Source organism: Phalacrocorax aristotelis, chromosome 12, assembly GCF_949628215.1.
Source record: "Phalacrocorax aristotelis chromosome 12, bGulAri2.1, whole genome shotgun sequence".
Taxonomy (NCBI): Eukaryota; Metazoa; Chordata; class Aves; order Suliformes; family Phalacrocoracidae; genus Phalacrocorax; species Phalacrocorax aristotelis.
This window is the reverse complement of record NC_134287.1, coordinates 2,550,964-2,672,859: the sequence shown is the minus strand read 5'-3', so window position 1 is coordinate 2,672,859 and position 121,896 is coordinate 2,550,964. Positions and strand designations below refer to the sequence as shown.

The window sequence follows — 121,896 nt, the reverse complement described above, 5'->3', positions numbered from 1 at the left end:
AATGATAGCATATTGCTAATAAAAATGAGGACTCTTTCAGTGCTGCTGGGATTACATGCAGACTGCTGTGCCTACAAGAGATCTTCACACAGGGTTGGTTTTTTTTTTTCCCAAATTACACATCAGATATTAATTCATCTAAGTATGACTGTACATGGTGGAACAGGACAGAAGAGTCCTTCCTAAAGTCTGAATAACATACACATGCAGAAAGTGCACTGCCAGCTAGGATCGTGTCCTTTGCGTACTGATAGAGGAGGACAGGCAAATACACACGGCTCCTCATTCAGCTAGTAAGAGACTTTGATCCTTGATGATAATAATGCGACTTATCATAATGGCTAGGCAAGTCGTCATCATGAACGCTTGCCAAGCAGGCCAGCTGTACAAGAGAGCACAGCTGAGCAACCTGTCACATTTGAGGAACTGTTTATGACAATGGATATTCCTTTTGAGGGAGAATGGATGAGATGTGTTCTTACCTCATGAGCGTGTAGAATCAAATACAAAATACTGAAAACAAGTGATGTGTAACTTCTGCTATAGCTGGAGGGGTGAACTTCTATTACCAACTAGTTATTAATGGACTGGAACACCATAGCAGGTTGACTGTACCATCAGCTCTCTATTATCTGGTGTAACAAGAGGATAGAATGGCCCAGACAAGACAGGCACCAGGAACATGCAAAGGAGGGCAGCACCGAGATACCCACCTGGACAGATTCAGCTCAGGTACATCACAGCTTATTAACTCAGTGCCAGACACTAAACTGACACTATGCTCTCCTGATCTCTTGTTTAAAAAAAACAAAAAGAAAGAAAAAAAGACAAGACTCATTGGACTACTGAACTGAGACAATCAGCCTATGTTCCCTATGCTGCGCCAGATGAATTTAGGGTATTATGATCAGAAGATTAGGAGCAAAGCAAGAGGAAGTAGGGATGTAGAACCACGCTGATCTATAGGTCAAGTGCGAGGCTGCTCAAACATGTCTTTAGAGAGCTGAAGCGCAGAAGTGATGCTAAGCTGGACTCATTCTGAAGCTGCATCCTCAGCGCTCCAGTTTCTTGGAGGGCAGTGAACTGCCTCTGCATAGCATCATCCCAGTTGACTAAGGCATACCTCTGGGTCCTCATCTCTTTTTTACAGCTATATTGCATCTGGAATCAGCATCTTCTCAGGGCTAGTACTGCCGCATTTGCGCTGCACCACACTTGATGTAATAAAGCCTGCTAGACCTGTGATGGTCAGCACCACTTGCTATGGTGATATTTCCAATGTGTTTGGGCACTGACTGGTTAGGCAGGTATGTGGACTCGTTGGCTGGTCAGCATTACAGAAGGTCAGGTAATCTTCACCGAGGCTAAAGTATAAGTGGTCTGTTTCTAAAACAGACAAATTTCCCAGCACATTCTAGTTGTATTTGCATACAATACTACAAAAAATGGGGAAGGAGCAAAAGAGAAGGCTAGCTGACGATTTTAAGACCTTTAATTTTCTAAGGAAGTAAATGCCACAACTCTTGCAAATACCAGTGGTCCATAAGTCTTGAATCTCTGGGTCCTCTGGCTATATAAACCTCCTAGGTGTATATGAGTTCCCAGCTTAACATTTTGCCCATTTTTACCATCCATTTTCCTGATGTAAAGGTATCCATGCATAAGAACTAAGTAGCCATTTTTTAATATATAATTTGTAAATACTAAAATACCAAAGCATTTAGGGCATGTTTCTGAGTTCTGAATGGTCTCTGTTCTCACAGTCTAGACTGAAGAGAGTGGCTCAGCAGCCAACAATGTTTTTAATTTACCTACCTATATTTCCAGGAACCCTATATCTAAATATTGCCATAGTTAATGCAGCATTTCCTCTTTCTAAACAGATTGATTTTAGATGCCTTTTAGCATGCTTTTTAAATGAATATTTTAATGAAATCACTTGGATGAAATAACACACATGTATGCAAGTGCGGAGCGTTTGCGGAAGACTGCATATCCTCAGCTTCCACTCCTGCTTCAGACCACTGAGACCAACGTCAATGGATCTCTGCAGTGGTATTTTTTAAGAGTACTGAGCCCTTTACAAGAAGAATCCAGTCCATTACTGACACATTTTCAAACAGATTTTTTTCAGGGACCAGCAAGAGCAAGCTGTTCCCTAAGGGACAGGGGGCCCAGACCCAATCACAGTTACAAGGGTGTCAGGGTAGGGGCTGTGCCAGGCAGGGCCCTAGCCCACGGTCCCCGAGGAGGGCAAGCAGGGCAGGTCTGGGGTTCACAGTCGAGAATCCAGACCACCACACAAGCTTGTGGTGACAACGCAGGTCCAAGTCAGGCTGGGAAGCTGAGTCAGGATCAGGTCTGGTGTGGAAAACCAGGGTCAGACAGCCCAGCGATCACCAGGCAAGTCCACAGTGACAAGGCAAGTCTAAGGTCAGGCTGGAAAGTCGGTCTGTGGGACACGATCGATGAAGTCCACAGTCAGGCAAGGCATGGATGTGGCTGAGCTGGAGACAGGCACTCCTAATCCCTCAGGCAGGGACTCAAGGTCCAGGGCTGAGCTTAAGTGGAGCGTGGGACTATGGGCAGAGGATGCGGGTGGGTCCCAAGTGAGGCTGGTGAGGGTCATTAAGGCCTATAAGTGTCCTCAGGACTTTGTCAAGTTTAGGAGTCTGTATTTATCATTTGAAGACACTTTTGTCTGAAATATCCCTTATCTTTTAATGGAACTGACATGCAGACAGAAAGACTGAATGTGAATAATGCTAAAATATCATGGCTGTTCAAGGCACTGGTAGAATCTGGTCTAAGTTTTAGTCTGGACAGTTTTCATATTTGAATCCTGGTAAAAAAAAAACTCCCGAAGTTCAGGTTAGTTGGAAATGATGTTTCCACTTAAAGAAAAGCTTAGTAGGCTACAGCACTGGGACTTGGGAAGTTTGTTTCTATTGCTACCTCAGCTTCTGTTGACTGACACGGTGTAGTCATCAAAGCCAGGCTCTGCATCAGGTTCTTCATCCGTACAATGGAAATAAAAAGATACCGACTCCTGACACTGACTCTCTGGCAAAGTAACTTGACTTTGCTAGACACAATACACTGAAAGAGAGGTTACCAAAATGCAGAGCTGACTGACTACAAGCAACACACATAATAAAAAAAAAATTACCACAGAGATATGTACCATGGTCATGCAACTTAATGGAAGCTAACTTGAGGGCTTTTGCAACTGCCAACTTTAAGGTATTCATGCTTTATTGGAAGGAGTGTTCTACTTTTCTGGTATTCTCTTGTGCTTTGCACAAAAAGATCTACCACATATGTCAACATCTCCAGAATCTGCACATGGGATGTAATTCTGCCTTTCCTTAGGCTTCAGAAATCCATTGAAATCCTCGACTTCAGTAAGGCATTCGACACTGTCTCCCATTGCATCCTCACAGCCAAGCTAAGGAAGTGCGGGTTGGGTGAGAGGACAGTGAGGTGGACAGAGACCTGGCTCAACAACAGAACTCAGAGAGTCGTGATCAATGGGGCAGAGCCTGGACGGAGGCCTGTCACTTGTGGTGTTCCCCAGGGGTCTGTGCTGGGTCCAGTCCTGTTCAACATATTCATCAATGACCTGGATGATGGGACAGAGTGTAACCTCAGCAAGTTTGCTGGTGATACCAAGCTGGGAGGAGCGGCTGATACACCAGCAGGCTGTACTGGCATCCAGCGAGGGCTGGGCAGGCTGGAGAGCTGGGCCCAGGGGAACCTCATGGAATTCAGCAAGAGCCAGTGCAAGGTCCTGCCCCTGGGGAGGAACAACCCCCCGCACCAGCACAGGCTGGGGGGGACCTACTGGAAAGGGGCTCTGTTGAGAAGACCCTGGGAGTGCTGGTGGACAATAAGGTGACCCTAAGCCAGCACCGTGCCCTTGGGGCCAAGAAGGCCAACGGTGTCCTGGGGTGCATTAAAAGGAGTGTGGCCAGCAGGTTGAGAGAGGTTATCCTCCCCTTCTACTCTGCCCTGGTGAGACCTTGAGTACTGTGTCCAGTTTTGGGCCCCCTGGTTTAAGAAGAACAGGGAACTGCTTGAGCAACTCCAGCAGAGAGCTACCAAGATGCTCAGGGGACTGGAGCATCTCCCTTGTGAGGAAAGGCTGAGAGACTTGGGTATGTTCAGCCTGGAGAAGAGAAGCCTGAGGAGGGATCTCATCAATACCTATAAATATCTAAAGGGTGGGTGTCAGGATGATGGGACTGGGCTCTTCAGTGGTGCCCAATGACGGCAACAGGCACAAGTTGGAACACAGGGAGTTCCACCTCAATATGAGGACAAACCCCTTCCCTGTGCGGGTGCCAGAGCAGGGGCACAGGCTGCCCAGAGAGGCTGTGGGGTCCCTTCCCTGGAGACATTCACACCCCACCTGGACGCGGCCCTGTGCCCCCTGCTCTGGGGGTGCCTGCTCAAGCAGGGGGTTGGAGAAGATGATCTCCAGAGGGCCCTGCCAACCCCCGCCATTCTGTGATTCTGTGAAATCAATATATTCTTTATATGTGTGAAATGATGCGAGAGATAAATCAAGTCTTTAACCATCACTGAATTCTAGCTGACAAAATCAGCCAGGCATAAATGAACATGATTCTACTGACGTCTGGGTACATCTCCAGGAAACTTCAGTGATGGGATTGGCTATGCAGGCGAGACTCCAGAAATATGATTTTTAGAGTGCGGTGAATTTAACACTAAGAACTCCATTATCTTCTTCAACATTTTTCAGACCCTGCCATCTGTGTGATTTGTCCGTGGTCAGTACTACTGTCTGCTGAAGGAAATGTGTCCTTCCAAAACAATGCATCTCAGACGGAAGCTGTTCCTTTCAGTGCACCAGAATTGCTCCACAGACAAAGTAAAAACCAGCGCATTGGAGTAACAAAGGTGAGGTATATTACAAAATAAAACTTGACAGTGCCTTGTGAAGACAAGCTCGTGGGTTTTAATGCAGCATACCAGGTATCTACTGTCAAACTCCATGTCTAATAACACTAAATAAATTAGGCTACAGTTAGAAAGATTTACATGTATCTTGCAGCTCACATTTATATTAATACACATGTCAACATCAAAATCAATTTTGAACATCAGTCCTCAAGGTCTGAAGAAATGCATTATTTGTAAAGGCCCACAAGAAGGAATAATATTTCTATGAACATGGTGTTTGACCAGATATGGTAATTGTAATCCCAGAAGCATTAGGACTGCAGTATCTATACAGTCAGAGAATGGAAACGCTACGAGGAAGTCAGGAGTACATTCAGCTTTGTTAACAATTTACTTTTCTCCTCCTCACCAAATGACCCTCTGGCAAGACAGTAAGATACAACACTCGGGGACCTAAAAGTTTTAATACTTCTAGGACCACGTCAGTGCATGCTTCCCTCAGGCCGAACACAGTAGTCTCAGACTCCCATATAACTGATCACTTAGACACTATGCTGAAACATGAAGCTTTGGAATAGCTGGCCCTTACTCCAGTAATCTTCCTGCACACAGCTGCTCGTCAGTCCCACAGGTAGGGGAGAGCTTTAGTCACCAACGGCAGAGCTTCAAAACTAAGAAAGGAATTAAAATTTCTTTTCCTACTCATGGCATCATCGGACGGAGGGCAGCCTGGCTCAGCCCCTCAAGCTGAACAATACACATTGCATGCTTTCTAGTCCATACGTCAAGTCATGATTCTGCATTTATATATGTTTCCTCTAGTCCAGTTTAAAAAAAAAATAATCTATTTGGCTTCTGCCATTTTGTGACCAAAGACACAAAAAGATGGTCTCTCCAGTACAAGGCTTTTCTGTATTTAACGTTGTCTTCATAAAGGGTTTCCTTTTCTGTTTTGCCAGATGTTGGTGTATTCCTTAGGAATGACCCTATATTGGTCAGCAGACTACCAGGTTCCTCCAAACCAGGCCAGTAACACTAACAGTTTTGTTTTCTTTCATTTTGTCTTCTACTGGTAGGTTCAAAGATTGAGAGGCATAATCTGAAGCCTCAGTAAGAGGGGCTTTATGTTTTGGACCACTAGAAGGAATTGGAAAGTTTGTGTCAAGGTCCAGACAATGAAAAATACCAGTTCATCCAAATCAGGAATTTAGTTAGGCCTCATTTTTACATTCTTTTTATTTTTCCCTTTTTCTTCAAAACCCAGAATTGTTCCCATTAAGATGAACTGTACCTTGCTTTTAAGAGTGAAGATTATTTATCCCAAGACAGTAATAAGGAACAGGTTGCCCAGGGAAGCGGTTGAGTCACTATCCTTGGAGATACCCATAAAATATGTGTTAGATGTGGCGCTTAGGGACATGGTTTAGTGGTGGGCTTGGCACTGTTAGGTTTACAGTTGGACTCGAGGACCTTAAAGGTCTTTTCCAGCCTACATGATTCTACAATTCTATGATTCTGTGATGAGAAGGTCTAAAAGTAAAATATCATGTCAGCATGATTGTGGTGCTGTGCACATTATGTGCTTTTTCAAAGAATGGGATGCTGGAGTAAAAATAACTAACTCTATTTCTGAGCAAATTCTACCAGCATCACTGCTCGTCGAAATTTTGCATATCTTGCTTACCCAGAATCCTTTCAAAGATTTGTAGCACACATTTTGCTTCCTTTCTATATCCGTGCCTTTGATTGCATGTTTTTGATTTGGAGAGCACAAGCTTTTAGTAGATTTAACCTCCCTTTCATGGTATACATGGTCTAAGAGAAAAGGCACTATCAGCTAAATGCCTCTAAAATTTAAGTATCTGTTCTCTATAGCAACAGTTTCAGCTGGTGTAACTCCTCACCTTTTTGAAGCTAATGCTGCCACGTCTTACTTGCATGAATCTTTAAGATTCACAATCTAATTACCAAAGCTGTGGAGCAGACAGAGCTGTTGTCTGTCACCAAGAAGCTCCCATACAGGCTGATGACCCTCCTTGTAGATGCTGGCTCCCTCCAAGGCTATCCTGGATCCCATTAGAGGCTCCACTTAGTGCTGTTCTGCTGCCTCTCTGGAGTTTTCCCAAAGCGTAAAGGGATTCAGTGCCCATTTCTCACCCAGGGTGAAAGGCTTACAGAAATTCCTGATCCAAGTTTACACAAGATTCCAGACCACTGGGAGATGTCATTTAACAGTACCTCCATTTTGACTCAGTCCCTCCAGCTGAGTGACCAGCTACACACACTCTTGCTGACACTATGTGAAGATCTGCCACATAAAAGACTTTCTCCTGAATCAATTCTGGAAGCATGTGAAGCACATCAGAAGGAATTGGATTCCTTACCAGCAAATGTCTACATAAAGAAAATGGTCAAGTTTGCTGTGGGAAGTATCAGTGAGGTAGGTACTACTATAATGCTCTAATGATCTCCTCTTCTTTGGTGAGACAGGTGAGCAGCAACATGGGACACAGGTGAGCAATTGCCTGAAATTAATGCTTTCATGAATTAAGGAAGTGAGATTTTGGTTCCAGACTTTTAAGCAGGAAATTGAGTGGGCGTGTGTACAAGCAAATGAGGCCACGAGGCCATCTCTCGCACCCCTCTTACACTCCTGGGAAACGATACAAATCCAGCTTTTGCATTTACAGTATCCTCATTTCTTTGGTTAATACTGAAGCAATCATAACCTTTACAGAGACTTTGTATTGTCCAAAGGAATGGACTTTACACAAGAGAAAAGGCCCCATTGCTACTCTAGTTTCAGACTTTCTGTGTGAAATTCAAAGAAAACACATTTACATCATATTGGGAATTTCATTCATCGTCCTTGAGTGGAGCTGAACATTTGCAGTGCAACCAAGTCTGACCACATGAAGTCTTTAATAAGTGAGCACCTGAGTCTTTTTCAAGACTTGAAAGATCAACAAACATTTTTGTTGACAAGCTGAATGAAACTGGAATAAAACACACTGCAAATATTTTTTTCCTGTTTTCAACCAGTATTCCTTAACATTCGAAGACGACCTTCTCCCTTGCACTCTCTATTACTCTACTTCTCTCTGTAACAGAGGGTGTCCCCTCTTAAACACAGCTAGGTGAGAGCAGGAAGCCATCAAAACTCAGTCCTGCTTGGCGTTAATCTGAGAGGATGAAGTTGTTTATACTAAGAAAATCAGCAGCCTCTGACAAGCAGAGGGCAAGGTTCACTTTAGTATGAGAGTCTGAAGTCCGCATATCATATGACATTGACTTGCAGTACTACTGTCTCTCAGGTAGAGCGGGTAGCCACTGAAGACAGCACAGCCTCTCAGCTGAACAGAAGTCATGTGATAAGGAAAAGACTGCATGAGAAAGTATCAGACGCCTCATCACTGTCCTCCCAGATGAATTTTCACCAAGGTAAAGGAAGGTTTATAGTCTGAACTGCCTAATAAGGATACAGCCAGCTTGTTCTGAGTCTTTCCCAAGCTAGGTGAATTGTTTAATTTCATGCTGTAGTGATTACATGTGGTGTTGGAGAGGATATTTATTGCTTTACATATAAATGACTTCATAATGGAAAGACTCTGCGGCAAGTCAGCAAGGTTTCTGCTCTTTATTTCCTCAAAGGATGGTAGTCTGAGGGCTGTGAAGCAATGATAACTAATCAGCTTGCACAGATTCAACTCCTGAAGCACTTTGCATAAAACCTGTGCATATAAAAAAAACCTACTTTCAAAACAGCTCTTGTACTTTGTATACTCCAGTGTATTTTTGAAGGTAAGGGGTGGGATTCTGTGAAGTTATCCTGTTGTCATTAAGGAATATACATTCATCCTTCCTATTTGATAACCCAAGCAAAGATTTGTGGTTTCTTTTTGATTTTAATCCAATTTTTCTATTCAAAATATGTTTTATAAATTTCTACATGGATTGCTGGAGTGATTTCAATACGCAAGGCCAAATCCTGCTCACTATATAAATAAACCAGCATATACTAATTTCACATTTCATTTGACTAAGATCAAGATTTTATTATCCCTCAGAGTAATTCTTTAACTGTAACTAAATGTGGACTTCAGGTTCAGATAGTTCTTTTTTCTAGGCTCTATATTATCCTCTTCCTTCAACAGAAACCTCTGATTTTGGGGCAAGGGGAAGGTTGGCCCAAGCTAGGCAGGCTTTTTTTGGATATGCTCAACATCAGGCATATGAACAATCCAATTCCCATTCAGCAAATCAATATATATTCCATTAACTTTGGCTAGAGTTAAATACATGCTTAAATACCTGTGGAACGTTCCTGTTAGGTATTATCGGTCATAAGAAAAGGAGATTCTTTTGAAAAAATACCAACAAACCGCTTCTCAAACCATATTGGCTCGCTCACTCATTCAGAAACTGAATAGATTCACGCTGGTATAAGCTGGTGAAAACTCTGCTGCTGCCAAAAGGGATGGTCCCATCTTCAACCCCTTATTAGCCACAAATTCCTGCCATTTCCCTTCTACTATTTCTAGTGATTACGTATCTGGAGTGACCTCTGTGTTTTCTAGGGTTTCAGGCCACATGGCTTACACTTGCTGAAGGACCTCAGTGAATCAGGATGTCGATTACATTGAGAACATGCGAGCCACACTTTTCAAGGCAGCATTCCATTTCTTTCTTCTTTTTTTTAAATTAAAAATCATCACTTTCAGTGATTCTGGAAAAGGACAAGAGACAATGCAACCAAAGTAAAGTTGGGATGCAACAGAAATACGTACTTGCTAACGACTTAGGATGACCTCTTAATAGGATTTCTGCAGCCAACTCTGGCAGTGGATTGTGTCTGGGCACCATCCATCCAGCACACAGAAAGGATACTTTACAGCTGAAGGTTCTGGGCCTCAGAATACAAGGAAGGAGAACTTTGCAGGTTGTCTGCCCTTTGCAACCTTTCAGTTAAATGAACAGAATAGAAATAACATATTAGCTTTGTTTTATTTGGAATGGTTGAGAACTATGGGTCAGAATAAGATTGTGAAAGCGACAGAATAAAGCTACCAAGCTTTCCTCAGCCCTTAAGGAGTTGAAGTCAGGGTTAGACGACAGACAGACATGGACTATATAAAAATTAGTCAAGCTAAATGATATTTACTTTATCATGCAGGCACAATGATTTATAATTGAAGTATATGATTCACCATATTTCCTTCCTGTTTCCAGACAAAGGGTCCAAATTAATGAATTACAGTTGGTCAACAGAAGATTACAGAGAACTCTCTGTGGACTACAGTGACTCTAACAGTATTTCTGAAAGTACGTCTTTGATACTGTCTAACCGAGGACACAGAAGAGGTGAGATTTTCCTGAAAGATTATATTTATGAATTATGTACTCATCTTTTTTTTGTCCCCTGAAATGTGAGACTACCCATGTGCGGCCAGGTGATAGGTACTTCCATGCACTTGTGATTAGGTGACTAGGGAGGTATATTTGTGCTAAGCTGCAGAGAAGAAAGATCCTTTTATACTGGATTCCTTTTTACTTGTGTCCTACTGTAAAGTGATATATTCCCTGGTTGCCATGCGGCACCATCACCTCTTTCTTGCTTTATGCCCCCTTTGCGAGGTGAAGCTGCTCAGCAGATCACAGACAAAGCTGGACAGCATGTTTCTGGCATGTGGGGTCTTGAAACAGATGAGAAACGGTGGAGCTACCCCACAAATGCATATGATGGGCAATGTCAAGATGGCAGCACTGAAATCAGTTGAATCTATGAATAATACCTGAGACTTGAATGGTGGGGATTATTGTTTCTTCGAGCCCGTTCAAGAACAAAGGGACTAATTCTGAAATCTAGAAGAAAAAAGAAGAACCAAACAACCCTTTGTTTTCTTGTCATTTTTGTCCTAAAGCCAGTGTGTATTTTCTGCTCAGTATGTTGGTTTTGTTGTGCTAAATGCCAGGCTGCAACGCTGCTCTTCTGATTTACTTTGTCTGGCGATACCGGAGGTGGGATTTTAGCTCCACTTTCAATCCTTTTATGGGAGGAACAGCATGAAAGAAACTGTTCGGGAGAGGATCCATTCAGTGAAGACACTGTGGTAGACATCAGTCAGGGGTAAATCACAGTGTAGGGGGTTCCTATGAAGCAAAAAAGGGAATTCAGCAGGGAGGGGAGTACTGCTGTGTATGTGCATCTTCATGTTTGATTTGGAATCTGAGCTAGTGACACCTAGACAGGGTGTTCACACCGACCAAGAGCAAAAAGTTCCTGTTGCTCAATGTCAGCAGCGTCTCCTAAAAAACCAAGCTTACTATGCCAGCTCCCCATTCTCAGACCCCTGCCCATTCCTATTCTCCATTCCACAGTTACCCACCCTCCCATCTGCTTTCAACCTTTTTTCCGTCCTGCCTGGGGCACTTCTCCTGAGCTTCCAGAGCCAGAGGTAGTTTACTTCAGAGTTTACTTCGTCCTTCTAAGAGCCTCCATGAGAAATGAAGTACTAGGTCCTGCTGTGGCATGGATTCAGACGTGCTCTGTAAGCATGTGCGGGGTTTTTATCCCAGAAATGTCTTCCCTAAGGCAATAACCCTAGCGCCCACTACATCAGTTATGACGCAACAAGGTATGCACATTGATGCCATAAATAACAGAACACTGCTTAGTATTCCTTGCTTTTCCTCACTGGGGAGCATTAATTTGGGTTCATGATATCCAGCTGCTGATTGTCATGAAATTCATAGGAACATATTACCCATGTTCTTCCAAATTTGAAAGGTTTAAAATTTACTAGGCAAAAATGAAAGGCATAAAGCATGATCTCAAGGGACGCATTTCCCTAGGAAAGATGGCAAAAAAACGTGGGTGCACTCTGCATTATCACAAGTCTGCCAGGAGACAATTCACAGAGAGAAAGCAAATACACTCTGGGAGAAAACCCCACATGTAATAGCCTCTCAGCCCCAAGAATGAGGAAGGTGAGGTTGCTCATACAACTGCTGTTGATACTCTCCTGAAAGGCACTGCTTTTCTGAAGCTCCAGAATTGCAAACAGTATCAGCAGCAATAAAAACCTGAAATTGCAGCCGCTCCCTATACGTGATGCATATATGTCAGTCACATACCTAGTGGCACACAGTGAAGGTAAACTCAGGAGCCTGTTTTGTAGGTGCTTTTTAAAGAAAGTTTGGTCATAAATTTGACAAAGGCTCATTCCAGTGAATCTGCGCGTGTCTCAGTCTCCACTGAAACATTGGTAGCTGTTTGTACTCAGGATTTTGTAAACTAAAACTCTAAAAATACAGGAGAAAAGACAGAATGTGAGAGCTTGTTTGCTGCAGACATTCCTTCATGAGATAATGTATTAGAAAAATGTATTCTTCTCTGAAAAGAAATATTACCATTTAGCAGAGCACCATCATCAAGGGAGATCTATATCTCTGCCCAGACTGTACTTTAGAAGCTCATTTAATGTATAATAAATTAATCACCTGCAGGATCAACTTCTTTGAGGGCCACATGTTACTTAAACATCAGGAAGGTGTTGGATTTATGATGAAAGCATGGCAGTCTGACCACTGAAACTAGCCAACTTCTCCCACTGCTGTAACAGCTGAGACAAAAACTAAGGGGAATTTTATGTGCTTGTCAAAGTATATTTACACAATTATGTGAAACCTATAATTCAAGCAGACTTTTGCAAGGCTTTCCCATTAAAAGCATGTAGTTTCAGAACACAGGACTGAATCTTAACTTTGATAACTAGCCCTGAGTATTTGGCTTATCTCAAATCTCACATTTTGTCACTACCATCTGCAGCTTGAAAAAACATGTTTATGCATATTTTAGCAACGTGACTGTAGATTTTCTAGTTTCTAAAATTGCGATTGGTGGTTTGTACACTAGAATTCGATGTCATATTTTCACGTTGGAATTCAGAGTGAGGTTTCAGGGTGTAGTTCATGGTTATTTTATCTGGAGATAAAGCTGACCTAAATGATTGCTTCCACATAGCTCATCTTATCACCTCTACCAGTCTGCCTATGTCATGGTTTGATATGCAGTTCTTCAAATAAGATCAATGAAATGATCCAAGTGAAGAAAAAATTAACCTTCCCACTCTTCCCTAAAGGATTTAAAACATCTCTTCTGCTAGAAGAAATGTTCATGGAACTACAACTTGCATAACCCTTTCTGGTTCTACCTCTAAATTTCAGTCTTCATGTATTTGGACAAAGCGATGCCTATCCTTTCTGTAGCAGCAGAGATGACTGAAGGTGAAAAGTTGCACAAACCTTATTTCCTAATGACTCACAAACCATCCTATATTCCCACCAGATTTTTACGTTGTAAAAGCATTCACAATATATTTCATGCAGCAAATGATGAGTGGAATGTTTACAGTTGTCATTTCAGTGATTTTATATCCTACTCTGATTAAGCCAGAGAAGTTTCGTGGCTTTCCCCCCCTGATTGTATGCCTGGAAATAGAAGAACAAAGAATACTAGGGGTAATTTCTGAAAAGCAAAAGCTGTTTGTCAAATTACCCCCATACATATGGAAATAACAGCCATTGTGTCTACACACCTATCTTCCAAATTACATTCTCAGGAAGGGTTATGAAGAGGAAGTAACTACAGAACTGGGAATACTGCTGGTGTAGTATTCACTTAGCCTTATCAAATAGCCATTTGTCATGCCCAGGCAAGGACACAAGAGAGGAAGTAGCCAGTCCAAATTTCCTCCTTGTTGTAATTGTCCCAGGATCTGATGCTGAGTGCTGCTACAATTGATTCAACTGTGAAATTTCCTTTATTCATTTCAGGGAGAGTTCCACAGGCACACAGGTCACGGGACCCCACCCTTAGTGGGTCAAGGACACAAAGTAGCTACAAGCTCTTCATAAACAGGTAATCAAAACTCATGTTCCTGAAAGATGGAAGCTGTTTTATTACCAAGTGAAGCAGACAACTAGTGTGGCAATGTCATTGTCGGAAAATGCCTGGATCACCATCTGACCCTGTTTTGAGAACAGATACCATTTATGTAGGACTAAAGTGCACCGAGACTTGGTTTGGCTCCAGGCAAAACAGCCCAAATGCTCCAGTGAAATGGAGCTTGGGCCCTGAACAATCCATATAAAACAAGCACATTGAAGTTTTCCACCTTTACACCTTTAGTGTGGAGGGGAAAAAACTGTTGAAAAGGTATGAACAGTCATTGCTTTAACTGGCAAGGCATCCTGCAGGGCCTGTATTTGTCTACATCCAGATTTTGGATCTGGTCTTGCCTTGCTGTCACAGCCGCAGAGGCCTGATGTGTTGTGGAGTGGTTATGACAGACCATGCATATGACCCATCGTTTTCAGTGGATTATTTGCATTTCCATCTCAGTGCTTACACTGATTTGTCTCACTTGTGTCAACCATATCCAGCCCTGTGCTGTCACGTTACTGAAGAGTTACAGGTAACCCAGGGACGCAAGCAGTAAAGTCCTCTGCTCTGTCGTGAGGGTTAGCCTCATTTCAGCCATGGCATAGACAAGGAAAGCTGAGAATTGTACAACTCCTTTTCTACCTCCTTTTCAAAAGCCAGGGAAACACCACTGCTGCCAAATAAGATTTTTCTAGACTGAGTGTTAGCATAGTACAGCTGTAATCATGGATGTTTCCAAATGAAGAAGAGATGTAAGTACTGCTAGCCTCTAAGCACCACAAAGACCAGAAACCCATAGTTAAGCACCATCTAATCCCTACAGGCATCCCATTTAAACTGAGTTCTTGACCCAGTTAAACAGGAGTTTCTTCTTTTAACCATGACATGAGTAATTCAGGCCCACAGGAAATGCTCCATTTAGATCAACTCCCAATTAAATGTGTCCCAAGTAAACAGTTTGAACTTCCTGATAAATCAGCCACGATAATCTCAGCCATGTAAGATACCCCAGGACACCTCTAAACCTGCAATAAGAAAGAACTACAAGCAGGTTTCAGGATAGTGGCAGCTTTTCTGAAGAAAGAACTCTCTGTCTACCTGTCTAACTACACACATGCACATATATGTGTGTATAGAGACATCTGTATATGCATCACACATCTGGCAACGATATCAGTAGCAGAAGATCTATTCACTCAGTATTTTGGAGTAATTGCCATGCCTCTGACTACCAACCTGGGTATCATCTTGATATCATTGATCTAACCATGCTGCCAAGAAAATGTTCCCTTCCTCTGCTGAAAGATGAACTCTCTTCTCCAAATTTCCACCAAGCTCTTTCCCATAGAACTTCAGGGACTGTAAATCCCACTTTTGGTTGTAAGCATCTGCAACTGAATTTCTACCAAGGTCACCATCCTATTGTAAGTACCCTTGTTGCTGTACGCTTCTATGGGAGAACTTATCTTGGGCTGGATATCTCCGGGACACAGGGCTCTACGCACCCTGGGGACAGTGATGCACAGACATCAATATGATGGATACAAAAATGTCCGTTTATTTGGCTGCGTCACACGCTTATATAGCTCTTGCGCTTCCTGTTCCTGCCACTCCTATGGGGAGGAGTCTATCTTTCCGTCACAGCCCGTGATCTTCCGGTTGCCGATCCCTGTCTATTCCCCTACACCATGACAACAGTGCAGTTGAAATAATTAGTTTAGAAATCACCAATTTCTCATATAGGAGGACAGCCAGCACACAGCTTAGCGATGGGTTTACGATCTATAAAGCTTACTGATATCAACATGCTCACTTCTGTATGCAGTCCAGCCGACATAATTTACATCTCATAAAGTTAAGCTTGTAAGTATACGCAGGGCTGCGGCCTATGTATAAAGACACAGCTGTCAAGTCTGGGATTTCTCACCTCACAGGACTAATAATAGGAAGGGTTTTCCAGAGGAAAAAAAAAGTCGTCTTAATACAGGCTCTTGGGTTTTGAGCTAATAGCATTTTTATACCCACAAAAGTCACTTCAGGTCATTTTTAGGCATATTTCTTAGCTAAATGTTGATCTTTATGAGGTTGCGTTGATAGAAACAAAAATATCTACGTATCTGTATAGACAGAAGAATGCAAACTAGGATAGAATAGAATAGAGTAGAACAGAACAGAACAGTTCAGTTGGAAGAGACCTGCAACCATCGTCTAGTCCAACTGCCTGACCTCTTCAGGGCTGACCAAAAGTTAAGTCATATCATTAAGGGCATTGTCCAAATGCCTCTTAAACACTGACAGGCCTGGGGCATCGACCACCTCTCCAGGAGGCCTGTTGCAGAGTCTGGCCACCCTCTCAGTCAAGAAACGCTTCCTAATATCAAGTCTGCACCTCCCCTGACAGCTTTGAACCATTCCCATGTGTCCTGTCCCTGGATACCAGGGAGCAGAGATAGACAACTTTGTTGTTTTAACTTTGTTAAAAACCTTTTGAAACTCCCTGAATAGTTCCCTGAAGCAACTCTGCAACATGCAAAAGAAAAGGATAAAACTTTGGGATTTTTGGAACAAAAAAGCTTCTGTGTGACTTTGGCATTTGTTAAAAATGTAATTAACAAAAATCCGCCTCAAAAACCCTTTCCTTCTACACCACAAAATCATTCTTTCCTCATTGATAGGAGTATAGATTATATTTTAAGTTTATTCTAAGCATACATGTGTCTGCTCATGTGGAAAACACCATTACTTTATGGGTTAAAAGTACAGTATAAAGACAGCTTTCTGATCTGAGATCTCATGTCCTTCTCTTAATTAAATTGGAAATTCCCTCAGTTCCATAAGACGTTAATATATTCTAATGAATTAGTACTCAAATAATTTAGTTCCCGTTCCTGGAAAATTCTGAATAATGTAACAACAAATGTTATGGTTTTCTGAAGCTTTTTTGCTTCAGAAAACAAGCGAGGAATTGACTTCATCCTGTAGGATTCCCAGGAAGACATGGGGCTGTTCTTTGCCTGTTGGCATCACCAGACTTAAACCAGATCTGGATCACCAAATGAAAAAGACGACTGCTATTGAATTAAAGCAGGGTTTCGATTTATTTATAAGGGGCATGAGTAATATTATCCCCGTTAAATTATTTTTATTTTTCTGTAAAGAAACACTTAACAACTTACATTGCCCTAGATTTCATAATATTCTGCCAATCAATGTACCTTGCACTCTTTGTCCTCAGGTCTGTGTTGTTTTGATTGCATGCTATATGTTGCTCACTATGGCATTTCCTTTGAAGGTCGGTCAGCGCTGTAGAAGAAATCCCTGGTGGAACTCAGAAGAACAGCAGACAGAACCTGCTCAGTTTAGGTTCCACCTTCTCCGTGTCTACAAAGGACTACACGGCAGCTGCTGCACCACAGAAATGTTTGTTCCACAGGAAGGAAAAGGTGACTAATAAAAAATGTATAAGCTGATTTCAAAATGTAAATATCACTAAAGAGAAACCTCCCATCCAGTTGTCGTTCGCCTGTGATGTGCGTATTAGCTACTGAGTCGTCTCATTAGATGAGTATTCTAAATTGACAGACTCCAAATTAGGCGTGATCCAGGTGTGGTAACTCAGAACTGAAGGCAGTGAAAGCTCTTGTCCATAAAGACTAAGCAAAAGCGTATAATCGAACCCTCTCTGACCTACATGTGTGATTTCTGCAAGCATCAAATACCATATGGACTGTTTTCATCAGCCACTTTGACAGGAGCTTCAGAACAGCAAACACATTTACAGAGACACTGAACCCAAGCCCTTGCTTGTCAACGGTGCTCAAAGGACTTAAATTTTTGTTACGGTGTATGCCTGGACAGAAAGCATAGGCTGGCAGCGAGTGTGCCAAACCAGTAGTTCACCTAAGGGTCTATTTCCAGTTGCTGATCTGTTGTAGGACTCTGTTAAATGGGATGGATAATGTTTCTTTGGCAGCTGGATCACAAAGATCCAGACATAAGTGAATCACAGAAAACTCCTCAGTGCTGCTGCCCATGGAGTTTTCTTGTGTGGAAGGGACGGGTTTCAGGCTGGTGAGTCCTTTCACCTGCACCCAGTTCACACACTCAAGACTGACCAGTGGCAGAACTTTGATCAAGAGTTTCATTAGATACTTTGGGAAATTACCTTCTTATATATCAATTTAGTTTTCAATTTATTAATATGATTTTTGTTGGGATAATAATTGATTTCCTCAGGAGTCCAGCCACTGTCACAACAAAGTGCTAGTGATACAAACCTGCACTGTCTGTTGGCAGGACAATACTAGTATTATGAAACAAACTATAAATTTTCTCAAAAAAAGACCTAAAGGGTCAAGGTACTAAGTTATGGAGAATGGTTGGAAGGATCCACATGCTACCACTTGCAGACGTTTAGTTATTTCTGTCTGCTTCAAGGATCTGAAAGCACAGATGAACCAATATGCAAAATGCCTTGAGGTGGATGCTCAGCAAGAAAAAAATCATCTTGTGCTATTAAAGTTTGTTGAAGTTAAAGCAAAAGAATGCAATGTCTGCTGGTAAGAAATATCAGTCTGCCTTCATTATGGGGAAGAAAGCAGCTCTGCATTTTAGTCTGGTTCCCTATGGAAGCTAGGCTTATGAAATCGCAGTGGTGTGTATGTATGTGTGTACATGTCTGTGACTGTCCTCATAGCAACCTGGGAGTCAAATGGGAAAAGGTCTCAGAAGAAATTAAGTTTCTGTAAGTGTCATGAAAACAGGTGCCTTGCAAAGGAAATGGATCTTGGTGACGTGCCTGTACAGAAGAAAAGGCTTCAGCGTGAGCTTGCCCCTAATTAGATCCCAGAGAGTCCACACAGGAGAGATCCCAAGCAGAGAGGAGTCTTCAATCAGCATTTGCACCTTATTAGACACTGAAGTCAATTAGCTACCGCATACAGATCAAGAGAAGTGGGTTTCATTGGTACTGGTGTTTGGGAGCTTCATTACATTAAGGAGACATTTATTAAATTTCTAAATTGCCTCCTTACAGTTTTCAGGTCCAGAATTTATTATTTTGTCTAGTGAACCACCAGTGACCTTACAGCTGCCTGGATCAATTGTGGTAAGTATGAACACTAAGAATTTGGAACTAATTTAGTGACCTTTTAGTTGGGGCTCTTTGTAAGTCGTACCTGAGTCCCGACCCCTTATTCTTGCCATGTCCTCCTCCCAAACCAAGTTAGGGTTCCTGCAGAGGTATCGAGACTTGAAAGGAGGTCATTTAATTCTCAGTGCTACGTAGTTATTTCTGTTGGTGTGAAAATAGCTTAATTTATCCTCCTCTGCTAAGAATGCTCACTTTAGCACAAGACTTTTGAGGTTAAGATCATATAGCAAATATGCGATGCGACATCTAGTGCCAAGGTGTTGGAGTCCAGTTTTCAGGCATGTCCTCTGCCTTTCATTAAAATAAGGTAAAAGGGTGCAGCATACAGCAATAAAAATGAGGGAAAAAAAATTTTGAATTTGCCTCAAATCTAGAATAATCCTGGTGATCGTAGAGTCTGAGTATGCTCAGCTGTTTTCTTGGGATTCCCTGGGATTTTTAAATTCAGAAATGTTTGTTATTAATTTCTGAGAAGGAAGGCAAAGAACAGCATGTGTTGTGACCAATTCCATCAGCTTATCTAGAGACAGGAGACTAGGGGGACTCAGTAATAAAATGCTGTGGAATTCGCACTGCTTGTACTTGGCACTCATTCTTCACTCTCTGTTATATGTTCTTAGACTAAAAAAGGGAAATCCTATTTGTCCCAAAGGGATCTCAATGTGATTCTACTCAATGGGCAGTGCCTTGAGGTGCAATGTGACATCAAGTCAAAGGCAAGAGATGTTTTCGACACCGTGGTGGCGTATGCAAACTTGGTGGAACATTTCTACTTTGGCTTGGCTTACCTGAAAGGTAAGGAGACATGGCTAACTACAGTAACAGTCCTCTCCCTCCGTGCCTCTGTAGTGACTTTATTAATGAATTCCAATAAGTTCCTTTTAAGATTCTCAGATGAAAGCAGATCCAAAGCTTAAGCCAAAGTAAGGTATGTTGCTGTAAACTGTACTGCACTAATGTAATGCATGCCTAGCCTAGGACTGTGCATCAGCACAGCCATCCTGTTACTGCCTGATATTCCCATGCAGAAAAGGCTGTGTCCCAGCCTTGAACTGGAATAATGCCATGTAGCTCCAGCAGAAATTCCAGGAAGCACTGTACTGAGGGAGGCTGACTGTCCTTGTTTCTAGATATAAATTGGAGTACAGACTCAGCCATTTCATCTACAAGACCCACGCCTCCCTAGCCCGTTTCCGATGGCAAGCACGGCTGCGGCACTAGGAAGAAGCACACCTTGTGTGGGGGGCATGAGGATTACAATGGGGTGCAGCACCTGCAGGGTGAGCAGAATGCAAGCCCCATCGGTTCTTGAGTGATTCCATACACACCCCACCAATCCAGCGTCTAATAACTGTAATCCTAAATTACACACTGTTTTCCTAAGTTCTCCATCAAAGAAGTAAAAAGTTAAGCCATAGCACAGAGAAGTAAATATCAACTGACATCCATTTTATTTTTTATTGCTAGTGATGCATTAAATGAAGACAGCAGAACTTTGAGCTACCGAAGTTATCTCCAGACTTATCACAGAACCCAAAATTCTCATTTCAGGTAAAGAATTCTTCTTTTTGGATGAGGAAACCAAACTCTACAAAGTGGCCCCAGATGGCTGGAATGACCAACCCAAGAAGAAAACCTCCATCATTAATTTCACACTCTTTCTAAGGATAAAATTCTTTGTCAACCACTTTAATGTTATCCAGTAAGTGCATGGTTCTGCTGACTGCAGGAAAACCAGCAACATTTAGGGTAACTGTTCAAGGCTCCTCCTGTGTTCCTAAACCCTTCTGTGTTCCAGGCACGGCTTGACAAGGCATCAGTTTTACCTGCAGCTTCGTAAAGATATTTTGGAGGAGCGATTATATTGCAATGATGAGACTGCCCTGAAACTCGGCGCTTTGGCTTTGCAGGCAGAGCTTGGCAATTACGCTTCTGAGGTGTGGATAAATAATACAGTATTTCTCCGAGGTTTCTCTCAACAGCTTTTGCAGCTTTTGCACGTAGAGTTTAAAGAAGAAATGTGAATAGCACATAATTTCAGCTGAGTCCTTCAGTAATCACATTCCAGATTTAATTTGAAAAATTACAAAATTTGCCTGATTAAGGAGCAGTAATGAGCCAGATGAATTCGCAGGAAATGTGGCAGAATGATGAAAGGCGCTTGGTCCTTCATAATCGATAGCATAGCCAAGAAACTCCAGAAAATCTGTAGAGAATTTCCAACATCGGCATACCTTGCATGTGCAGAAGGGCTTAAAGAGTTTAGAAAACACGGAAGAGAAAAATAAATAAACACTCCAGAATTCACAGCTATTTTGTGTGTAGGCTCAGATCCACAAGCCGCAAAGACAGGAAGGTCACTGAGGGTATATCTGAACTAGTTATCCTAGTCTTGGACTGTACAGAAAATACCCATTTGTGTTCTCTGCCATATCTTCAGTTATATAAATCAGTGCAGCTCTATTAATTGAACTCTGAGTAGCCCGATCCATCTGGTCAGATCCATCCCGTCGGGTCCCCCGCTGCAGGCAGTACTGATGAAGCTCTACGTGCCAGACTGCAGGCATGCCTGTAGGCCCAGCTCTTTTCTCCCCTCTGCACAGAGAAGTAGCGTGTGCTTTGAGCACCTGGCTGAGCACAGGTGCAGGCGGCACATTTGGCTGTCAGGACACTCCCTGCTGTTCCCCATCTTCTTTTAGGACATGGCAACAGGGTGACTTCAGCATATGGGTCACCCTGAAAATGGAAATGCACCAAATAAGAAAAGTCAAAGAAGAACAAAAGGCTCCTCTCTGTTTTCCTTTTTTTTTTCTCCCAAAGATGCATGGAAAGAACTATTTTCGTGTCGAAGACTACATTCCAGCAAGCCGAATAGAGAAAATGACCCTGGCATATGTACAGCGAGAGCTTGCTAAATTACATCGTATGAATCGTTCCCTATTTGAGGATGAAGCTGAACTAGAATTTTTAAAGGTAACTTGCCATACCCCAAACCTTATTTATTTATTTTGAGAGAGGAAGCCCCTCTCTATCTACCATTGTCTATTACTTCCTTCTTGCCTGATACAGTGGATTTTAGATAAGGTGAACAAATTTGCATAGTCAACAAAAAACTCAGAATTTCATTCTGCTGTAGACACTGTCACTCTAAATAGCTTACATCACATTTACGTGGTAGCTTTCCTTTCACTGATAGTTTATAAAGGGTTAATCACATTTCAGGGTGTTTTCAACATCCTAAGAATTGATGCAACTTTTCAGCATGTTACCAACATGTCTGGGTTCCAGATGATTATAAATACACCTACTGAATATATTAGAGATTATTATAGAACATGGGAATAAGCAGTTTCTTGACTTCTGAAACTACAGCAGCTGTTCAGCCACTTTCTAAACATGTAGTGGTTATTTATTTTAAAATATCTATGAACACTGGAAGTGAGGAAGGAGTTATCTGAGGTATTTTCTCTCATGACTACTTCTCTAGGGCTCTATGGTGTCACGATGATGTGGGATTTAATCCCCCCCCCCGTTTCCCCTTCTACAAACTTCTCTCATTTCCATCAGATGAAAAATAATCAGGCATTAGATAATGGATAAATATCAGTAGCCATTTTGCTGCAGTGCCACATGCTTTTATTTATAGCATCATTTTAGCTCAGTTGCTGTTTAATTATGTTCCTCATCTAACACTGCCAGTGGAATTGAAGAAATAAATTGAAGCTTAGCCTTAATGACAGTCCCATCACGCGTGGCAAATCCAATGAAGAAAAGCAGCTTTGTTAGTATCTGTTTCAGTGAATAAGTCTGTAGAAGGAGTCAACACATTATACAAAGTGAGAAAGATAGCCCCCACAGCAAGAACATGCAAATTCCAAATGTGAAAGGGATTAAATATTAAAACCTAGATTCAGCTAGTGATTATAGATGCCCCAGTTTTCAGGACCTGAACATTGGTGCTCTGGATGCATTCTGAAAACCAGATCGTCTTAAAGTGTTTTATTTTGGCCACTGAAAATCTCTATTCATGGTTGAAAAGTCATTTGGGGATTCTACATCAGCTTCCCAGAAAAAAAAAATTTAGAATAAACTCATATTGATCTGCAGATGACAAAAGGGAATGGAAAACCATCCTCATATTCCATAGTTCTGTAACAGGTCACATTTTGACATTTTGTGGCCACGTGCAGGAGGTAGAAAGACAAGGAACAACACCCAGAACCTCAACCTCTGGGTGAGTTCCTCAGAGCACCCTCTGCACAGTTAGATGGCAGGGGCAGAAGCTGGCTCCTCCATCCCTTGAAGTATAATCCTACTTAACATTTCACCCAGCAAGGAGCAGGTGAAATGCATAGCAAAAAAACATGCAAGAAAGAAGCGACACTGAAGATCTGTTACTCTAAAGTCTGGCACTGAAGGGAATTCTGGGGCAGTGAAACTCCCTCGAAAGTCACCACCATGTTTAGGTGAGATAATCTGAGGTACAATTTAGCAAACCCTATATCATAAGATTCTTGGCAATGGAAATTTATCATGTTCGATTTTAAAAGATGATAGCCACGAAGGAATGGGTGTATGTACCTGCGCTAGCTTGCTGCAGGCTGGTGTCGCTGCAGTTAAGATTTCTAGTTGGTCATCACTGTTGGAGAAAGGAAACCACACAAGTCCACACAATGTGAGAGTAGCCCTGGCACCAAAGTATTAGCAGTTTTACTAAGATCATCGTATTTGCTGTACCTCGTGGTTTCTGGGTTCGCTCAGGGGAACAAAGACATAGAAAATAACGGAAATAAGGTCTAGTAGTAGTCAAGCAGCATTAATCCTGCATGGATTTCTATTCAGAAACGCCGACAAGTGCCAAGTAGCAGTGACGCTGAGTACCTCAGTGCCACCGCTATGTTTTTTGTGCAGGAAGCTACATAATCCTCCTTCAAATCCTCTTCAAATGAGGTGTGTGTTCAACTTTACACATGGAAAATGAATACACGTAATGGCTCCATGATGTACCAAAATAAGGTGATGATGCTGTGAGGCAATAGGTATGAAAATTTGGTAACGGCTTCCAAACGTTTCTTGACAGAGTGAAAGAATATTCAGTAAAGGCACTCAAAACTGCTTCCCCTCCCGTCTACCTACCTCTTCTCCCCATGCCTCTTTTTGAATAATGCATGTTAAATGCACTTTTTCTCTACAAGGTCACTCAGCAACTTCCTGAATACGGAGTGTTGTTCTATCATGTGTCCCAAGAGAAGAAAGGAGCAGGAGGGGACATCATCCTGGGAATCTGTGCCAAAGGCATCATTGTGTATGAGGTCAAAAATCACACAAGAATTGCCAGTTTAAGATTCCAGTGGCGTGAAACAGAGAGAATTTCAGCTCATGTGAGTTGGAACCAAGTGAATCTCTTCTCCACTCTACTTCCCTTCTGCCTGTCACTTTGATAAATTTATTGCGTTCAGAGCCAGGATTAGACTCATTCTGTACAGGCAAGTCCTTTTTGAAAACAGTCTAAAATCACGGCTGGATCTAGATGTGGATCCCAAGATACCCTGTTCTTAGTGAGGTTTAGTTCTGGAGTATTTTGCCAAGGCTGGAGTTAAATTACTGTAGAACTGAATAAACTGGTGTTGACTGTTACAGAGACTATGTCAAACCTCTTTATAGCATATTCCATATTCATTCCTCTTTTGTCTTTACTTCTCTCCCCCTTTTGTTTTCCTTCCTACCTCAGGTTATGGGATCACGTCTCCCTCTTTGCAGATCTTATTATACTCCTAAATGGTATTTTGCCATCAGAGGCATATCAACCTACCATCATACAGTGTAGGTGTCAACCTGCATCTCACATTTCCCAGCCTATTGGCTCTCCCAAAATGGCTCTTCTGCCGCTTGAAGATATTTTGATTTTCATATTAGATTAATCATTTTAAGATCTGTAGGGCCATATTTTGCCAGTTCTATCAACCTGCTCCCAATGCTCTTGACTTTCGACATAGGGCAGTTATGAACCCAATGACAGACACCTCACTAACAACTGCTGAATTTACAACAGGCGTTTCCTGCACCCAAAAGGCATGCAGCCAGGCGTAAATACAACTGGACAAACCAGCAAGATTATACAAAAGAACTTTCAGTGCTTCAGTGTAATGACTGATATATGAAGCAAGCTGTGTGCTTTTTTTTTTCCCTTTAGAGAAAAAAATTCATGATTGAAAGCAGCTTCAGTGGCAAGAAACACACTTTCATTACTGATACAGCAAAGACATGTAAATATCTACTGGACCTCTGCTCTGCCCAGCACAAATTCAATGCACAGATGAATTCTAGGCAACTTCGGCAAACGTCATCAGGTGAGGTATAAATGCACTTTCGTTATTTAGGCCTTAGGACAAGGTTAGGTTTTAGGAAAGGTGCATTTGGTGAAGCTGAGAATCAGAACCTGGCACATCAGTTTCACCATGCTTCAGTTTCTTCTTTGCAGAGCAGAAAATAATGTCTCCTACTTCACTGGAAGTTAGAGGTCTGTAAGTCTAATTTAGCACGTGCATGTGAGCGTGTGTGTGCAGGGACTGGAGAGGGGTTCTCTGATGGTAATAACTATACAGCTGAACTCAGGTTTGAAAAAAGGGCATGATTACACTTCCCTTCAGGAAACCAGCTGAGAATTCTGAATAAATGTATCAGACTTACCCCAAATGTAACCTGATAAATGTTCCACACAAAGAATAACTGTAGTAGCGGCCAGATATGCTGGAGCTAAATTTAATTAACCGGTTATCTTTGCAGAAGACAGGGATGCAATGCTATGGTTCAGTCCCAGGACAAAACCACCAAACCTAGAGCACATCCGTTACACCCACTCAACGACGTAGCTGCTAGCTGCTCTTAGGATTTACCATATCTATAGAAGATACGACTATTACCTCCTTAGGCTTCAGATTTTCCATAGTTCGTAAGACAAGGTTCTGCTCAGCCCAGGGCAGTTACGTAGCACTTCTCACCCACGGTTCTCAACATGCTCTGTAAAGATGGGTGAGGATCATTATGGGGAAACTGAGGCACATAAGAAATAACGGCCTAAGCTGACAGCTGTCATCACTCTTGACTTCAGTGGAGCAATGTGGATTTTTGCTAGCTGAGGACTTGTCCTTTGCCTTGAACAGAATCACCATCATTTACAACTACTGAATATTTGACCCAGTGATTCGTAGCAGGAGAATCAAGTGTCGTGCCTTATCTGCTGGGATACTCCTTCCTCCAGTAAAACTGTAAAAGTGTTGGCAATGAAATTTTATCATGGGATATAACAGGATGATTGATATATTGCTTCTTTCCCACTAAGATTATTTCACGAAAAATGAAATTCCACATGGACAGATTTGTTACCATGGAAAAAGGTGATAGGATGACATTTAGGTTCAAGGCACCTTTTCTTGCTTGGGCTCCTGTGTCTTCAAACATAACTTAGTGGGACTGTGATTTATAGCATAAAAATGAGTCCTAATAGTGAATCTTAGAATTTCCTGTGTCACATTTGCTTGTGGTAATATTTCATAATAAAAATTACTACATTCTGTGTATAAGAGAACAGAGAGATTGAGAGCTAAGAAAATTATAACCCAAGTCCTGACTACAAGCACCTCAAAGCACAGAAACCAGCCAGACTTACACAAGCCACGTGACCGCGGTCTCTAAGGTTTGGTGTGTGCTTGCTGTCCCAGAAAAAAAGCCTTTGTGAAGGCAATGATAGGCAGTCGTTCAAAATGCTGCCTTTGCCACCACAGTGAGACTGTAAGAGATTATAAAATTCTTCCTGCATGAGGGAAACCCTTTTGCTTCACTGTTCAGATGCATAAGTCACCATTTCTTCAAAACTTGCTAGCAACCCCCCCACTTTGGAATCACCATGGCAACTCAGACTGTGCTAATACTGTGGACAGCTGAGCCTTCTCATGCCTTAACAAATGCCCCTGATCAAAGCCCCTGAGGAAGGAGGGAGCCTAGGTTTAATGCTGTAGTGTTCTAGGAAGTTGCATTCAGGCTAGTATTTGTTAGGAAAACACACATGAGGTCAGCTGTCACATACAAGCAGAATTAAGGCCCATATTTGTGCTGGTCTGTACTAAGCAGGGTTCTTGTTTTACTTTCTGACGTGTCCCCAGTTGCCTGCTGTCCCTGTCTCCTTCACATCCCCTCTCCAGCCCACCAGTTGAGAACCTAAGTAAGTTATCAATGAATCCTCCAGCACTATCTTGTTTCAGGGAAATAAAATCTTTTGAAAGGATGGATTCATATATAGCATAGCCCAGATGTCATCAAGCAAGTAGTGGTTTTCACACAGAGAGAGAGAATTGGAAAGCAAGCATTGCCACCAAGATGGTCCCCTACTCAACTTTGCCTGGGCGAGTCACTCAGGGCAAACAGCCAGCTCCTTGGTCCCTCTCTGAACTTCAGAGAGCGTGTGTTAGCAGAGCTCCTGTCGTCTCAGATATATGTATATTGAAGCAGTGGGCCTGTGAAGGACAGGAAACTACCAACCTGGATGTTTCAGTCTCTGACAGATACTTCTCATCCACAAAATGTTTACAAAATATACTTTACAGGGATATTCCCGTTTAAATTATACAGGGTTGTACATTTCATCTATCTTTGTGGAGAGTGAATTTGCAGTGTAATTCATAGAAATGAAATCTAAATACAGCATATACTTTCTATGAAAGAAATGGATTAGAAAGCCTTTCCACTCACTCCAAGGGCTAGATATACTCAAGGACACCAAAACAAATGTATCTGTGATGTCAGTCTTTTTTGCTGGCGTGTTCAAAAGGTTAGACAGAATGAAGCTTTGAGCTGAAAAAGATGGGATAATATCAGCGGATTTCTCTCTCCTTCCTCCTCCCCTCTCCCTTCTTATTCAGAGGAAAGTAAATTTATGGAAATAGACAAATCAAACTCTGCATATGCAGCTCAGCGTGAACACCTTGCCTTGATTCAGAGACTCTCTTGTTCAGAGAATGTGCTCTGTGGAGCAAATCTGGAAAACCTTTCTGCTGGGATGATGAGCAAATCTTGTGATAACCTCAGCGTGGAAACCAACAACAGGACTAGAGACAAAAGCAATCTTGGCAGGTAGGTTTGCTTTTTCCTCTAAACATGTGTGAGAACACTCAGTCATAGACTATATCATTGCAAACCACTATGGTAAACTGTGAGGCGGACTTATTTTTGCAGTCTTTATTGTGGTCACACCAAAAGGCCCTGTCAGGCCTGGGGCCCCGTGGCACCAGCAGCACTGCAAACACAGGCAGGAAGCTAACAGTCTAACAGATAAGAACTTGAAAAAGGGTGACATTTAAATCTGTACTGGACTCAGGAATGAACCGCTTATTGAGTTATGGAGAAGGATAAAAATAAGGAATAAACGTCAAATCTTTAATGTCCTTGTGTCTTGTCTGGAAATGGCAGTATGTGAACTCTACGCACAGTGGAAGCTGGTTTTGAGCAGGTCTTACCTGATTCCTCCATGTCTAAAGGTACAAATCACAGAGAACAGTGTAAGAACTTCTCCTTTTCATTTGCATTGGTACATTCACCAGTGTAGGCAGTTACTACAGCTGCACCTCAAGGCCTTCGGTGAATTATGGTACCTTTTAGAATACTAAGAGTTAGAATAGAGCCAAGAAGAACATGGACTACCAGGAAAACTTTCAGACGTCATTTTGTCTAAATGGACAGCAGGCCTAAATGAATCATACTGAGGCTATTCTGTGTTTTCCTGACGCCTGCACTCAGCTCAGAGAAAGACACAGGGGGAAATCAGTCATGATGTGAGTGGTCTAATGGCAGCTGTTCTTTGGAAGCAAATGCTGGCAAGGATGAACTACCTCTCCTCTACAATAAGATGTGGCCCAGAAATCAGAATACTCACTGAAAGGCTATAAACGTGTATGCCCAACTTGGCTGGGACAGACTAATGACAATGAAGAGTGCTAAATACCGTTGCTAATTTGTTATTGTAACGCAGCCTCAATTTCTTGCCATGCAGATCCACATCAGGGCTATCCCAGTCAGAAATGCACATCAATTTGAACGGAAAGCAAAGGAGTTATGACTACCTCTCTATCCACTCAACTCAGAACACAATCAGTGGTGAGTAAAATAATCATAAAGTTAGACAGTACCCTTCCATATTTATAGTTTCAATAGCAGGAGACCAAAATATATTCTACTTAACAGATTAAAGAATATCCTTTTGCACTGCTAGCCCTGGGAATTAACCCAGCATTTAGCAAGACAAGCTGTTTTCTTCCCTTTCACTCCTGCTTTCCATCAGGATACGTGGTAAGGGACTCAGTGATAAAATTATTCTATCAATGGTGCCTAATGTGCTTCAGAGCTGTAGTTCAGTACACCCAGGGCTCTCACATGGGTGATATCCCTACGCTCAGAAGCCATCATTTGGTTTGCAATTGAGATCCACAACTCAATAAATAATGCTTGAGACAACATAGGCTCCGGGTTCTTCCTCTGTTCTTGCATCTGCATGACACTAATTGGAATAAGAACTGGACTCCTAATTTTCTAACAGAAGCTGTATTGCATGCACACGGTGAGCTGATCTATAGCATATGAAGCTATGATTATGTGGCTAGTCCATTTTAAAACTAGAACTGTACTTGAAACACACTGTGGCAATTGCACAACGTTAAGTGGTGTTAACACTGCAAAAGTCACCATCGCACCCAGTGCTGGTGGGATTGCACCTGCAGGGCCAAAGGCTAGAATTTCCAAAGGAACCCATAGGAGATTTTGTGTCCAAATCACCCTCATGTTCAATGGATGCTACACACCTGACTCTTTAGATATCCTAATCTTAATAAAAATGTTGCAGATAGATGTGTACTCTCCCAGAAACAGACATTATAAAAAGGCTTACACAGCTGCCATACACACACTTCTCTAAAGAACGCAAATTTCCAAACACTTCTTTGAGCCTCCTTCCTGCATTATATTGATTCAGAAGTGACGGTAATGTTGCAAACAAGAATATAATTTTTTTTTTTTCATTTCTGAACCCCCAGTTTTGCATACTATATGAATCTACTCTCTCCTTGCATTTATTCTAGCTGCATTTATTGTAGCTGTTTTGTTTCTGCAGCACCTGGATCACCAGCCATTCAAAAAGAAGCTTTGCTGAGTGGTCTAGAAAGAGAAATCATTTGTGTCAGCCTAAAACGTGACCCTAAGAATGGATTTGGTAAGTTAGGAACATGAATGTTAGGTTTGTTACTGGGACTGTCAGATGCTGGTGCTAACACTGATACTTGCTGACTCAAGCTGAGAAAGGTTGTAACCTTCTTCACCTCATTTATCCTTCTTACAGAATAAGACTACCAATCTTTGCGAAGGACTTAGAATTTCCAGGACTAAAAAGGACTAAGCACATAATTCAAGACCACATTTGTTTCAGAGGATTAACTAAGGCCACACAGGTCAAGGGGACCAAGCACTAGGAGTAGAATGAAAGGAACAAGGGTCTAGTTTTGCATCTGAAAGGCATGCACAGGGACATTATTTATCTTAGACCTTACACAGGGGGAGACGATGTTCTGCAAAACTTTCAGAAGTTTGCCTGTGGTGGTGCAAAATGTGTACACAAGCTTAACGTGAATGTTTCCTGATATTTTGGATTCTCATTTGGATATCATATTTATAATACAATGCTGCACTGTATCCTGTTCCTGTGGATGAGTTCAGAGGACCATCAGGTTTCACCGCTGACCATTAATACAACTAAACATCAAATTTTGAAATGGTGCAGGTCTGAGTGGAATATCCTGATCCCAAACCCAATTATCCTACCAGTGAGAAGAATATATTCCACAATACGCAGAATATTCTGAGCTAGGATAGTGAAACTGAACTACTTGACAATAGACTTAATTTTCTTAGATACCTTAGATATCTCTTACATATCCATTAGAGGTTTACGCAGCCCACCTTGGGGACCCTAGACTACATGACGTAGAATGATGTTCAAATTTATCCAATGAGCTTTTAAACCATTTTCCTCCTGCAGGTGTTAAATACTAAGGTCACATAGTTTATGGCTCTTGTAAGAAAGTAGTTGGAATCTTTAAAAGTCCCAAGCCAGGAAAGTATTCTTATTGAGAAATTATATTTAAATAGCCACTGAAGTCAACAGCACACTTTAATTATAACAGAAGTTTAAAGCTCTCCCAAATCAAGACCTTGATGCCATGCAAATCAGAGCTCCCCATTCTCCATATCATGCATAAAATTTACACCATTGGAGTAAGAGCCTTTTGTGTTCCTAAGGTTCATATTTTCCAATAGTGCCAGTGTCTCTGCATTCTCATGCTATCTCATTTTTGCAGGTTTTGTAATTATTGGAGGAGAAAATGTAGGAAAACTAGACCTCGGTATCTTTATCGCTTCAATTATCCCTGGGGGACCTGCAGACAGAGCTGGAAATATCAAACCAGGTCACTGTTGTTAGTTTTTAATTAGAATTAAAATACTTGCATGGTTTAAAGCTAGCTACTCTGGATTTTTTCCTTATTTAGAAGTGCTCTGTCTTGGTTTTATCCTTTTTTTTTATTTTTAAGGAGGACGACTCATCTCTGTGAATAATATTAGTCTCGAGGGTGTTTCATTTAATACTGCAGTTAAAATCATACAGAATTCTCCTGATGAAGTGGAGCTCATCATCTCTCAACCCAAAGGTATAAAGGCAAATGCCTTTGGTGGCTTTGGAATGCTAATAGTTAACTTAGGACACTGGTATTTATTAGGCACTGGGATGTAGTAGTACTTTCTTGGTACTCACGGCCAGTTATAATAACTAGCAGTGAAAATAGTCAACTTCTAGTGACTATTTGCCTTCAAGTTTACTTACTGTTCGCATTCAGCAATATTTTATTTTGGTATGGCTTTACAGACATGTATGAAGAAGGATTAAATGAAGAAAAGAATCCATCAAGAGGAAACAGCACTAGTGGATCTGAGATCTCTTGCGTAGATAGTGGGAGAAAAAAGATTCAGGATTGTCATACAGCTCTCCCCAAAGAACAGGACGTAAATATAAATGAACTTGAGAAGGCTCTTTCCCGGAGTTTCGCACCAAAATTGGGCCCTGGCATTGCAGTTCCTTCAGCTGATAACCTGGATGTGGAGGTAACTGAGATTTTGATGCTATTCAATAATATTAGGCCCAGCATGTCTCTTACCAACACGCCAGCTATATTAAGTATGGAAAGTAACCGAGAAGTTAAAAAATTGAGGAAAGGAGAACAAAATCCTCAGAAGATGTTGCTTGTTAAATTACATTGGAAATGTCAAAATGACAGACACGTCTAGAATATGTGAAAAAATGGGGAAACCCTTCCACAAAATTCTATTAAAAATTCTCCTCACTTTTCCAGTGGAGGTACAAAATTTTGATTATTTTCTTGCAATCTCTTAAATTTTCAACCAGACACAGAACAGCAACATTTTGTGTCTAATTTCCTACTGTTAGACAGCCTCCCTGTCTATACCCAGTTTATGCACATTTAGACAGATTCTATTTTGAGTAACATTAGTGTAGGCTTGAAATAATGACAAGGGTGTAAATGGTACCACTCCAGGCTTACAGGGACAGCAGGATCGAACCCTTTATATCTTCTGGAAACTTTCTCTCCTCTTTTTTCCTTCCTTTTTTTTTCTCCCCATTTTTTACTGAGATGTTGTAGTCTCATTAGCGTTTATGTTTTTGAGACAGGAAGATGATTCTTTGCACTTACCATCTCCATCTGAAACCGACTCGAGGGAAATCTATACTGTGGAGCTTGTTAAAGAAGACGGGACTTTTGGAATCAGTGTGACTGCAAGTGTTACTGTTAATCTTTCAGTGTGTCTGTCAAACTGTTACATGACCAAGACGCACAGGGAAGCGCGTTTATCTGGAACAAAGATAGAAAATATGTTGATAACAAAAACTGTTAGCATGGCATGTTTCAAACCTAAGTGTCCAATTGATTGACAGAGAAAGCATAAAGTACTGGCTCTGCTCATTCCCGTTCTTGCCCGCTGAGTCTGTGAAAGAAGCGTACCAGCATAAAGCACGTGGCAGTACAAGCCCTTTTCATCCTTCCTCAAGCTGAGAACAAGACCTACCACTGAAAGTGGAGTTTGGTCAGGGAGAGGTATAGCCAGAGCCTCTAGAAAATGCAGCGACGCAAAGAATTCCCCAAGTCATGACTAGTTTTGCTGCTCCCCTGGAGCTCCTGGAGCTCCGAGGCTGTGTCTGTGCAAGCGGATTACCCAGGACCATGGCATGGGCTCAAGCCCACGGGCACCGTTTAGTTGTTGACAGCCCCCAATATGGCTTTGACCTGTGCTGGGGGGCTGAAAGTTTTGCTATACGGACTCAAGATAAGCCATGCTTCTTACCCTGAAGGACAGCAATAGGGCCCTAGCCAATTTTATTTCCTAATATAAGGAAATACAGATCACCCTATATTTAGAGTGCCAGAGAAGGCAGCAGTGAAAACTACCTGCCACTTCTGAATAACAATTCGTTGTCCTGGCTGTCAAAGGTGAATTTACCCCTCAAGACTGCGATGTCTTTACAGTCCTGGTTGAAATGCAGTAGGAAACAGCCATTTCACTGCCTGCAGAAGAAATTGAGGGCTGATTTTTCATAATAATTTGGCCAGGGGATGTAGATGGACAGAACGTGATCCTTAGGTTAATCTGGAATTCCTCTGAGCTGTAAGCTCTCAAGTGGCTGCACAAGTTCAGGTCCATGCTTTATATATTTTCTGAAAGGTTAATAATTGCTGAATGGATATTGCATAGTTTGGAAGCTGGGCTGGAGACTGACTGAAAGATGCAACCCCATGTTTATGTTAGCATCAGGAAAAATGTATCAACATTTAGTAAATATTTTTATACAGCCACATAGAAACGCACTGCATTTTCCTGAGAAAATAAGATTACTGCCTAGGGAACTATATTGCAACTAGATGGGAGTTTGGAGTAACATCCTCTTTCCTTTTTTCCCCCCTATTAAAAAAAAAAGTAATACCTGAAGCAGTTGCTCTGCAGTGCATGCGTAAGTTGCTTTGATTTTTATGACAGGAAGAACACGCGAAGACTCCACGCTAATCTGTGGGCATCTGCTTTGCAGGGTGGAATTAACACCACTGTGCGTCACGGTGGGATATACGTGAAGTCAATTATTCCCAGGGGACCAGCAGATAAGGACGGACAAATAAAGATAGGTAACGTGCCTGGCAGTAAAACTCTGGGCTGAGAACTCAGCGTTAGTGTGGAACATTTGCCACGGGGACAGTGAAACACCTTTGGGGTTGGAGGTCATACAACAGTGAAATGTAACATGCAGTCCATCATTCCTCCCTCTACTGCGTGTGGATATCCCACTGAAAATCCAGGAGCCTCATACCAACATTGCGCAGCTGCTCTCTGCAGCTGCACATCAGGCTAGCGACTCTGACACCTACTTTCGGCGTTGCTGTGATAACCAGATAGTATCACTGCATTTACTTGCAGAATAGCCTGGTATGTTTTAAGTGCTGGTTATAGAATGCTGTATAATGAACAGTATTGCTTTCATACAAAGTAACATAATTTGACACACGTAAGCATGAAGATCAATTGCAACATGGGTAGCCTCGAGGTTTGCACCCAAAGAACCTGAACATCAAAGCAACTTGACTCTTCTTTTGTTTGTTCGTTTGTTCTTTTGCCTCAGGTGATCGTCTGCTGGAAGTAGATGGCATCAGCCTCTGCGGCATCACCCACAAACAGGCTGTGGAACATCTTAAGAGATCTGGCCAGGTTTGTACAACAGCAGAGCTCGATAAGATACCCAGCAGAATAAACTGCACTTAGTACGAAGCACAGTAGCAAAGTCTGGCCAAAAGAAACTTCCCCTCCCACCCCATCCAACCCCATTCTCATAAAAAGAGAAATAAAAAGACTTCGGGCTCACTGTGTACTGTGTAACTAGAACTCGCTCATCATTGTTTCAGATTGCCAAGCTGGTTCTAGAAAGAGGAAGCTACCAATTGGCAGAGCCATGCCTGGCTGCTAACGACAGAAAGGAGGACCAATGTGCAGTTGTTTCTGTGGCAACATCCTTCACAGATGGTACCAAGGACTACTGCTTTCTGACAGATGGTGAGCGATAAAGGAGGAACTCAGGGTGACTTTTTACAATGTGCAAGGAAGGAATGAATGAAAATAATTCTAGGAAATTTCTCTGGGTTGGAAGGAAAACTGCATACTGAATAGAAATGTAATGTGCAATATTAATGGCATTATCAAAAATCAATTCTGAGCAAAATATTTCTGATGTACTTAGAATTATATGTGCTAGATGTAGCTGAATTTATCCTAGGCATAAATACTGTCTCTCTCAGCCTTCGTGAGATGGGGCTGGCGGGGGATGTCCCTGTCTGTACTCTATAGCGCCCTTGGGCAGAGAGCAGCGGTGTTGATGCTGCAGTCTGTTACCCGAAGAGAGCAGCGCCAGCACAAGCGCTGCTGCGTCAGTGAGGAAGCTGGGGTGAACGGCTGCCCCAGGGCCGTAACTTCAGTTCTTAAAAGCAGAAGATTCAGAGACCACTTCTGCTGAATTTAGCCAATGAATTAATGCCGTGTCTGTCTCAGAAACACTAAGTCTGAACCATACTTTCTCATGGGGCAGTTACTCCTCTACATGTTCCCTAGCAGAATGGGGTTCAGCTGCAAGTATGGTATTTGGGAAAGGGCTGGTCTCTTGTCCTTGTCTGGGAAGAGCAGTAGTCGTGATTCCAGCTCATGCTGGTTAGCGCAGGACCCAAACTAACATCAGACAGCTACAGAATAGTAAGATCTACCCAACAGTTAGAGAAGAATGTCAGAAAAGGATAGCATTTGAACCTCTTTATGTTGGTTCAAAGGGCCTCTTCCTTTATGGGCTTGCACCAGATGGCATAAAGTCTGTGAGCACAAGATGGAGTAGAATCCAGTTCGCCCCATTCAGCTCGTGCGATTTCAAGGGCTCGCATAAGTTAAAGGAACACCAACCCTTCTTTTGCCATTAGTATCAGTAGATCTACCTCTGCAGCACACAGGGAAAAGGTCTGCTGAGGGTATAATTTACATCAGCTCCTTAGGGGGTGCATATGTCACGGCTCCCACTCTTTTTCCAATCCCTGCTTTGAACAGATAATATATTTGAAGTCAAATTGACAAAGAATTCTGGAGGCCTCGGCTTTAGTGTTCTGCAAATGGAAGGAGATGCCTGTGAACACCTTGGAGGAGCTATTGTCAGGATAAAAAGACTGTTTCCAGGGCAGCCGGCTGAGGAGAATGGCGAAATTGAAGTCGGAGACATCATTTTAGCCGTGAATGGGAAACCTGTTCAAGGACTCTTGTATCAGGTAGCAGCCAGTACTATCACTGGGCCTCCCGAAGGGTAACGCATTAATAAAAACAATGGGATGAAACTGCATTTAAACTTAATTATCCCCAGAGGGGGTCAGAATTTGCATATAATGAATCTGATTTTTATGTAGGATTCTCCTCTAGAATTCTTATGGAGAATTTCCTTCCTAACAGAGTTCTCACAGGGAATTTCTTCCTCTATTTAATTTATAACTTTCTACTACAGATGCACAAAGTTAGATGCACACCAGTTGTTAAGTAGTTGAAATCTTTGTTGCTGTTATGCATAATTGGAACATTTTGATTTCATATTGTCATGCTAAATACCATGCCCCACATTCAATTCTCTACCAGGTGAGGTAAATCCAGTGTGACTTTTTTTACCTGGAATGCGAAATTCTATACTCACATGAAGAAATTAAATGGTAAAAAAGAGCTACATGTGGATTTATTTTTTTCATTGTAATCTTTTCATCTTATGAAAATCTCTGAGGTTTGTAAATGAATATGCATTGAACAGATAAGATTGGTAACAAACAGAAACGATGAATTCATGCAATCTTCCCACTGATAGGTCACCTGGGTCAATAAATAGCTAGGGCAAAAGACAAGGTGCTCTAAGTCCTGGACACCTAATGGGGTGTAATTGTACCCCATTTGCTGTTTTCTGACCTGGAGCCTGTCCTTTTCCACCACTGTCTTGCTCTCTGATGTACAGCCTTTTTACTCACTTTGCATAAGGGGGAGGCAGGGCCTCCAGCATTCCCCCCCCAGATTAAGTATTTCAGCTCCCACCATAGCTGCAAGAGGAATGCCGCTGAACAGATGTTATGTCAAGGAGGGGCTTTGTGAAAGTCTACCTTTGGTTATGTCGCCCTGGCAGTCTGCAGGGCTATGCTGATATACTTGACTGATGACGTGTCCCTGCCATCGGCATTTTGAATGCATTTATCTGAAAATCCTGTTTTCTTCAAGAAAAGAAAAACAGTTAATTTAAACCTATGTGTCTGTTGGTGGAACAAGAGTTTGTAAACAGAACTGACCTTACTTTAGATACACACTCACATAAAAACTAGGGTCCACTTATATGACAATCATACAGTAGTGAATTTTGGCCCACACACACTGCTCAGAGGCACTAATACTAGGAATTTAGCATTCACAATAAAAATTGTCTCCATCCCAATTGGTAAAATGACTTGTACTATAGTATGTGTTCCGTAAGAAATCTAATATTCCTTCTTCCTGCTTAGGATGTCCTGCACTTGCTGCGAGGAGCTCCTCCAGAAGTCACACTACTACTTTGCAGACCACCAAAAGGGGTTCTTCCAGAAATAGAGCAGAGCGCCCTGGTAAGGCAAAGCTTCTGCCAGTAAACTTGCTTCTGTAAACCTGGAAAAACACTACTACATTTTCTATCCAGTCTTGAACAATGCCACCTTCCCTTTTCTCCAAGGTCCTCCATTCCATTACTTTCCCTTCCTGGGTTCAGCTCAACCTCTAGAGTCCAACTGATTCTTCCTTAGCAACCAAAATAATACAAATCTGACAGGTGTTGTACTGGGATAAACATGTTTCACAATTTTTGAATTGCAGTGCTGTCATTGGAGTGAAACAGCACATGCCCAAGCAGATATTCTAGTGATGCTGCTAAAAATGCTCTACTAGATCCTCAGCCAGAAACCGCAGATATTCTCAGCTGCCTCTGTTATAGCTCATGGGTGTGAGGTAGTTGTATTATTCCCAAAAGCAAGAGAAAAATAAAGAACTTTTCCTATCCAGGCTACCTCTTAATAAACTGAAATAAATGAAATAATGGTTTCAATTGGTTATTCAGTTCCCTATTGATAGTTATCGAAATCTGTGGGGGGGGAGAGGGGAGAAGAAAAAAATCAAACAGGAGAGACTGCAGAGTCTAAACCAGTGCCATTAGGTGTGCTAGCATTATTACTCCTGCTTCTTGCACACAGCTGATGGACACACACACAAGTACTGTTATAACGAACATGCATTTGCATTACCCTTGCTCCATGCGTAACGGCCCACTCATGGCTCCTGTCCATGAGGATTTATAAGTGCTGCCCACGGGCAGACAGAAATGGTTGTCAGGACGTCTCCAGATAACAAACTGGCTCCTGTTGCTCTCCTGCAACGTGCCCTGGTCTGATTTCTGTGGTCAGTCGCACAGGAGTCAAATCTGGAAGCCACTTCTACACAATGAAGAGAATATAGACACAAAGTTGAGGCATGATATGAAAAGAAATAAAAAGAGGTCACCTCTAGCAAAGAATTCATTGGGAAAAGTGAACTTGTGTAGTAGTTTCTGCCTGGAACTCCTGAAGAATGTGGAAGATGAGCATAAAACTAGAAGACACTTAGTGAGAGAGTACCTCCCTGTATTTTTCCCTTCCCTACCAGCTACCATTTGATATTTTCACATTCAGATGCTTATTGATATTGCCTCTCCAAATTACTTTGTTCTTAAAGGAAAAAAGATGGGAGATGAAGAAGGAGTTACACTAACCTTTCTGTTATTTTGATAGACTCCAGCACCATCTCCAGTTAAGGAGTTTGTGGCAGAAATGCCAGGCAATACAGAGGTAGGAAATAGTACAGATCATTCTACCAGTGATGGAGGCAGCACCTCTCCAGACCTTGAAGACTGCCTGGATTCTCCAATGGCAGCAGATTTCTGTGAGCCTACTGAAGAGGACAGCTCAACTTACGAAGAGCAGGAAGATGAGTTTCAAGAGAAGCTCATACAGAAACTTACAACTCCCAGGGAAAGATTCTATAAGCATCTTTGGAAGTTTCATGAAGAAGCTGCCAGTTCTGAAGTCCTCCATTCCCTAGAGGATGAAGTGAAGCAGAACTGCTACTCACCATGTGAATTTGAATGGGCCAAAAGGTAAGGAATAATGAAATCTGCTCCGCAGCCTTTCCTTCAGCTCTTAGGATTTTGAGAGGTTTGCTTAGGTTTAAGTACAGGGCAATCTGCTTCTAATCACTGCTGATTACTGAAGATTTTGTTTTACCATCTTTTGCTGACTATCCTAATCTGCTGTGTCTACTTACTCTCGTCTTACTAGAATTTTGCGTAACTCTGCATTGCAAGACAGTTGTACGAGTGCTGCACCACTGTAATTGTTTATGCTGTTCAGCTGAAGCTGGCTGCTGTTGGAAATCAGTGGCAAGACTCTTGTTGACTTAAATAGGAACCAAAGACTTTTTTATTTATTACATGTTTTTTAATTTCAATTTTCTCAGAGTTGACTTAAAGAGGCACCAAAAATTTCTTTCTTACTGTATGATCTTTTAATTTCAAATTTTTTCAGAGAAAATAAAAAAAACTCAGAAGACAAACTGTGATCAAGGAAAAAAAAAAAAGTTATTTTCCAGTCTTCAGAAGCCAATAGAAGCCCTGAGCCAGAGGAACTATACAATAAAATACAGTGCAAATGGACTCAGCCTCCCTTTACACGCTTTTGGATATACCAGACACTGGCACACAGAAGATGATCCGTTCCATTTTAATCATCTTTCCCAGTGCAAAAGAACATAAATTAGTCAGAACAGAAAGGATTGGTGGAAAGACAAGTTAATAGCCTTCTAGAGGCCTTTAACTTACAACTTTGGTAATTTTATCTAGAAACTAATTTCTGTTTTTCCAGACAATCGCCCGAAATCCTTATGTTACTCTGGACATTCGTCAAGCACAGGCGGTCAGAGATGCCCGTCTCTGGGGAGCCACAGCACTAGCTGACTGCAAGTCAAGTGGGGCCATAATGGCAACTCACTCTTAGCTCCTCTGTCTTGAGAGGAGAAGGTTCACTCACGTTCGTGAGTGAAGCTCCTGCTTACATATATGCTTCTCTACTGCTGAGAATAAAACCAGCAGAAGCAAACAGTCCGTAGCAAACATATTTGCCAAGAGATATAGTTTCAACAAAACTAAGTTTCTTGTGGGAAAATATCAATGCGAAGAAAAGCTTTGGATTTTTCCCAAGAAGGAAGTTCTGAAATAAAAGTTTTTGTTTGGTACATTCTTACTATCATTTAGTTTCAGCTTTTGCATTTCCAAAAGGCTGCCAGAGCAGTTTAAGACAGTATGTGTTTTAAACAGTATTTTAAATGTAATCTCAGTTTAAATGAGACTTCCAGCTAAAAACGTATTAAAAACCCCAGAAGGACATAGTCACTAATGAAGGAATCCCTTTTAGTTAATGAAGAAATCTCTTGCTTCAGATTGCTCAAATCTTTTCATGCAAACATAGAAATCTTCGGATATGAATTTTAAAAGTTCCCTGCTCGGGGTTTCACACAGAAAATTCCTTTAATTCTTCTCATTGCCACCAATAAGAATCTTTGAAACAGCTGCTTTGAAAACCATTAAACCATAGTCCATGTGTAGGGGTCACAAGGCTCCAAAAGAAAGCCGAGCATGTCAGTGGAGCTCGTTGTATGAGCCTGCAAGACCAAGACTCATGTTATTTCCTATGGTGATGTAGAGAGGGACTCAAAGCTGTGCTGCGATTAAGCCACGGCTGGCTCATTGCTTTGAGCCTGTGCAGCTCTGGCAAACACCTTTCATACCCTCTGAAGGTCAGTCAGCACTCCACTAGCATGTGACAGCGTCTACGACACCCACCTTGACCAGTGTTCATTGAACTTACTCTTTTCTTTCCTGTCCCCAAAAGAAAGGAGCAGATTGCATTTGCTGTTTGCCTTAAACATTTCTTGTAATTACCCCTGTCTTCTCCCACAGTACTGTAAATATCTGTTGTCCAGCTACTAAAGCACAAACTGTCAGCTTCATTCGCAGCTTTGCCGTGCTACTGGAGATGCCAAATTCTCGTTTCCTCCCTGCACAGATATAAGCTACCAGACTAGATTTCTTCCCTCACTGAGGACATACAGCATAAGCCTATGAGTTTTTCTTATTTTCGTCAGTATTTCAAAGATGCCATCAAAGGCTACTAGCCATAACCAGCCAAAATGCCTATTTTGCTACTTCGCTTTATATTTTCATTCTGACTATAGACAACTTTTGAAACAAGAGCTTAACACTGGGGATCTTCTATGATTTGACACAAGACACACAATTTGTTTTCCTTTTAGTTGTAGATGTTTGCTTGGGAGATGGCAGACAGTTCAGTTTGATCAGAGAGCGAAAGATCCTAGGCGACTGTTATATATGAAATGACATGGCGTCTTTGCTCCGTGAAGCGTTAATAAAAGCTATGCCATTTGAAGTGTGTTTAAGATTAAAGACGTTTAGCAATATTTCAATAAAGGTTGATACGAAGAAAACACACACTTTAGAAAAAAAATGTGTTTCAAGCATTTCTATTAGCTTTAATGGTAAATTTAATGGGAGACAATGCTATAGAAGTCTGTTAGCGTTCATTAATGACAACAGCCAAAACAATATTGAACACAACACATATGATTACAGTCTGGGCTTGAACACTAAGTGTGCTGAATGCTCCAATATAGTGGAATAAAATCAATAATAATTTTAATTCAAGTAATGGAACAAATCCATTGATTGCTGTAGGACAACCCATGCTTCAAGGCAAGCACAAGAATAAAAGCAGGCTTACAAAAAGAAGTCAGGACTTGTGTTTTTTACGGAGCGACAAGAATCATTTAATATTTCACGCTTCTGGTCTGTGCTTTAGTTACCAAGGAAAGACCTGCAGGAGCCAGGAATGCAGTTGGCATTCCTTTTTCAAGAAAAACACAAATATGAAAATTGTAGTAGTATCATAATGTGCATACCGCTTGCCAGATAAGTTGTTTATGGCAGATGAAATAATTAATGGTGTAGGAATTGTCCAATTATTCTTTTCAAGAGGCAACCAAAGTATTAATTAATGCCTTAAAAAATGCAATATTTTGCAATGGCTGTTTTCAAATTCTGAAAGCTTTTTAATCTTTTAACTAGCTTTGCAAAATATTGATTACTTACTTATTTTTATAGTAACACTGGAGGAACCAGACAGCGATCTCATACCATAACTAGTACTGCAGTTAAAATTAAATAAGGTTGTGTATAAGCAGTAGGCTCTTCAGTGGCCATCTGATAAAGCATATGGAGGAAAACCCCAGCACTGCAATCTTTTTATTTTCCAGCCACATATTTAATAAGAGTGATGATGACCTATCGAACACAAAATGTATGCCTGAAACTCTCTCTCTAACCCCTATTGATGAAGAGTATCTCACTGTCAGCTCATCATCTGTGACCTCACTTTCACGGGGAGGAAGCTCCGAGACACTCTCCACAGCCATGGCGACCCCACAACCACGTGTTTGTGGTCCTTTCTCATCTTCCCTGCCTGCTAGAGAGCCACATGACAGTGACAATGACTGGGAAGACTTGGAGGAACTAGATGAAGAGAAGGAAGAAAAGGAAGATGGCACTAGGGTATGTGATAGGCGCCACATTATTAGCAGGTAGAATATGACAAGGGGAAAAGAAACAACTTTAAGAATGCAAAATCCTTAAACATTAATTGTAAGTCATTATCTATGCTATTTCTGCATGGCTTTTTTCACTTTCCTGAATGTCTACAACTGTCAAGTAAAGCAGACCTTCCTCTCCAGCTCTCCAGAATTCTTTACCGCTTCACAGAATCACAGAATGGTAGGGGTTGGAAGGGACCTCTGGAGACCCAGAGCAGGGAAATGGATGGCCTTAAGGGACGGCCTTCCCTTAAGGCCATCTCCTTGTTCTTGCCATTTTACTATTTCTTCAACTTTCCAGCATTATGCAGTATTATTCCCAGTGTACAAAGGCCTAAGAGCCCTCTAGTAGCCTCTAAAATTAATTGGAGTCAGCTACTTGGGGTTTTTTGTGTAGTGTTTTAAACCCATGTGGAAAATCACTTTGTTACATGATACTACTGTAATGTCCCGATAAGAAAGTATGATCCTTGTGCTAATTACTACTCAAAATACAGGGCTCAGTCCTGCCAAATGCTGAACAACTTGCATTCCTGCTGACACTAATGAGCTCTGAATTCCTACTAATTTGAGAGCACTGAGGACAAAATTTGGGTCCAGCCATTTCCTTCAGTGGGACAGCAATAGCAATAACCTCTGCATCCTACTATAGCAAAGCGTGTCGGCTCACAGTGCTCCAAGCCTTTACACATTTCAAATGCCAAAATTCCAGTCCCGGTTGGAATTCTCTGCCTTATTAGGCCCTATCAATCAATCACCATGAAGCTGCATTAGGTAAAAAGAAGTAAAATTAATTCTGGAATAAGGCAATGACAGATCAGAGAAACCCTTATGTATGGTCTTATTTATACCATCTGAGGATCTGATTGCTATCTGTATATAAAACATAATGGAAAATGTTAATGAAGCAACAAAAAAAGCCTACATCGAACCTATCTTGTGCTTATTTTAATAGGAAGTGGAGATCTTCGTGACTTTGAAAAAGTCAGAGAACAACAGTTATGGATTCTCTGTAGTGCTTAACAAAGTGGATAACTGCCTGTATGTTGATGAAATCTTGAATGAGCCTGCCCTGTCTGACGGAAGACTAAGAAGGGGAGACAGGATCATTATGGTACAGTAATCCTTTGAGTTTATACAGAGGAGAGAATATTTGCAGATGAATGTCATTTAGCTTTGGTATTCTTCCTTCCGTAGGGTCCAGTTTATCTCATATTTAGGCATGCAAGTGCAAACGGATCCTATAATAAATGCAATTCTGCTGACTTCAGTAGGCCAGATTTCAGACTGAATAGATTGTATGACCAGGCAGATAACATGAATCATCTAGCAGCAATGCAAGACAACTGAGACATTAAATGCTTTCTCAATTAAATGACACAAACTGAATTAATGTAACAGGATAAGTGTCATACAAAGGATGCAGGAGTTATGTCCTTTGTAATGTATGAATAAAGCTGCTTTTCAGCCTGGCTCATCTTCACTGTCTTGCATTAGGCTGCCTTCCTTGGTTTTTTTCTTTTTGCTACAAGACCTTGAGTTTCAAGGAAAAAAAACCAGCTATTTTTATGAAAACTCTGCATTCAGAAAAAAAAAAAGTTCAAAAAAGAAATCTTACTACAATCTTCACTGTTGCATTCACTGACATTAAATACTGCAGCAAAGCAGTAACAAGAAAGTGAAAACTAATTTAAGTTTGTATGCAAAATTTAGAGTGGAGGGAGAAGTACGTGATGGTCAATGAGATCTGTGACATGATTCTACTGGTTTGTCATTTAGGTGAATGGAATTGATGTCACACCTTTACCATGCAATGAAGCCCTGACTTTACTGCAGAGCTCTCCTGATCTGCACCTTGTGGTTGGTCGTGCTGACAGTGACCCGCATCCTTCTGTTAGGCCAGATGAGATTCCCGAAATTACTCTCACAAAAGGTGCCAATGGACAGCTAGGTGTGTGGTAAACACTATGCATGCTATTTTGCACAGGGATTGCAGCAATCGTAAGGTAATCATAAGCAACTGTGGTCTTCGATCAGTATGATCCTGAGTGACCTTGACACCTTTATGCTCTCCTCCATCACCCACGACCGAGAAAGGGAGAGCTTTATTTTCGGCAAGACTAATATCTCTTTATTAGACCAACAAAGATAGTTGGAAAAATTAGCTTTGTTTTATCATCCTATCAGCTGAAGCTTCTGGCAGATGTCCAGTCCCATATTGTTACTGATATGGAGAAGTTGTTGGTAGTTAGATAATAATGTCTACTATCTGCTGAGATATGTAAAGATCTATTTGGAGGGAAAGAAAAAAAAAAAAAGGAAGGAAAAAAAAGGCAAAGTTTAAGAAGGATGAGCCACTGGTTAGGGCAATTTTTGCTATTCAAAAAACCTCCGCTCAAATCCTTGATTCACCACAGACACAAGGCTTTATCTACACTGTGCAAAACAAGTGATAAAAGAAATCCCCACGGTCTATCTTGGTATTTCTGCAGAATGTGGTGAGTACTGCACACAGATAAACCTGTAGACCCAGGAAACAGTACAGCTGTATTTGCTCAGGTACGGCATCTTGTTTCCAGTTCAGAAAAGAGCTTGTTTGGAGATTGCTTGAATACCACCGCACAATTCTGTTTTGCACTGCACCCCGTCTCCTCAGTTGTCAAACGCCTCCGTTCCCTATGTCACTTTAAAGACCGCAAGGCACTTAGGCACTCTGGTGATGAAGGACTTACTGCTATGCAGCTCAGTGTCTTATTCAAATGACTATTCAACATCAGGTGAAATAAAGCACTATGGGAAAGCTGAAGCATAGAGATGAAGAATACCATTTAAGTCTTCTCCATACCTTTTTACCATCTAACTGCATTTCGCTCTCCCAGTCTGGCTCTCATACCCCATCTCACTGGGGCAAGACTGTTGTTTATAATGTGGGTGATTTGTTCAGCCTGTCTTTCAGTGGCTCACACCTATTCCATTAGGCTGTGTGTCAGTGACAGTGAAATTCAAAACACGCTGCCACAAAGGATGCTTTCTCTGCGTTATTCTAGGCTTGAAGCTGACAGGAGGAGCTGGAAGCAAGTTACAAGGTATTTATGTGCTAGAGATAGTGCCTGGCTCTCCTGCCAGTGTGGAAGGCAGTTTGCAGCCACGAGATCAGATTGTTTACATCTGTGGACTGTGGACTGAGGGCATTAGCCTGGATGATGCAGTGAGAGTGTGTGAAGCTGCCACCCAGAATGTCCAAATCAAAGCCACAAGGTAAATCTGAGCTGACAAGGTAAATCTGAACACACTCAATCTCAATCCTAATGTTAAAAGCAGGTTTCCAAATTCTACATCAACAAGTCAAACAATAAAAACAAGACAAACTACAAGAAAAATGCTTTACCTCAAAGGTCTGAACATTGCAGCCTGGTACATAACGTCCATAAGATATCTTAGCTCCTTGTAATTACAGCTAACCCAGTGAGTAGGAGTAGACTGGTACAACACAGATGAGAACTCTTCAAACTTCATCATCCAAACACAAATGTGAATCTTCTAACTGTGAGGCTGGCCACCATTTTCAGATATCCTGTTCTCCAGGGAAAATCTTTATATTTCCACCACTAGTGCCAACCTTCTCCATACGTTCCCAGAATCACAGCTACAGGCAAAAAACTGCCTCTGATGGGAAACTCTGAGTTACTTCCAACAGCCAAATGTTTTTAGAAAGGCATCAAAACTGCAGCATTTCATCTGCATCAGGTTAAGACTTTTCCTCATCAGGTCTTGGCTGCACGTCAGATTTATTGTGTTCTATACTCTGACAGAGCACCAGCAGAGGTCCTGGACCGATAAATGAATAGCTTCCAAAGATGTCAGAGGAACAGTCAAATAGTAACCCAAAAGTATGGGAATGACTAAGTTAGCAATGACAGCGTTAGCAATAGTGTGCGTCACAGCTGTCTTAATGTCCTTCAACCGTTTATCAATGTTGTATTAACTTGCACTGGGCCAGCAGATGAAGAAACTGCAGCCTCATTACACTTCTTGCTGTACAAGCAGTTAGCAGGCAGCACACCCTGGTCATAAGAATTTACAGTCGAAGGAGACAAACACAAGTAGGGTAAAGGAAATTACAAAAGATCATTCCCACTTTATAGAGGGGGAAGCAAAGCTGGATTCAAAACGTACCACACAGCAGTTCTGTATTGGGACAGATGGTTTGACACGTTCGTTCTTTCCCCAACCCATTTAAATAAAATGTTTCACTGCTGTTAAATACAGTCAAATATTTTATACAGTGATAAAAATGCTCTTTAGGAAAGCACCATTAACAAAATTATAGAAGTAGAACTACAATTTAGACAAGTGACTTTCTAAAAATATTTTTAATAGGTGCTTTACAAAGCATGCAGCTCTTAATGGCTCACATATTTCACCTTTTCTGCCCCCAGAAATGGCAATCCAGTGGTTCCTATAGAGCAGGAAAATAGTAAGTAAGGCTAATATTTTGGGGTTTTAGTTCAAACCGTGCTTTTTATTTTGGGAATAAGCATAAGGTATTGATTAATTGCATTTTAAAAGTTATTAACAAATTGTAGCTTGGCATTCAGTATTTCTTTTACAACCATTCTAAGGGTCTGAAGAAAATTTGGTAGCTCTTTAAAGACAGAAATAAAATGTATAGCTCTCTGTGAAATTTTTTTTAATTGCATCTTGCATAGTCAGTTTCTATTTTTTTTTTTAATTTGTTTTTATTAAATGGGCATTTTATGTGGTTGTATTTCAACATCTGTTCTGATTGAAACTACTTTCTCGGGGGTTCTCCAGCACTCTTTTAAAATGAGCCACTACATCATCTAGACCAACTTTTTAAACTGTTATCAATAAATCTATAGAAAATCAGAAAAAGGCAGCACCCACATGCCTTAGTTAACATAAGAGCACTCCTATAAGGGGATGATAATTAATGCTATAACACAAAATTTCAGTAATCATCTGCACTACAGAGCCTTGACCAGAATTGCTCTAGCAGGAGGAGTCTCGGCAAGCGGAGGCTGCGTCTGCACCATCAGGTGGAAGGATAGGTACCACGTCTGTGCCCGTGCAGAAAGTGCGGTACCTTTGCAAGCAATGCTTTCCTGTGTATGTTTGGCTGAAGGGTTAAGTCAGGCCTAACTTACAGTTTCATTTGCCTGACTGGACATACAAATTTTTTTTAATCATGCAAAGATGATCTGGAAAAGTAACCCTGGATTAGAATTGCTCATATGCCTACGCTCATCTGCATACTGGCACATGGCTACCTGAGGAAATTATTCCAAGTCAAGCTAGTTACAGATTTCCTACTCTACAACAACCAGCCATGTGTTTCTTTTTATAAACTGGAGCAGCTTATTTCACTTATCGAAGAACAAGCTGCTCTGAATTTACTACAAGAGGCAAAGTTATGCGTACTCTCGGTTACTGTGGTATAACTGAAGCATAGCAAATGCATGTCCTGGTAGGTCCTTGCTTGCACGTCCTTGCTCCATGAGCTTTGCAGATTCCAAGATTTCTCAAGACACCTTCAAAATAGGTTACCAGATCTGATCCTCCTCAGATACAGATTTATGAACTCTACAGTGGTGCAGTTACCTGCCTTTTTTATAGATTATTCCCTTTTATAAGGCATTTAAAAAAAAAAATCTATAGCAATTTGGTATTTGGTGTTCTATTTGCTATCATCTCTGATAAATTTATAGATAAACCTATAATAATCTGCTATTAAGGAAGCAAGCCTTCATTTTATAGGCTCTCAGTTACAAAAATTCAGACTAAAATTGCAAATGCAACATGGAGTTTTTTGTTTTGTTTTTTTTTTAACAAGGGAACACTCATCACTTTCTGTAATTCCCACGGTAAGGCTGCTTTGTGGAAGACAACTAAAATCACCAAGATATGACAAAGCAAAACCCCAAAACTGGGGGTGGGTGTGTAGGGATGGGAGCGTCAAGAAATGCACATTGTCCCCTTACACCTCCACCTCTGCAGACACGAACACACCCTGCCTCTTCCTCTGCCTGATCATTGCCACATGCCTAGAATGACTCAGTCTGATCTCTGACTGTTGTTACAATCTTAAAAATAGCGATGACTGAGATGCAACGTCTCTGCAATTCATGACAGAATCGTTTCTATCACTGTGCAAATTGGCAAACTTAATCATGCAGTAGTAAGTGTCTCAAACTGCCTCATATAGTATCAATATTGGATATCGATGCTTTGTTTAATAATCTAAGCACAGAGCGTACATCCCCGTGTGTATACGAAGGTTAGCAGGAGGCCTGTCAGAACAAATCTACGTATATGCTTTTAGGGCCATCTGCTGAGACAGAGAAAGCCAATATTTCTTTCTCAAATGAAAACCTGAATTCCCAAGAACAGCATCTGCTGCATCAACATGGTAAGGAACTTGGCATTTTTCTGTAGGGGTTTGAAAAATTTGGTGCCCTCTCTTTGAAAGAAAATAAGCCTGTAAGGTGGCACTGGCAGCACCTGGGAAAGATTCGCTCTTCCTAAACAAAACTGCCTCCCTCAGCATTTTGCAGAACATGTGAACATTCCCTGTTGTCCGTCGGGTGTCTCCGACCCCGTAACATGCAGCTTTTAAAGACTGTTTTGGAACCTGCTCAGTGGGAGGTAAAAAGTCTGCAGGGATAACTGGCAGAAGGCTCAGTTCACAGTTCAGGAATGTAAGCCCACAGGAATTTTACATGTCAAATATAAATATGTTTTATTGTGTCCCTGAATATGATTGAGTGTTACGCTATAGAACATTTTACCAATACAACTGTGTGAAAATGGCTCCTGCTTTTTCACAGAGAAACATTTGGAGGAAACAAAACATGGTGCTCAGCAAAACACTCCTGATTCTCCAGAATGTAAGGTAAGAGACAGTTTTATCAAGTGTGAGACAGTCCATCAAGTGAAGTAAGCTGTATGGAGTGAGAGTTTTTCAATAGTGTACTTAATGTATTTGCTTCCTATCCAGTTTCTTTGAAAACGTGAATATAATGCATTTGGAGAGTGTCCTGTGAAGTGTTGAATTGCTTCAGCATTCATGAACTAGAACACACTGAGCACTTCCTGGGGTCAGACCCTTCTATTGCTGGTTTCCAACGTATAATATCACTGTTTCATCAGCTTGGCAATATAAGCACAGCTCGTACCATGTAGCCCCTCCGTTAGGTTTTCGTAGTACTCTTACCAGCTTTGTAAGCTTAGAAAGAAAGTAGCGCAGGAGAAAGATACAGATTGTCACAGCGTGGGGTGCTGGGGAAAATCCGTGGATTTGTAACTGAAACATTTCCCACAACACCCTTTGTAACCTGAGCTTAACCTGCTTCATTCTGAATTCTCGGGTGGGGCATTTGAAGAGAGGGTAAAATTACTCCAAACCTTTGGAGTATTACGCAGCATTGACACGAGCCATAACAGTTTGAATTTGGCAAGAGTAATGTCATTTTTGAAATTATGAATTCCGAAAATACATAGGTGTGTTCTTCGAAAAAAGTAGTAATTTCCGTGCTCAACACACAATGCTTCAAAATTCTTCTAAGTGCAAACGTCACTTCTGTTTGTGCGAACCTATGGAAAGTAATGTTACTTGGAATCGAAATTACTCACATTAGGACTGGTATTTCCTGTAAATAGATTTACTCGTTTGCTCTTGATTGTGGTTTGCAAAAAAAGGGCTGTCTCTTGTTAAAATTAGACCTCCAACCTGGCAGAAAAATTGGAACAGTTTTCTCACTTTTGATTAAGTCATCACTATTACTGCTTCTTACGCACCATTTAATCCATGATGGTTGATCTGTTCAACTTGCTAAAATAATTTCTGAGGATGGTATTTGCAACATTGGGACTAGTCATGCTGCAAGTCATAAACATTTCGAGGTTGCTGCTATTTCTGACATAAGACTTGATCCTAAAAAAGCAGCCGATTTTAAAACTGAACAAAGCGCTAAAGCCAAACAGATGGGTAGGTTGGGATCACAAGGTTAAGACTTTCATCATAGAACAATAAAAGAGTGGAGATTGTATGTATGCACTATGTTACTGCCATGCTGGAGATGAGGGTGACTTGTTTGTCAGTGAAGGAGATGTATTTGATATATTATAGAAGGATTACAAAAGTAATGCTTCCTTGCTCTGAAGAAGTTATTTTCCCCTCCAGCAATTATTAAAAAAAGATTATGGAAATAAGTATGCCCTGTTTTCATTCTGATACACACATGCAGGTCCCGTGTTAATCACTGGAAGCTCTATACACTTATTCAAGAGAAGGATATATCCCATAATCTACATCAACCAGTGAGGGCTGTGAAGCATAATGGGATTCTTTAGTATTAAAAATGCAAGCAAAACACAGCCGTGAATAAACTCCACTTTGGTCTGCATCCTCTTCTATTGTAGGACTTCATTATTAAGATCGAGCTGGAAAAAGCAGAAAATGGAAGCCTAGGCTTTGCACTGGTAGGTGGAAGAAATGGCAGAGCTATCCTAATAAAAGCCATCAGCCCCGACAGCATTGCAGATCTAGATGGGAGGCTTCAAGTTGGCGATGTCCTACTTAAGGTAAAGCTTGTTCTTCATTGTTTTGGCCTACATTTCTCTAGTTACTCTATAACGAGCATTCTATTCAGTATAAAGGTCGCGCAGGTTGGAAATCTGGGGCTGCTCAGCATAGTGACATGTAGAAGAGGGTGTCCCTTGGCTCCTGGGGCTCAGAGGGCGCTCCTGCCCCCCGCTCTGCCTAGTTCCGCATCCTGGGGGGCTGGGCTTCTCTACGGCTGGAAGGTGACTGTCGCACACCCCGGCAGAGGAGCGGACCCAGGACAGCCGGGCAAGCGGCGGAGTGCAACTACTCCATAGTGTAGCTGGATGACAGTAGCGAGGATCACACATGGAAAAAATCAGGGAAACAAGAGTTAACTGACCAAGAGTATGCTGTGAGGAACGTGTCATCGGTGCCAGTTAGGCATTACAAAGACAAGCAGAAAGCATGGGTATTAAAGCTTTTAAATCGCTATTTAAAACTTTAGTATCTTAATGACCTTTTAACATAAATCTTTTTTTTTAATCCCAAATTACTTTTTCTTCCCCCTCCAGGAGTTTAAATATTTTTTTTTGCTTCTCTATTTTTCATTTACTTCCATCTCTCCTCCATATTCTTTCTGGAGTAGGGAAAACAACACCCTCTTAGTGTCTCAGAAGAGATGCAGACTATACTTTCATGGTGTGCTACTGACAACCATGGTAAAAAGATGTAGAAAGGAGAGAATCAAGCAAGTTACTAAAATGGGAGGGGATGAGGACACATGAAGTGCAAAGAAGTTACATAAAGATTGTTGAATAACAGGATAAGTGATTAAAAAAAAACTTTCTGTTACAGGAATCTGGAGGTACATATCATTGTGTTTTTCAGGTGAATGAGACTTTCGTGTCTGGTCTGCCACGCCAAACAGTTATAGATCTGCTGCGCAAAGCTCAAGGCACTGTTCAACTCACCGTCTGCCGAAGCATGGCTTTGCATTGGGCTTATTCAGGCACTCAGAGCAACAGTACAGCTCCCCCCTCAACCACAAAAGCAGAGCCCGGTAAGCAGCCACATCCACGCAGTACATGACAGAAGTGGGATTATGTGTTGCCTGAATTCAACTTTCCTATTAGCAAAACAACTCAGTATTTTTAACTTTACATTTACTCCTGCTCCATAGCTGTAGATACAAATGCATTCTTCACCCTGACCTGCAGCTCTGGCTAAGCTACTCGAGACATCGGACCACAGGGAAGGAATAGCCCAGTGGGCTATTTTTGTTTCGTTTGGGGGTTTTGTTTGTTTGTTTGTTTTTGGGTGTTTTATTTTTTAATTCTGGTAATAGTAGAAACAAAGCTGTAAGACCCTCAAAGATGCTATAACTCAGCTTATGTTTCTAAGTCATAAAGGTTCCTGGTCTGTGCTGATTTTACCCAGTTTCATACAACTCACTAATGGCATCACAGCCAATTACTGCCCCAGCTGCTAAAACACCTTTCCCACAAGTTTCACATCCCAGCATTCCTACCTTATCTCTTGGAAGCACTACACCTCCTGTTCTTCCCAGCAGAGAGCTCCTCTCCCTTCTGTGCTTGTTCACGTTCAAATCGAGAAGTCTCTGCTCCCAGGTTGATGGCTATTAATTAGAGAGCACACCCTCCTGCATAAGGCAGTACTTAGAAAGCTGACTAACTCAAATGGAGGAAACTTGTGCTGCAGGCTCTGCTCTACTAAATACTCAAAATTTAAATTCTAATTAGAGCTGGGAGGGGAAGAAGGATTATGGGTTTCTATTCCTCAACTTCCTCTTTCTCTGAACACTGAAATGTTTCCTATAACCCAGAGAAACTTCAGTGAGAATACAGAACTGCTCGGTAATATACTTTCTGGCCTGCTGGTTACACGTTGGAGGCCTTGTTTCCAATCTTCTCAGGCAAGAAGCTTCTGCCATTACTATTTGCTTTCTCCCCAGCTGACTAGGGAGAGATGCATTGCTGGCTGTGGGTTTCAGACATATTTTATAGCAAACATTTATGCATCTAGTCAGCTTTACTGATGCAAACTTACCTGCATAGGTATTTTAGGCAATTTTGCTGTTAGGCAGTAGATGCTTCTAGGGTTTAAGAATCTCAATTTTTTCAGTTTCTGTTAGACTGAACCTAATCCTCCTGAACTCCTAGCCTGTGTCGTAAGCACTGGACACTCCTACACTTACTGGAAGCTACCCTGTGTGTTTCAGGAGCAAAGTTTTCCCCTAAGAGTGAGAAAACTATGCCGGGCATTGGCCTGGAAGGAGGATGTTCACTGCCCCATCTCTATTCTAGTTTAATTTTGGGGGTTAATGATGCAAAAAAGGTGGAAGGACGGCCAGTTATAAAAAGGCTGATTGAAACTCTTGCCCTATTATCAGCTGCAGAAATATTCCCGTTCATTTCAGTAGGACTAGCTTTTTCTCCAGCTCTGTAAATTCAAGGAACTAGCTGTGGCGACATTTGTTTGCATCTCACATGACACTGCTGGAAAGTTTAAACTGTTTTCCTTGACCAGCAAAACCCAATGGTATTATAGAATCACTGGCATCAAAGTTAATCTGTGGTATTTGTCCCTTAGCACCGTAAAGGAATGGGCTGGGTTAGAGAGGGCAGATTTAAATTCTCTTTCAGGTTTTTCATAACTGCTATTGATACAGGGGCCTACTTAATGTATGTTCTGGCACCCTGAATTACGCTGGCTTCTTCAGGGGTGATACACGGTCTTTGTGCTGTACTAACCCCCCCAGAGCATCCCTGAAAGGGATATTCCATGCCAGTTTCTGGCACCATATATCAGTGCCTCTTCCAAGATCAAAGTCCTCTGGTGTGGGTGGCACAGGAGAAATGGATCCATATTTTCATGCTTTATAGGCATTTTACTTTTTGTTTTCTGGTATTCAGGTGCCGGGGGAAGCCTGCGAGCTCAGCCTGTTCTCACTTTCAAGGAAGAAGAATCCAACCAGATGTGCACCAAGGTAAAATCTGAATCAGGCTTCTAGGCATTACCAGGCAACTCATATGTTTGTTGACAAAATGGGTTTGCTGCAATGCAGGCAAGAACCACACCTTCTTAATGAAAAAAAGATTACTGTGAGGGAAGTGTGCTGCAATGACTGCAACTGCTAACACCTGAATGAGTCAGGGGAGTCCACTGAGATAAGAGCATATGATTAGTATAACATATATATGCTAAAAGGGTGGGGGGAAGGAAGGTTGCATACGCATGTCTAGTTCTCGTGCTTTATCATATTGGAATGAATGATTTATTAACTTTACCATTCCTCCAGTATTTTAAAACAATATATTTTAAAAGATTTCTATTCAAATGTCTTCCATTAATAGTCATAACTCCAAGGCACTCAAACTTCTTCAAATGTGGTTAGGTTTTTGAATCTTAGTAAGTCCTGCAAGACATTCCACATTAGATTTTACAGCATTATTTCTAAGTTTATAACTCTTAAACTCCCCTTCAGAAAATGTGATAAATATAGATCATCTTATCTTCCAGAACAAATTAAAAAACCAAACCCTGCCTCAACCAATATAATGACACTAGAAAAAGGAAAATGGAAAAAATCCTTGACTTGAATAAGCTGAAAAAACCTTGAAGAGGAGCTTGTTTGAGGAAGTTTTAAGCACACTGTTAGAATGGGTGTTGGGACTGAACTGTTAGAGATTGGTGAAATGTAATGTCAAAACAAGGTCATGTCTAAGACCCGACAAAGTACACCCAAGAAATAATATCCATGAGAAGTTGTAGATAGTACTAAGGTTACAGGTGCCTTATTAGACACCTGAGTTAGCAAGGTATTAAGGCACACTCTCAGTTTTTCATCACGTGGTTAAGTCTATCGAGTTCAGCACAGCGCATGCCTACCTTTAAGCACATGCTAAAATTTTTTGCTTAATTGCTTCTAACTCTCTCTTCATTTTTTCCAGCTTGCCTTTAGCTGTCTCCTATGAATAGAAACTATTTATGCTTGACTTTATAGAGCACAGCTGCCATCTAGTCCAAAGATATAGGCTTTGAAAATTACATGCTACTGAAAAAAAACAGAGGCAAAAAAAAGCAGCAGTAAAATACCTTCCCTTGGCAAATAGAACACAAAAATCCATATAGCATTCTCAGATCAGGGTAGTCAGTAGGTGCAGAAACCGGGTAAATGAATTCATTGTTGAATAGTCAGCCATGAATTCCCCTATTCTAATGGGGAAATACAAGCACAAAAGTAAGAAAATAAGGTATAAGCAGCAGCTACCATTAAGATTCTGTCGGGCATTCAGTAGTTTACACTGTGTAACATGCCAGGGTGGTTTCTAAGTCCACATGGAATATTAAGCAAGGAAAGAAGAAGAAACACCACTCTGAACCAAAATTTAAATAATTATCTGTCAAGTGTTAGAGCTGAGAAGAAGCCACTTCCTCATACTAATGGCAGGTGTCCTGCATCATTATTTAAATGCAGGACCCGGCTATCATTTCCTAGGACAAAAACCAGACACCATTACTATTACTCCTACGGTGTATGGAGGGCGATCAAGGGTCTGCCTTCTGTTAGTTGAGTGCTTGAAAAACTTTGCAGAGCGGCTGCGCCCTGCATCTAACAGCCGGCATCACTGTGTCTGAGAGGAAAAAAAAGGAAAATATTACCAACAAGCCCATCTCAGGTGCTGGTGCTTTCTGCTGCCGAGAGCTGGGAAGTGAGGGGTAGAGTGTGACTCAGGATTCCTGTGGTTGCGTTTTCTTTATGAAATCAGAGAGGATATAACTAATATGAACCTTTCCAAAGTTTAGTCATGCATACTACATTGTAGAGGTGTCTGAAAACCTTACTGTTATGGAACTCACCAATACAGCTGACAGTGCAATGCTGAGTCAAAGTTATATACTTTCCTTCTTGAGTGAAGGAGACATATTTTAGGTACAAGACAGACTATCGATGAAAGTCACTATAATCTTGATATTTCTGCACACTGATTTTTCACAGCTTTTTCTTATTTTAAACCTGCAGGATCCAGAAAGTACACATGATCACCCTCTGCAAGGTCAGCTGGCTGGACAAGACTGTAAGGATATAATCAGTAACATTTCAGACAGGTAAGTCTAGCATGGGTAACCTATTCTTGTATTTCCAGAGCTGCCCTAATATGGCATGCAAATGCACTCGTGCGTCCCAGATGAGAGAAATACAGTTCTGCTGGAATGCAGCTCCATCTGCAGAGAGATTTGCTAAACAGCTTCCACACAGCGACTAAGACAAATGAAACAGAAGGTGTAGCAGCTCATGCAGCCGCGCCTAAGCTAGCCTTAGGCTTTTTAGCTGAGGAGAGCGAGCAGGGGTAGCACTACCGCATTGGTGTGGGCAGGGTCCCTGTGGGTTTTACCGAGTGTTCCAAGCAGGTCTTGCAGCCTGGCCTGGACCCTGTGCTACTATGGCTGTAGTGATAGAGATGGTGAACTCCAGACATCTGGGAATCAAGGGAATTTGAGGATGTTACTCCAAAAAAAGTACTTAGTATAAGAAAAGAAGAATTTTACTTCAAATTTTAAATCTACAGTACAATGGGAAATCAGAGAATAATGAGCAGTTTTGACTATCACAGTGATGCAGAACATACAAAAAATTATTATTTTCTTTATCACTTATAACCCACATAAATAGGAAAAAAAGACTAAATGTTTAGATTTAAAACTTAAAATTTTGTAAGAACAGCACTTGGCCAATTAATTAGGGATGAAAAACTTCCCTAACTTACCTGCTTGCAGAGACAAAGTTTGAAAGAAGCGGTAAGAGCATCTGCAAGTGAGCACATCCATGTGAACCCAGCCTCAATGCCACTAGCTATTATCTCATTGCTAATATACTAATATAACATTATCTTGTCAAATACCAGGTAATCAGGTGTGATTCCTATTAAATTATCTTGCTCTGTGTGCAAGACGCATAAATGTATCTATGGCTAATACAAAGTTATCTTATCATATATAGGGATAGCAAGTATGTTCTGGCTGTATGCAAATAGGATGCTTTTCTGGCCCCTGGCCTGTAATCTGAATCTTTTTACTACCAGTATTTTCTGGTATTTCTGTTTTCTACTTGCCTAAGCTTTGTGTAACTTGAATATACACCGCCTGCAATTGTTACTGATATTTGCAAAGCTGCTACTTATTAGCTTATTCTCCCTCTTAAGTGTATCTTTCACTGCTTCTAACGTTATATATTATGATCATACATAAGATAGGATGATGTAAGGCTGTGATATGCTTAGGCCTACTAACATAGTCAAATATTAAGTCTGAGGGTTTTGGCGTTAGCAGTAGAGGAATATTTGACCCATTCTGCACAGGAGTCAAATAGCTGTATTCTGGATTGCAGGCGTATCTCCTACCTAAAATATATCTAAGTGCTTGAAAACTTTTTAAAATACCTTAGGAAACAGTAATGAACAAAAGCTGTTAGCTGTAATTGCCTAACAACTCAAAAGTGTCATACACAAAAAATTTATCTATAACGGTGACAAACCTTAATTGCAATAATTTTGGGGCAGCTTTTTATACAAAGCATGTTTTTCTCTCTTTGAAAAAATAAAATACCACATACAGATAATCGTGGTTTTCACTAGCTATATTTGCAACCGCTACTCCAGGCAAAATGCTACTCTTACGCCTTGAACTTTCTTCAGAGTTCACACAAATTCTTGAAAATAGTTGCTCAAGAAAGTTAAAAGTGACCAAAAATAGATTAAAACCAAAACCATTTTACGGTTTAGATCATCAAAGCTTCCACAAGGCCATTCAAGCAATGCTCTTTCACAGGTCACAGAAACACGCAGAATGGGAAGGCTGCAGAGGAGAGAGCCATCACTCCGAGTCAGAGAGCCGGAGCTATGAAGATGACGACACGCCCCACAGGACTTCCATCCTACCTAGAAGTAACCATGCAAAAACCTTCTCTTGTTTCTTTAACATTATAAGCCAGCTCCTCCACGTATGTACAGTGAGAGCAACACTAATGTCTTGTACCCAAGCCAAGAATTTGCTCTTTGTGTCTCAAAGACCAGGGCACTCGTGAGACAGTTTTTACCGTTGATGCATATGAAGGCCATCAAACCTTTGCAACATCCACAAGAAGGCAGCCTGCATCAGGGTCTCTCCAGCTGCTAGGAGGCATGAGTCTGATGTAGTTAACTGTACCCGGGGCGGGCAGCTCTGCTGGCTGTCACCCGCTCACCACTGCTCTGAGCACCTCTACTTTGGAACTCCAGTTTCTAAAGGACGAGCAGCAACTTAGTTTTATTTTATGTGGGGTTTTTCTGTCTTTTGTTTTGGTTTTTGATTGGGATTTTTTTTTCTAATGTTATATATCATGTCTTTCCACAAAGAAAAATCTCTGAGCACCTTGATTATACTCAATTAGGTGTACAAACTGAGCAAATAGCAAGAAAAGAAAGTTTTTTAATTAATCTGAGCAACATCATGAAGTTTGTTCAAATCAGGCTCTATCGGATAGTACAAAGAAATGACACACTGGCTCAGTGGCTGAACAGAACAAAAATGAGCATTGCAATTTGGGTCAGAAGTAAACTTGTGGGAGCTTCCCAGTACATAATTAAAAAACCTGAAATTCTTCATTTCAAATTCATTTCAAATTCATTTCAAATTCATTTCAAATTCATTTCAAATTCAATTTCAATTTATTCAAAATGAATAAAATAAAAGCGTATGGATTATCTTACTGACTGGATATAGTAGAAGGCCTTTTCATATATGAAAAGCGATGACAAAGAAGGCTTTGAGAATTAATGGAACAAATCCCAGGAACATGCTACAAAATGTGCTTGTTATCACTGCATGCAACAGGTTTTTGAAATAATTTTTCCCTCTCCCTTACTGTTCCCATACAACTCCTTCAAAAAAGTAAATGAAAGCTTACACAAGAACATAGAATAAAAGGGTCAAATTCTATCTCAAGACTCTGTTCTCAGAATCACCAAATATTACTTCATAGAACAACTTCATTAAAACCTCTAGGACTAATGTGCTTAAACACATACCGAAGCACGTTCGCAGCTCAGGTGCTAAAGCCCTCTGCTACAAGTGCCAGTTTACAGAAAGAATTTGCCTAGTTGTTCCTACAGGAGATTAAGCTGCTTCTGCCCTGAACAAGAATAATTTGTGAAGGAATCACACTGAGGATGCTGCAGTCCACCATAGGTATGAGACCTGAAATACAGGCCTTTCCCTGCTGCTCCTTGCTCTGTAGAAGCAATGAATTGCTAATGGCTGTTACCAGAAGCAAACCACAGTTATCTCCCTCTCACTAACAAGATGTGCTGGCTAGTAAACAGAAAAATATAACCAATCTATCCTCTGCTACCTGCTCAAAGTTTGGGTGTTTTATTCCACTTGATCTGGAAGGAGAGAGAGGTGTACAGGAAACAGCGTGCTCTGTCTGGAGCGGGGGATCTGTCTTCACTGGCGCTCTCAACTAGTTAGTAGAAACACTCTTGCTTGTGTGAAGTTAGAGAACAAAAGTGAACAGAAAGTGCCTTAGAAGCTCAGGCAAGGCAAGTGCAAGTTGTAGCCCAAGACAAAAGCGTAACTACACCCCACTTGTAATGGAGATTAGCTAAGAGTAGCAGTGACATCTTACAAGAGGAAAACAGAGCATTGTTTCTTGTCTTCGGCCTAGAACAAACCTGTGGAACAGATCATCAGGATTTCTTTGAGACAGTGGCATGTTATGCTTTGCCAACAGTAGCCTATGACTAAAAGGACAAATTGCATAATTCCTCTGCCTCAAACCACTATTTTTTACCAAACAAGCTACTGTTTTCACTCTGCATGGTAACAAAAGTTTTTCAATTGCTCCAGTAGAGCAGTGATATTTCTGGAGATATATATGTTTATCCATCTTCTTAATCTGTCAAGTTTTGGATCAAAACATATACTTCAGGATGAAATAATTAGTAAAACCAAATCCTGATTTTGGTGCATCAAAGATACTTCACATCTTGTTCTTGAAGGGGTAACTTGAGGTAAGATGAAAAGAACAGAGATACTTTCTTTCTTCAGGGAGGAAGAATCTGCAGTGATTATTCCTAGCAGTGGGGTGTGGCAATGCTGATTTTCAGGAAAGTCTTGGAAACATGAAGATGATTCCCTGTGAAGATGTGGCCAGTCTCCTATACCAATATAAACTAGCGTTAGAGTTTACAATTCTGCAAGAACAGTTTATTTAGAACAGACTGTATTTAGAAACTGTATAAGGCAAGAAGTTGCAATAGTTGGATCTCCTCCTAAATTACATGCAATGTGGTGCTGGTTGTATCCATGGTGCTGACTTATTCTTCTTTCTGCTGCGAACATAAGTAAGCCAAAAATATTTTTTCATATTTCACTTCCACAGTATGAGCATCAAAATGTACTTAAATACTGCAGCCTCCTGGTTTTTAAAGCCAAGACTTTGCACTATGAACAACAATAATTAAAAAGTCCTTTGGTTTTTTTGTTAATATATAGGCAGAACCTTTGCATCTGGAGATGAACTGACTCAGTTAATTAACTTTAAACCATCTACGGACGTAGCTCCAAGGACTGGCATCACAGGTCTAATTCGAGGCCTTCAGCTGCGGATTGCAAATCAAGAGGTGTTAAAGGAGTTTATGGTATAGTGTGATTCCTTTTTAAGATCGGAGTGTTTAGCAGAGCTAAGAAAGTAACTTTTAGCAGCCTTCTGCATACTGTATGGGAGATCCACTTGTATAGCTTTACTGACTTCATTTTCTCAGAGAATTATTCACGCCAGAATGGGGCTTCTACTCTGCTTTTTGGGTCATGCTACAGTATTTGGATCTCTCTTTTTCCACGCACATCAGGATTACACTGTTCCCTGTCCGAAGATACTGCCCACATGGAATGAAAAATAAACAATACACAAAAGTAGAGGATGAATTATTTTTTTCTAGACTGACTTCTTCCTATTACCCCCTCAGCTCTGCTGAACATCCACTTAAGAACTATTCTAGAGGCTGCATTAAAGCTAGACGTCCGTGCTGCTAGGGATTCACTGGTGTTGAAAGACTTAGTTGATGAAAGGAAAATGTTTCACACAGTGCTCCAGTGATCCACAGAACTCACTGCCACAAAATGCTATTAAGGTCAGGAACTCTGTGAAATTGGAAAGAAAAAGTAACGTACCTCCATAGATAATGAACACACATAGTTGCTTCTGATGGCATATAAATCATGAAAAAAGTGTAAAATTAGAAGAGCATCTAATAGCTCTTGTTTCAAGATATAAACAGAGTACTCAGTTATCAGCAAATTCCCAAAGAACAGATTATTTCATAACTCTCCAACACAGCACTTAACTTTCCTTTAAAGGACGTACTCATCACCAGTGAAATAGGTTGCTACCGCTTTTCCATAGTAATTACAGCGTTATCAGTTTCTTTCACTTGCCTTTATATCTCTGACTTTGTGGGTACAAAATCCCACAGCCTCAAGCGTATAGGATTTGCTGACTTTCCCTGAAGGCTCAAGGGCATGTATTAATTTCCATTCATTCCATTGCATTACTGATGTAGGCATAGCATACTATGAGCCGAGTCACATGCCTGCACAGAAAACATAAAGATCTAATAGGGAAAGCCCTGGTTACCAAAGCCAATGGATATTTTATCTGAGTAAAAGCTATAGTAACTGACAAAGATATTAAAGAGCTGTCGCACGCATTTCGGTCCATATACAATGTATAGTTGCATAATGTGATGGCTGAGCATTGTGCAGTGCATACCAAAGGGGTAAAATAATAAAGAATAGTGAAGGTAATTCAAAACTGTGAATGTAATCAGCTTGCACATTCGTGCTTCTGGCTACACTGCATTCTGTTCCCCTAAATCTGCTGTGAAGCACTTACAACCATATGATTTGCACTTAACAGCATTGGTGCTGTTCCCTGTATCCATCGCTTCGTCACTGAAAAGTATTCTCTGACATTCACTACCTGTTAACGATAAAATAGTTGGTGCCTCAGTCAGTGTGTCACCAGTTATGAATGCTGACATTTGGCCACATCACTGTTCCAAACATCTATTTTACAGCAATATACAACAGGGATCTGTAATGACAGGGGCTGAGGGTGTGGGGCGGAAATCTCGCTTGAAAACCCCAGAAATTTTGTGCAGGCTGAAGAAAATACAAAGCAATTTGAATTCCTTGCCTAGAAGTTCAGAGACTATTTGCCAGCCCCGGGTCACATATAGCAGTAAAGTTTGCTCAAACTGACTCTGCAAAGGTTGTCTATAAAGGATGCGAACAACATGGATTGACTATTTTCCTTTGATCTAGGCTTTAGAACACGTGAAACCAATGGATGACTGCAGAACTGGCAAAGCACCAGAAAACCAGGATAAAAACAGATACCGAGATATTCTTCCATGTAAGTATGCGCGGTAATGAGAACATACATTCAGTGAACAAAGACATCGGACAACAGAAGGACAGCTACAGCACCGAGATGTAGCAGGCAAATCCCACCACATCCTTAGTCCCAGAGAGCTCCACTAATAATGAAACGTGTTGAGATTTTTCCAGAAGAGGTAGAGTTCACGTAAGGACACCTGCATTGCACAATATGTAATTTCCTGAAGTATCTTCCACAAGGCAGGACTTGGCTGGCAGGGGGCCAGCTGTCTTGGTGTTTCCTTCCCTCTTTCTCAGGGATATTGATCTACGACATTCCTGTGGTCAAGTGTACCTTGAATTATAACAGCAGTCCTTTAAATCTGTTTAAATGTATAGCTACACCTACTGCTTGTGACACGGTGGAATTCTGAAAAGTCCAGTGGAAATCATGGAGTTATGTAGCTCTTGGAAAGATAAAGATTCTTTCAGAAGTATTTGAAAGCATAATGCCCGACCAGAGGTTTCAGCTGCTCAGCTCTGATCTGTCAGAAACAATTTTCATTGCTGATAAGAAGTCACTTTAGAAGGAAGATTTGAGTCCAAGACCTGAATCACTGTTGTTAGCAAGGCTTTCAAAAAATAATGTACTGCCCAGTGATTCCCCGAGAAGCATCATTACAGAAGGAGAACGCTTTCTGGTGCCTTGACGTCTTCCTAAACTGCAGTAGCAGAACAACACATGCAAAGTTTGTAGCACAGTTACCTCTTTCCGTTAGTGATACAGTATACATTCTCAGAGTTTCCTGTTTTATAACACCAATATCCAGTGATAATGTTCCCATGCCATACATTAAAAGCAGAGCTGGACACCCTATTTTGAATTACTCCCAAACAATTCTACAGTAATTAGAAGGCTTGTCAGAGTGTTATGCAAGTATCTTATGAGAAACAAAGCTGCAGTGAACCATACAATTTTCCGTGGGAATTCCTATTAGCAGTGATTAATATTAGTGCTACGAGCCAATTGTATTCTAAAATCCAGAGGCATGTCCTGCTGCTGGAGGCTGAGGTTCCCCATCTTCCGAGTGCTAGAGACGGTAGAACTCTGTTTCAGATCTACAGCTGAAAAAGCAACTTTCTGTTTCTGTACAGATGATAAGACACGAGTTCCTCTGGGAGAAAAGAACGGCTACATTAATGCAAGTTACATTAAAATGCAAGTTGGAGAAGAGGAACATTTCTATATTATAACCCAAGGGCCTCTGCCGTCCACTATGGCTGATTTCTGGCAAATGGTCTGGGAGAGCGAATCAGACGTGATTGCCATGATGACAAAAGAAGTGGAGCTAGGGCAGGTCAAATGTCATCGATACTGGCCCGAACCTCCCCGTGACTCTATAGACCTGGCTAATTTCCATCTCCGGCTAGACAATTACCAGATTGTGGAATACTTCATAATTAGAACAATAGAAATCATCAACAAGCAGGTAAGTTGAATATACTTAATACTTTCATATTTTATTAAATTGATTAGGTATTTTACAGAGGTTAGTATTATTGTTTGCTTCTTCTGTAACATTTGCTCAGTATTTTTCAGGAATGTAAAAATCTGAATAACAAGCATGAAATTAGGGTTAATGAGACGCTGCTGCTTTGCTCATTGCACAAGCAACAGATCCAACATTCCATACATTTGGACAAGAATGTCCAGAAATCAGTTCTTTATTAGTCACACAGCTGGTGTGTTCAGTGTTTTGCAGAATTGCTTCTGTTTTTATGAAATCAAATAACTAAGGGCTGCCAGAGAGGGCTCCTATTTGGTAATGGCAGCTGTAAGGAAAGAGGGAAGGAGGTGGTTTCATCCTAGAATTTAGAACAAGTGATACTTCCTTCATTCATGAGAAGACATGCATACACATGAAACTACAAATCTAGCAGCAAATTTTTAGAAACTTAACAAATACAGAATCCAGGTGTAAGAACATGGAAATCAGGACAAACACAAGTCCGTCAGGCTTGCTTCAGTATTAAGTAAAGCTTTGCAAAAAAATTTCTGCAGGACATATTAATTAATGGAATAATTAAAAGATTTGTACTTGTCCCAGACTAACTTGGTGTCTTTTTCCATCAAGAAAACAATTTCTCTATATGAAGAAAAACCCGATTCACTTTATGTCACTGGGTGCGAAGCGTAGTGAAGCATTCAACACGAGCCTTCCCAAAAGAGTATTAAGATGGGAAGATGGGCCGTTATATGTAAATGTTTTGATTAACTTGTTATGTTTGCTATATTTGTCCTGGACCAGTAACAAATTGCTGCAGAAAGCCACGGGTTTACTTCAGCAGAAATTCAGACATGCATTCAGATTGTTCTGGTGGTACAAATCCAGGTGGTTCTTTTGCATTCAGCTTAACATGCTTTGGCAAGCCGTCAGCAACAGGTGCTGTCCCAGGACCACTCAATTAATGATACTCTTTATTTTAGCTACATTATGATTATTCTTGTAAGCATCTTTTTTAGTTGATTTGGTTTGTATATCAGGTATTCTAATCACAATTTGTTGTTCGTTTATATCTGATAGCCAGAATAGGATTTACGATCTGACTATTGTGGCTATCATGCTACTGCTTTTCTATTTGTATGGCTTAGTTCAGTTACAGAAACAATTTTAGTAAACAGTACTGGAATGTTCTAATTTAACAAATGGTTTTGGTTTTCCATTCTAACCAATAAATAAGATAACCACATCCTTCTGGGGCAAGAGAGTAACTTCAGTGTTTCAGCAAAATTATATTAAGCAGATTTGCTAGGCCTGTGTCTCCTGAGTGCATTGCTGAGAACCTAAAAGAAGCTTTAATAAGGTCAAGTATGAAAAACGGAGGAATTGTAGGCTAGACAAACAACTGACTAAGAATGAGGCTGAAGGAAAATTTATCAGTGGAATTCCTTGAAAATTGATCTTAGGACTGATCATTTTTAACATCTCTGGTCTTTCTCTTCCAGACAGAAGAGAAGCGCATTATAAGTCATTTGCAGTTTACCACTTGGCCAGACCACAATACTCCCAAACTGGCTGAGCAGCTTGTAAAATTTATTTGGTACATGAGAAAAGCTCACAGTACAGGACCTATTGTTGCTCACTGCAGCACTGGCATTGGGAGAAGTGGAGTTCTGCTATGTGTTGAAGTTCTGCTCAGCTATATAGAAAAAGATCTATGTGTAAGTACCAGGTTAAGTGTTATCGTTAAGTATTACAAATTCATATGGAGGTCAACAACACATGGGGGGCATCTTAGACCAGAGTGATTCCTGGTAGAATTCATCCTAACAAAATGGAATAAATGAGCTTTTGTTGTTTAAAACAACAAAGATGATAATTACAAATATACTACTTTTACAAGAACTGAATCACAGCTTCCCCATCTGAACTTGCTTAAATCTTGCTTTATAACTTGCATGTCAACAAAATAAAAACTGTTCTCTTCTGATAGTTCAACATCAAGCAGATAGTGAGAGATCTGAGAGATCAGCGTTTTGGCATGATTCAAACTAAGGTAAGTTCTCAATCTTCAACTGGATTACAATTTTTAAAAGCCTCAAGTAGTGGTACATATCCACGTGCTTTCATAAGTCTGGGGCTAAAAGCATAATTTTAATGCTCCCATTTTAGGAAAATAACAACCTTCCAGGAAAGTGGTGTCTAGATTTAAATATGAAAGATCTGTCCCTTACTAACTACTGAAATAAAAGCAAACCACCGATGTAGTACAGACACCAGCACCCTGCCCCTTATTTTAAAGCAAAAAGAAAAGTGGAGATCAACAACAACAGTGCTGAAATACCATAAACTCTACCCTGCCAAACTGTGGCTTTCGGCTGAATTTTTCTATTGCTGAGTTATCATCAACTCAGTAAACCCTTCTACTGCTCAGTTAATGCTCCCCCTGAAAACAGTTTTCACACAGGAAAAGACAAGATGTGGCTAACTCAGTTTAGAGCAGTTGATGGGAAGAAAAGCAATACAAGACTAGGATAAGTTCTTCCTATAGGCAAATATTTTAGCACATGCTTCAATATATTTTTCTTCAGGATAATGATTGAGCATGTGATTAAAACGAAGCAAGCAGATAACCTGCATTGACCTAAATGAGACCTGAGCACATGCTTACACGTACTGCATTGAATAAGAAAGTGCTCCTGAACTTTTACAAGTGATGGAACAAAAACTGCAAGGATGCTCTTAAATATCTAAAGTTTTGTATCCATGTTACAAAGATGCTGATGTTATAAATAGCACTTCAGCCAGTCCGTCCTTCTTTGTCTAGAATTTATGTCGAATGTAACCAGGTGTTTCACATCGGTGTCTCTACCTCCATACAGGATGAGTATTTATTCTGTTATGAAGTTGTGCTGGAAGTCCTTCAGAACCTTCAAGCAACGGATTCCTACTGATGGCAATCTGACTCTTCCCTGTTGCTGTTCCCCTTGGACTCCCGGGACCACTCAGCAATTGCTTTAGAGAGATACAAAGCCAACCCAGACAAGCGTTATATTACATGCTTTGTTAGATTACTCTCATTTCTAAGGCATTTCAAAACCTTGCTTAACATATCCTGGGTAAGTAATTTGAATCTTGGCTCACGACTTGGAGAAATAGCCAGCCAGCGCTGTAACACTGTTGTTAAATTGCCGTGGACAATTTGCATGTTCTGTGTAATAACATATCCATTGTTAGGAAACTATTTGGGACCGTGACAAAAGATAGCAGCCTTTGGAATTAGCTTTACTGTCCACAGGGCAACTATACAGATCTAAGATTCTGTTGGTGTTGGTGGAAGATTAGTCGTCCCTTACATATCGTTGTGCGCTCTTGGCTTCTGGACTTCAAATCAGTATTTTCTACGTTAGTTATGCTTTTTAGTGGAAGGAATTTATCTGTATACCTTTGGTTGCTTGAACAATATAGAACCATTTCCAGCCATCACTCCAGCCCAAGAATTTATACCACCATCACTAGACACCTTAAATCAAGAGACTGACAGGAAAATAGCATGTCTTTAAGCCCTAGTCGGTTCTCTTCAAAGCAGGAAGAGCATTCTAATAACTGGCTGGAATATTAATTCTTCCCAGCAATGTGAACAGCTGTAGATAGCACCAGTATTCTTCCATTCTGTCTCCATGTAAAAAGGAATGCAATACTAAGCCAGACGAAATGACCGTGTGTGCATTGTGGCATGCATATACATCTCATTTTGCCCTGATCCTTTCCATTGATTAACTATGTCGTAATTCTTACCTAGGACCTGAACCGATCGATGGGAAGTCCCACTGGTTTCAGTAGGGCTGAACCAGATCTTTAAATTAGAGTAAATAACTCTCTGTACAGTTTATTTCTCTTGTAAAAAGCATTTTTGTTAGTGTGAGTTTGAGTGGATTTGAGCAGAAATCTGCTGTTCAAGTTTGTAAGATGGTACCTGTTTCTGTAGTGCTACTTCTAAGTCCTTTGTCTAGAAGGTGATATGTATGGAAGTGAAGTTATTAGATGTGCATTGGAAGAGTAACTTTCAAACACAGGAAATTATAACAGCACTTATTTAACCAAATTGTACATATTTTTAGATCTTCTTTGATTTCAGGAATGGAGAAAATATTAAGAGGCATTTGAACGTAAAACTGCAGTAGAAACAAGACAATAAAATAGCTGATTATTTTCACTACAAATGAGAGGTTTATGGGTCAGAAAGAATGAGGGATTAAATAAAAATGAAAAGTATGACTTTTAGAAAAAGCCATTGTAATACAATTATAATTAAGGCCAAGAGCCATTTTTTTCTTTCCACCCTCAGATAGTCTGCTGGAAGTCAGGAAAAGATAGAAATTAAATTCATGATGTGAGCCAGATGCTAATTTCAAACATATTGATAGAGATCCAGAATAACTGTATTATCAGTGGGTTTTTTACAGATTTCATATTATCTCTAAAATCAGTGGAGTAACCCAGACTTACATTGGTATAAGCACAAACAGAATGCAATGTCTTGTCTTAAATTCATCGAATTTGAGCCTTCCCAGAAGCATTACTCTCCATACATGCTGCATTTACTATCTTTATGTTGCATATAAAGGACTATTTGCACAGTTTTGTGAAGTGTCATCAGCCAAATTTTCATTCATAACTTTGTTACCTCCATTTGGTATTTGGCCTTTGACTTTGATTTTAATTACTGCACATGTACTACTACGCAATGAATGCACCACGCTGCACACAAATGCACGATTCACTTTTTGTACCACAACAACTTTAAAAAGCTTCTCAGTGAAAATATTCCTGTGCTTTATGCAAAGCTGTTCTTTCTGTGGTTTAGAACAAGCATTCTGGATTTAGAAGACAATCTTCATGGCATTATTTGTTCCTCCAGATTTGTGTATCATCTTTACAGCTCTTCGACAGAAGTGTTTGCTGTTTGACAGAAGTTTTTCCTGTTTTACAGGGATATTAAAAAGATTTTTGAAAACACTAAATTGCATTTCATTTCAATTTATTTTTATAAAAAAACAGCTGTAATACTGAACTATTAACCAGTAAGAGCTCTAGGGAAAATAACTTTTATTAATGGGGGCTTATATTTAAACTTCCTCTAAAGGCAGATTTTGCGATGATGGTATCCTTTGTACATTCCCCTAAAGCAGGTATTACTGACCTCTGAGACATTCTGCCACATGCCATGTTCTTATCTTTTAAGAATATAATAATTAAATGCTTTTAAACAGATACTCTGGTTATGATCCCTGTAACGACATCCTCACTTGTTGGATGAGATGTACACTTTTACACAGATCTAGTCCTCTAAGGCTGCTAGCAGAGTAAGGTAGAACAGAACTGTCCTTCCAGATATTTCATAAGCCATTATATAGCAAAGAAACTTTCATCCACAGAAAAATCCCAGAGCCTCTCAAACCAACTTAAGCAGAGACAGAGAGATGCAATTGACCACCTGCTTGGTGACAGGCCCTCCATCTGTCCCCGTCCTGGAGCGATCCTACAGAGCAAGTCTCTCAATCCACAGCCTGACAACATTTTAAGAAAACTGCAGACTTGCAAGGGTTCTGCTCGTGTTTGAAGCTAAAGGCTGGTCACCTTAGTGCTAGTACTGCTCATGAGCTCCACTGCCGACAGTCGGCCCAGACAGCAGGTAAATTTTGAGGAGGGAAGGACTGAAATGATTGACACAGTTTCTTCCTACAATAGACACCACGTTTGGAGAAAGAAACAATGAGTCATCACCAGAAAATGCTTAGCAGATGTGGCTGCTGTACACGCTCTCGCGGAGGTGCTAAGGAACCATCTGTTCTCAGCTTCCCTTTTAAAGGTAGGATTCAGGGATTCAACCTCCAAGACTGTTGCAGGCTTCCCGAATACGCCAAACCACATACACAGGATTCTCTGAGCCTCATGGGTTTCTTCTTCCACACTGCACTACTGGGGTACGCTCATATCCTTTAGAGATGGAGCCACTGAGCTCAAAGTGTAGATAATTGAGTACAGTTAGAAGACTCTTAAGAAGCATTTAAGTACAGGGAAATCTGACTACATCCAGCATCTCATACACATTTCCCCCCTACATAGCACAAATTAGAGTCCCCCTTCTGTGTTCTTTATTCATGCAAAACTCCCATGGAGATCAAGGCTCGTTGATACACATTCATTTGGAACAAGAGATAACCCACTCGTTAAAGAGCTCACAGTACTTGACAAGTCAGGCTAAACTGGAAAGAAAGGAAGATCTACTGTCCCGTGTCAGTCACAGGGAAGTGAGGCAGGGGTTGGTGATTTGTCCATGGTCTACAGAGTTGTTTGAAAACTTGGGAACTAAACTCAGGTGATATAAGCTCTGATTCTGTGCCTACACATAAAAGTATTTTTCCTTAGTCATAAAATAGGGTCATGCTGCTCTGGCCCATTTCTGGTGTGGTATTATTTAGCGTATATAGTGGACTGACTGGAACTTGCAGTCATCCTAAGATGCAAGAGATTTATTATGGTACAGAACCTCAGCCTGTGCCTGTGGTCACACTGCTTACTTCAGAAGTGAGATCACTAATTGTGTTTCTAACTCATGTTACTCTACTGCCTCGTCACCAGGACAAGCTGCAGTATACATTCAAACGAAAAGGACACATTCGTTGGAGGCAGTGCCTGCCATAACAAGCACTCAAAACAAGTAAGCATCTTCTAGTCCTCAGTTTCATACTGTAGCACTAAAACCTGTCAGTGATACTCTCTGTTCAGACAGTAGCTCTATCCACGGAACAGCACATCTCGTCGTCTTACTCTGGGGAAGAAACGGGTTTGCTGCCATTGAGACTGCTGCTAAGTTTTCTACGTCTACCATTTTATCCCAGTTTAAAAGCATGTAGAGCAAGGACAGCCACCTCATATCTATTAACTTACAAAATCAGGTGAATGGGGGGAAAACAGTGTCTCCATTCTTTCCTTTAACATCTTCATTGAGTTCCGTGGACTCAGGACTGCTTCATGCTGATACTTTAATTCCCCATCCGCAAGGGCAAGATACCTTAAAATATCCACACGTGCCAAAATGGTGCTATTGGCTACATTGTCAGGTTTGAATAATTGACTTTTTAAAGCACCGACTTGTATCTTTACAATTTGTACTAATATAGCCAGGCTTCCTTTTAATTTTCTTAGAAAGCCTGAGGGATGAGTCAGCAAGTTTTCTCTAACTGTGCTCCAGGTGGAGTTTATGGCCTTACTGAACAACGGTATCTTCCGTGACGGCACAAATACACTAAAAGCAAAATACCACTACTGCAAAAGAACAGCAAATACTGCCATCTACGGGCAAACGGCCACTGCGGCAGCATTAATCGCAATTAGCCATCCGCGCGGTTGGCACAGAACCGCTCCGTGAACTTTCACCGGGGTTCACGCAAAAGCGGTGCCAAGGCGGGCTCGGCAGGAGGCGGCGCTCTCGCCCCAGCCCGGCAGGTGCCTGCCTGGCCCGGCAGGTGCCGCGCGCTGCTCGCGGCGGCACGGGCGCGCGGCTGCTGCTCAACGGCGCCAGTGAGGTACTCGGGCAGCCTGAAGACAGGGTACGTAGAAATCTGACAGGATCTGTCCAAATCTGATGAGAGCCTAACTCGTGAATAAACTTCGCTTGACTTAAAGCGGGGGGCGGGGTGGGTTGGAGTGAAGCACTTTCTTCACGTACTGAAAATTATGAGTAATGGGAAATCCTCCTGGAGTTTTAAAGAACTGGTTTTATGGAACACCGTGAGCAGCTAAATCTAATTGGGTTGGGCTATATTTAAGGAAAGATAATCCCTGGAAACTGGTTTCTTTTGTCAAGTATGTTGCAAATTCATCTGCAGAACGAGGAGTGGAGATAACATCACATATCTCAGTGTAATGACCTCGATCACTGCACATTGCGGAATGCAACCCCTCTAACGGTTAATCTGAGTAGGCCCAAGCCTGAGCTGTGCTCTGCAGCACACACAGCTTAGCCTTCAGGCCTGTGTTGTGCTGTCAATATCTTTCAGCTGCAGGATAAACACAGCCAGCTAATTGTAACAGAGCTGTAGGCAGCTCCCGCTTGCTACTGGTGATTATGCCACCTGCGAGGCCTTGCCTTTACCTAATAGTGCAGCAGGAAGTTCTCATGTGAACATTCTTGCTGTTAGACAGTAGAAATGCTGAATGGAGTTGTTTCCTTGTGAGAAAATAATATAATAGTTGAAAAGACCAGAACAGGGTAACCCTTCCATGGAAAGGGTCTGCACGGTGTGCTGCACCCAGATCAGATGCCTGTTTGATGCTGCACAACTTGGAGTTCCCAGCATCTGGAGGGATTTAAGATTATCTACACTACACCTTTACAGTGTTAGCACTCTGCTAATAAATAGCACTTTAAATGATACTTTGCATAGTCTTGAGTGCCTTTCTTACTGGAATTATAATGGAACAGCACCTCCAAGTTACACTCAGTTACCAGTGAAGGACAATGATATTTCTTGTTGTTAAATCACAAGGCTGGGCTCAACATGAAGATTGCCTGCCTACTGCTTGCAAAACAACTGAATGTTATTGTAAAACTACAAAAAATAGATGCCAGCTGAGATCTGTACACTGAAAAGAGAGCTCACCCTTACACGCTAAGCAGACTGAGGGTAACAGTCCACTATTAGATTCATCTTTTAAATGTCCATTAATGGGTGTGATGGAAGGGCACAGCACCTTTGTGTGTAACAGTAACTTACACGTCTAACAGTGAAGTGTGATTTGCACTGATGTAGCCCTGTAGGTTTAGAAATAAGCTTGTGAAGCCAGAAAAGTGTTCTATAGTGCCATACAGGTATCATTTTTCCTGTCTTGGCCAATTTCTTAATGCACACCAGGAATAACAGAACCTCATACTTCATTCATGCTTCTCCAGGCGCAATAGCATGGAACAATTAACAATGAACCACATAACCACAAAGAGTTGAGATTGGAAGGAACCTCTGGAGAACATCTAGTCTAAACCGCCCAGCTCAGAGCAGTGTCTCAGAGTGTGTTCAGCTGGGTTTTGAATATCTCCAAGGATGGAGACCCCATGACCTGCCTGGGCAACTTGTTCTGATATTTGACCATCCTTAGAGTAAAAAAGTTTTTTCTGATGTTTAAATGGAATTTCCTGTATTTCTATTTGTGCCCACTGCATCTTGCCCTGTCACTAGATGGCACTCGTGACATCTGACGTCTGTTTCTGCCTTCTTTACTTCTTTACTCCAGGCCATCTAGGAATTGGTACATATTGATAAGATCCCCCCATAGCATTCTCTTCTCCACACTAAACAACCACAGGGCTCTCAGCTTCTCCTTATACACCAGACATTGCAACTTCTTAATCGTCTCAGTGCCCTTAATATGCCAATACTGATGCAGAGAGAGGACGAGACTCCATCCAACAGCTGCATGTCTACTGAAATTAGGAGATACAGTATTTGGTGCCTACCTGCATGAGAGAGTTGCTGTTTTAATACCGCTTATGCACTGAAAAAGGCCTGAGAAGCCAATATGGGAGTTTAAGAGAAGGTGCAGTCTGGAGTATCTCTTGGATGTCAGTCTGCAAGATCTGCCAGTGACCAGCTCTACTTTTTAGCTAGTCTTAACTCTTCAGTGTCTTTCTTTGTGTAACTGAGGTCTGTACATACCTCCCTCCCACAGGAAGTAGGTGGCTGTTCAGAATTCAGTGCCCTTCTGCACAGCACCAGATATACGTGCATGCCTGAGGGACAGTTAACTTTTTGAGATCCTGCTCTGAATTTTACAGCTCTTTAGCTTGCTCATTAAGTCATTCAAAAACAAAAAACAAAAACCAGCTAAAATGCCCGAGAGCAGTACACCCCCAACCAGGCGACAGACACAATGGGGGCTATACAGTAGCTGTCCAGCACCCCAGCTCATTACGCGACCTAGCAATTAACTGAAGCTGCCTGTGCTCCCTCCCCTCCCTGCCTTTGTTCTCTTGAGAGATGACAATTCCTTCTTCTCCTTCCTGTACAACCCTCTTGGAAAGGTGCCCTGGTGATTGTAGGCTTTCCTTTCCCATCACACTGCTGTAAAAAAAGCTCCTAACTATTTCCCTAACCACTTCCTTCATGGTTGAAGTAGATTTACCCCAGGCAAAGCACCAGCTGCAGTACCTCTTGGCCCATTCAGTACACCTACCAGTAGTTCCCAAGGCAGAAATGACATGCTGTGAGCCTGCTTAATGCCAGCATCCTTGGATGAGTGACAAGGACACCATGGGAAATAATGAACTTTAGGGAAATGTAGCCATGGCAACACCAGTATTCACAAAGCAAATCCCCACCATGACTGCAAGGAATCTGCTGTTATTGTATACGTAAAAGTGCTGATAAAGCAGGAGCTTGGGCTACAGCGTCAGGAGAGAGCAAGCTGGGCCTGCAGTCTGGCCACAACCGGTAACACGCACAAAAGCACACCTATAGCAGACAGAAACTTAGCTCAGACACTTCTGGAAATATTGGGTGAAACAACAGATCCAAACTGTTGAGTCTTTGCAAGGCAATCCCAAACCTCAGTCAGCTGGCTCCAGATTTTACTGCAAGTCTAGCACCATGTCATCAAAGGAACCATCTACTGAAAACACTGTCGTGGTGGTCAGGAGGCTACCAGTGTTCCAGAGGCAGGAACTAAAACTTGGTCTCTCACTAAACTATCCTGCCTCCATCTCACACCTATTTTATCCACTGAAACCAAGAAAAACTTGTAGTTGTGTATTCAACAGAAACACAGACAGTGCTTTCTGACGTTTTTTAGAATCCTAAGCTGAAATAATTATATGACTCCTGGGCAATTTCAACTTTCAGTAAGTAAGAGAAATAAGAAGTTAGTTTATTAGTTTGGAAGAGAACTACACATATTCCTCCAGAACTCCTGGGTTCCTCTCTTCGCCATATCCATAATTCATTGTAAGACAAGTTCCTTAACAGTATCATGCCTCATTTTTCTTGTCTACTGTTTTGCCGTCTTAGCGGAGATGCATGAGTCATGGGTAATGCTTGTGAAGTGTCAAGGAAGGACTCAAGGAAAAGGCAATACAAAGCATAAAATATTCTTCATGCTTGCACTTTTCAGTTACCAAACATTCCCCTCCACCACTGCGTGTGGGTTAGGGTACCTGTAGAAAGCATCCACCTCTATTATTAGGAAATCTGGGCTGCTTCTCTAAGGGAAACATTTCACATGGCTGTGAGCTATTTCCGTTGCACGTGCCTGTGCCCTGGAAAGAGCAGGATTCTGCTAACGTATCATTTGAACAGCGAGTAGGAACAAAGTGGTTATTTCACAGCTAGAAATTCTACTAGTATCACCTAACTTGAGCCACTTAGCACAGGCTGAGCATCATTCCTTCTGCTTGACAGCAATTTTAGATTAAAAGAACTAAAATTGTTCCCATAATCAGAATCTGGACAAAGCCTGGGATGCCAGCAGCAGTGGGAGGACCACACCTCTCAGCTCAATACAAATGCTCAACTCTTCAGAGCAATACTGCTCTAGGCAACAGCAGCTCCTTCCAGAGCGCTCCATGCCAGGTCCTGCTGAGATTTTCAATCTCAGGGAGACTTCTCCACCTACTCCCCTCCTCATCAACATTCACTTAGATCCCTAGCTAAGAGTGTGGGTGGCTGATGGGTTATGTTCTTCTGCTAGACTTTGTCAGCGGCTCAAAAGGCCAGGTTCAATTATCCAAGGAGTCCTCCCAGGGACTTACATAACAGTGGTTTGGGCTCTGTCAAACCATCTGGTGGAACTCAGTTATTGCCTTGGAGTTCTGAGAAAGACATAGAATAAGCTGGGAGCACCACCAACAAGTAAATAGGTTAAAAATATCCATTAAATAAAACTTTTCTTCCTCCCAATTTATCAACAGTTCTCCCCTCTTAGTTGTCCAGTTAATAAGGCAACAGGTTTGCACACCCCACTTCTGATTGTGCACCTTGACTCCCAGTTTTCTGTAAAGTCCTTAAGGAATCTAAAGTGTAGCTAGGCTACCTCTGGGTGATCAGGACTGCATTGGTCAATGGCTCGTAGCCAGCTGACGGGTTTACAGCCTTGGGCAGGGAAGAGAAAATTTTACCAAAGCTCCTACTCACTGTGGCTTCAGTCTAAGTTGCCTCAAAACCATTACACAGATCATGTCCCTGAGAAGTCTTCAAAAAGCAATCCATACACAGGACTCGGAACAGATAATAAAGCTTCTTACCACAGTCTATGTTCTTTTCTAGGACCTGTACCACACTGCTGTTGACAGACATGACTGGTCCTTAATCAAAGCACATTTGATTCCATTCACTTGTCTGCTTCTTACCAATGCAAGGCTGGTAAAGTTTAATCACACCCTCATCCCTTCTTCTCCACCATTTACACAAAAAAGATCTATGACTACTGTGTCTGTGAGATGTGTTCTGGCTGCTCTTCCCCCTGTCCACCAAAGGGAGGATACCCTGTCCTCTTCACAGCCTTCAGCCACGGGTTTTACACATGTTCAACTCCCTTTGAGGTTTCCCTCCAGAACTCCAGCCTTTCTCTTCCTTTCAGGCTGTTCTTTGAATATTGACTGGGAAGTGACCGATCTGCTTTTAATTCTCAATTACATCTTCAACAGCCTGGGGTACCAAGTGTGTATATTACAGTTGCCTTGGCTTCTGGAATAGGGAGAATATACCCATTGCCAACCCACCTCATGTCACAAACACACTTAATCTCTACTGGTCTGGGAGAAAACTGGCAGGATTGGGAAGGGTATCTGTATTAGCGTGGATGCATTTACCAGCCTACAATGCCACGAACAAGCTGATGATGGATGCAGGCTGCCAACAAATTATGCAGAAAATGGGGCAGGCAAGGAGAATTCCCACCTTTCTTTAACTCCTTGGAGTAATGTCCTTTTCTTTGTTCTCACCCTCTGCCACATCACAGCATAATCTATGCTAAAATAAGACATCCATTCACTCCTCAACCTAAGACACAGTAATGTGTGTGTTTGTATGTGAGTGCACAAGCATGCATGCATGTAACATTGCTCCCTACAGAACAGAATCAAAAGCATTCAACTAAGTGTCCCTTTACAGCTACTAGAGATTTTGTCAGTGGGGATTTTGCCTTCATTCCTGCCTCTGCTTTGTGCAGGAGAGTCTTCCTGCCCCAGATGATGCCAATGCCATGTATGTAGCATGGTGGTGAACACAGCTTTCTCTCTGGGTACGGGCTTAACAGCTCATCACTGCGTCATAATAGTACCACGAACACCTCAGTATCAGCAGAACTGTTTCCTGCTCCAGTGCTAGTCAGGGAAAGTAAAATAATGGGCTCACCCAGTAACAAACTCCAAAGACTCCATACAGTCTGCTATGTTAAAGGCCTAAGGTCTGTCCAAGTAGCTTTAGGCTCATGCCCTGTGCTCACTATGCCTGTGTAAATATCCACCAGCTAGAAGAGCTTTCAGAAAGGGCCCATCTGTGTGTAGTTTTGTGTTTGCAGAACATGAGGCTAGGCCTAGCAGCGTACTAGCAGGAGGGATGGTGACAATGGCCTGTCAGAGGGGTGAATCACCCTATGAGGACATGTGTGATGGACCCACTGGAGTGAATTAGGTCACCTAGTGCTGTCATAAACAATAGGGCCAGAGCTCACACAATGGCAAGCAGCCTCCCATAGGAAGGTCTCCAGATAATTGGCTCTGCTAATAAGGTCACCAGCAGTGATACTACATGTCATGACATCACTGCAGAGACAAGCTGGCATGGGAAGGAAGGCAGAGGTCTGAGGAGCTCAAGGCAGGCAACCTGAATCCTTAAAGTGAACATCTTTCTCCAAAGCACCTAAGAGGATATCTGCTTTGGACTTGGTGGATTTCACCCTGAAAATCCACCCTGCTTTGTCCTCTACCCTAACTCTTTCCTACTGAAGGATGAAAAGATAAATAGGCTGCAGCAACAGGCTGTGATCGTTTAAACTTACCAGTGACTTTAAGGTCCCAGTTCAGCAGTCTTCAAGGTGGGTTGAATTTCAGGGAGTGCTGCGTAACCACATTCTGGATTCTCAGCAGTAGGTGGATCTGGTGTAGGCTTCACAATTGCTTCTTGAAATTTTGACTGTCATTTTACTGATTTCCTCCTTCTATATCCATTCTTTCCCATGACAAAATCTAAAAAGGGATGGAGCAAAGGAGATTGATTGGTAACATTTCAGACTCTTCTCCCTTTACCAAAGGCCTCACAAAACCCTTGGCAAATGCAGGGGATCCTCTGCCATTCAGGAGACACACTGTTCCAATATCTAAAAGACACTGGGAGAAAATTTTGTTGGTTATTATTTCCTCCATCTTGTGAAGCTGCACAAATGCTCTACACAGCTAGATCCAAAAAGTGCAATTGCAAAAATGAGAGCAAAGGCAATAGTGCTTATGTTTATAGGATTAAAAAGATCTAGAAAAAAATGGAAAAACTCATTCACATGCATCTGCATGCGGATTGGATCTGGCATAATTCTTCTGAACTTCAAGCAACCCATTTCCAATTTCCTTACCAGAATTAGCCTGAATATAGCATTAACTTCACTACCCTTCCCTTCACTGAAGTTTTGTGCTCATTGTCAGACCCACACCTACCCAAACTCTGGGCACACATATCTAACTGCCCCCAGGTGGGCATTCCCACAATGGTACCTTCCAGGCTGAGGCATATGTGTGCTTTGTGCACAAATCCAATGCCAAATTCCATGTATTTCAGCTCTGTTATGTCTCATCAGCGTTAAAGCCCTTTGATCTCTAAACCGGTGTTCAGTATGCATCACTATAGCATCACGTTTTGAATTCGTACTCTTGTGATTCTGAGCATAACATCAATAGACATTTTTATGGCCTGTTTTTGAGGAATATTTAAAAAAATATGTTTTATAAATTACTTGTGAGTGAGGGTAAAGCTCACAGTGCAGAAGTGGGTTGGTGGCACAAGATGGGAGCAAAAGGCTTGTGATCCTTCCAGTTCCCACCAGATGTCACCAAGCTCTCAAGGATCTCTGGAGTCCGGGCAGCAGAAGCCTCCTGCTTGAGTGCCTGTCATGTACAGTGTCTTTCCCTTTTAAAGGGAAGAGCGTAAAAGGAGCTCAGGACAGACCTTTTGCTTGTGTCGGTGGATGAAACACTGATGAAACCCTACTGAGCCAAAGCTGCTATGATTTCACTGCTGTTGGAGAGTTTCATCCGAAAGGAGTCAAGCTCCCTTCACTTACTGCTAGAGAACACTACCGTCACAGTTCTGCTCTCCTCTGCCTGAAACACCTGGCAGAGCAGGCAGGAGGTGCAAACACATGCACAAGAAGAAGTTTGTGTTACTGTTTTACAGGCTACAGACCCTGAGATGAAGTGGCCTGCCTGAAACTGCACAAGGAGTCATGAGCTAAACTGGGCACTGAAGCCAGCTTTCCATACCCATCTTGAAAAACACTTGCCAGTATGCATCCTGCTTTTCAAGGCAGTGGTTCTCTTCTGAGTTTTACTGAGCACTGACCATTGTGGTGTCTTGCACAGCATAAATGCCTGAGGTCTCATTACTCAAATATGTGTGTTCCCCAAGAATGAGCCAGCTTGCCAAGAGGCTCTCCTCAATGCATCCCAACTGGCAGAACAGCACTCTTAAGGCTCTGCCATCAGAGGAAATGTTTAGTCTCAAAGACATTAGATGCGCAGACTAAGTAAGATGAATAGAAGTTGACAAATATCCAAGACGTATGTTTGAGAATGAAGAGGCTGAACTGGAAATGAATGGATTTTAATGAGAGAAGGGCAGGAAATTCACCATGAATCACAGACATCCATTGTCTTGAAAGGGCATTGTTCCCCATGGCCCCAGAACAAACATGAAAGGCACACATTCCATGAGGTATTGTTGGGGCTGGCTTGACTATGGCAGCTTGGGCCTGTACAGCACCTTTCATGGAGAGCTTCAAATCATTTCAGTTCTGAGAAGCTGGTAGCATTATTCTGGGCTTTTTACAGACGCTGAAGTACGCACTGAGACAAAATGACTTGGCCTCATGGTGAGCAAATCCCAGAGCTGGGAAAGTGAATCCTGATCAGTATAAATGAACCTCTAGCCTAGTGCCTTATTTCTGCAACCGTTCTCCTAGGGAGCACAGCAGACAGTTTCTATCATGCTAGCTCTCACAAATGACATTGCAATGAAGAGATCCTTGTCCATCAGAATAGCGGAGCCTGTTTGTACAGTGCACATTTCTCCCTACAGTGTACACAGCAGCCAAGGACATGCAGAAGAACGAACACAGTTTGGCCTTACTCTTCGGTGCCCTGACAAGTTGACAACAGTCATGGGGTGATTCAGCCCAGGAGTTAGTCTTATGTGTTATTTCTGTGACTCAGTAGGTAACCTTAGGCTTGTCTCCTGCCCACTGCAGCTATCAGTGTTACGTTCTCCTCCTGGTCTACCAAAATAGCTTCCAATCTAGAACTGGAATATTCTCATTGTTAAGGTGTAAGTTGTCTCTAAGAGCTGTGTATATCTTTTTAGAGTAGTTCATGACTGCGGACAGAACACACACAAACCATTCACTGCTCCATGATTACATGGCTCCAATTCTGCTTCCCAGGGAGGAGAGGGGATCTACAATCCCAACCTGGGCTTTCTTTCCACTGTTTTCCCTACATCAACAAAAGTGATCTATACACTTCTCTTCTTCTGGAAACTTCTCTTTTTTCCCTGCTGGGCCAATGACTATACAATATCATAGCATTTCCAATGCTTCATTTTCTGTCAGAAAAATCCTTCTGGCCATAATCATCTTGCTTTGACAGGTACACAGGAACACCCAACATTTAAAAGGCAAGGTGGATGCTGTAATCCCTCCACTTCTGGTACAGATTCAAATTACCCTTCTTTTCTCCCTCCCATCAGCATTCATCATCATGCATGCTCATGACAAACCCTACTTATACACACATAAATAGGAAGTGACTATGGGATTGGAAGCGCAAACCTCTGCCGCTTACAGAACGCTGCTTCTCTCCTCCACTACAGGCAGGCATGATCACAAATGACACGGTGCATTTGCTCACACACCAGCCAGCCTTGTTCAGTTTGTGGTGCAGCCCATGCTATTGAACCTACACTGCTTCTGGTACCCAACTTAGCTAGACTTAGTAATTCTAAGAGCTGGCAGCTCTTTTGTAGCTGAGTTGCAATCACATCCATGACTACAATGTTGCTGTAAACTTGAAAGGCCATCTGAACATTTTGCTTGTTAATTGTTTTGTCACTAGTGGGAAATTTTCCACCTTCGGGGCTATTGGAAGGAATTCAAGCCATAAAGCAGAAGGGTAGCAGGACTCTGATCAGCTGAACACTAACTTCTAATCTAAAAGGTCTGTATTTTACTTCTGACTCTTTTCTTGATCTATTTGCCTTCTCAAGATTGTTCTATTTCTCATCTGCTAATTACAGCTTATAATTTCTTTCCCAATAAAAAAAGCAGATGAAGGGAAAAGAATAAAAAAAAATCAACAATGAATTTCAAAATATATCTGAAAAGCCAAAACCTCTTTGGTTTCCCAAAATCTAGACAAAACTGCAGAGGCCCCCAGGAAGAATTCTTGTTTCCAAGCAGTTCAATAAGCAATTTGAGCCAGGGGTTACTTTAATTCTTCTCTAAAAAAGATTCCTTAGAGGGCAAATAATCTTGAAGGGTCCTGCTATAATAAAATATTAATGGAAATCAATCTTTGGTATCACTGCCATGTCATGCTCCCAGAAATAGGTGCACCTACCATGGTTCAGGTTTAGGAACTTTGGTCCTGCTGTAGAGATGCAGCCCTACCTGTTGCCTGGCCCTACTGCAAAGCAAAACAGCATGTCATCCTGAGAAAGCACGTACAGATATCTGGCTCCTTAATTGCATCAATGGTCCTTGCTTGACTGTGTGTACTTCCTTGACTAAGAAATGAGTCTCACAGCAGTTATCATAGAAATCTCCCTATAATGAAGGTTTGTGGTTTCTCTCAGCCATGCAGTCTCTACAGGCATAGTTGCATTCCAGCCTGTCTTTAAAAAATTGCTAATGGAAAATACTTCCACACCCAGTGGTTAACTACTTTCTCTCTCAGAAGTGAAATGTTTTTGTTGTGAATGCACTGCCTTTTAACTGTTAGTTTCAAGGGATAGCAGAAAGCCCTAAGAGGGACAAGGGAGATCTTATAGTACTATAGTACTGCTCTTATTATGCTTTTGCTGTTAGACCCTGCTTTTAAGTAACTGATAATTAGGGTTTACAACCTTTGGTTTCCTGTTGATTCATGTCTGAAAATCTAGCATACAACAAATATATTCGTGATAATTAACTGAACTTCATATAACTCCCTATGTTACCTATAAGACTCAGCATTGCTGGCATCAAATGTCTGAAAATAAGAGAGGCCTTTCTTCAAAACTCTAAGATTCACTTAAAAATAAGTATTCCTTTTTCAGTGACCTGTTGGATTGCTGTTGTAGTTGTTTTAGGTAACATGTTCAGGTTTTCTTCCCCAGCCACAAGCATTATTTACTTCATAAGTGCACGACTCCATAAGCAGAGTTTTCAAGGAAAAAAACCACAAATGTTTTAAGACTTTCCTTTAAAGCACAAGACTTAGTGATGCTGACAATTCCTATATGGTTCCAAATGGAACTGCACATAGGTCACAGGTTGTAGGAACATTTCATAGAATCATAGAATCATTAAGGTTGGAAAAGACGTCTAAGATCATCAGGTGCAACCATCAACCCAACACCTCCAGGCCTCCTAAACCATGCACTGAGGTGCCACGTCTACATGTTGTTTGAACTCCCCCAGGGATGGTGACAGGGATGGATGCCCCCATCTGGGCAGCCTGTGCCAGGGCCTGACCACTCTTTCAGGAAAGAATTTTTCCTAATATCCAATCTAAACCTCCCCTGATGCAGCTTGAGGCCATTTCCTCTTGTCCTATCACTAGTAACTTGGAAGAAGAGACCAACCCCCGCCTCACTACAACCTCCTTTCAGGTAGTTTCTTGCTGGCATCCACAAGTTCAGAGGGTCTTCTCTCCTCCCTGCCCCACCCCCACCAAAAAGGAAAAAGTTATAAAATTAAATATGAACCGTGATCATGTTCTTGGGAGGAAACATAACAGGTTAGCAGGTAGGAAAGGGGCCACATTGTTCTTCAGAAGGCTCCTTAATTTGCTTTATGAGAGGACTGCAGGTCATACATACTCCAATTTTGACACCAGTTGTGACCATCTACAACGACCCACACAATACACCCTGGAGACTCAACCCCCCTCATTCAGATCCCCAGTTTAGGGGTGAACAATGATACACATTTTAGGGAAACACTGGTACTCTGTTCCCTCTCATTCCCTCCCTGGGCTTTGAGATGCTTAAAAGCAAGAATTTTATGTACCACATCTTTGGCCAGATTTTGGCTCAGCTGCCTCCTCTAGCACAAAAAAAAAAAGCATACTGAGCTCTGACAGTCCCTCAGTTGCCCATCTTATCTGAAAGATCGCTCCAATTGGGACATCTGGCCAGTGTAAAGTAAGTAAAAAAAAAAAAGTAAAAGTAGCGCCAGAGTGTTGGGAGAGAGAAAGGCAACGCTGAGAAATTAAGTCATTTGGTTCCTGAGCACAGCTGGCTGCCTTCACGTCCCTGAGAGGGCTCGGGCTTGGGGAGGGGGAAAAATTGCTTGTTTCAAACTGTCCTTCTTAACTAGACATTTCATTTAAATTGTATTTAGCACCTGCCTCCAATTACCTGACTTCAAGGCCGATGCGTGACAGAAGCTGCAGCTCTGATTAAATCCATGCTTCGTACTAGTGAGCCATTAAGCCAAATCAAGGCTCGCCGCTCCTTTGAAGGAGATCATTTGTCTTCATTAAACATGGCCATCCTTGATTGCCCTGACAGGAGCTTCTCCCTGCAAGATAATAAGGTCTGTTATTGTTGAGAGGTAAAATAATGTATTGCAGTCCCCTGAAGAGTGATTTGTATTCATTAATGTTCTCACAAATTACTGTACCCCAATTAACATGTGACCGTGACAGGCAGCAGGGTGTGCTGCTCATCATGGCCATTCATGCTGGCCACTGCCTCTCCTCAGATCACTAGATAGTAACAGAGCTTAAGGAAGCTGCCTCCTGCCCTTTAATGATGCTTTGGTTCTGTCAGGGCGTGATGGACAGAGAATTTGCCAGGTTGTGAAAGCCTAACTAATCAAATCTCTGATCAGGTCCTAGTCTTCAGTCCAGGTACAGAAGATGACACGAAAGTCACCTTCTTTGCTAATAATGTAATATTTCATATTCTCACCACTGTGAACCAGTATGTAATACTTCTTATCCACAAATTTTAAAGCGTTTTACAAAGGAGATCCAACTTCAGTGGTGGGGAAAGAGCGAAAGAGGAGATCTGTAAACTGACTTACTCATGATCACCTGGGAAGCCAGGACAAAAGCAGGTGCAGAATTCAGGTATTTTGAACCCCTAGTCCTGCCATTTAGCACATTGAGAACTGCACAAATCCCAGTGCAATTTACTTCTGTGACAATCAAAATCAAACCAGAATTAGTGTAACACGTTCTTCCGCAATGATATCATAAGTCAACCATTTCCAGAGGTCCGGTGCATGGGTGACAGGAAGCATACAGGAGATTTAGAAGTAGATAAATAGTTGCAATACCTGCTGTGGTGAGACTGTCTCCTAGCCCGTCTCTGGGCTCCAGCTCTGGGTCTCTTTCATCCACCCCCTTGAAATTCAGAGGCTCTAGTTTGGGACAACAGCCAGTTCTGGCTGAAACAAGCTCATTCCATACCCTGGCCTTAAGGTGGTTTTCAGCATGCCTCTATGCCAGTTCACCTTCTGGAGGAGAACACTGGCAGACAAATGCTTTTAAGTGCCCAGATCAGAAGAACAGGAACATGTCTGAATAGCTGCTCTCATCTGTACTATTAAAATTCTGTTAGTTCAGCAGAGTTCAAATAGGGACGTTTGATTCTGACTGCTGTAAATGAAGGAGGTATAGTATGGCGAGAAGTTGAAAGAGGACAGAACTTTAGAGCAAACTCAAAAGGGATCTTCCATTGAAGCTTTAGGGTGTAGCCAGTTCCAGTTGTTTCTACTGTATTTCCAAGCCAGAGGAGTCAGATCATGTTACCAGTTCTCCCTAAATCCAGAACCAAACTGAGCTGTTGATACAGTGATAGAAGCTTGCAAAAGCCCTAAATGGATTTATGTTGAGCGCTCGAAAGCAGAGATGGGACCTTTCCAAGCAGGCAAGTTTCATAGCCAGTTACGGAGGCGAAGTCTGCTGGGTAACTGCTACTATGTCCACCGAGCGAGCCGAGGCCAAATGAGCACAGCCAGTAACGCTGCAAAGCATGTGAGAATTCTGGTCTTGGAGGATACGTCTCCAGTCTCATCGTAGCACTTACCCTGCTACAGGACATGACTTTCAAGGGGACCCATCGCATGCCCTCCTGTATGGTGTTCTTTTGGTCTGTAATAGAAGAAAGCACTTGGCTGCCAAAAGAATTCATTTAGTCTGTCTCAGTACTACCTCCACAGCTGAGAGATGCCCAGGAAAAAGAGAGGCTGCAGTAGCCTGCAGGCTGGATAAACTGCTTTTGCAGGCTGAGGCTCCATCTTGTTCTAAACTTTGGATCTCTTTGATTCTGGCAAGTCTTCTTAATTCTTTAAATACACACTTAAACAGTCATGTGTTTAGAATTGATTTGCTAGTGACATTAGCCAGATGAAGAAGCAGAGCATGTGACCTTAAAATTCTTCAAATGTCTCTTTAAAACTCTCTTCCATGAAGATCTCTACAAAACATTGGGCAATGTTTAGACAGCTGAAATGTCCTTGCACTTGTTTTAAGTAACCCACTGTCAGTTCACAAAGACTCTGAGTTTGCTACAGCCATCCCTTCTGAGTATGACTCTAATTCATTAAGCCTAGCAGCCCAGAAGCTTTTATTTTTGATGATCAAATTGCCTGTCACACTGGCCACGAAAATAGCTAGAGCTCTGTAACTACTGTTTATTACACAGATCCTTATTGTTTAACTCTCACTTTGTACGTCTTTTCTTGTGTTTCACTTAACTCTTGCTTCACAAGTGATATTTAGATGCCATATAGAACTGCTTGCAGCATTTCTAGTGGAAGAGTTTCATTGTTACCTGTTGACTTCAACAAAGGAACACCTGAAAAGTATTCGGGGGGGAAATCTTATTCCACAATTCCAACTTCAAAATTAATGAGTTTTGACTTGATAATTTGTAATAATTTCATCCATCTCATGCAGCACATACATGTGTCAGGGTGAACAGATATATGGAATTATTTAAAAGTGTTGCCTTATAAGGTATGTTTCTTGTTCTGCAGTGAAATATTCTATAATTCTTTTTCTCTGGGAATTTTTGAAACGAAACCTAAGTACGACCCAGGGATCTAGGCCACTAAGTGCTGTTCTATGACAAATCGCATATGTGAACATTCTTCTACTCTACGTATTAGCAGTACAAGCGATATGGGAAGGCATAGCTGAAAGTACATACTGAAAAGAATACAGACTGCATCTTCATACTGTATTTTACTCCACCACTAGAGCTCTTTGATGCAAGATAGTCAAGCAACTACCAGGTCAGCAAGAAGAGAGCAACGTCTGACTCACATGTGGCTTGTCAGTGACTTACCGAGTGCAAGCTCTCTGCTCTCACAAGCTGCCTGGCTCCCTCATAATTCCTCACATGCAAAGTAAAGCCCATCATCTCTCTTAATGTGTGGCTGAGAACATCGGCCGCTTATCAGAAGCCGGGTGATCTGGCAGAGGCATGTTCCTTGGGGTGTAACGATCAGGTGGCTTTGATTGTGCCTGTGCCATTAAAAATGGGGTAGTGCCGCGTATCCTGTGAGTCTCTCCACACCACAGAATTCTGGATTTCTCTACTCTGACCTTGAAGTCTTTAATTAGTCCATTACACCAACCCTCTGTCATTTCCTCTCAGCCCAGGAATCCTTTGGTATCCTGCCCTGTTATCTCCAAGGCAAATATGAATAAGGGTCTTGATGATTAGATAAATAGTGCAGAAAACAGATGTGAGGGGCTGCAAAGTGTATACATTATGAATAGTATTGCAATAACATCTTTAATCCCTTAATGAGGGCACTTTGTCAGGGTAATGGAAGATAGACAGACTGAGGGATTTTGCTGCTGTATACAGAAGCCCAAAGAATGCTCTTAAGCTAACAAACGTAACCAACATCATGACACATTCTTACTTACTTTCGTACTCCACGAAACTTGCACTCAATTTGCACGTTTTCAGAGATGCCATTTTCGTTTTCATGCAAGGGTCCTCTTTCATATATTAATATACTCGTCTGTGACTTTAACGACAACATACAGGGATAGCTGTAAACTAGAAGACAGTTGAGAACAGCCGAGATCTACACACCTTCTTTGAGCATTTTGGGCAATACTTTTCACGGTCTGCTCACAGAAGTTGCCGCGAGCTGGCCCAGCTTTGTGTTTGGAAAGCCCTCGTGTGCTGCGTAGATTTGCCTGGGAAAGTCTGCGCGTGCCCAGTAACCAAGAAAGTACAGTCTAAGGAGCTGGTGGCCTGACACTGCACCACTTCCCAGAGCTCTGGGGGATGACTGTTAATGCTGTAACACATCTAGGCCCTTCTGGGGGGCAGGCCAGATTTCTGTCCATGATCAGAAGTAGCATGCAAAAGGCTTGTCTTGTGGTATTATGGCATTTCTGCCTCCAGACCCAGATGGAAACCAGACATGAAGCAACATCTTATTCTAATAGCTGAAACACTCCAAAGGTTTGGGTTATATTTGGTATTGAAATGGTAGGAGGAAAGTGGGGAGAGAGGAGGAAGGCTGGCACATATATTTTTACCCTGCTCCCACCTAGACTTGGGTTATGGTAAGATGTTTGCTTCCTTTTTTCCCTCTCTCCTCTAAGCTGTACCCTTAATGTGTAAAACAGAACTTAGCACTACTGATGCCTATGGCTGTTAGCCCCTACCTGCTCATCCCTGGTGTTATCTGACAAATCAGCAGTTACACTCTTTTCACCTTACAGGCGGCAGCAGCCTGACACTTGACATGCTGCTGGATAAAAGGTGCAAAAAATGCTGAAATAAAGAAATAAGAGTAGCTTTTTGTGTACCAAGCTAGTATCACAAGCCAGCACACTGATCTGCACAATTGTTCAGAAGAGTGGGGATAAATAAAGCACTTAAAGTTCCTTGAACTCTCAACGCAGAGTTCTCATTACTCCTCTCCTTACAAGTGCAAAGTGCCAGGCATAGAAAAGATGAAGAGTTCTGCCTCCTCAGGACATTGACCAGCATAAAGGATCTGGCACAAAAGGGGAGCCAGCTATCCAGAAAAAAATGGTTGGTAAGGTTTAATATGATTTTAGTATAAAAGAGAAGAAAGTACAGCCACTGTTTCCCCTTCAAGAGTCAATCTGTTTCCAGCCTTGGCCTTTACTGCTTTGTGCCATACCATTCCCAAGACACACTGCAACCTGCCTGTACTAATCTTATGTGGAAAGGGTAGGGTAAAAATCGGGAAAGTATCTAAAAAATAGTCTGTCTGTCTGGATCACAACCAAACCATCTTAATCTGAATGTGTGGACACTGGACTGGTAGGGGGCATCCAGACCATCAAAGCCAGTCCTCCACAGCTGTAGACAACCAAGCAACATGAGCTGGCAGATATATGCAGGCTCTTTTGCAAGATTTCCAGGACTTCCAGCATCTGGCTGGGCTGGAAAGCCCCAGCCTGTGCTGTGAAGCATTAACACAGTACTTCCATTTCAGACTCCAGCTGGAACTAGGGGCCACATAGACAGCCATGAAAAAGAATCACTATTAACAAAAAAGGGACCCTCTGAACCACGCTTTCCCAAGCTGCCAAGATGAGCCACAGAATCCATTTGAGCAGATACTGCTTCAAGCAGAACATAACTGGAAAGGCTGGAGTCTGCACCCATTGGGTAAAATGCAGGCAGGTGGTATATTGCTGTGACTTGGCACTATCAAATAGGGAAAGGCACTGATATCTTCTTAGTATGAAAAGGTTTCCGGAATTATCTGCTGTATGTATTATTCTGTCTGCTATCACAACAATATTTGATTGCACTGTGCAAATTGTCTCCCACCAGGATTGGGACTTCATTGTAATGGGTCTGTGCAGTCCTTGCCTTCTAAAATTAATAGATGAAACATCATAAGAGATCTGATTTTATGGATGTTTGCTCTGGAGATACATCCAATACCAAAACCCTGGTTCCAAACATTAAGTTAATAGTAAAATTATTTACCACTCCTTTAATTCTGAGAACAACCAAAACCGCAAGAGAGCTAGGAAAAAACATAAACATTTAACTCACACTTGAGGTGGCTTCACTCAGCATAACCCTTCTTGTTGCTAACAGAGATTGCCAGTTAGTATTCAGTGACACTGCACCCCTTTTTTGTGAAGGTTTCAATTTCTCTGCTCCCTATTCTCCCAGAGATATAGTCTTCAGAGAATTATGATACATCTCAAACCCCGTAGGTTCAAACAAGTGATTTCAAGCCTGCCTATATTCCATTAGCACCTCAGTGAACTCAAGAGAAGTTGCAAGTCCTTAGTGCTGTCCAGATCAGAAAGAGAAACAGACCCAGTTCAGCCATTTGTACCATCCTACATATAATGAGAAATAATCAAATTCGAAGTATTTCTCACAAGTTTTATACAGTCAGTGCCTGATGATATACTATTTAACCCCAGTTTTAGGGGCTTTTTTGCTATGCTGAATCCATACACCTTGTGGATCCAATATGTAATTGTAAAAAAGTCGCTTTTTATTCTTGTGAAAAGGGGATTTACAAATCTCAGAGTAGGAGGCCTTTCTAACCTGTCATACTCAAAAACCTTCACCCTTTGGTCTCCCTCCAGTTTGCTTCAAATGGCATGAGGGAATAAACAGGCAGTCGCCAGTCAGCCCCATTTCATGGTTTTGGCCAGTTTGTAAATGAACTTCAAGACAGCTAATAATTCTCCAAGTGGGGAAGCTCAGCGTCACCAGTGATGAATGCCTATATTTTGTGACAAGGCCTATTTCCATCTGTGCTGAGACTTCCTAACAGCACACATGTGGCAAGTTGTGCGCCGCTGCATAATGAATTGGAATCGAGAAACTGAAAAGCTTTTCACTCCTCTATATACGGAGTGGGCACAACGCCAGACCTGGGATAAGGAAAGGTGCCAAGTTTCCAGTTGTCATGAGTCGCCACTGCTAAAAAAGAAAATGTGCACACATGTACGTCTATATATGTATGTATATGTGTGCATGTATATAAAACATACTCTGCTCTTTCCCACTTTTATTCAAAGTGGCCAAATACAGGACAGTTAATTCCTGTCTAAATCTACTTCTCGTCCAGTTTCGTATTCCACAGAAGTGGGTCAATAGCACCTGTTTCCAAATCCTAAAAAGCAGCCATGGCATAATGCACGTTGTCAAAATACCACGGGATTCATCGGATAAATTACACCTGATGCATCTGATAAAATTAATGGAAAGCAATGATTGCAACTAAGAATAGATGAAAATTTAATTCCAGACACACTCACTTTTCCCTTATAGATAGATACATGGATAATTTCCTGTATTAAAGCCTAAATTCACTTCCGTTTCAAAGTGTTTGGGCACATCCCTGTAGTAAGGCTACTCTATGATCGGGAACAAATTTAGCACTTCATTAATCCTTAGCATGGGCCCAAGTATGTTTCACATTAGGAAGATAAGTAGTCACTACATTCTGCCTAGAAAAGCGACATCACTGCGTTTGCCGAGGCGCAAACGAGAGCAGGTAGGCAGCCTAGGTTTGACCCGCTTCGTGCCCATGTCACACTGAACCGAACTACAAGCACCCGAGGCCCTAGCGGGGCGTACATAGTCAGGTCAAGGGGCTTGCTGTGCTTTAACGTGCTTGCACACCTGCGTTCTGTCAGGCAGTCTACCAGTAGCCTATATATAATCCTGGGGACGCTGACACCATAAATTGCAGCTACCACCACGTAAGCCGGTACTTCTAAATGATGCGGTGCAACCTTGCATTAACATAGGCTGATATTGGACTGTACTTTGGCCATGAAGGCTATCACTGAGCAAGACAGTTTAACCGAGTGCCACTTTTACATGTGTTTATTGCTTCCAGTCCCTGAAACTTGCTCAAATGTTGCTAGCTTGGGGTATCTGCATAGGACAGTAGCACAGTACTGCGCAAGATAAATACATGCTTAATACTGCTCTAAGTTTCACATCTGTAAAGCAATAAAATTCTTTGTCTGTTTGGGATGTTAACTGATTCATTTAATCTAGATTTACATGCTGTAGCAGAACTCAGAATTCAAATATCATGTTCAGTTGTAGAAATATCAGTCTAGGCTCTCTGAAAATGATAATCACACCAAGCTCAGCGGAATTCCGCCTGGTTTACCCCACCGTGTGATGAGCATTAATTAAACTGCACGCAGATGTGGCCATACAGCAGTTACCTTGAAAATGTAACAGCCATTTAATGGATCGCTACTTAAAAATAGTATCTGTCTCTCAATGTTTTGACTCAGCAGCAGTACAATAATTCCCTCAGTTTACGAAATAACTATTCTCCTTCATTTCTGGCTGATAATGTCTCTTGAAGAACTGTAATAAAATGAACCTTGAAAATTATGTGACAAAATAGAGAAGGTGATTACCAAGCAAAGAAAGCTGCACTTACAAAGCAAAGCGACCAGCGATTTTCAGCAATATATAGAACTGTCATAGCTGGAAATCATCAACATAAACAAAGAAATGCTGTTCTTTGTGAATTCAGAATGGAGCTGCAATTGTACCGCACCAATGAAGTCGACGACATTGTTGGAAACTGTGACCAAAGAGAAAAATGTTTTGCAGTCTTTTTTTATATGCTGTAACCTATGCTGTGAAAAAGAAAGAAAGAAAGAAAGAAAGAAAGAAAGAAAGAAAGAAAGAAAGAAAGAAAGAAAGAAAGAAAGAAAGAAAGAAAGAAAGAAAGAAAGAAAGAAAGAAAGAAAGAAAGAAAGAAAGAAAGAAAGAAAGAAAGAAAGAAAGAAAGAAAGAAAGAAAGAAAGAAAGAAAGAAAGAAAGAAAGAAAGAAAGAAAGAAAGAAAGAAAGAAAGAAAGAAAGAAAGAAAGAAAGAAAGAAAGAAAGAAAGAAAGAAAGAAAGAAAGAAAGAAAGAAAGAAAGAAAGAAAGAAAGAAAGAAAGAAAGAAAGAAAGAAAGAAAGAAAGAAAGAAAGAAAGAAAGAAAGAAAGAAAGAAAGATGCTTCTAAGTAGGAAGGAGGAGGGGGAGTGGATGGGTGGGACCCCAGACCGAGTGTCTCTTCCCGTTAGAATTTGTTGCACATGTCAGCATTCGACAAGCCAGCGGTATTGTTCAGGGCAGACCTTATTAATTACTGTTCGGTAGGTGGCAGATGATAGCGCCCACAACTGCAATTGTCATCGTGCCACCAATCATTCCATTCCATACACTTGCCAAAGCAGCAGCTTTTATATGAAAAAAGCAAGCGCAAGCAATAAGCAGACATCTGTGGTGACCTCCAGGGGCTGCCCCAGGGATCTGTGTCTCTTTGGGTTCTCCACCTTGTGATTTTTGATGCCTTAAGAAGAGCCACCCCTTCTGCCCCACGTTGTTCTTTAAACTGATAGATTTTACTCTCATCAAGGGGTGCCACACCCTGCTGACTGCCTGGATGGCATGACAAACTTTCGTTTGCGTAAACCTGTACTGTTCATACAGCAAATATTCTTCCACAACACTGGAACCGAGATGAGGAAGCCAAAGCACATGGAAACTCTAAATACTATTGTTGAACGAAGGTTTCCAATTTTTTGGCTGTGTAACTGGGATGTTTATTTTTAGAAATGAAAATATCAACTCCATCCTGCCCCCTGTCCCCCAAAAAGATGGAAAAAGAAGTCATGCCAACCTGTATTGATGAAAAGCATGTTCCAATACTTTGGAGAAAAAGCTCAGGAACAGTTTATACGTAGGAAAATATTAGTCTTGTGTTTTCTGGCCAAGTCAGTGGCAGCTTGGGTTATCTGCAGCAAACATGCCAGTTAGACATGCCCAGAGAAATGTCAGGTTTTTCCAGCCTGCTAACTCATAAACATAATTCTGGTCAGCAATACTGATTTTTCACTTGTTTATGCCAGGATCTCTTTGCTTAGCCCTTCCGCCTTCCACACAGCAGCTTCTGCCAGCGATGCATTCTGATATAATTGTAGGATCAGAGTCTAAATGCGATACCTGCTCCAAGGCAGCCTTCCACGCTGGAATGGAGTCTAACCGGACCTCACGAGCAAACAGTGTTATGACCTCGTTCAGCACGCTAGAGGAAATGTTCAAAGACAACCTGGAAACTGCAGCAGATGGTGCTAATTTTTTTGTGGTAATTGTTGTCCTTCTAGTTTCAGGAATGCATCTAACACAATATACTAATGAGGGCTCTGCTGCTCGGGTTTTGTGAGGATAGGCGTTTGGGAGATAAAGCACAGAGTCATATGATCGTGACTGCAGGGAGATTCCATTTTTGAATTCTTAACTGAACTCTGGTTATTTAGAGGTTCGTCCATTACTTGCAGACCAGATGGGATGAGGAATTAATTTGCATTGCCTGAAAGCTCATACCCTGGGAACTATTTGTTGTATTCACCTATTTTATTGCTAAGTTGTTCTTCCAGTTCTCAGCATGCTTTTCTGCTGTGTTCCAGGAACAATAAGAAAGTTCTCCCATTGCATACTCAATGCATGAAAGTTTCCATGCTTGTAAGCTAACCCTGTGAAGCCTAGAAAAAGTCAAGCTGTTGTGGCCAGTGATTTCCTTGAAATTTGCATAGTGCTGCTGATGTTCTGGTAAGCAGTTCCTTAACAACAAATTTCTCGTTTACTGATCATGATGAACAACATCATATTCGAGTTTGTTCTTTGTCATAAGACACACACGTGCTACTGCTGAAGCCTGCTTTTACGCTCCCCAGCACACTACCGTGTCCAGAATCTTCTGTGGCTGAAACAGGACTGTGGGATAGACTTTCTTCCCTAAGCAATACTGTTTCATGCAATACAGTTAATCTCTCGCAACTACAGGTCGTAAGAGGGCAAAGGATGAGAGAACAGTTTGCCAGCACTGCACCATTGCAGCACAGACCCCAAATATAATCCAACTGACACCTCCCAACTCTTTGTTTTGCTTTTAATTTGATAAGAACAAACTTAACCTTCCAACTGGAACTGACATCTCTTTCAGGACCCTTTTGTTCTGGCACCATTTTGATTTGCTTCAGGAGCACACACAACACCTTTTACATACTGGCGGGACAGTAACAGGACCCATCTGCTGTGGCTGCCTAGATAAATTTAAAAAAGACCGATTAATCTCCTTCATATTTACTAACTTGCCCTGTACCTCTGTGTATATGAACTTGAGCATTACACTGAGATCAACATGTAAAATGGTTTAAAAACACACGGATTTCACTAGTCTCCATTGAAAAGGAGGGCTGATCCATTTAAAACCATTATTCCTTCTCTTCCTTTGTATTGAAAAGTGTTTTTGGAAATCTGCACACAGGAAAAAAGCAGACCGTGAGCAAGCCGTCCAAGTGGATAGACTGGAAATAGTTTTGGCTTGTGAGCACAAGAAGACACATAACCCGTCTTTAGGGGATATTATGCCAAGAGAAATGTGCTGAAAAACAAAGCGGAGTCACTGGGCTTTTATGCAGACCATACCTCCTGATAAGCACGAACTGTAAAATCTGAGGGTTGCAGACTCCACAAGAAACAATAAAGGAGAGAATCCGTGTGCTTACTCTGGGGAGAGAATTATTACTTATCTCAGAGACATACACAGAAAAAATGTCACGACATTTTAAGCAGGAACACAGAAATGCTAATAGCGTAATGAAGGATAGAAACACAAGTAGGGCTTTTTTTTTTCCCCCTGTAACTTGTTAAAACAATTAAAATAATGGCAAGGTTACCTTGATTTCTTTTTTTTTCAATGCCAGATGCCAAATACCAAAGACCTGATTTTTCATATCATGCTAGTGGAGTATGAAAATTTAAAACCAGGTAAGAGGAGAAAGAGAAAGATCCTTAAGAAGAAATAGGCAGCAGGCTATGGAATCAGAGTAGGAGGGTGTAAGCAGGAGGATTTCTGGAATCTTTCTGTGACAGGCCCTTTTCCGAATACACACAAACTATTTGAAATGAACAGTCACCTCCACTGCAGCCAAAGGCTAGGGCAGTAGCAGAGTGCTTAGGTTTTTCAGATCTTCAGAGAGGACCAAACAGAATGTTGTGCCAATCTTCTGGCTTCTACTTGAGAATTATTTTTTTGTATTTATTCTCCTGTAGCACTGAAGCGAAACACGGTGTCTGTCTTTTCTGAGGGCAACACCACCTGCTCATGTTTAACTCTCATTCCAGTAAGAGCAAATACGAATCTTTTCAATGCTGCTGAAGAATATAAATATGTATCCCTTGAGAAGCCCAAACCTAGCCTTTCTCTTCATCTTTTATTCTGTAGTTCAGCCACAAAGAAAGGTGGTACTGACGAGATGTTAGTTTGCCAGTCATAAAGTACTGACCAGTTCCATCCATGTATCGTGGACACTCTTATATTAGTCTCCTAAATAATCTCAATCCATATATGTACATTGTACTAAGACAGCTTTTGAAGCCTTTTCTATCTTTGAAATTTGAAAAATTTGAAAAATTGAAAATTGAAAAATTTGAAAAAATTAAAAAATACACACAGGTATATTTGAGAGTTTCATAGCTTTTTTAAAATGAACTTTTTAAAAAATGAACAATGTAAAAAAATGGAAGTTACTAGGAAAATTAAGAAAAATAACATGGCAAGTATGAACTAGAATTGGAACAATCCTTTCAAACAGCGTGATACAGCTTTTCTCCCATTCAAGTGGATGTTGTTATGGTTCTGTTGCACGATCTGGCACAACTGTAGGATTCACCACTTAGGCATTCTCCAACCTGCATGGTGGAATATCGCAGCAAGGAAACAGGTTCTGGCTGCCCAATATGCCAGGGGCGCCTTGCTCCAGTTCACACTTAGCTGTTTAACTCTCTTTAGAAAGCACGGTTTTGACTTTACTCCTTCCTTTGTGTTACTGTGCAGCTTAACAGGTTCTGCTGGGTGTCTGACAGGAGAACAGAAAGCACATTTTTAGACATTTAGCTCTATTTGCAGTGTGTAGGGAGTCTGATCCCTAACTCAGGTCATGAAATGGTATTTTATCTAAGTTAGACATTGTACCACTGAGTCTTAGCTGCATCATGCTTGGGATGCAGCTCAAAGTGAACCAGTTCTCTGCACAATGGGAATTTGCACAGTATTACATAGCATTATACTATTACCTAACTTCATGTGAAAGAACAAAAGCACTACAAACTGTGAGACGGCCATGCTGCAGGGGAATGGAGGTGCACAAATGCCTTCAAAAGGGGACAACCATATTGAAAAATGACTACTGATTTACCAGCACGTGAGGTACAGGCTGGCAGAGCAGAAGGGGAATCATTTTTCCAGTGTCCCTGCTTTTCATCTCTCCACATCGCCTAGTACTGCCATTCACTGCTTTCAGTACAAAGTTCATTAACATCTGCCCGGAGATCTTTGTGGTTGTTGTTTCACTGATGTTCAAAAGCACTTTCATTCTTGTCAAATGGTTTATGTAACTGAAGGCAGCCGGACATTAAGGTGCCAGAATAAAACACGCTTCTGCCATGGCTTCCTTTTTCATGCTCCTTCCTCCTAGCTTTATTTTGCAAGCACTGATCTGTTTCGCTTGCATCTGGGATTTCTTTCTTTATAAGCTATGGCTAACACATGTTCTTCTCCAACTGGGAACTGAACGTGTCTTTGCTAATGTCACTCAGATGCTGACTTACTCCTACATGAAGTTCTCTGGGATTTTATCCAAAGCAGCATGGTTATCATCATTTCATGTTGCCTTCGACAGAGTCCTGGGTAGGTCCTCTGTTTGTAAAAGATAAACAGCACCACAGACCTCAGTGAACTGATACATACTCAGCTAGAGGAAACTGATAGCTGTTTTTCCATGCCTCATTCCCCTTCTCACTTTTCCCTGTAAGCCGCTGTTTGGTAAATCCAGTCCACATATGGGATGAGAACTGAAAAAGCATGGTTCTGCTTATTTAGTCTAGAAAAGGGGAGCATTACACAAAAAAAAAATAAAATCAAAGTTACAGAGGAGAAGAAAATTAACCTGCCATCTCACCATCCTTTCACCCTGTTTCATGAGATGTGAACTGGGGTGTCCATGAAATACAATGCCTTGTCACATAAATCTAAAGAGAGATTATTGTATGCAATGCATAGTCAGATGGCAGTGTTTGCTGTGGAGGCACAGAGCTAAGCACTGAGACAGCGGGCTTAAAGGGCTAGACATAACCGCAGTGCTGTGGTCTGAGAAAAAGAGGATAATCAAATTTCATGCTTCAGGACATGAGCTGATTATTTTCTGAACCCTGCAGGCTACCACACCCTCTACAGCACCCAGCCTTCTTCACGATGCTTTACATCGGCTTCAGTCTGATTCTCCAGGGCCATAGTTGAAGAGAAGACACTAATGTATGAAGGAGGAGGAGAATATACTGTGATTAGCCTTGGCTACCTCTTCCAACCCTGAGGACAAAACAGGTATGATGTTCTAAAGGTTGTTCATATTCTCTTCATGAAGCAACTTTGCTGGAAAACAACAGTGTTTGGAGGGGAGAAACCTCAAAATATGTGCAAGTGTGACTAACCTAATTCTATTTTTCTTCTCAATGTGAAATTTTGTTTTGAAATTTAATTTCTATGTTCTAAGTGCAGGCGGATTAAAAGATCAAAGCGAAGAACTGTTTTTAAACTACTGAAACAACATTTCAAGAAACCCAATCTTATTTTTTTTCTATTTCCACTAGCAATTGTCTAGATTTCACTTTTTCATTCCAGTAAGATGAGAATATGATAGTCAATACCCAGTTTTCTTGTGAAATAGAAGAATAAAATCTGTTACTTCTGTACTTGGGAGAACACAAGTACAGCTACTCCCTGTTACCTACCGAGATACGAGGAAACAGCACTAAGGCTTCTGTCTCAGTTTCTCAGCTAGCAGCAGATCAGACTGTCATACATGGAGATGGAAGTAAAACAAGCGCAACATACTCTGCATCAACAGGGGCAGCATTGCTCCTGAATTTCAGTGGGATCCTTGAAAATCAATATTTTTGTGAAAGAGTTGAGTAAAATATTCTACAGACAAATACAGACTGAAGGATGCTGACTTTCAGCCAGCCCTAGCAAGATGGCAGCATTTGTGCTGAGGATCTTGACTCACGATCATGCAGACAGATTAAAATAAGAGCCAGAGTTGTCCAGCTTATTTACTTCTCAGACATAAGTACTGCATGGACAGCTAAGCTGATAGAAATGAGCATCCCGAACCACTACAAATTATAGCATCAAGGAAACCAACAGAGATTTTGGTTTTCCTCAGTTTATCACACTAACTCGCAATAATACAGCACATGTTTCAGGACCAGCTAAGCTACTCATAGAGCGGTGTAAGGACTCCCCAAGGGGTGAGGAATCTCCAAGGGAGCGAAGTGAAGCAGACAGAGCAGGTGATAATCTCTGTAGCCTACGTCTATGAGTCAGAACACTGTGTACTTTGCTATAGGTCACTGAGGAGAAGGATCTGGTACACCCACAATGCAAAACCTACTCTTCTGGGTACCAACTCACTGCTTTACAAAGTCAACTTCCTTCTATTGATCTTAAAATATAAGTTTTGTCCAACAGCCCCTCTCACTTCCTGTGGGAAAAATCCCAAAAAAACTAAAAAACCAAACCACAACATAAAACAAATCTTTCTAAGTCCATGTAACTGCTAAGGCAGATAAGAGTAGTAAGTGATTTTTTATGAGAACTGGACTGTCATAAAGATGCTAACTGCTGACATGCAATGTCAGAGCGAGGCTTGCAGGCTTTTCCATGGCAAGCATTAGTAAGAACCAGAGAAACAAAAGGACGTTGTTTTCAATATTTGGAATATTTCTCAGGTTCTGTTCTGAATCACTTTGAATGTCAGAGGCAGCAACCTCTGCTAGGTTTCAACCGTGATCAAAACAAGCTAAATGGGACATTGTGAGCCGTTTCCATTTCAAAGCATTTGGAGGTTTCGCACCATGAATTTGATTCATCTTAAGTAAATCTAGTAAAACACTAGAACATCTTGTAAAAGTTGCAGAGAAAAGAAGCCTGTCGTTCATTCCTCCTGCGCTGCCCTCCAAGTCCTTAATTGTGTTCTGTCCCCACAGTCCGTCACAACGTCTCCACAACCTCCCAGCCTCTGCAGGAACAAGGAGCTCGAGTCCAGCTCTCATGGACTCCAGCAGAGGTTGGAGAGGTTCAAATATGGGTCTAGCTGTCAGTAAGTTCTATGTCACATAAATAAAACTTTTATTGACATTTAATCACTAGTGAGGTGAATAGAGCTAATTTGTTTCCCCTAAAGCCTCTTCTGGGTAAAATCAGAATTTCCAAAATTTTTGTTGTTTGGACAAGAGAAGTGGCAAATTGCATGATCCTTCTCATCTTTATGTGCCAGGACAGGATCTTGGTGAGAGAAAGGAAAGGAGACATCTGTGGTAAACATGGTTTGGAACAAGCTTCCGCTAAGAGTCTCTGGCAACAGATGAGAGCCTTCCACCACAATATCATTATTTCCAGTTAGCAAATTCAGATTTCATGACTGCTCTCAGGAGACCGCTGTCCTGCTACCATGAATCACCAGCATCACTGAATGACCTTCTGCAAGTCCAACAGCAAGTCTGTTCCTTGCATTCAAGCAGAAAATAAGGCTTCATTAGCCACTCTCCATGTCAAAACCAGTAGCACAAGAAGTGCAAGGCTTATTACCCGTTTATTTGCTTCAAGGACCACAAAAGCATAACTTCATTCCTCTTCCCTCTCTAACATTAATTTTCGTCCTTTAAATATTATTTGTACTACAGTGGAAGCCCATAGTTCCAGATGAGATCATTGTCACATTGCAGTAAACGGTCTGTAAACGCACATAGTAAATCTTCACTGTAGACTTAACTCAGCCTTCCATTCATGGTTGCCCCACACTGGACTCGTGTCTGCACAGCAATGTTGTGGAGTTATTGGCTTAAGCTAGTGGGCCTAACCAAGGCTCCCCAACTGATTAGGAAGATCCCAGAGGGGATTAGCTAGCTGCACATAATTTGCACTAAGTCAGCTAGTTGGAACTGGAATGGAAACTCAGTTGCTCTGGAGATCAAATCAGAAGACTGCATTGCATATTCACACAGCTCTTTCTGCAAGAAATGCCCCTTTTCATCTCTCTCTCTCTCTGTCTCAACCTCTCAGACTCCCTATCCCTTTTCTTCCCATGCAAAGTCTTTCTTTCTTGCCTCCTTTTCCTTCCTCCCACTTAAAGACTTTCCCCTCCTCCCCATTGTCTGCCTTCTCTCCTAAACTTCTTTAGCAACAGCCTTTTTCTTCTCTTCCCACTCCAGCTCTGCCTTGACAGCTCACATCTGTTCTTTCCAAAGCCTCATTAGCTGCTGGGGTTGCAACCATCTTTTCTTTTTCCTCTCACATACTTACATAACATTATAGATGTCTTGCTCTGTCCAAGAATCCTTGGTGAAATCTCTGTGCTTCCCCCCTTGTTCTGGGTCTGTTCTGCCCTGGGACCAGTGATGCTGCCTGAGTGATGGGGAGCTGCTGCTGCATCCAATCTCTTCCTCCCTCAGAAGCTGTGTTCGGGAAGGGATCTCTAACAGCCAGTTGCCAGGCTGGAAGAGGAACCAGTACAGCTGCCCTCCTTACATTTTTCTCTTTCTACGCTTTGCACTTGAGGGGCCATTTCCTGCAAAACTGATTTGGAGCTATTTGTAAATGAGGCCCAGAGGTATATGCGATACTTTTCACCTAGACAGACTAAAAGGTGAGGAACATAAGATGTCCCAACTTCTATATACACGCCTGTTTTCAGCTCCTTCCAGAACTGACACAAGAAGCTGGCATCATGGTTAGTTCTCGATCCCCACAGACCTCTACTGATGGAAGGAGACATAGCGAGGCAGCCACATGGTTTTTGTTTGTTTCTCTTTTATCAGTGTCTGTCATGAACCTCTCCCACCCCACAAACAATTGAAGTCACAGAATTTCATCTAAGGCTTTCCATCCCTTCTTTTCAAAGGCTCTGCTCTCTCAACACTCTCCAACACATCTGCAGACTGAGGTTCCCCTGGGTCAGCTGCCAGTCTGCGTAAGTACAGGCCTCTTGTAAGCCCAGTACTATAACTGATCGCAGTTGTGGTAGGGTAGCAGGAAGAGAGCGATCTGGCTTCTCTGCTTACCAGAGACCCAGCCAGGAAGCATGAGACAAGGTCTATTCTGTAACAGCATTTTGGAAAGTCTTAAAAAGTGATCAGCTTTGAGTCAGGAAAACTAAATCAGTGTTTTGAGTTTGTTCTGCAAAAAGTACAGACTTTTTCCTTTTGTTGAACTGCCTCAAAACATTTCAAAGCATTTATCTGCTTACATGGATCTTTGTATTCCAGATCCCCTTTTCTGTGTAATTTCAACAAAGAATTTCAGATAAGATCAGGCAGAGAAAAACATGAAAAGTTTTCATTTCCGAATGCTAAAGTGTTTTGATGGAAACAATGACAGATCCAAATAATTTTTTTTCACTATTGTCATAATGAAGTGTATTTTTTTCAGCTTTTTATTTCACTTTGCAATGAAATGATATGACAAACTTTTCAGCTAGTTTTTATAACAAGGCATTGTGACTAAAGGGAGGGAATAATCAGACACAGGACACACTTCTTCTCTCTCTTAAGTCCTTCTATAAATTTGACCAAGAAGATTCATATTAAGAGTTAAAGACAGTTTGAAAATTAATGTCTATTTTTATGTTGCAGAGAATTGCTATGCTGATTAGGTAAAGTACAAACTGCATATTTTTCCAGTGAATGCTTTTGAAAATCTGATCACATTAAAGCAACACTAGGGTTAGGGTTTGGGTTTTTTAATGGACTAAGCAATACTTGTCATCAGTGTTTTACCACTGAGGCACCAGGCTGGGTTGTTGTAGGCCTGCTTTTTCTCAAAATCACATTCACTAATGCTTATGAGCAGTCTACAGCCATTAGGTCTTATCCCCACACTACCCCTGTTTGCCAAGGGAATACTGCTCCCATCCCAGAGACATGAAGCAATCAGCCTATGGTCAGAAATTGAATTTCTGTTCTCTGGAATGCAAGGCCAGACTCCATTCATAGTTCTTTCCTTTCTATTTTGAACAGGTTTCTGCTTCTAAAATTCCTTATCTTACATATTTTATCCACATTTAAAAAAAAATTTAGAGATCTCTTCAGTATGTAGGTGAAAACATTTGTCTGCTTTTTGTTAACTATTGCGATCAAAGCATTGAGATACTGAGATTTTCTTGTGTAAGAGAATGATCATGGTGACTCGTGCCACCCTTGTCAACAGCTGGGGTGTGGTGCAACGCAAAAGACAAAAAGTCCTCTGCTTACCTGTTCGCCATCTCACCTGGCCTTGAAAACACCTATTTTGCTCTTTGAAAGGAGCTCATAAATATGCTGCTGGCAAAGAACCTGAAGCACAGGTTGTTACACGCGAGACTTTAGCCATCGCTTCAGTAGAGGGAGCTGTTTTACCGGCTAAGGAGGGAAGAGGCAGTTGGCACTCCTATCCTGGCAGATACAAAGGAGCATCTTCAGAATGAAGTACATCCCTTTGACAGCTGCATCATCCTACTTTTCTAGACTATCGGGACGATTAGTACCAGTAGGCTGTAATTAAGCACTGACTTCTGTTGAATATTAACTCCTTACTCTTTCACCAGTACAAATACATACAATGAGATAACGGAGTAAGAAAAAGTGGTTTTTCTCTCTTAGTGCTCTACCCTGCAAGTGAATCCTGTAACACCCAAGTGCCTGATATTCTAGGCACCAGCTATCAGATACCAACCTAGAGGTGCTCGTCTCCTCTGAAGGGTGGAACAGCTACATAATGAGGCTGCGCTACACAATGAGACCCAGGTCTGCAGGTGTTTTCCTGACCTTGGGACATCTTTCTGCTGTCAAGGACATGCGCTTTGTGGAAAGCTACAAAGAAGTCTAAATACGTTGCAAGCACAAACATTTTATAGTTGTATAGGAGGAGAGGTTATGTAACAGCAGCTGCAGAGGGGCAGCTCAGAGATCACCCCTACAGCAGCATACTTCTCCAGCCGATCACCCTTTAACTTATAGGCCACATGTTTGGCCAAATGAACTTTGTTTTGCCCCTAGGACTGTAGCTACTAACATTCCTAGTAATGCAAGGAAGCAGAAAGAGGGTGACACAGAGAGGGCTTGCAAGGAGCATCTCCTTGCTGCACTGCATTTGATCCACAAGAGCAACAAGGTAAGTGAACTTCTGTATATAGAAAAGAGGAAATGCTTCCAGTGTCAAAGTTCTGAGTGGGATCCTTTATCTTCTATTTCTCTGATGTACTAGTTTTATTTGGATTCCTTACTTCTCGAGCTGGAGAAATAAACAAAGTGGAAAAGTCTCTTGTGGAAATTGGAAAACAAAATATCTTGCCATTCCTTTCAAATAATGTTTTAAAACTTCCTTGAGTATCGGACAGTGAGCTCGCAGTCAGTGAGATTCTGGTAGAAAGACTGCAATGTCTAGTGCTGCATCTGGTTCTTGACCCAGCCTGAGACTGTTCCAGCTCAGATACCTTTTGAAAGAGTCTGAGGACCTCAATTTAGCACGGCTTTTTGCATAGTACTGTGATGAAAACCTAAAGTCCAGTAGTGATAGGGGCTTCTTTGGTAAACTAGAATAGTACCAGAAAAGCAAAGTGTATAGTGTGCCTTACTCACCAGAGAGGTGGGGATTGGCCTTTATCCACCATCTACATATACTGCACACATAAAATCAGAGGCCAGTGGACTTTGCTGCAAGCAATATGTTAAGATTAATAGGCCTATCCTGGTCCATTCACATGTAGCACATTTGACGCTATTGAACTGTGATATTGATAAAATGGATAGAAATCAACTCTTGGATAAACAGCAGTGGGATCAAGCCAGGATAGAAGCAAAATAGTAAAAGACTTGGGGAATAGCTGGAGAGACATTCCTTTTTGTTGAAGTATTGCCACCTCATCATCCCCTTTGTCTCCTCCCCTGTTTCTGGGTGCCAAAGCAGTACCAATGGCCACGAATACTTTTTATGTATCATGAACTGGTTGGTAGGATTTACCTTCCTTCCTGGAACCAGTCATAGGACAATAATCCAGGATTTTGTCTGCGCTGCTGCAATACACCTACCTGTGACCAACTGCACATGGGCTCCCCAGGAGCTCCAGCTGAATCAACATGTAGCAACTTGCCTCTTTCGTGGTAAGGGAAAGGCAGACAACAACACATTGCACTGGGGCTTCTTGCTGTATATTGGTACAACACGGACCACTTAAAGGCCCTGACATTGATCTTAAAGGGTTCAACCAGTATCTATCTACTGACAGTTAATGATAATAGCTATCAGTGAAAATGGTTAGACTCTGCAGAGGGAAATGGAGCTAAACCGGGAATCTAGTGTTTATGGGTGGTTTTCTTAGAGGTCAGGAGGGTCCAAAGATGTTATGCTCTGTTCTGTGATGAACTGGAATCACAGGAAAATTTTAGGTCAGAGATCTTATTCATTATTACAAAGAGATATGTGACTTCCTTTTAAAAGACCAAATTTGACAATTTAAATTCAGCAATATGTTTAGTCTGAAATATGTATAGATGAAAAAAAAAATCAAGACATTTGAAACATTTTGGGTTTGACTGAAAAAAAAAATTTTCTATTTTTCACTTTTGAAAGTGTCACTTTTCAAAATGACCTTCAGGGTTACATACTTCCAGCCAAATTAAGAAATTTCAAACAAATAAATATTATTTGCACCACTTTATTGCATGGCCTCTGGGCAGTGGATGTTCAGAATGTGGTTTGCTTCTCTCCCCACCCTTCCTGACCTGCTCCCTCAATCTATGGCATTTCCCTCCCTGGATGTGAACATGGTGCCAGAAATCCATGTGCTTCCTGCTTCTTTCCAGCTACAAAAAAGGTAAACCACAGAAACCCCCACATGCACAGAACTAATACAAAATGAATTTGGTTGATCACATATTTTTCTAATAGCTTTTTGGCTTAGTTGCTTTGGGCAGAATTATGAAACAAAAAGGACAGACCCTAGCTGAAATGACTAATTGCTGGGCTGTACAGCCTCATTCCCATCGCAGGATGGTGTAAATCCAGAGTCCAAGTTCAGTGGAGTCCAAGAACCAGTTCCAGGGGCACTACACATACACAGCTGGTGAAGTACAATGATGCACTTATGGCTTTGGGCAGCCTGACTCCTCCTCTCCTGTGAGCTAAAAGGAAACAGAACAGCTGGGCAGGCTGCGCAGTTTCCTAGCCGTTGCCTACATCGAGATGCTGTTCAAGGATAACAAATCACTAACCAGAGGTGTTGCAGTTTGACAAACATCAGAGAACTCAGATGAAGATGATACACTAGTACTTCATTTAGCTTCCCCTGTAAAACACCTGAAGAAGCCTCACACAATGAAACCTTCCTGACCTTTTTCAAAGGACTGCTGATAGCCAAATAGCTCTTCCTTCCTAACCCAAGCCTGTGCTCTCTCATTTGGCAGCTGACACATTACTGATATTTAGGGGCCAGGAATCCCAACCCTCACTCAGTTTCTAAGTTATTTACACAATTACATGGTATAATAATTCCTCCTCAGATCAGTGAGAATTTCTACCCGTAGATGCTCTTCTCTCACCCTTCGCAATATTCTTGAAATTCAGCATCTCAGTATATTTTTTAAAATTGTTGTTATTTTGACCATGTGCAGTCTGGAACAGAGGTTCAAGTTGCACAGAACATTTACATGCATTGCTTAAATCAATCTCTGTTCAGCAAAACATGTCAACATATGCTTTACTGTAAGTATTCATTCAAAACCTCTGTGGAGCACAAAAGGCCTGCTGGAACGGGGCCTGCCTCCAGTGCTGTTTGTACAGTCTCTGGGATACAGACATTTCTAGTGCAGTTCCTGGTTATTCAGGGTGATTCATTTCACACCAGAGCTGTACTGTTAATACTCCGGCTCTCCACAAGGGATAAACATCAGCAGTGCCATCTAGGTTCAAGGCAATGTTTAAAAAGAAGCAGCAAGTCAGAGCATACCCTTGTAGAACTTTGTAAACCACTTCTACTTTTAGCCTTAGCGGGGTTTTCAGCTCCAGCTGAGGCACAGCCGGTGAATGCTGCCCTTTTGCCTACCTTTCTGTCGGCATCACAGCACGAGCGTTAAGCCTCTGACACCTTGCAGTGCCACACACACATTGCAAATGCATGAAGTGAAACAAGTCACTCCCAGCCAAATACGTACAGAGTTCTGTGAAGTGTATGGCCTGATACCTGGTACCTGATGAAGTAGAGGGCTTGGGGGCTTACTGGTGTCTGAACTGTACAGGAGGCACAGCCTGAAATGATTTTTCCTCCTAGCAAAGCCTCGCTTGCATTCTTTGAGCAAGAAGTCCTGCCAATTTCCAAGCAGACTGTTCTCCTTAGAAAGGTGAACTCAGAATACAATTCAGTATGATTTTCTGGCATGGGAAGAAAGAGCCTCAAGCCAGCCTTTTGTGTCGTACTCAGATTTTATATTAGCCTTGTCACTTGCATGTGAAAAAGATTGCGTATGCACAGTTTCATTCTTGTATAAACTTACACCCTTGGGGAAATGAAAATTAAATTCCATCATTCCTAAGAAATAATTTACACGTATAATTCCCATTAGGGTCCGTGCGTTCTAGTAATCTAAGTATCTCATTATCTAAGCCTGAATCTCTAATAAATTTAACTTACAACAAAACCATTTAATCAGTCCCAATAATATTATCTGTATTTTAAACATCAACTATTATCTAGTCTATAATTCTGTTTGCGTGCACAGATAAACAGGGTATTCTGTCAGGCAGCATGCAACCTAGTAGACCCTAATTAATCACAGACCAAGAGAGAAGCAGGATAGAATCACTGCAAAATCCCCATCTTAGAAGGAGCTTTTTGCTGTGCTTAGTTTTAGAAAAACGTTGCTGACAACGTCTCATCATTAATCAGTACACCTCTGCCCCAAGCCTTAAGTCATGCGTAATTCTGGTTGCTACCAACTAGACACATTTTGCGTGTGGAATTTTAACTTTGTGATTCTTACATGCTTCTCGGGCTGGAGCTCTGAAGAGACAGAACTGGTAACTTTCATTACTAATCAGATCGAGTTTAAAAAATCCTATTGATCAATAGGAAGATGGTTTAAGCACTCTCTCTTTTCAAATGTGTGTTTTATAATCCACTGTAGATTTAAAAATCAGATTGAAATAACTTTAAAGCCAGTGGAAAATGTCACGAACAGTTTGCTCTTGCACTTCACTGCTGCCACTTCCGTGCTTAGCCCCAGCTCTCCCACCCTCTCCTATACAATCTCAATCCCAGCAACTTCCCTTCACCCTCCGGCCACATATCACTGTTAGTGGGGGGAACCGATGATAAAATACAGCTGCTCCAAACATACCTGGAATTCACTGATAGCACAACTGTTGAATCCTGACCCTCCTCCTGGGAACACTGAGCAAGGGTTTGCCTTCGTTGCTGCCATCTCTTTAGGAGAGGAGTCATTGTGTGCATGCATCCCATCTTCCTACACCTAGCGCCAACTACATCCCCACAGTAGTTTCTGGAAAAGCTAATCTTGAGAGATCAGCTCCCTGACCTTGAGAGGTGGCACCACTTTAGGTTCAATCTTGCATTTGGAAATTCTTGCAACTGAAATAAACGAATGAATAAATAAGCAAATAATCCTGAACCCATATAGGACTTTGGATTTGTCACCTTAGGAGAAGTTGCAGCTGTTCAAAACTTCTCCACAATCTCGGATAGATCTGTAGATCCATAGCTATGGAGAGGCTTGAGCAGCTATAGAAAAGTGTAGCTCAGTGGCACCAGAAGCTATGAAAGTGTGGATTTCCCGAGCTGTGAAAGACGGCACATCCCCTGGCACCAGGGTTACACTGATTTTTCAAATGCTCCCAGCTGTCAATACTGTCAGATGGCCAGGACATGGGGAAATGTCCCCAGCAGGGGCAATCCAGAATGCATCAGCTGCTGTGTGTAGTCCACTAAGGGTTTTTCATTTGCCAGGGAAGAAGCAGCAAATAGAAGGCAGTGGTGAAGAAAACAGTAATGACTTACTGCTTACATGCAGGTTCCAACAAACTATAATGAGGTGCGTGTGGTCCAAGAGCGTAAGGGCACCAAAGAAAGGGAAAGGTACCCATCCTGGGATGCTCTGCCATTGTTTTAAGGAAATTTGCTCAAAATATATCTGCAAAGGAGGTGAAAACCACAATTTGGACTTGATGAAGCTGCACTGGTTAAAGTTAAAAACTACTCTGAGGCAGAACTAAGAATAAGCACAGGAAACCCTATTTGCTTACATGAATAGTTGTATAGTAAATATAACATACATGTATACATATACTTACATATGTACATAAATGTATGGTGAAAACAGTGAAGTGGCATCCAAGTGCCACACAGTTGATCAAGTAGCAGCAGACAATGGGGGAAAAGACGTAAAGGAGTGTCCAGACCTGGCTTCTAACATGGTTCTTACTGACTCCCCGTGTACTCTCTCAGCCCATCAGTCTGTCTGCAGGGGGATGTTTCCAGCAGTCAGAAAAACTGAGAAAGTCAGCCCCAGCAGTCCCAGGACTTACAGTGGCACTCACTTCTGCAGAGAGCAACGTGCTACAACACAGACACCCAGCAAAGTGCCCCATCAGTTCAATCGTGGAGGACGGTGACTTCCTGACCTCTCACCTTCTGTTCTAAATTACACCATCATAGAATAAACCATTAAAAAAACAGCTCAAATCCATTGTAATAGTGACCATCACCACCATGGTACTTGGGGCTGCCCAAATTATGTTACAGGAGAGAGGGGTAGATGGAGGGAAAGAAGGGAAACTTATGCAGTTCATATAAACTAACTCAGAAATAAGAAATTAAATCCAAGAATCTCATCTACTTTTTGTTCCTTGGGTATGATGACGATTTTTTTCACGGAAACTTTTTGTCAAAATCTCAAAGTGCAGCATTGTTCCAACTGAAAAATTTCACAAACATGTATTTGGAAATTTTTTACAGCAAGAAGATTGACATTTTTCTTCTCATCCCATTCAGAACTTTTTTTCAACTAGAAACAGCACTCTACTTGAAAGGTACTTAGAAGATGCAACACATCGTTTGATTCTAAAAAACAATAATCTCCCCTTTTACAAGTAATGTTAGAAAAAATGCTGGGGCAGGGACGAAACAGCTTTTGGGTTTGGTTCATGGAAAAAAAATCCAAGCAAATAACTCAGAGGCCTAAGCAAGTTATTCGAGTTCAACAACTCCTTTCTTACTGCCGAGTATCCTACAGGCCAGTTTTTTGACTAGGCAAATGGGTTTCTTTAGTAGGCAGCATACCATGCTAGTTGCTATCACGCGTTGATCCCGCCATACCCGAACCCTGACAACTGCACTTTATAAGTGGATCTTTATATTAGATCTTTGTGAAACCACAAAATCCCTTTCCCTTCCAGGCTCAATAAACAGCTTAGTCAAGGTTTTGATTATCTGCTTCATTTAATTACATATCCCTTGATTTATGGTTCAGGAAAGGCTGTAAATGAGGACATCACATTTTCAATCCAACCTCAAAATGTTTTCAAAATCAGCAACAAAAATCCTCACATGAAGTCTTAAGAAAACAATCCCCTGGGGAGCCACATGCAGTGCAGCTTAGTTAGCTTCTGTGTTTACCGAACAGGGGAAATGAATGGCTGACTTTGATTTTTTCCTAGGTGTGCAAATAAGGAGCATTAGACTTGCTTATCCTGAAGTGTTTACCTTCATCTGTCAGTGCTGGGAGCTGAACACGTGGCGCTGTGCCCCAGGGGAGGCGCAGGCCAGGAGATGTAAGGCTGAGTTAATGTGGCTTGGCAGAACTACATGGTACTAGAAAGGCAGAAGAAGGTAGACTGTCAGTTAACAGGGGTAGGAGGCACCAGGGATCATACAACTGAGTTTCTAGATGCTCGGTCCTCCCACCTCGCTCAGACATCAGAGTCTCCAAAAAGGACACAAAACAACTAAAAAAGAGAGGGAAAACCCGTAATGAAATCCACACCAAACCCCTGTTCCCAGCACACCCGAATTTTGGCGCCATTAAACCCAGCGCCTGCCTGAGGCTGCATATTTATCAAGTGACCTGTTATATTAATAGCAGGAGAAAGTCCATCTTTAAGCTTTCTGTTGCGTAAGTGGTTCGAGGCACGTGATTCACGTGGCCGGTGACACACAAACCAGCAGTATATCCGGAATCCCTCCCACACAGGGCTGTAGCAAGGTACGTTATGCACCCTGGCATGACACCCCTAGGCGTGTAGCTGGCAGAACAAAAATGCCACATAGGAATAATCTCAAAGAATTAATCTGAAAAGCAGTTCTAAGGGAAGTTACAGGATAAGGGATAAACATGTAGACAGAGCCCTGCAGGATGTGTAATCTTGCACTATCCAAGGCATATTTTGGTTCATAGACAGGCAAACTTTAAAACCATATGGGACTGCTACGATCATCTGTACAAATCCACACAATGATTTATGCAACAACGTTATAGCACGTGGCTAATCTGTAGCATACCTTTTAGCATGAGTGTCTTTCCAAATACCTGCCAGCGACAGAGAATCCACCACACTTCTGGCAAGTTATTGCATTAATGAATTATATTCTGTTATATAAACTGTTAAAATATTTTTTTTACAAACAGATTAAAATAGAAATCTCACCCTCTTTGTGGGTATTTTGTTTTAACTTAGATAAGATTTATATTCTGACCTTCTTAAGCCTTTTGATCCAAGGCAGGTATTCAAGACTTTCAATCATACTTTTCAAACTGTTAAGGACTGCAAAAAGAGACACAATGTCCTTGAACGAATCAGCGCAAGCACTAGTCATACTTTGAGCTGGTCAATATATTGATATTTTTTCCAGCCAGAAGCGTTACTGGTTCACCCTCACGCAGTGCAGTGGTCGAGGTGAAACTTGGAGCGGGAAGTTCAGGTCCACGATGGAATTTCTGAACAAACTGCGAGAGCAGCTTTTAGCACAGGCAGCAGTCTGTTACGGGGCAGCCACACGCGTAAAGAAAAACGACAACAAAGTTTCTCCTCTAGGACAAACACATCAAGGATGTGAACTTGGGTCTCACAAGTCCTTGCTAAGGTTTTTTTGATAGGCTATTTTGGAATGTTTCATTTACATGACAATGCACCACACAAACAGAACTTGAAATACCTATTTTTAAAACCAGAATTCTTATTTGCTGATCAGCCTCAGACACTTCAGTGAAGGTTTCTTAGGTTTATAAACAGTAGTAATGAACTTCCCTTATCCTACTTGCCATTCCTTTGACTACATTCTGGCAGCAAGCAGAGATTTAAAACAGAAAGTTTAAAACAACTCTTTCAGCTGCAAAGGTTTTCTCAAGAAGAATGTCCTTTTAATGTTTCTTTCCAAAAATCAAACGCACTGTGTCTGTCTGGGTCATTCTACACTAAATCACTGGATCCACATCTCCCCCAGAGAGAGTGGTGAGGAATCTTATCATTCCCACACTGGCTCGCTCACCCTTAGGCTGACAGGAAAACGTAAGCCCTTTTCATGTGGCTTATGAAACGGCTTATGAGCAGGAGGTGCAGAACACAGAGTGTGATGGCCAGGGTAAACCCGCCTCAAGTGCCCCGCAGCTCACTATACCGAGGGCTGCGCAGAGGCTTTGTACATGCCAGTCTGGAGATGGAGGCACCCTCCTTCTGTTCTCACACGCTTTATTAAACGGGCTCTTGTTAGGGTTATAGTTAACATTAATGCAGCTTAATGAAGTACCAGCTCACTGACTCTTCATTTGATGGGTAAATTTCAAAACTGGACAAGTAATTAGGATATCTTGCCCCCTAAAACTCAACGTATTCCTGAAATTCAAAGAACTATTCAATAATAAACAGCTGTTGCTGATATTAAAATTATTTCCCACATATTGAAATGCTTTTGATTCAGATATACAGGGAAAATTATGATTCAAGACCCTGGTTACTCCGAGACAGGAAAAGCTACATGTTACCATTCCCTTAATCCCAGCTGCTGTGGGGCAAAGGCTTATGCAAACAGCATCTTTTTAGATTTGCATTCATGCTGCCTTTCTGCATACAAAAGTTTGGGTCTAAAATCCAGTCCTCATCTCTTTTTCTTCCTTTGTAAAGGGAGACAGAACCCACACTGGAGCTAATGCACACCTCACCTCTCTCAGTCATGACAAGAGCAAACTGGCAGGTGGCTTCCTCTGTGGCGTACCCGCCTTACGTCAGCAGCAATTTAGTTCCAAAAGCCTTTTTGATTTCAAAGTAGCAGTGGTAATAACATGAGGTGTTTTTAAAAGCACGCTGCAGTTTCAGGTGAATGTCTTTGCTGCATCTCTGGGCCATAAAACAAAAACAAGAACAGCAAAAGCACGTCTATTATAGGACTTACAAGTCTGAGTGTCTGTTTCTAACTCTTGCAGGAGGAAGAAACATTACTTTCAGAAGTCCAAGTTGCGAAGAAAATAAGCTCCAAACTTCTTGGGCTCAAAAGCACTATAGTTCTTTTGGTTGTCATGAAAAGACAATTTCCTGACTTCCTGGGTTTTGATTTCTGATTTGGGGATTTGACAACACTATAAGTATTTTCCTGGTAAGAAATGGAAAGATGCCCCCAAGTAAAGATTCCTTTTGCTTGCTAAACCTCTGTGTGGCTTACAGAGGTCATCCTCACCACCCCTGTCATTGTATACTCTCTGCTACACCCCTGACTGTGCTGCTTGTAACCTCTTTGGCTGAACCAGCTGCCTAATGAACTTGCACGGAAACACCAGAATAGGTTGCCCCGCCGGGATTATGCTGGATTCTGGCATGCTATTCCAAAATTCCTAACTCAATCACTTTCCAAACATGCTTTTCAACAGCCTGAAGACTCTATTTGGTGCAACAGCCTATTAGGGCCCATGTTGTACAGCCTACCAGATTTTACATAGCATTCTAATGTCTGTAGCTCAGCCTGTTTGATTGGTAGGGCAGGGCAACAGGGAAAAAAAAAACACTGAAGAAATTTGATAAAATACCTTTCTCTCTCACCAAGTTCTGCAACTTTGAAATAGCTTGTTCAGGTAACTTCAGATTTGGTCAAATTATCAACCGCCTACAGCCCACTCATGCCCAACAGAGTAAGAATGAAAGTGCTTTAGCAGAGATGCCAGAAAAACTGGATTTCTAGAGGAAAGCCAATTCTGCCCTCACCTAAAGAGTGTAAGATTGTGAGTTAGACTTACAGAATGATGTTCACTCAGTTCTCTGATCACTAGATCTTCCACATACGAAATAAAAACTCAGATAACGCACCCAGCCCCACCAAGCCACCGTCTGAAGACGTAGCAAGGGATTGCCTCTGCTTCCAAGAATCTCCAGTACAAATAAACAAGATGCACAGAGGAAGGCAGTAGTCACTTCATTTTACATCTAGGCACAGGAAGACCTGGTGAATTATCCATTGTCACTCAAGGAATGGAATGAAACTCAGATCTATTGAATCCTATGACTGAGCTTTACTTGCGTTCAGGTCCATTTGCATTTTTCCCTTCACATTTATCAGTATTTCTAAAGGAATTTGAGATCTCTTGATTAAAAAATTGGCAAAATAGAGTGTGTTCTTACTTATGCTACAGTGGAAACATACATTTATAAATAGAGTAGAAAATATTTCATGCAGATAATTCAGAAATTATAAGTATTTCTCACATTGTCCATAGATTCACCTTTTTAGAAGTCAGTGAACTGATTTTTGTGGGTATTGCAGGGCTTGCATGGGCTGAAACTTTATGAAAGTTTCCAGACGGGTGAATCCACTCCCTTTTTGACCCTTGAAATATCTGTATCCTAACAACTACACAAAACAATAGCGAAGTGTGACTAAACGTGAATGGCAATGTACTGCTGACAAGCTCTGACCATTAACATTTTTCTTTCTGTTTAACTCAGCAGGCGAAAGGCAGCTAACAGAAGCCCGTCTGCTGTTATGAGCGCTCACAAGCATTTCATTGTGAGCACGCAAAAGAAAATGAGTGCAATTCTCCCTGAGAATGCTACTTTCTAGGTTTTCATTATTTCTTTACAGATTAATTGTGGATAAATGCAAACAGCATATTTAGAAACAGGACACTTTCTTCTGTTGAGATCTTTGAAGCCTGCAACCCAAGCAGGTGCAATAATTGAGACATACAAGGCCAACATCTGCTGTGCAATTGTACTAATATGATTAGTTTTGCCATGGTGTTACTAAAAGAAGAATATAGTCCTTTTATAGCTTAATTGATCACATTTAGATGTTTGGTGAAGTCTGAATGCAATGGGAGAGCTTCTGCAGGGGTCAAAAGTGTCTCCCCCTCACACTAGTACATAGTCTCACTATTAACTGATACTCTGAGCCCCCTTAGACTCAAGCAGGGAGTGGGGAGGCACAGAACTCAGCTCTCCTCCTTTCTGGGTGAAATTACTAGCTACTCTGTTGTTACAGAAAAGGTATGTTCTGCTTTGCTTGCAGTTGTGTTATAAAAGAAAACAACGAGACCCACTCAGTTCTCTGGAAAAAAGACTTGTAGGTGCCTATACTCAGGAGATGGTTCATGGCACTGGACCCTGAGTGGACGGATGAACCCGTGTGCTGCCTAGAACACAAATCTGTGCTTCAGAGAGGGCTCCACACTTAACACTTCCAGCTGGTTACTGTGCATGGCCTCCTGCTCCCAGCACTGGCTGCTTTGTCTCCCATTCTGAGACACCTCCCTTGGCCCACCTATTTTACCAGCAGCCTCGGCACCTAACGCCAAAGTCTGGATTCCACCAGGGGGACTCGGCACTTACATTTAGGGATTACAGCACCTTTCTTTTGGACGTGCAAGCCTGGGAATTCTTTCTGCACCTTGGCCTCCCATAATCGATGAGGCCAGTGGTTGTTTATTACTTCCCTCTGTAACATTACAGGATCAGTCCACAAAAACTATTCCAGACAAAGTAATCAGTTAATAAAGGGACATTCCTAAAAATATTGCTACACGTTTCTTTGTCTACAGGTATGACAGGGATCAGATTAGACTAATCCTTCGGCTGCTGTAAATCAACGTTACCACTGAAATCTGATTTACACCTGATGAAAACGTGGCCAGTAAGATCAATTAAAACAATTATCTTAGGAGAGAAATAAAGACTGTACAGCAATGCCCACTTATAAGAAAGCCTCTTCTTGTAAATGTCATGTTTTAGTTCTCTGGATTGTTACCAGAGGGTTCTACAGTACTTAAATATAAAAGGGCAATTTTAAAGTACAAAAATTTCAATAAAGAAAAGCAAAGCCCATGCTCAGTGAATTATGGAGAGTCCATGAAGGGTGGTAAGTGTGAGAGTCCAATCCCTGCTCATAGAAAGAGCCCTACTGTATGTTCCTACAAATATTGATGTTTGAAATCCAAAGCACATGTGATGCATTAGTGTGAAACAGGGATTACATACATGCTGCTCTCTGCCCTGCAGTTCAGGAAAAGTCCTTATGTAATGAAGAACTGAAAGACTTATGAGGGAATCCAATGGACTGTTATCGTGTAAAAATACCAGTGCTCTCCAAAGTCAACTCACAGTTGCTCAAATGTATGCCGGTATGTGTTTTGTTTTCCAATAGGCCTGAGAGAGAAGGAGCTCCATTCATGTCAGACCCTGTTAATCTCGTACCTACAGCTCGGTCTGTGTGAATGAAACAGTGACTTGGGAAAGCCACTGCTTTTCTTTCCAGTCAATTTTCAAACATATAAAACCTACCGCAGGAGATCCAAACACACTCAAACAATAACAGGCAATTTTGCCAATTACAGAAACTACTTGTAGGCAATAAGAATGGAACTTTTCATCCAACTAGGGGCTCTGATTTTGGGTGTTGGAAAATTAAGAATGATTTCTTGATGCTTCCTTCATCTACTTCTCTCAATAGCCATCTAAATCCTGTAAGTTTTAATCATACGCTATACAAATGCCTGGAACAATTCTTGATTTAAGAATTCTTGATTTAATTCTTAATTTATGAATTTAACAACAAAAAAACAAGAAAACTTAATAACAAACCCCAAGTAAAATGCAACAACAGAGCTCCAAGGTTGTGTAGTCCCAACATGTTATAGATGTTACTTTAGCAGGCAAGCGAAGAATAGGATCAAGGCAAGAGTTTTTCATAGGCCAAATTCCGTGCTCTTTTCAAACTAAGCAAAGCTCTCATTAACTTAATGACAACTCAGTAACAGTTGTAACTGCCTAAGAAGTGCTAAATAAGAGCTACAAAGAGACCTTCAAATTTACTTCAGTTATAGCAAATGTTCACCTCCAGCACTTTGGGATGGTTTGTTTTACCCATCATGCCTTATCCCACATGTTAAAATCCCACTGCCTCTGAAGAATATTACTGCTATAGAAATAAGACCTTTGCTTTTGAGAATTTCTCAGAAACTGCATGCAAATACTGGGCTCTGTTCCAGATCTCCAGTAAGACGTGATCGGTATTGCCACCTGCAAAGTCCGTAATTGTGTATCAGCATGACAGAATGTTTTCATTCACTCTTGTTTCTATAGCCACGCTAGCAGCAGCATCTATGTTTCTAGATCACCTAGCAGTGATATGGTGTTGGTGCAGAAAACTCAGAGAACGCCTGGGCTAATGGGGCCTCTGACTCATCCAGAGATGGAAATTTGGAGTGAAATAGCAAGAGTCCTTTATGTTCCATTCAAATAGATTGGGTTTGGTGTGCTTTCATTGAAGAGTCAGGGTGGGAACTATTCTGAGTCTATCTGCGTTTCTAAATGGCTTTTGTGAAGGTCAGTATCTTATCTGTAGTTCAACAGGAGTGTTCTTGCACTGCTAGGTCACAGCGGTCCCATAACCGCAGCTGTTCGAACGCACCTTTTTTGGGAGAGAAAGGTGCAATTTATGTTACTGTTGCAACCAAGGAGCAGAATAAGCATGTCATGTCTAAAGACATCAAGACCTATGCAGGTAAAAACTTTAAGAAATAAGTCCTGGTTTTCATTCTTCTCCCCCACAGGCCACCAATTTCCTCAAGAGTGATCTTGATGACAGTTTTTACATTTGGTTAGACTTCCAAAAAAAGTTTTATTTTAAATTCATGAAAATTTTGCATAAGTAGAAGGCACAAAACTGCAGGATGGCATGATCCATTCAATAAATTCTCCCACTGGAATAAGATCAACATTCTGGAAATTTTCCAGTAATATTTTTTTTTAAAGAGCAAAAGTTCCTGTGCTTTCATTTACCACAATGTAAGAATTTCAAGTACTTATAATGAGGAGCTCTCTGAAACATTGGTTTGGTATAAAAAAAATTACTGAAACACTGCACAGTGCCAGGAAAAAATATGTTACCTACAGTATAAGTTCTGGTCTTGACATGGAACTCACCAGATAAGACTACATCGCTTCATTTTTCAAGAGGTCACAATTGTATTAAAGCCTCTTCTGGGGCTCCATGGAAATCGCACAGAATTTCAGGTAGTGCTTGAACTACTGTATGCCAAAAAGAAAGAACGCAGGAAAGGAATGATCAGAGCAGAAAGTAACGAATTTTGCTTTAACAGCAAAAGGCAATTGTAAACTGAAGAGAACTCTCTATTACAGTTGGCTTACTCTACAAAGCACAAGAATTTTATATTCCTTGTAATTTGCCCTGGATGTTCACATTCACCTAACTGTTTCTGAAAACCTAGTAAACTTTTAGTCCCCATGACATTTGTGCCAATGAGTTCTTCAGATCAATCACGTGCTACGTCATTTTTACTGCGTTGCCTTTTGATCCCTACTTTCAATAGTGTCCAATATATTTTCACTGACTTCTTCCCTACACTTTTGCCAGGCCTTTCCTTGCTCATTGCCTCTTGAATTTTACAAGTCTGAGATCTTTACATCTACACCTAGTCAGCCCGTGGTAGCTGGGCTTGAGTTTGCAGAAGTTCCTTGTCCAGTTCGTTGTGTGTGAATTGTCCATCAGAACAAAAAGTAATCATGTGACCAAAAGTTAATCATGTGTCAGTCTGTGCCCAATGCCTGTGTTCATTTACAGTCAGTGTACAGGCTCACTGCTTCCCTTCCATGCTCACCCTACTGTAACAGGAACTGCTCCAGCCTTATTACTGCTACTGCCACCAGCTACTCTAGCTGGGTGGCCCTAACACTTCCAGGAACCTGGTGCCTGTAGCTAAGGAAAGCCCAGATCTCCTAGCTACAGTACTGAAGGCTTTTAGTTACAGTATAGCTGGCAGGAGTACTTCCTGCTCTGGCTACTGCAAGATGGGCTGAACGTCCTTCTGTCCCTTACAAGACACGGAGCCAATTGCAGTGCACTGGGCAGCTCACCAGTCAAGCAGTTTTAAAGCCAGGATCTGAGTGGGATCTGACAGAAGTGGAAGGAAGGAGAGGCTTGCATGATTATTAGAGCCCGCCCCTTCGGAATCTATGCATGTGCCTAAGAAAACTCTGCCATCTGTCCTTCAAGCTCATAGGAGATAAGCAGAGGAAGGAGGGGTTTGTATCACATGTGCTGCAAAGCCTTCATAAAGAATGAAAACAAACTGTGGTTCTGACTTTAAAACAGCAAGGCCTCAACCATGCCAAGTTTTGCCAAAAAACACTGAAACAATTAGTGACCGTAACATTTTCAAACAGCTTCCAAACAGCAAAACAGATTTTGGGATACATAAAAATCTGCTCCCTTTATTGAATCCTTATATGGCAAGTTGCAGTGCAGAAGGAATTCTTAGCAGCAGAGTCATCAGGCTGGACCTTTGCAGTACGGGTTCACTCACAAGCAGGGGGAAGCTTTCACTTTGGTAGCAGATGGGACACAGAATACAAAATTGTCACTCCACAGTTCAGGTCTCACTTTAAGGCCAATGGAGTTGCTCAATGGGTGTCAGTGAGACTTAATTTACACACAGAGGATGAATGTTTCCACTTAGCACAGTAGCTGTATAGATCAGGATTTTGTCCCCTTCAAGGTAAGTTTGCAGAAGTCGCTGTAATTTGGCTTCCGTCTTCGTCAGTCAAACCCCATGAAGTGATTCACATGGTGATCTGATCCTCTGAGCTGATTTCCAGCTGACGTTCTTCCTTCTTGGGAATAGCACTCCATGGCCTCTGCAGGGTTAATCTTCTCTCCAAGAACATTTTAAGGTTTGCCAATTTTGGGGATTCCAATGAAGGCACTAAATATATAAAAGTCAGTCGTCTTTCTTCCATCCTAACACCCATAAATAAGGTAACTTCCTTCCTGGTTCTGTTCCTCGGTTGCACAGCTGTCTCCTCTGAAGGAAACAGCCATTGATCTTCTTAAAGTCCCACTCAGGAACTCTTCAGTCACTCTAAACTTTGCTCTCACTTCGATTAGTGTTTGTTGTCTCCAACTTTTGCAAGGCCTGCAATCCCTGCTGAGGAAACTGCTCATCTCTAAGTTAACCCTATAATATGGGGTATAATACAGAATAGATACATAGAGGAAAAACCACACCCACACTGACTACAGCTGGAGCATGGGAGATTTAATGTGCATTTCTAAAGAATTCTGAAATATCAAAACAAAGACCATATTTTAAAGTGATTTTTCACCCTAAGCTGTACAAGGGCACCAGTATTCATCTTACGGCCATTAGGCATATTAACAGCTTACGTTTTTTAGGATGCTTACAAGACTTGGCCAAAATTAGCTGTTAGAACTGAAATTTCACACGCTAAATGTCTGCGAGAGAATTGTTATTCTTTTATTTTGCACATTGTGCTGAAAATGATTAGCTGTTTCCAACAATGAAATTAGGCAGGAGATGTTGTTTTGTACATGTTAAATATTTTCTCACAACTTTTTTTCAGAAGGTTCTGCTGAAAAAGAGATTTGAAATTTAAATGAGTTTCTCTTATGTCAGAGATGAGCCTTTTGCCTTCCCCACTAAAAATGATTCAAAGATGGCCAAACCCTAAGTTATTGGCGGAAAAAAGGAATGTCTGCATAGATGCAATAGTGTGGTAGAGCTTGACAGTTAAATTCTACAGTGAATATATTTCAAATGAGGGATTCAGGGGCTGATGAGGGTTTTCCCTGCAATTGCTGTTTTCAGTCTGCTCACAGACATCAAATCTGAGATTAAGGGAAATGTTTCTCTTTTGTCCGCAGGGCTTAATTGTGCCCAGGTGTTAGAGGAGAAAGAATCATAGAATCATAGAATCATTTAGGTTGGAAAAGACCTTTAAGATGACCAAGTCCAGCCATAAACCTAACATGGTGCCTAGTCCACCACTAAACCATGTCCCTAAGTGCCACATCTACACATGAAAGCAGCCTGACTCAAATAAGAGGAAGAAGAGGAAAGCATGACTGCATAGAACTAGAAATACCTCAGGAGACAAGGTCATATAGGTAAGGTGATCAGGAGCAAGAAGGAGAAAAGGAATGATGGTGGTGATGATGCAGAGATGGGAAGGCAAGAGATGGAAAGTGAGTCAGAGAAAATCTCACTCTTGGAGTGATAAACAAGAAAGAAGTACCTGTAACCAAAGGTTTCCGTAACTCACTCTTCCTTCTCCAACTGCAGTGGCTATACGGTGTCATGGAGCTTTGGGGCCCACTGATTTATTTTCTTCAGGTTTTGTCCTTGTTACCATTGTTTCATTAAATACCAAAGACATTCAGAGAAAGACTACATGTAGTACCTAGGGGCTACGCAGCCAAATGTCAGGGAAGAACACGCAGCCTGGCTTAGACCTCTGCTTGCCTACCTCTGTGTTACATTGCTGTGTGGTGTGTGCTCCTGAATCTGCTT

General features: G+C 41.5%; 1 protein-coding gene across 1 annotated transcript; it reads left to right on the top strand.

The window, feature by feature from the left end:
• The first annotated feature begins 8,244 nt into the window (after positions 1 to 8,244).
• On the top strand, positions 8,245 to 69,474 carry FRMPD2 (FERM and PDZ domain containing 2). The gene is made up of 41 exons (XM_075108108.1): positions 8,245 to 8,367; positions 10,156 to 10,287; positions 13,762 to 13,846; positions 17,163 to 17,313; positions 18,906 to 18,977; positions 19,643 to 19,817; positions 20,574 to 20,724; positions 20,821 to 20,959; positions 21,843 to 21,995; positions 24,218 to 24,403; positions 25,216 to 25,372; positions 27,941 to 28,151; positions 29,068 to 29,171; positions 30,181 to 30,279; positions 31,421 to 31,528; positions 31,652 to 31,768; positions 31,984 to 32,219; positions 32,806 to 32,910; positions 34,216 to 34,309; positions 34,801 to 34,886; positions 35,081 to 35,228; positions 36,261 to 36,475; positions 37,733 to 37,831; positions 39,023 to 39,387; positions 42,615 to 42,909; positions 43,903 to 44,061; positions 44,727 to 44,898; positions 45,995 to 46,205; positions 47,387 to 47,424; positions 49,796 to 49,860; positions 51,390 to 51,551; positions 52,402 to 52,573; positions 54,447 to 54,520; positions 56,558 to 56,643; positions 58,363 to 58,478; positions 61,069 to 61,214; positions 62,899 to 62,989; positions 64,108 to 64,442; positions 65,960 to 66,175; positions 66,448 to 66,510; positions 67,337 to 69,474. The coding sequence occupies exons 1-41, from the start codon at positions 8,352 to 8,354 to the stop codon at positions 67,406 to 67,408; spliced, it is 5,877 nt and encodes a 1,958-aa protein (XP_074964209.1). The 5' UTR covers positions 8,245 to 8,351; the 3' UTR covers positions 67,409 to 69,474.
• The last annotated feature ends 52,422 nt before the right edge of the window (positions 69,475 to 121,896 follow it).

Coding starts and splice junctions, on each gene's coding strand:
- FRMPD2 (XM_075108108.1), top strand. Junction 32,911..34,215: donor CTTTTGGAATCAGTGTGACT/GCAAGTGTTACT, acceptor TCTGCTTTGCAG/GGTGGAATTAACACCACTGT. Junction 54,521..56,557: donor CCAACCAGATGTGCACCAAG/GTAAAATCTGAA, acceptor TTAAACCTGCAG/GATCCAGAAAGTACACATGA.